This window comes from Mus musculus, chromosome 9 (genome assembly GCF_000001635.26).
Source record: "Mus musculus strain C57BL/6J chromosome 9, GRCm38.p6 C57BL/6J".
Lineage (NCBI taxonomy): Eukaryota > Metazoa > Chordata > Mammalia > Rodentia > Muridae > Mus > Mus musculus.
In genome coordinates this window covers 46,251,713-46,353,294 of record NC_000075.6, presented here as the reverse complement: position 1 = coordinate 46,353,294, position 101,582 = coordinate 46,251,713, and the positions used below count along the sequence as shown (strand labels likewise).

General features: G+C 48.0%; 4 protein-coding genes and 4 long non-coding RNA genes across 23 annotated transcripts; 2 read left to right on the top strand and 6 right to left on the bottom strand.

Moving 5' to 3' along the window:
- Positions 1–1,254: 1,254 nt before the first annotated feature.
- On the bottom strand, positions 1,255–3,607 carry Gm31374. Its single transcript, XR_379350.2, has 3 exons — positions 3,563–3,607; positions 2,716–2,815; positions 1,255–1,420 (listed from the first exon to the last, which is right to left on the bottom strand). It is a non-coding gene; the product is annotated as a predicted gene, 31374 (long non-coding RNA).
- Positions 3,608–21,659: 18,052 nt separating this feature from the next.
- Gm39329 lies at positions 21,660–24,330 on the bottom strand. The gene is made up of 2 exons (XR_870704.3): positions 23,536–24,330; positions 21,660–22,269 (listed from the first exon to the last, which is right to left on the bottom strand). It is a non-coding gene; the product is annotated as a predicted gene, 39329 (long non-coding RNA).
- On the top strand, positions 22,502–26,629 carry 4930448E22Rik. Of its 4 annotated transcripts, none has more exons than XR_379345.4 (4): positions 22,502–22,565; positions 23,764–24,552; positions 25,196–25,643; positions 25,993–26,629. It is a non-coding gene; the product is annotated as an RIKEN cDNA 4930448E22 gene (long non-coding RNA). The 4 variants fall into 4 exon arrangements; XR_001779156.2 differs by having other exon boundaries at positions 22,516–22,623; positions 23,764–24,704; XR_379346.4 differs by having other exon boundaries at positions 22,517–22,623; positions 25,196–25,469.
- Positions 26,630–33,308: 6,679 nt separating this feature from the next.
- Positions 33,309–52,382, top strand: 4931429L15Rik (RIKEN cDNA 4931429L15 gene). Of its 9 annotated transcripts, none has more exons than XR_003948040.1 (15): positions 33,401–33,426; positions 36,568–36,747; positions 37,239–37,461; positions 38,414–38,501; positions 41,662–41,739; positions 42,982–43,070; positions 43,850–43,968; positions 44,303–44,540; positions 46,335–46,473; positions 47,437–47,590; positions 48,097–48,270; positions 48,994–49,132; positions 49,219–49,398; positions 49,635–49,774; positions 52,132–52,382. XR_003948040.1 is itself a non-coding variant. In XM_011242616.1 (14 exons), the coding sequence occupies exons 5-13, from the start codon at positions 41,708–41,710 to the stop codon at positions 49,272–49,274; spliced, it is 1,143 nt and encodes a 380-aa protein (XP_011240918.1). In that variant the 5' UTR covers positions 33,401–33,426; positions 36,568–36,747; positions 37,239–37,461; positions 38,414–38,501; positions 41,662–41,707; the 3' UTR covers positions 49,275–49,304; positions 52,132–52,382. The 9 variants fall into 9 exon arrangements, 6 of the variants coding, with proteins under 6 accessions (NP_898927.2, XP_011240918.1, XP_030100544.1 ...); XR_001779048.1 differs by having other exon boundaries at positions 44,300–44,540; positions 49,219–49,304; XR_003948039.1 differs by having other exon boundaries at positions 44,300–44,540.
- LOC115487163 lies at positions 47,213–49,953 on the bottom strand. Its single transcript, XR_003948149.1, has 2 exons — positions 49,625–49,953; positions 47,213–48,286 (listed from the first exon to the last, which is right to left on the bottom strand). It is a non-coding gene; the product is annotated as an uncharacterized LOC115487163 (long non-coding RNA).
- A 2,129-nt stretch (positions 52,383–54,511) lies between the features above and the next one.
- On the bottom strand, positions 54,512–70,319 carry Bud13 (BUD13 homolog). Of its 2 annotated transcripts, none has more exons than NM_146000.2 (10): positions 70,122–70,283; positions 66,862–66,952; positions 66,194–66,278; positions 64,860–65,633; positions 62,952–63,169; positions 61,885–61,987; positions 61,462–61,600; positions 61,045–61,229; positions 60,766–60,847; positions 54,512–54,880 (listed from the first exon to the last, which is right to left on the bottom strand). In NM_146000.2, the coding sequence occupies exons 1-10, from the start codon at positions 70,262–70,264 to the stop codon at positions 54,787–54,789; spliced, it is 1,914 nt and encodes a 637-aa protein (NP_666112.1). In that variant the 5' UTR covers positions 70,265–70,283; the 3' UTR covers positions 54,512–54,786. The 2 variants fall into 2 exon arrangements, 1 of the variants encoding a protein (NP_666112.1); XR_001778845.2 differs by having other exon boundaries at positions 54,794–54,880; positions 61,462–61,595; positions 70,122–70,319.
- A 332-nt stretch (positions 70,320–70,651) lies between these two features.
- On the bottom strand, positions 70,652–80,231 carry Zpr1 (ZPR1 zinc finger). 3 transcript variants are annotated; one of them, NM_011752.2, is made up of 14 exons: positions 79,928–80,231; positions 79,656–79,817; positions 79,149–79,239; positions 78,568–78,638; positions 77,845–77,931; positions 77,442–77,564; positions 77,048–77,095; positions 76,817–76,883; positions 76,433–76,503; positions 75,560–75,649; positions 74,881–74,991; positions 73,540–73,626; positions 73,314–73,379; positions 70,652–72,257 (listed from the first exon to the last, which is right to left on the bottom strand). In NM_011752.2, exons 1-14 carry the CDS (start codon positions 80,096–80,098, stop codon positions 72,123–72,125), a joined length of 1,380 nt encoding a protein of 459 aa, NP_035882.1. In that variant the 5' UTR covers positions 80,099–80,231; the 3' UTR covers positions 70,652–72,122. The 3 variants fall into 3 exon arrangements, 1 of the variants encoding a protein (NP_035882.1); XR_003947859.1 differs by having other exon boundaries at positions 71,691–72,257; positions 76,709–76,883; positions 79,928–80,226; XR_003947860.1 differs by lacking the exon at positions 76,433–76,503 and having other exon boundaries at positions 71,691–72,257; positions 76,709–76,883; positions 79,928–80,226.
- Positions 80,232–81,373: 1,142 nt separating this feature from the next.
- Apoa5 (apolipoprotein A-V) lies at positions 81,374–84,687 on the bottom strand. 2 transcript variants are annotated; one of them, NM_080434.4, is made up of 4 exons: positions 84,676–84,687; positions 84,158–84,214; positions 83,970–84,069; positions 81,374–83,527 (listed from the first exon to the last, which is right to left on the bottom strand). In NM_080434.4, exons 2-4 carry the CDS (start codon positions 84,195–84,197, stop codon positions 82,561–82,563), a joined length of 1,107 nt encoding a protein of 368 aa, NP_536682.2. In that variant the 5' UTR covers positions 84,198–84,214; positions 84,676–84,687; the 3' UTR covers positions 81,374–82,560. The 2 variants fall into 2 exon arrangements, with proteins under 2 accessions (NP_536682.2, NP_001335024.1); NM_001348095.1 differs by lacking the exon at positions 84,676–84,687 and adding an exon at positions 84,457–84,662.
- Between the last annotated feature and the right edge of the window lie 16,895 nt (positions 84,688–101,582).

Genomic DNA, 101,582 nt, shown 5'->3' with positions numbered 1-101,582 from the left:
TTGGCTACCATGGGGCTAAGGGCTGGCCTCCAGGAGCCCCTTTTGGCTCTGAGAAACTCAGGCACTGGTGGTAGGTGGCAGGGTGACCTCTTCTGCCAGCAGGTCACTAAAAGGCCCATGCAAAAGACAACCAAAGTCCCAGCTCAGCCCCACAAAATAGACAAGAGTGAGTCCCAAACCAGACCTTATTCCTTGGGACACAACTCATGCCGCCCCCCACCCTGCACCCCCACCTCCGAATCTCAGATGAAAGAATTAAAGGTCGGAACACCTCCAGTTCATTTTGGCCACACCTAGCCTCCACATGGAAAGGATCTGCCAGTCATTGGACTATGACAGTGTCAAGAGACCCCACTCCCCTACCCACACCCCTAAGCTCACACACAACCACACAGCACAGCCTGCAGGCAGGGCAGGCCCTGGGCTGGGCTGCCTGGACAGTACTTCCTCGCGTGTCTAGAGCCTGGTCCCCAACAGAGCAAGTGTGCAGCTTGAGTAATGGCGGGCACAGATCCACCCGAATCCTGATAAGGGAGAATAATAACTTGTCAAAGATATATATGATATGTGTTTGCTTTCCCGACGGAATATCTATGGGGCTAATTCATCAAGCCGGCGGGCTGGCTGGAGACCCAGGGAGGAAAGCCGGGAGGGAGAAGCACGTGATCGCTAGTACCCCAGTGGAAAGCTGGGAACCCGGGCAGCCTGCGTGGGCCACTGGAAGCTCACCAGGGCCCTGGCAAGCCCTGAAACTGACTGTCCTGGGATTCACCTGACGGTGTCCGTGTGACGCTCCCGGTTTGGGGACCTGGAAGGTGAGCAGATAGAGTGACCCCTTTCCTGGAAGAGAATCAGCCAGACCTCTGTCTCCTCCCACTGCCTTGGGCCTTCCCCCTGTACTCTGAAAGACAGGGTGACAGGAGTACATTCCAAGAATGCTAGAGTGAAGGAAAAAAGAAACGTAAAAAGCGGAAAAAGCACTTGACTCACAGAAGATCCCACCTGCTGCCGACCCACGGCGGGCGGGGCTTTCTGTCTGTTCCTTAGTGATGCCTGATAGACAGCTCCCCCAACCCAGTCTCTGCCTTCCTCCTTTTTGTCACAGTAATAAAAATAACCGAACTGATACGTATCATTACAGCACCCCACACACTCATCTCCGAGGGATTTACCTGTCCTTGAGCACCCAGAGCCAGGGGCCCATCTGCGGGCAGGAACGCCAACACCCAGAACCTCAAAGGGAACTGCCCCTGGAGTTTTGGCCCTCAGCTTGCCCTGCCCAGCCCCCAGCCCCCACGCACCTGATCATCTGTCTAGTCTGTTTCTCCCCAGTTATTCCAGCGTTCCAGAGCGACAGTCGCCATTCCTTCAACACGGGGTGAAGCCCTGTCAGACACCAGGTCTTGGCACTGTGTGCATACTAGAAAGCAGAGACGAAAGGCCACCATTACTGGGCTCATGGAACGTGGAGAGACTTCCCCAGGTACCGTCAGCTCACCCCTGCCCTGCCTTCCTGAGGCCCAGCAATTGAAGGGTTAACGCCTGACACAGTTCAGAAGGTCTCTAGGACCCTGACCAGCTCATGCGGGGGGTTTCCATCCCATTAGTCAAAGCTGATACCATTCTGTTGTTAAATATTTTGACTCTCACCCCGGTAGCACATCTGTAAGCCCATCCTATGGGAATTCTGTGAGCATTACTCTGTAAGAAATTCTGTTGGCTCTCTCCCCCTCCCTTCTCCTTCCTCCCTCCTCTCTTTCTTGTTTTATTCTTTTCTTTCCTTCTTCCTTTTTTCTCTCCCTCCTGCCTCCCTCTTCCCTCTTCCCCCTCCCTCCTCCCTATCTTGCTTCATTCTTTTCTTTCCTTTTTTCTTCCTTCTTTCTCTCCCTCCTCCCTCTTCCCGCCTCCTCTTGTTTCATTCTTTTCTTTCCTTCTCTCCCTTCTCTCTTTTCCTCCTGCCTTCCTCCTTCCCTTCCCTTCTCTCTCTCTCCTTCCTTCTTTTCTTCCTCCCTCCATTTCTCTCTTCCATCTTTTCTCCCCCTCCTTCCTTTCTTTCTCTTTGAGGCCTCAGGTCTCCCTCATAACACGCATCCTCTCTCAGCCCTGGATCTAGCCATAGATCTGAGAGGGCATTGCCAAGTGGTCTCAGGGTGCAACTCATCATCCTGGCAGAAGCTGGTAACTCCTGTACCTCAAGGGCTGGGAAACATGGAGGTCTGTACCAAGGGTACCAGCCTGCCTCCCTGTACATGCCCCTCTTTCCTAGTGGTCACTGGAAGCCTATTCTAGCACACACAGATGCCAGGTCTGGGGCTGAAGGATGCTCGCCTGCCTCCCTTCTGGGTGTGAAGAAGGGAGAGGAAAGGAGGGCTGTGCCCCACTAGGGCAGCCTGGAGCTGGAAGCAATTAACTTGGCGTTTTCAAACAAGGGCAGAGGAAGCAGGAGGCATGGGACTGAGTCAGCACATTGGAGAGGCGGGCGCCAGGCGGCTGGCTCAGCTCGTTAGCAGGACAGGCTGAGCCAAGGAGATACAAGGTCAGGGAGAAGGGGATGAGAGCCCCCAGACACAGATGAGGTGGGGATTGAGTTGGGTAACTGACTTCAGTCCCCTCCCTATCTCCACCCTAGAGACTCCAGAAGGCCACTGTCTAAGACAAGGGCTCACCCAAACAGAGGCACCCACCCACCCACCAACCAACAGACATCAAACTCACTTCTCTGCCAAGTCCTAGCCTCTTAGGGAGCTGTGCCAAAGCCCTTTGACGAACACAGGGATGGGGAGGAGGTTAGAGGACGTGAGAGTGCTGAGCATCTCTGAAAAGAAAACAGTCTGTTAGTGCCGACATTTAAAATAATGTATGTAGAGTTGGGGATTGTAGCACAGTTGGCAGAGAGCTAACCCAGCATGCACAAAGCCCCACTTTCAACCCCAGCCCCCCATAAGCAGGTGGGAGGGCACACATAATCCCAGAACTTCCAAGGTTCATTAAGATGTTTAAGGTCATCCTCAGCTATGTAGTAAACTCAAGGTCGGCCTAGGCTACATGGAACCATGACCCCAAATAATAAAATAGTACATATACCCTGATGTTTACCAGGAAAAAAAAAAAGCAAGCAGCTGAATTTGGTGGAGTCCCTTGCCAGGTGCTACTAGTCACCTATGACCCTCACATCCGTGGAAGGAACTGAGGCTGGGTGCTTGATGTGCAAAGCAACTCATTCATACTCATCCACTGGAAAATACTGGGGCTGAGAGCTATAGTAATTAGAGCTGCCTGTCTCCATAGCCTGTTTTCCCCAACTCAGTGCTCCAGAGGAGGGCAGGACATGGGAGGAGATGGTGCTTAAAGGAGAGGAACCAGCAAAGGCCAAGTGTAAGAGAGAAGAGAGTGCGCACAACTCTACCACCTTCCCATTGGACATGAAGCCAGCATGCCCCAGAACTTCTACACAGGGTCCCTGCTATAGGTCACTGACCCCGCCTTGATGGGCATGCCACAGCTGGATTACCCGGACCACCCAGGACAGAAAGCGTTCTTGCAGAGAGGAACAAGAATTTACCAATACGCCATCCTGGCTGTTCGTCAACACTGACAGTTCTACTGGCTCTGAAGAAAAGGCTGTGTGGAGTTCCTTTTGGCCCTGAAGTTATTGTTCCTTTCCTGGCGTAGAAGGGAGGAGGCTTAGAACTAAAGTCACAGGCTGTCGAGAAGGTTAGTGGCAGTCAAGAACTGGGGTGGGGTGGGGGCTCATATTAGCCAACCACAGCCGCAGTGTCCATGAGACACACCGGCTCTCAGACAGCAGGAACTGCCAAGGAAAGACAGAGACCAACCTAGGGAGTACTGAATCCCAGGGCTGAGTTTCTACTTCTTTCCAGGATCTCCAGCCCAGTCATCATGGGGCACCCTGATGATGTCACTGCCTTGGTCCCATGACACCCATCAATCCCATGCTCCCCATCTTTTCCTAATGTCAGCATGGATGTATTTTTTCTCTTTTCTCATTAGCCTATCCAAGTGAGGTTAGAAAATCCTAAAAGTAGGTTTTTTGTTGTTGTTTGTTTGTTTTTTTAATTAAACAGCAAATAACTTACAAGATCGTGCAAGAGGCAAGTGTGCCAGACATGATTGTTTGAGGACATAATTAGCACACACAGATTCCCCTAGAGTGATGTCCTTGGGGACAGGGCTTTTGACTTCTTGTCCCCTGCTTTACCTTTGGTGGCTAGAATAGTGCCCAGCACACAGATCTTTGTGATGAAGGGATGGCCAAGTCAGGGGAATATCCTGTCTGGTGCAAGTCTATCACACCAAAGCTCTTCTCTCATACTTGCACACATCACAGACACCTCAGACCACACAAGACTTCCTGCTGCTCCCACTCAGCAAGCCTTACACGCAAGCTTCCCTGTGGATCCTCTTCTGACCCCAAACTCCTTCTACCCTCTCAGCTCTACACTTTGCCTTCCTGTCATCTGGCTTTACCACATCAGGACTTGCTACCATGGCAGACACCTGTCACCTGTCAGCCTAAACCACCTGGATGATATCATTCAATCTCCATGGTCCTGTATACAGGTATCTAGACCCTGTTTCCCAAAATCCACCTCCCTACCACTAAAAGTGACAGTGAGCTTTAATGCCCACAGGCGCTTCCTGGGGTCTTCACAAATTGCCTTATTCAAACCTATCAGTGCTGCCAGGCAGTGGTGGTGCACGCCTTTAATCCCAGAACTTGGGAGGCAGAGGCAGGCAGATTTCTGAGTTCAAGGCCAGTCTGGTCTACAGAGTGAGTTCCAGGACAGCCAGGACTACTCAGAGAAACCCTGTCTCGAAAAACCAGAAAAACAAACAAACAAAAAACTATCAGTGCCATTATTAATCTGTCCCAAAGGCAAATACGTATTATATGTTCACTGATGTATAGATGACAGGCATCAGATCTATCCCTAGGAGTCAACATCGCTTACTCTCCTGGGTCCAGGGTCCTGCCTGGGCCCTTCAATCTCTTCCTTGATTCTGAGCAATGGTGTTTGGTCTCCTTGGCCCATCTCAGGCAGCCTTCAGTTCTCAGCTTGCTAACAGAGTTGACCTGCCTATAGGTCCTGCACTCCCAGAATAACTAAATGCAGACTTCCTCCCTACGCAGGAGTCTCTCAGATGAGTAATGGCTCAGGAGTCTCCTAGAGAGAAGATTTTCGGGAACCTGAATGCTGCCCTCCTGTAAAATCAAAACCTCTTTATACACTTCAGCAGTGAGACACACCATCCCACCAAGCAGAGAAGAATAGTTTCCTAACAATAGTGCCCAGCAAGTGAGGGTCAGAGCTGAGCAAGTCGTTCCACATGGAAGGAGCAAGAGATCAACCTGGAGTTCCTGAGTGACTCCAGTACCACCCCACACACATACTTTACAGCAGTAGTTCTCAACCTCCCTAATACTGTGACCCTTTTATACAGTTCCTCATGTTGGGGTAACCCCCCAACCATAGAATTAGTCTCATTGCTATTTCATAACTGTAATTTTTCTACTGTGGTGAATCATAATGTAAATATCTGACATGCAGGATATCTGATATGTGACCCCTGTGAAAGGGTCGTGACTCCCCCTCCCCAAAGGGTCATGACCACAGGTTGGGAACTACTGCTTTAGAGAGAAAGCTCCCAGACCTTCCAGAGATCACTAGACACTTATCCCACCTCCTAAGGGATGGCTGTGTGCACAGCTTTTGGGTTCTGTTCTAGTTTGCTCTCTGTTGCTGAGACAAAACACTGACCCAAGGCAACTTGGGAGAGTAAAGGTTTTATTATAGCTTACAGCTTACAGTCCATCGTCAGGAGAAGCCAAGGCAGGAACATGGAGGCAGGAATTGAAGCAGAGCACATGGAGGAGCGCTGCTCACTGGCTTCTCTTTTCTAGCATGCTCATCCATTTTTCTTACACAACCCAGGCCTTGCTGCCTAGACTGGGCCTTCCTACATTGATTAGCAATTTTAAAAGCCCTTCCCCACATACCCACAGGCCATTCTAAATGAAATCAATTCCTTGACTGAGGTTCCCTCTTCCCAAGTGAATGTTGAGTTGACAAAAACTAACCAGCAAAGGTCCCAAGTTGAGAGCTCCTTTCTCTGTTATCATGAGAGATGAGATTGGTATGGGTACAGACTATGTTGAGGTCAGGCCTAATGACAAGTGACTTGTATCAGCATCCAGGGACCCCGGCCAGGGCTGTATTGGCACCAACCAAACTTCAATAGAATGTTTCTTCCAAATAGGCCCCAAGTTAGCTAATTCATGGCTCATGTGCTGGATCTGTGAGAACCACAGCTGAGGGTAATGTGTTGTCTTAGTTAGGATGTCATCGCTGTGAATAGACACCATGACCAAGGCAACTCTTATAAGAGACAACATTTAACTGAGGCTTGCTTACAGGTTCAGAGGTTCAGTCCATTATCACTATGGCAGAAAGCATGACAGCATCCAGGCAGAGGTGGGGATGGAGAAGGAACTGAGTGTTCTGCATCTTGATCCAAAGGCAGCCAGAGGGAGACTCTCTTTTCCACACTGAGAGGAGCTGGAGCCTAGGACCTCAAAGCCCACCCCCACAGTGACACACTTCCTCCAACAAGGACAAAACCACTCCAAAAAGGCCATACCTCCATCAGCCAAGCATATTCAAACCTCAGTATGTTCATTCTAAGGTGGGCTCCGTTCTCCATGGCCTCCCAGTTCAGAAGCTGAGCATCCTAGATGGTCAAAACTAAGGTCTTAAGCATCTAATCCCTGAAAGCCAAATTGTCACCTACTCCCAGGACTGGGAAATGGCAATGACACCCTGGAGCCTTCCTGCTCCCTCCTCCCATGCCATCCTGAGTCATATGTCTTCTTGGGGAGAGTCTCTTGTTTGGGCATTGGAAGGGAAGCCCCTGCTTAATTTTTTTTCCTACCAGGAAAGCAGGTTGGCTAACTGTAGATCTTCAACCCCCCACCTCCGCTCTTCTCCTCCATATCTGATCCTCCAGTGTCCCCCACCCCACCCCACCCCCGCTCTGTAGCAGACTACCTACTGCAGCTGCCTCTTGCCTCTTCACCCCCAGCTCCACTGAATCCCACAGATCCTCCCCTCCAAAGTTCCCCCTCCCACTCATCCCATTATCTCAGACCCCAACACCAGCAGCCATTCCTGGAAAGCCTCAGCCAAACCTGTCAGAGCAACAAACAGACCAGTAAAGCAAGTAGGTGAGGTTCAGATCTTCACTCTCCCTCCGCTCCTCCAAAGCCAAACCCCAGTCCATCCCCAGCTCAGTAGCAGACTAGCTACTGTGGTTTCTCCAAACCCTCTCCCCTAATCCCAGGGAGCTAAGCAGATCCCAGTAAAACACCCTGCTTTCCTCCCTCCTGTTGGCGCCCTCAGCACCCACCCCTAGCCTATCCTCATTCTAAGTGTCAGCTCTTATTACATACAACCCCCACCTAGCACAATCCCAGGTCAATTCCCTACCAAGCAACACACAGCCACTAAACCCTCCTAAGAATGAGAGAGGACAACCAAAGTCAAGGAACAAGACACTCACCCAGCGAAGACCAGATATCAGCACCTCGACATACAATCTTTATATTCCAGATACTTAGATTCCAGTGTAAAAACACAATCAATGATAGTTAGGTCACGTCTCCACTGGAACCCAGAAACCTTACCACAGCAGGCCCTGAGACTTGCAACACAGATGAAGCACAAGGCAAAGACCTTAAAATGGCCTTTATGAATATGATAGAAGTTCTTAAAAAGGAAATTAATAATTTTTTACAAAAAAAACCACAAACAGTACAAAGAAGTTAGCAAAACAGTTCAAGACCTGAAAGTGGAAATGCAATTAATAAGAAAACCAAACTGAGGGAAATCTGAAATTGAAAATTTAGAAACTTGAACAGGAGCCTCAGAGGTAAGCTTCACCAACCAAATAAAAGAGATGGAAGACAGAATCTCAGGCATTGAAGATACAATAGAAGAAATTAATACCCCAGTCAAAGAAACTTTTAAATCTTTAAAAAAAAAAAAAGCCTTGGCACAAAACATCCAGGAAATCTAGGACAGGATGAAAAGACCAAGTCTAAGAATGATAGGAATAGAAAAAAGGAGAAAGGAGAAAAAAAATCCAGGTCAAAGTCACAGAAAATATTTTCAACAAAATCATAGAAAAAATTCCCTAACTAAAGAAAGAAATGTCTAGTAAGACGCATACAAATAGACTGGACCAGAAAAGAAATTCCCCTCAGCACATAATAATCAAAACACTAAAGATACAGAACAAAGAAAGAATATTAAAGGCTGCACGAGGAAAAGACAAAGTAGCATATACAGGCAGACCTGTTAGAATAACACCTGACTTCTCAAGGGAGACTCTAGAAACCAGATATGTTAGAGACTCTAAAAGACCATAGATACCAGACCAGACTGCTATACCCAGCAAAACTTTCAATCACAATAGATGAAGAAAATAAGACATTACATGATAAAACCAAATTTAAGCAGTATCTATGTACAACTCCAACCTTACAGAGGGCACTAGAAGAAAACCTCTAACCTAAAGAGGTTAACTACATCCAAGAAAACGCAAGGAATAAATAATCCCAGACCAGCAAATCAAAAGAGGGGAAACATGCGCGCGCGCGCGCACACACACACACACACACACACACACACACACCACAACAGAATAACAAGAATCAACAAGCACCGCTCATTGATAACTCTCAACATCAATGGTCTCAACTTCCCAATAAAAAGACACAGATTAACAGAATGGGTGTGAAAAACAGGATCCATCCTTCTGCTGCATCCAAGAAACATGTCTTAAAATCAAGAATAGAAAAAGTAAAAGAATGGAAAAAGATATTCCAAACAAATGGACCTAAGAAGCAATCTAGTGCAGCCTTAAAACTAATACTAATCAGAAGAGATAGGGAAAGTCACTATAGTGCATCAAAAGAAAAATCCACCAAGAGGACATTATAATTCTTCACATCCATTCACCAAACACAAGAGCATCCAAGTTTATGAAAGAAATACTACTAAGCTTAATTCACATAGTGACCCTCACACCCTGATAGTGGGAGACTTCAATCTTCTGCTCTCACCAATAGATAGGTCATCCAGATAAAAACTAAATCGAGAAATACCAGATCAGACATTATAAACCAAATAAACTTAACAGATACTTACAGAATATTGAATTCAAACACACACACACACACACACAAACCCATACTTTCTGCTTAGCAACTCTTAGAACATTTGATCATATACTTGAACACAAAGCAAGTCTCAACAAATACAAGAAAATTGACATAGCCCCCCTGCATCCTATCAGACTATCACAGATTAAAACTGGGTATCAACAACAGAAAGCTTACAAAGCCCTGGAAACTGAACAACTCACTGCTAAATGAAAAATGCATCAAGTCAAAAAAAAATTAAGAAAGAAATTAAAGACTTTCTAGAATCAAATGAACATGAATACAGAGCCAACCCAAACGTATGGGACACAATGAAGACAGTTCTAAGAGGCAAGTTCATAGCACTAAGTGCCTTTCTTTAAAAAAAAAATAATAATAATAAATTCTAGAGTTTTTATACTAGAAATTTAATGGCACTCTTGAAAGCTCTAGAACAAAAAGAAGTCACATCCAAAAGGAGTAGACGCAGAAAATAATCAACTCAGGGATGAATTCAATAAAATAGAAACAAACAAACAAAAAAAGATCAATGAAACAAAGAGTTGGTTCTTTGCAAAAATCAATAAGATTGACAAACTGCTATTCAAATTAACTAAAAGGCAAATAGAGATGATCCAAATTAATAAAATTAGAATTGAAGATGGGGGACTGACAGCAGACCCAGGGAATCATAGGGACATACTTTTAAAACCTTTACCAAATTCGAAAATCTGAAAAAAATGGATCATTTTCTCAATGCATATCACTTGCCAAAGTTAAATCAAGATCAGATAAGCACTTTAAACAGACCTATAGCTCCCTAGTGAACTAGAAGCCGTAATTAAAAGTTTTTCAACCAAAAGAAAGGCGAGGGCCAGATGAATTTAGTGAAGAATTCTACCAGACTTTCTTCTTTGTCTTGGTTGGTTGGTTTGGTTGGTTTGTTTTGTTTTGTTGTTTTTCAAGACAGGATTTCTCCATTGTAGCCCAGGCTGGCCTTTAGCTCAGAGATCTCCCTGCCTCTGCCTTCTGAGTGCTCTACCACTTCTACCAGACTTTCAAAAAAGAGTTAATGCCAAATATTCCTCAAATTTTTCCACAAACTAGAAACAGAATAAATATTGCCCAATTCATTTTTAGACTACAGTTACACTGATATCCAAACCACATAAAGACCCAACAAAAAAAGAGAATTACAGTGATCTCCCTTATGAACATAGATGCAAATTTTCTCAATAATATACTTACAAACTGAATCCAAGGACACAGCAAAAACATCATCCACCATCATCAAGTAGTCTTCATCCCAAAGATTCAGGGATGGTTTGACATATGTAAATCGATAAATGTAATCCGCCATATAAACAGACTGAAAGAAAACACACACACACACACACAATGGTTATCTCATTAGACATAGAAAGGCCTTTTAAAAGAATCCAACACCCCTTCATGATAAAAGTCCTGGAAAAATTAGGGATACAAGGAGCATACATAAACACAATAAAGAAAGTTTACAGCAAACCTATAGCCAGCATCAACTTAAATGGAGAGGAAACACAAAGCAACTCCCCTAAAATCAGGTACAAGCCAAAGCTATCCACTCTCTTCATACCTACTCAATACATGACTTGAAGTCTTAGCTAGATCAATAAGACAACTGAAGGAGACCAAGGGGATACGAATTAGAAAGGAAGAAGTCAAACTACCTTTATTTGCAAATAGTATATTTAAGTGACCCTAAAATTTCCACCAGGAACCAACCTCCTACAGCTGATAAACACTTTCAGCAAAGTAGTGGATACAAAATTAACTCAAAAAAAAAAAAAAGAAAGACAGTAGGATGCTTCCTTTATCCTACTGCAGACATTCGCTCAACTGTGTTCATTGCTGCTCTGTTCCTAATAGTCAGAAACTGGGAACAGCCTAGACGTCCCTCAACAGATGAATGGAATATATATATATTTACACAATGGAATATTACTTAGCCATTAAATAATTAAATCATGAAAATCACAGGTAAATGGATGGAGCTAGAATAAAATCATCCTGAGTGAGACATCCCAGGTCCAGAAAGACAAATATGGTATGTATATTCTCACATATGGATATTAGCAGCACCCTACTACTTGGTTACAGTGATAACCAAGCTACAATCCATAAAACCACAAAGATTAGGCATAGAGTAAAAAACCTGAGAGACCAGACAGCCCTCCTTAGGAAGAGGAAACTGAATAGATAATTATGGATGGGTCCCAGTGGGTGACTGGAACAGGAGGATCAAGTTGTGGAGGAGACAAGGGGGGAATATGGGGAGAAACAACTCAAATTAAGAAACATTTGAAGGGATTTCTGGAAGCCTAATACAGTAGAAGCTTCCTAAGATAGATCCATATATGAAGGCAGTCCAAATGGAATCACCAAATATTGGAAGATACAAGGCCCTAACTAGACATCTCTGTCACCAAATGAAGCTTCTACATTTAATTGAGTTATTGTCCAAAGGAGTCCCTATGCGAACCTTTCAACAACCCAGGCTGTTGCTAAGACTACAGGTTGATCTCCACAAACTGACAGCGAGGCCCCATTGCTGAGGCTAATACCCACACAACTCGTAGAACATGAACAAGTCAAGCCGGTGCCTACACGGAGCCTTCACACCTACATTCCAGTCCTTCTTTGGTGCAGGAAGGTACGGTGCATGCTACCAAAGAGAAATATAAACACCAAGCCAGCCATAGCCTCACATGAGAGTCAGAGCCTCTCCTTTCTTCTTTTTAATCTCCTCTTATTTTTATTTTATTTTATTTTATTTTATTTACATCTTTCTCTCCTTCTCATGTACATTATGGCTTCCAGTCTAGTGTTTTTATGGGATTCATGAGTGTGCCACCAAAGGGTCTCTGTGTCTGTATCTATTTCTTGTGCCTTGGGTTCTTTTCTGTCTGCTTGTTTTGTCTTATTTTGATGTGTTAATTTTTGTTTTCTTATTTTATTTTATTTTATTTTATTTTATTTTATTTTATTTTATCTTATTAGTATCCCTTAGAAGATTGTTTACTAATGAGAGACAGAAAGGGGGTAGATCTGGATGGGAGGGGAGGTGGGAGGAGCAGAGAGAGGGGAAACAATAAGTAGACATACTTGTGAGGGGGGACCTATTTTCAATAAAGACAGAAAAGGGGAAACACCTTCCTTAACAATGAGTCACATCTGTCCTTTAACTCCATCTTCCTCTATGCTGGGATCTTGCTGGGAGGAGTGACATCTTCATCCTTGCCACACTGTATCTGTATTTCTGTCTGTCACTCATCCAATTGAAGTTTATCTCATTTTTTTTTTTTTTTGGGCGGGTGGCCTGAACTCATATGTAGACCAGGTTGTCCACAAATCACAGAGAAGTGACACCTCTCTGCCTCTGCCTCTGTCTCTGCCCCCTCTGCCCCTCTGCCCCTCTGCCCCTCTGCCCCTCTGCCTCTCCTCTGCCTCTCTGCCTCTCTCTCTGCCTCTCTGCCTCTCTCTCTGCCTCTCTGCCTCTCTCTCTGCCTCTCTGCCTCTCTCTCTGCCTCTCTGCCTCTCTCTCTGCCTCTCTGCTTCTCTCTCTGCCTCTCTGCCCCTCTGCCTCTCTCTCTCTGCCTCTCTGCCTCTCTCTCTCTGCCTCTCTGCCTCTCTCTCTCTGCCTCTCTGACTCTCTGCCTCTCTCTCTGCCTCTCTGCCTCTCTCTGCCTCTCTGCCTCTCTCTCTCTGCCTCTCTGCCTCTCTATCTGCCTCTCTCTCTGCCTCTCTGACTCTCTGCCTCTCTCTCTGCCTCTCTGCCTCTCTGCCTCTCTGCCTCTCTGCCCCTCTCTCTGCCTCTCTGCCTCTCTCTCTCTGCCTCTCTGCCTCTCTCTCTGCCTCTCTCTCTGCCTCTCTTCCTCTCTCTCTCTGCCTCTCTGCCTCTCTCTCTCTCTGCCTCTCTGCCTCTCTCTCTCTGCCTCTCTGACTCTCTGCCTCTCTCTCTGCCTCTCTGCCTCTCTCTGCCTCTCTGCCTCTCTCTCTCTGCCTCTCTGCCTCTCTATCTGCCTCTCTCTCTGCCTCTCTGACTCTCTCTGCCTCTCTGACTCTCTGCCTCTCTCTCTGCCTCTCTGCCTCTCTGCCTCTCTGCCCCTCTCTCTGCCTCTCTGCCTCTCTCTCTCTGCCTCTCTGCCTCTCTCTCTGCCTCTCTCTCTGCCTCTCTTCCTCTCTCTCTCTGCCTCTCTGCCTCTCTCTCTGCCTCTCTCTCTGCCTCTCTGACTCTCTCTGCCTCTCTGACTCTCTGCCTCTCTCTCTGCCTCTCTGCCTCTCTGCCCCTCTGCCTCTCTCTCTGCCTCTCTGCCTCTCTCTCTCTGCCTCTCTGCCTCTCTCTCTGCCTCTCTGCCTCTCTGCCCCTCTCTCTGCCTCTCTCTCTGCCTCTCTGCCTCTCTCTCTCTGCCTCTCTCTCTCTGCCTCTCTCTGCCTCTCTTGCCTCTCTTGCCTCTGCTCCTCTGCCCCTCTGCCCCTCTGCCTCTCTCTGCCTCTCTGCCTCTCTGCCTCTGCCTCTGCCTCCTCTGCCTCCTCTGCCTCCTCTGGCCTCTGCCTCTGCCTCTAAGTGCTAGGATTAAAGGAGTGGGCCACCATGTCAGACTATGAGCCAGCCTTCAAATCCCAGTCAAACCTGGCCCCCTCTCTGCTCACTGCTATAAACCTCTCTCCTCAGTCCTACCCAACCAGGGCCTCAGTCTTCCACAGGAGCGCTTATATTGTAATGTGCCCGACTCTTCCTGGCACAGTGCCTGGCACACAGAAAACTCAAAATTAACTTAGCATCAAGAGAAGAAATGAGATGTCCTGTCACGTTCTGGATGCAGAAACTGCAGTCGGACAAAGATGCTTGGTTTCCCCAAGGCCACTCCTGCCCAGTGCCAGAGGCAAGGCCAGAGAATGATCCAGTTGTGATCCCTGCTCTGGATTCTCTCACTGACCCCATAGCTACCTACCACCACTAAATCATAGTGCTCCATATTGGTAACTTTTGTTATTCTTGGTTAGTTCAGGCCAAGTCTAAACGCACTCTATAGCCCTTTAAACTGTCTTCCTGTCTCCACCTCTCAAGTACAGGGATTATAGGGTATAGCACCACACCCAACCCAGTACTTTTATTAATCACAGTATGTACCACACACCCCGAAGAATGTTGGAATATAGATGCAGGCTGAAAAGAACACCAGCCGATTACCTGCCTAAGCCCTGCCCCGAAGCCTACCCCCACCCCAAGTTAACCACCACCCCCTCTATGTTAAGCACTGCCTCCCTCTGTTTCCTGTGTGTATCATTTTTCTGAGTCTCCCTAACATTGTATTTCTTGTCCTCTGCTTGTTTGGCTAGCTGTGTGTTTGCTACTCTGTTTCCAGAACTGCACAGAATCCACCATCTCGCTTACCCTTCTTGCTCGCCTTCCCTGTGCTGTGAACCCAGAGCAGCTGCTTACTAGAAAAGCCAACCACAAAAGCAGGTGGAGCCCTCCCATCAGAGAGCACCAGCCCTCTCCTGAAAGCCACTTTATTTTAGGCACGGAGTTAATAGCGTACAAATGACATCCACAGTAATGTGGAATTAGCATATGTCTTTTTTTTTTTTTCCAGGAAAGAATTTTGTATGTGTTTGAAAAGTCAACTTGTTCAGGCCCTTTTCTGACAGGGCTGTTTTGATTCCAGTTGTCTGACAGCAGGTGATCTGACCTTGTGTTTGGAGGCAGAAAAGAGGCCCCAGGAGAGTTCAAGAGAAAACAGGCTCAGAGGACTCACAGGCCCCTCCCCCTCTTCCCCCCACCCCACCCCCCTCCGGCCAGCCCTTACTGAGGTGGCTTTGGCCCATAGCTGCCCTAGCCCAGGGACCCAGTGGCAGACAGAAGCAGACCTACTTTGGTTTCCATGACAACTGCAGGCATCAGGAGGCGGACCAAGTGAGCCGCAGCCAACAAGGCAGCTGGTTTGAAGGGTGTTGATCTCTCTGCAGACCAGCAAGGCAGAACCTCTAGGGACCAGCAGCAACAGAAGCCAAAAAGGAGCCTCTAAATCTGGACCTGCAAAATCCTTAGGGACCTGTCTACACAGCTCAGCCACTCACCTGCCACCATCCTTCACCTACCCACCTGGACAGGCACACCACTGTGGATATATGCTCATACCTAAAGCATAGCAGACTTGTACCCAGACCCACCTCCACCTACACAAATACAGCCTCCTACATCTATTCACACCCCGATGAAAAGAAGCACAGACCAAAAGATCCAGGCACACACTCAAGATGCGCACACCCATTTACACAGGTGACACGCCCAGGAAGTTCACCTTATCACGAGGACACTCTCAGATACATATACCCAGATTCAGAACACAACCTCTAGGTGCCGACACACATGAGGCACATGAACCCACGCTTTCTGAACCAACTCAGAAACAGCATTGCTGTTCCCGAGGTGCCTCAGCTGAATGACAGAGTCCAACAAATGACATGCGGGCACACATACCCTCCTTCTGCTTCAGGAGCCAAGTCCCCCATGGAGTCCGGCCCTTAATCCTCTTTGTTTATTAGTGTTTGTATGCACGCTTCCTCCAGAAATGCTTAAAGGACAAAACTCTCAGCATGCTCCTGTTGTTACAAATTAAAAATAAACAGTGTACTGAAGCAGGGTATGGTGGCACATGCCTTTGATCCTGGCACTGAGAAGGCAGGGGCAGGTGGATCGTCAGGAGTTCAAGGCCAGCCTGGTCTATCTAAAAAGAATACTACTAATAAACTCTTGCTAACTGTCTCACAGAGCCACATAGCTCTTTAAAGCACCCAGTGCACCCCACACTCCCATAGGCATGCTCTACAATGCAAGGTGGGGCCTGCTGCTTTGCACACCCAAATGGAGGGCAATGCCCAGAGCATGGAGTAGACTCCTAGGCCACAGGTCACCTCCTGAGCCAGTTATAACATCTGACAGACATAGCCTCTGTCCACAGAGGCCACTGAGAGCCTAGGGTCCCAGAAGCCTCCTGGAAGGACATTTTGTTCCTTTGAGTTCTCTGAAAATCCAAAGACGGCTGGCACCATCTCAGTCTTACCCCAACTGTAGCTTGTGAATCAACATCAAAATGAGAAAGACTGTCCTACACCCATGTGCCTGTCTGTCTGTCCTTACAGCACCGTTGGTTACAGTCATAATTGCCAGGCATGTTGGCTGTGTTGTGTACTCTCACACTGGTGATGAAGATAATCTAGAACTTAGAATTCTCAAGGACATCACAGAAAACCACAACCAATCAAAATGCAGAGTTGGGGAGCCCATTCAAAACAGAGACATCTCGCTGGGCGTGGTGGCACATGCCTTTAATCCCAGCACTCGGGAGGCAGAGGCAGGCGGATTTCTGAGTTCGAGGCCAGCCTGGTCTACAAAGTGAGCTCCAGGACAGCCAGGGCTATACAGAGAAACCCTGTCTCGGAAAAAAAAAAAAAAAAAAAAAAAAAAAAAACAGAGACATCTCTAAGACAACTCCTGCACCTTAGGCTCCGGGATCACTGCAGGAAAGGGGGCGGGAAAATTGCTAAGAGCCAGAGCAGCAGGGGGTTTGCTGTGAGACCGGGTCACCTAGAAACGTCAGAAGCTACACCCATAAAGACTCTCCAACACGCTGCCTAGACATGGGTTGAACAAGGATGATTGCTACCGCGGAGCGAGGAGAGGCCATGCAGCCTCAACCCCATGCAGCTAAGACCGGCCGCTAAGGAATGAATGCCAAGAACAGGAGAAAGGCTTCCTGGGGGAGAGCACACTGGTTATCCAGCACCAAACGGTCAGCCCTATAAACACCCATCCGAGTATCATTATACAGGCTGGATGGATTTCATTCATGTATTTTGGAATACACACATACAGTTACATAACAAAGATGAAAAAAGAGGTCATGAATTTGAAAGAGAGCGAGGAGAGGCATATGGGAGTGGGGTGGAGAGAAGAAAGGGAAGAGGGAAATAATATAATCTCAAAAAAAGAATGTGTGTGTGTGTGTGTGTGTGTGTGTGCTTTTTATTCTCAGAGTTGTTGAGATAGACAATCGATTCCACAGGTTATAATCTGATAGCTACTTTTTGGTTTTCTCAGTAATAGTGACTGTGGAGTGCCTGACAGCACAGTTTCATGTACACCTCATTTGTGTCCCTGAGTAGGATGCAGAAGGAGGAGACAGCGCAGAGCTTAGCAAGACCCGGGCCTGAGGGTTTGGAAAGTAGCTTTGGAACTTGGAAAGATGTCAGCCCAGGAAAGGGAGAGAGGAGGCTTCAGGGAGGAAGCCACTGATGACGTAGGCCTGAAAGCACAAGTCAGCATAGTCAAATACAGAGCTGGAAAGGGCCCTGATGCCCACGGAGCCAGAGCAGAGGGTGTGGGCCTGTGTAGCTAGGCTCCTGGAGAGAGCGAGCGGGCAGGTAAGAGCAACAGTAAACTGAGATCTCCCAGACTCGGGTCTCCAGCCTCAAGCAAAGGATTTTGTCGCTAGTGAATCACCAGCTGTGGGAATGGGTGATAGCTGTGCCATTGGGCTGGTAGTATAGCTCCGGAGGAAGAGTGCTTGACTAAGCCCTGGCTTCCATCCCCAGTCCCTCCAAAATTTGTCATGGAGGAGCAGGGCTATAACCCTCAGCTATCAGAGAGGTGGAGGCAGGAGGATCAGAAGTTCAAGGTCTTCTTTAGATACAAAGTGAGTTTAAAGCCAGCCTGGGCTACATTATACCCTATCTCAAAACCAAACAACCAATTAAGGAGAGAAAGGACAGAAGATAATGAAAATATCTCAAGTAGCCAGACAGTAGACATCGAAGCGGGGCCACCTAGGGACTTCATGTGTCCACGGGGGCAGTAGATTTTGCCCAGTCATGAACAGAGCCAGAGTACCGGTGACACCCCACATCTAGCTCAGAGCCTGACCCACCAAAGGCTTTACATAAATGTTTTCTGAACTGCGTGGCGCCACGGGGTCACGCGAGGAAAATGGAATTAAGAGTCGAGTGACCCGCAGGGCTAGTTCAGGCCTGGTATTGACTGGTTCCTGGACCTCGGCCGGAGATTTAACCTCTCCTGTTCTCGATTTCCACGCTGGTAAAGCGAATCCGATAATGCCCTGACCTACATGGCTTAGCTGCTGCGGGGCTGCAGCAGGATGCGGGACTCGGCCTGGCTGGAGCCATGCTGGCCGATCCCTCCAGCGCTTGGGACTCACCTCGCTCCGGGACCAGATGCAAGGAGAGCTGGCTCAGCCGTCAGCAATTACCTGCGCCCCCACCCAACACCTGCGCTCCACTTTGGAGAGGGCAGATGGTGCAACTAACTTCTCAGTACCGCCCCACTCCCGGCGCCAGCCTAGACCAAACGCAGAGCCAGCGCGGGCCAGCGTGTAGCCAGTTCAGGACTCCAGCACCAGAGCCCCTTCCGCTCAGCCTCAGCACAGTACCTCCAGCTTCAGCTCCTCACCAGCCCTCTAAACTGTGAACAGGGAAGAGAGCTGGGCCCCTGCTTTTCTTATAAACTGAGGATCCGAGAAATGAGGTGGTTTGCAGAAGGAGGCACCAGACAGAAGCCCAAGTCTCTCCAAGTCCGCTGCTACGTTATCTGGAGCTGCAATAATTCCAAGGACTACTCTGGCAAAGGGGCCTAAGTGTTCCTTGGGGACAGGGGCATGTTTGCTATATCTGTATATCTGTGTACGCGCGCATGTGCTCACATACACACACACACTCAACTTGTGCTCCAAGTAATTCAAGGTTAGTGGAGATCTAAGTCAAGCCTAAACCAGGATTCAATGATTATATTTTTAAAAACATTAAAAGAGGCCTGGCATGATGGCTCAGTGGGTGCTTCCTTAACCAGAAGATCTGAGTTGGATTCCCCAGAACTCACACAGTGGAAGAAGAGAACCAACTTTTGCAAATTGTCCTCTGGCAGACATGGTCTATAACCCCCACACTCAGACTGAGTCAGGAGGATTGCTGTGAGTTCAAGGTCAGCCTAGGGTACTTATTGAAACTTTGACAAAAGAGAGAGAGAGAGAGAGAGAGAGAGAGAGGAAGGAAGGAAAGAAAGAAAGAAAGAAAGAAAGAAAGAAAGAAAGAGAAGAAAGAAAAGGAAGGAAGGAAGGAAGGAAGGAAAGAAAGGAAAGAAAGAAAGAAAGAAAGAAAGAAAGAAAGAAAGAAAGGGAGAAAGAAAGAAGAAAGAAAAGGAAGGAAGGAAGGAAGGAAAGAAAAAGAAAGAAAGAAAGAAAGAAAGAAAGAAAGAAAGAAAAGAAAGGAAAGGAAGAAAAGGAAGAAAAGGAAGAAAGAAAGAAAGGAAGAAAGAAAGAAAGAAAGAAAGAAAGAAAGAAAGAAAGAAAGAAAGAGAAAATGAGTGAAATAAACCAGGGAGCTGTCCCACCATGGTGGTGCACTTAGAAGGCAGAAGCAGGCAGATCTTATGAGTTCCAGGCCAGCTTGGTCTACATAATTAGTCCCTGGACAGCCAGGGCTATGTACATAGACCCTGTCTCTAAAGAAACAAAGCTAGAGAGATACATAGTCAACAAAAGCCCTGCCTCGTGAGAAAGAGAACCTGAGTTTGACTCCCAGAAGTCACACAGGGCTTGGCACTTTTCTAATGCCAGCACTCAGAAGGACAGATTAAGGTGGATCCCTGAGGTCCACTCACTAGCCAGCCGCCATAGCCTAATTGGTGAGGTCCAAAAAGCAAGGTAGTGAGGCTGGAGAGGTAGCTAAGAGTACTTACAGCTCTTGTCGAGACTCAGAGTTCAGTTCAAGCACCCATACCAGGTGGCTAACCACACCTGTAACTCCAGTTCCCAGGGACCCTCCGCCCCTTGAGCACCTACAAACATGCAGGCACACACACATACAAATAAATAATAAGCGAATCAGAACATACACAAAATGACATCCAATGCTAATACCTGACTCCTCTTGTACACACACACACACACACACACACACACACACACACACACACACCACAGAGAGAATGGTGAGCCGACTCTACTACTCTTGGAACTGTTGGTTCTCCTGCTTAGAAGGGATCATGAAACAACTCTAAACCCGCTCCGGTGAGTTTACTGTGCCCTCTTTGGCTCTCATTACCTGAGACCTATCTGCCTCCTTAACGATCCAGTTGAAGCTAGAGAGGGTTCAGTGGCTAAAAGGACTTGTTGCACAAACACGAGGACCTGAGTTTAGATCTCATCACCCACCCATAACAAGCCAGGCTTGGTCTCCTGCCTGCATACCTGTCATCCCAAACTGTGAAGGTGGTAAGGCGGACACAGGAGAATCCCTGGGCATGATGTCAGCCAGACTGACTGAAAACTTTGAGCTCTGGGTTTGAGGAGAAACCCTGCCTCAAAGGAGCAAAGCAGAGTGCTAGAGGACAGTTGGCACCCACCTTTGACCTGTGTGTGTACCTGTGTATACGTGTGTGAGTATACCACAAACACAATACACACACTAATAAACATATCTATATATAAACAAGAAATGCAAAGATACAGTTGTCTCTATTGGAACTACCTAGAGCAAATCAAATGTCATCAGTTTCCAACTGGATCCTTTTCACCTCACAGAACCAACTACAAGACCAAGCATCGATAGAGGAGCTAGAGAAAATACCCAAGGAGCTAAAGGGAACTGCAACCCTATAGGTGGAACAACAATATGAACTAACCAGTACCCCGGAGCTCTTGTCTCTAGCTGCATATGTATCAAAAGATGGCCTAGTCGGCCATCACTGGAAAAAGAGGCCCATTGGTCATGCAAACTTTATATGCCCCAGTACAGGGGAACACCAGGGCCAAAAAGTGGGAGTGGGTGGGTAGGGGAGTGGGGGGAGGGGTATGGGGGACTTTTGGGATAGCATTGGAAATGTAAATGAGGAAAATACCTAATTAAAAAAATTATCATAAAAAAAAAAGACCAAGCATGAGACCAAAGGAGACTAACTCTTGGTCAAGAGCAGGAGAAGCAGGCAATATGCTCTAAAATCAACTGCTCTAGATGCTGGGGATCCAGAAGTTATAGCTCCAGGTAAGACAAAATGAGGGTGAGCAACAGGCTGGTAATGGAGGGAATTGTGTGTGTCTTCTGGGAGTGGATAGAGCTTTCCCAGGAATTCTGGGGCCACCTCCTTTGGCTCCTTGGATGGTTCTTTCTAGTTGTCATCACAGCAATTGTCAACTGTCAAGACACTGGAGTATGTCGTTTAGTGTGGGGATGACATTATAATTAAGTTCACAGTTATCTGGCAGCCATCTTAGATGGCATAGGGAGAGACACTTCTGCATGCAGGCATCTTGTCCTCAGAGACTGTGGTGGCTAATCTTGATTGTCTACTCGATGGGCTTTAGAATCACCATGGAAACAAATCTCTGGTCACATCAGTGAGGGATTATCTACATTAGGTTAAGGGAGTTGGAAGACCCAGCCTAAGTGTGGGCAACACCATTCCTTCCATGGGCTGGGGTCACTCCATGGCCTGAGGTCCTTCCATGGGCTGGGGTCATTCCATGGGCTGGGGTCATTCCATGGGCTGGGGTCCTTCCATTGGCTGGGGTCCTCCCATGGCTGGGGTCCTCCCATGGGCTGGAGTCATTCCATGGGCTGGGGTCCTTCCATGGGCTGGGGTCCTTCCATGGCTGGGGTCCTTCCATGGCTGGGGTCCTTCCATGGGCTGGGGTCCTTCCATGGGCTGGGGTCCTTCCATGGCTGGGGTCCTTCCATGGGCTGAGGTCATTCCATGGGCTGGGGTCATTCCATGGGCTGGGGTCCTTCCATGGGCTGGGGTCCTCCCATGGGCTGGGGTCCTCCCATGGACTGGAGTCATTCCATGGGCTGGGGTCCTTCCATGGCTGGGGTCCTTCCATGGCTGGGGTCCTTCCATGGCTGGGGTCCTTCCATGGCTGGGGTCCTTCCATGGGCTGGGGTCCTTCCATGGCTGGGGTCCTTCCATGGGCTGGGGCCATTCTGTGATATGCTTTCTGGGATTGAATAAAAAGGAGAACATGAGTGAGCACATGCTTTCATCTCTTTCTACTTCTTAACTAGAGACACAGCGTGAACGTTGGCTTCTTCTGTCCGTGCTGGTGTGACTTTCCCACTAGGGAAGGACTGTCTCCCCTAGCACCCTGAGCTAAAACACACCCTTCCTTTCCTAAGTTGCGTTTGTGCAGTATTTTTGTAGCCGTCACAATCAACTGATCCCATGACCGAGCAAGGAGAAAAGCAGCTAGGCTGTGTAGGTCAACTCTTCTCACAGCCCAGTCTGCTGAAGAGGGTAACTTACTCTCTGACGGAATGGTTAAGCTCCTCCCCCACCCGCCAGAAGTCCTGCTGTGAGCTCCTCTCCCTCCACCTTGAGTTTCAGAGTTCAGTGCAAATTTGAGTTCTTAGTTTGTGTCAAGGAGTGTGCTAAGACGCTCCCTCGACATCTCATCGCTCACCCCAGGAGGTGGCTCCTCAGTACCCCCCATTTGACAGATGAAGCTGGGGAGCAAAGGACCTGGGACAAAGAGACTTAGCTCCTCTCTGCTACCCTGCCTGGGCTCTCGAGGAGAGAGAAGGATTCGTGCGCTCTCTCCCAGCTGCTCCAGCAGAAGGGCTGGAACTAGTGCCGCTGTTCTTAGAGTCCAAACCGCTGGCTTTGCACCCACTCCCACATGTTACGTACGATGGCCTGGGCAAGCCACCTGTCTTGTCTCCTGACCGTAAAAGAGAGGGCAACGGTGTCGCCCAGCTTCTCTGTCATAACGGGGGTGAACTGAGATGCACTTGTCTAAGGACAGAAAGATTGCTTAGTAGTTGAGTGGTTGCTGCTCTTCCAGAGGACATGAGTTCAATTCCCTATAACCACATGCCCCTCCCCCACCCCCACCCCCACCCCCACCCCCGCATGAAAATGCCTGTAACTCCCGCCTCAAAGAATCGGATGCCCTCTTCTGGCCTCCGTTAGAAACTGCATGCATATTGTGAACCCACACCGATACGCAGTACACATTAATTAAAAGTAAATTAAGTCTTTTAAAAAGGAGAGATTTGTCAGGGTGACCCTGAGCCCGATGACCCCCACGTTAATCCACTGCAGCCGGAGCCCAGGAAAGTCGAGCAAACGAGGTGATTCCTGCCACAGCTGGGAGGGGGCTGAGTCTCTCCAGATTCATGAGCTAAGTTCAAGTCCTCAGATCTCCCATCAGGCCTGGAGTCACTCTGTAAAATGATTTGTGAAGTGACAAGCAAAAATATATTACCAATTTAAGAGTGTGATTTGCCTGCAACTTTTTAATCCTCCGGCTGTTGTTGAATAGATTAAAGTGTCTGCTTTGATCCATGCATTTAGATGGAGACATAAATATAGCCATCACTTATTTTCCCAGCCGCAGGGATGGGTGTCGTGCTGTGTCTCACAGGCTTCCGACCCCGCCAGGGTACGGCAAGAGAATGACCTTTTTGCCATTCAAATCTCTCTTGCATTTCAGCCCTGACTTTTCAGCTCCTGACCGGGCCTATCAGCAGCCTCCTAATTCGATCACTGCTCACTCCAGGAAACAGTCACCAGGAAGGAGGTCCGGCGCAGGCGGGAAGCAGCGGCCGCGCAGTGCCCTGGTGCTGTGAACTTCCCCTGGCTCGCCAGAGCCCTGCAAAAATAAATCTCCGGAGAAATAGATTTTGAAGAGGAATTCGGCACATAGATCTTCTGTCAGCGGAGCAGACTCTGCCTCAGCCGTTTTTCAGGCTCGCTGAGTATCCAGAAATACATCTATTTTTACATGGCTCTCTAGCGAGAGTTCCTCTTGCCTGGAGGGGTAAGAGGCCGTGGAAGGAGTCAGAGGATGGGAGAGGAGAGGGGTGCGGGCACTGACTGGAGAAGGACAGGGAGGTGACCGTGCAGTGCTGGTCTTCCCGGTTTTCCTGCATCCTGCAGGACCTTGGGTTTGCCAACCAAGTTTGGGTTTGCCTCGTCGCTATGAAGGCTCTGTGTGTCCCTTGGCCCACCGGACCCATCTTAGTAACAGGCCTGATGTCCCCGGAGAAGACAATACACTACGGCAGTTTGGCGCGCGCGCGCACAAAGAGCTGCAGCACCGCCCGGGGCTCACTGTTTTGTTCTCGGCCTAGCTGTCGCGGTGAACAGCAGGAGCCATGGACCAGATGGCTGGAGGGAGGTGCGAGCGGATCGCACTGGCAGGCAATTAGGCCTCAAACAATGGCCCGTGAAATGTCAGAAGTGGCAAGGAAGGGTCGTGGTGGAACAGCGGGATGACAACGTAAGGATGGCGCCAGGAACCCCGGAGACAGTTCCTGCTTGCTCCCACAGGCCCCTCTGGCAGAGGGAACACTCAATGACCCTTCTCCCCAATGCCCACGCAGACTCCTCTGAAGATAAAGAAAAGGCTGAGGGGAAGCTATAGTGCAGATGGTGAGCCCCAGGTGTAGATCGGGTCAGTAGATGCTGGCACCAAATAAAACCTGTCATGACGATACACACATGCGATCCCAGCACTTAAAGAGGCGGGAGGAGGATCAGGAGTTCAAGATCATCCATGGCCACATGTATAGTGAGTTCGAAGGCAGCCTTAGATATAGGTGACTTCAAAAGGGGGCGTGGGAGAGAGCGAAAGAACCGGGGGGGGGGGGGATTGAAAGAGAAACAGGAGAAGGAAACAGTGCTGGAGAAGGAGCAATGAGAGAAGACAGGGAAGGGAGGTGAGGAGAGAGAGTGTGGAGAGGAGAGGAGTAGGAACCGCCCCTCCCGGTGGCTGCCAGCAACCACGAGAACCCCACACCCACTAGATGCTGGGGTTAAAGTGAGGCTAAGAGATGGCGACACCCACCCCCTTGGCCACCACAACTAAGAATTATGTAGAGTAATTAATCAAGAGCTAATGAGAAATGTGTTTTCTCTCGCAGCCTAGCCCCACATCATATTCTTATTAGCGGAGGTTATTACAATAGTAATCAGCGTGCTCCAGGCGCAAATTGGGTTTTTTGCTCCACTGCCACCAATTTAGAAAACCATTAATGGCAAGATAAGGCCCCCGTGGCTCACACCGGGCCAAGCCTGGGAACCTGCAGCCAACTCTCTGCTCATGAACCTACACGCCCATGCTCCAGGGGGCGCTCGAGCAAGCATCCTGGCTCTTCTGGGACGACAGAGAAGAAAAAGCCAACCGCTTTCTAGGAGGTGCTGTACCTGCGGGACCATAGAACTTTCTCAAATGTGAATCCTATACAACAGTCACTTGGATGAGACAACCTCATGGAACAAAACATTAAAGCCAAGTTTGCCACTAGAGCCAGAGCGCCATATACTGTGCCCTTGAGTCCTGCTTCAAGCCAGTCTGCTAGAAACGCTTAGGTGAATCTATAGCTCTTAGGCAGGAGGTTGCGATCAGACACAAGCCCTGGAACAAGTTTCTATCAGTGAAAAGAGTGGAGAGTTAAGAGTTTGGGGTTTTTCTTATAATAATAATAATAATAATAATAATAATAATAATAGCCGGGCGTGGTAGTGCACACCTTTAATCCCAGCACTTGGGAGGCAGAGGCAGGCGAATTTCTGAGTTCGAGGCCAGCCTGGTCTACAGAGTGAGTTCCAGGACAGCCAGGACTATACAGAGAAACCCTGTCTCGAAAAACCAAAACCAAAACAAATAATAATAATAATAAAAAAACTTGTTATTTACTTATTTGTGTGTATACCACAGCACTCGCATGAAGATCAGAGGACTTCTCTCCTTCCACCATGAGGGGCCAAGAGATTGAACTCACGTTGTCAGGGTTTGGAGGCAAGAACCGTCATGTTTGGCAGCAAAGACCTCTACCTACTGAGCCGTCACCATAGCCCTGCTGAGATAGTTTCATAACGATAAATGCACTCTACTTTTTGATGATGTTCTCAGTTCCAAAATTGTCTCCCTGTGTGCGTGTGTGTGCGCATGTGTGTGCGCATGTGTGTGCGTATGTGTGTGTGTGTGTGTGTATGTGTACTTACTCATATGTCTTTTTATGTACAAAAGATAGGTTCCTTCATGTATAGTTGGAGAAGGGCTGGGTGATCTGACTGGGAGGAAAAGAAAGAAAACCAGGAGTCACGTCTCTTCTGCCCCCTTGTGGGATCCTGGATCAAACTCAGGTTGTCAGGACTGCATGGCAGGGTCTACTTGCTGAGCTGCCTCACCAGTCCCCTTTCCTTTTTCAACATGTAGAGGCCAAGTATGTCCCTGGTTCTACACAGCAGACAAAGAGTTAAGAAGCAACAGCTATACTGCAGTTAAGTCCTGCCTTTTGTTTGTTTGGTTGGTTGGTTTGGTTTTGGTTTGAGACAGCCTTTCTCTCTGTAGCCCTGGCTATCCTGAAACTCACTCTGTAGACCAGGCTGGCTTTGAACTCACAGAGATCCAGCTGCCACTGCCTCCTGAGTGCTGGGATTAAAGATGTGCACCATCATCACCCAGCTTAGTCATTTCTACCGGTCACTATTATTTAGTTAGTGTTACTTAGTTCCTTGAATATGTTGTCCACAAAAATTCTCTCAAATAATTAACTACTTCATCCTGTGGAATAAAAGATTTGAGTGAGGCAGACCTAAGTTTGAAGTCTGTCTACTTATCACTGGCTTTTGGTTTGGGATTTTATTTATATACGTGTGTGTGTGTGTGTGTGTGTGTGTGTGTGTGTGTGTGTGTGTGTGCATATGTGTATATGTGTATGCACACATGCATGCAGGTACCCACTGGAGCCAGAAGAGGGTGTCAGGGCCCCTGGAATTACAAGTAGTTGTGAGCCACACAATGTGGGTGCTAGATGTGGCTGCTAGACATGTAAGCTAGACATGGGATCTAGGAATAAAATTCGGAAATAACAAGCACTCAACCACTGAGCTATCCCTCCAACCTGTCTGTCTAGTTTTGAGAAAAGCATTAGCCTGCTAAAGCCTCCATTTCTTCATCTATAGAATGGGACTGTACCTCCATGTTCTTTGAAAGTTCCAAAGACATATCCCTGTGTGCTTTGGTAAATACAGAGCACCTGGAAGTCTCAGGCACTATTTGAGATGCAATATATGGAGAAAGGACTCATCTGGGGATCTCCCTAAGGATGCCCGAGAGACCAGCAGGTATGATACAAAAGAGAATTAGCCATTTGACATAAGAGAGACATGAAGATCATACAGGTGCATGCCAGGCAAGAGGGATCCTGAGCCTAGAGGTTGCCTGTCAGTGCTATGAGCATTTAGGAAGGGGGCTACCTCCAGACAAGCTTGGGCCAACTGGTGGAGGAGATGGCCCAAGTCTGAGAAGACATATGGGATGAAGGCGGGGGTTGGGGTGAGGGCGTCTCCTGCATGGAGTGGTCCAAACAGAATCCTGGAGATGTGAACAGTGAGGCTAGTGGCCTCTCTGGATCTAAGGAACACACAGCAGCCAGGCCTTCCCATCTGAGCCATCTGCCTTTTCCTCCTCCGCCATAGCTCCACCCCCTCTGTTCTGATATCATCCGGGCACAGCCAGAGGATGGCACAGCAGAGGGGACACCTTGGGCCTAAGACGTCCTTAGCAAGAGCACCTACATACCCACATAATGCCCCCTCCTCCATGCCTCCTTAACAGGACTAAGGTTCAATGCTGCTAATTAACAAACAGCAATCAACTCAGCTACCCCCCCCCACCCCTTCACCAGACCCCGACCCCCCCGCCCCCATGCTTCCTTTCCCTCCTGTGGAGAAGGCACAGCTGAGCTGCAGGCAGGGGCAGAGGGTGGGAGCAGGCTGAGGTAGACACTAGAGATCCGGCAGAGGGGTTACACTCAATATTGAGTTGTAAATTCAACAAACTGGAGATCTCTCTAACGCCCATCTAGATGAGCATCTGGGATAACAGACATTTCTAGCTAGACGGAGCTTTTGCCTGTCACATGGAGTGCCATTAGTTTAGTCCTCAGACAGTCCATCACAACCCTCATTTAACAATGATTTAACAGTGTCCTTGGCCCGCTCTAACACTAAGGAAGGCACTGTCATGTATGCTCAGGAGGTCACACAGGGCATAGAGGTGACATTCAACCAATAGACAGGGTGGGTGGAAATATAGATGCATATAGGTCAACAGGCAGGTGAAGGGACAAAGGTGGTGGTGGGTTAGCCCATTTTACAGAACAAGAAACTGACATAAGCCAGGAATGATGACTGACACCTGTACTCCCCACACTTGGGTGGCTGAGGCCAGAGGATTAATGTGGGTTTGAGGTCAACCTAGGCTCCAGAGAGGGTCTCAAGTAAAAAGTTAAAATGTAAAGGAAAAAAGAAAGGGAAGGAGGGAGGGAAGAAGGGAGGAAAAGAGAGGAAATAAAAAGAGAAAAGAAAGTCGGGCAGTGGTGATGATACACACTTTTTTAATGGTGCACTTGGGAAACAGAGGTGGGTGGGTCTCTGAGTTCAAGGTCAGCCTGGACTACAGACAGCTAGGGCTACACAGAGAACCCTGGAAAGGAGAAGAGAGGAGAGGGGAGGGGAGGGGAGGGAGAAAGAGAGAGAGAGAGAGAGAGAGAGAGAGAGAGAGAGAGAGAGAGAGAGAGAGAGAGAGAGAGAAGAAACTGAGACAAAGAGAAAACATGACTTACTCTAAACTAGACATCTAGAGGCAGGTCAGAAGCAGGTCTCACCATCCACCCTTCTGTTCTCTGCATTCCCAGAAGCCAGCCCCCACCTCTCCAATCTCAGGCTGGCTGCCATGACACCCGTCTCTCTGAAGGCTGAGATGATGAGGGGAACCCCAGACTCCCTGTGTTCCCCCTCCTCTGGAACCCAAGGCCTCACATAGGGGGCACAGTATGAAGGTCCTTGAGTTTACAGATCTCCAGAGAAGCCAGGAGTGTTAATCACACAGGACTGTCTTTCCAATTGGAAACCTGTTCGTTCTTCCATCTCCAAAGCTGAGACCTGGAAGTGATGAACAGTCTGGTGATCTGTGTTGTTATCTGTTGGACCAGGCCATACCAAGCTCCTACAACCAAAGCTAATCTAAATGACCCTCATAGCCAGAGGCTGCCCCAACCAGGACCAGAGGTAGCTAATAATCTAAATGACCTCTATGCTATCTGTGTGACCAAAACCAGACCAGACCCTTAGGCCCTTAAGCTAGCACTGGTAACTCATGTGACATCCCTGCCTTACCTCTCACCTGTCCCACTTCCTAAGGGCCCAGCATGCCTCCCGCACTCCTGCTCCTGTCCCTGAACCATGACAGCCTCACACCAAGTTGAGGTCCCTTTGCTTTCAGTTTGTGGCATCACCTCTTCTCGACTAAGATCTCATGGGTCTGGGCAAGCATTGGCTCCCCCTCTGCCCAGAATCCTTTCTTTCCCTCTGGTCTTTCTAAAGCTTCAGGTTTCTCGGCTCAGAATCCTTTTATCTCCAGTCTAAAAGTCCTAAGTGGGCCTTCCACACAGTTTGGGGGTTTCAGGGACTTGTGTGCATTTGATAAAAAAAAAAATAGCCCATGGCTAGAGGTATTCTTGCCCCCCCCCATAAAGCTTGGAGCCCCCATACCACTTTCCACCCAGGATCATGTGGCCTTTGCCACAGAAGTCTCCTCAGCACCACAGACTTTGAGTTCCCTTCCCCTGGGCTTGGCATGATACCAGAACCAGTCCTCTTTCCAGCCTGTCTCCTCTTAAACAAAGTCAGAGCCTGAGGCCATCAAGTCTTTGCAGGTATTCACAATGACCTCTGGACACTACACACAACAGATGTTATCAAGCTAAGGCTTTGGATTCAGCTGGCCAGTCAACCTAACCTCCTTTATACCTTCTGTGTACCCAACATGGGAGACAGAAAGGTAGACAAGGTAGAGTCCTCTGAAGTACTAGGGTTCTTCCCGTTACATAGGAGAGACCACTGAAATCTATGGTTAACTCCTGTCTGTAATTTAACAATTAATTGGTCAGTCAAGGAAAAGACAAAGATAAAACTCAAGGGCCTTAGCTTCTTGGGTTGGTTCAAGGGTTTGCAATGTGTGCTTCACCTTGTGATGTCATCAGCTCCCTTTCAGATCAGCCTCTTCCTGATGGGGCCAAATGGCAGAGAGAGAGCTGCCAACCGGCAGGCACATACCTATGGTACCAAGTATCTGCTTTTCTCAAGGTGCAAACAGGGCTCCTGGCAGAAGAAGGGGGAGGGAAGCCAGGAAGCTACAGCCTGTGCATGCAAATGAGACAGCTGCATAATTAATTAACACCCAACAGTTTCATTAGGAGACAGAGCTTTGCACTGACTGTCTTGGTTCAGAGAATAGGATCTAGCACTGTTCAAAGCCAAAGTCCGAAGCTAGAGATGCTGCCCACCACCGATGCTGGGGACAATACTTGTTGCTAGGAGAGGTTGCCTGGGGCAGCTTTGGTCCTATCTTAGACTTCGTACCAGGGAGGATGAGCCTATGATTGTCACATAAGTCCCCTCTGCTCAGGCCTCACCCACACTTAGGTGTGGGAAGGGAGGTGGGCACCTCAGAGAGCGGAAGGGGATGCCCCTGGAGCATCTGTCTGAGCTGTGGCTTCCCCCGAGGGTCAGTCTTTTCTACAGCTCTGAGAACAGCAGCCTTGTTTCCAGAATGGTCTCTAAGCGCTGTAGGATACTGTACGGAATCCAAAGCCAAACCAGGACAGCTAAATCTCCAGCTCCCTTGTCCCTCCCTCAACAACTAATGTTTCTCTATAAAACTGAGGGAGGAAGGTAGAGGAATAGGCAGCTCCTTGCTAAACCTTCTGGGAGCCTCTGTCCCCAGCCCTAATCCCATCCTAGCTTGCATTTCTGTTGCTGTGATAAACACTGACAAAAAACAATTTGGGGGAAAGGGGAGTTTGGGCTTAAACTTGTATTTCACAGTCTATCATTCAAGAACATGAGGGCATGAGTTCAAAGCAGGCACATAAAGGCAGGAGCTGAAAGAGAGGCCATGGAAGAACACTCTCAACAGCTAGCTCCCATGACCTGGTCTGTTTGCTTTCTTGTACACCCCAAGACCACCTGCCAAGGGGTGGCACTGCCCCTGTGGGCTGGACCCCCTCCCAGCAGTCACTAATCAAGAAAACATCCCCCTATCCCCCACAGCCTTGCATACAGGCATTCTGGTGGAGGCATTTTCTCCATCGAGGTTCCCTCTTCCCAGATGACCCTAGCTTGTGTCAAGTTGGGAAGAAACAGAACAAAAACTTAAGCAGCTAAGTTTCATGGACAAGAAACATCATCTCTCAGAAGGAATCCTAGCAAACCTCATGACCTGCCTCCGCTTTCCTTTCTGGAACCATCTCTGCTCGCCACATACACCCTGGGTTGTATCCACATCAGACTACCTCCATTTTCCACCCCCACCCCCATGAGTGGCCTCTCATGTCTCTGCTACTCCTTCAGTTATGAAGGCCCTCTTGCCCTTCTCACCTACCTGCAGACTCCTCTCCTCAGGAGAGCCTTCCTTGACGCACACCCTCCCTACTCCTCCACCCCCTACAAAGCTAGCTATTTTCTTCCCTCTTTTCTGCATAACATATGCAATAATTATTAATTTACTTGATTGACTCTGACCATAAGGGAGTCACCCCTTGAGGGTAGAGACTGTATCTTCCCTGTCTCTGCATCATTAAGTCCTGGGCTACACTTCAAAAGTTTGCCAGATGAGTAAGTGAATAAATCTGTTAAGTTGAAAACACCTGTTATAGATCCTTGACTCTTTATATTTCAACCATTCAGAAGTTTATTCCCTCGCTAAACCTATAGCCCTGCACTGGAGAAAGCGTAGGGATGGGAAAGGGACCCTCAAGGGGACTGAGGTCATCAGGAAGCAACAACAGTGGCTGGTCCCGGCAGGATAAGAGCCTAGGTTGGATAGCATAAAGCTCTCCATTGTTCCCCATAGCTAAAGCAGCTAAAAGAACCCCAGGGGCCTTCCAACCTCTTTGGCCATCAGTCTTCCGCATGTCCTCACATCCCAACTTCCAGCAATTTCTCCCTCCAGCCCGATCCAGGCACACAACAGACATAGCTCTGCCAGAATCACAGAGCCCTCCTCCAAAGCTCCTGGCCCTTGTTCTCCAGTTTTCCTGGGGTGGCCAGAGAAGACCCATCCTCAGTGCCATGGTTTGAATATGCTTGGCCCAGGAAGTGGCACTATTTGGAGGTGTGGCCTTGTTGGAATAGATGTATCACTGTGGGCATGGGCTTTAAGACCTTCATCCTAGCTGCCTGGAAGTCAGTATTCTGTGGGAGCTAAAAAAGGGGGCCCTGGGGATGAAGAGGGGGGAGATAGACCCATGCCCCACCAGAGTTTTACCTATTCTCTGGTTTGTCAGGTGTGGGAGGGCTGCTACCTTTCCACTCATCCCTGGATGGGCATCCAAGCCTCTGACCCTCTCTTCAGGGGACGGCCAGGGGCAGCCCTACCTGGGGACCCTGGAGCTACTTTGCTAAAGCCACCAGGGTTATAGGAGAGAGGGATGAGGGAAGATGTTCCCAATACCTACGAGAGTGCATGCAGCCTTGATGAGCAGAGACTCTCTATGGTTTAAGAGCTTTATTATAGAAATGCAGGGAGAAAGAGAGAAGAGAGAGAGAGAGACTAGAGAGAAAGAGAGTAAGAGGGAGAGAAGAGAGGAGAGGAGAAGAGAGGAGAAAACAAAGAGAGAGAAGAGAGGAGAGAAGACAAAGAGAGGGGAGAGAAGGTGAGAGTGAGGGGTAAGAGGGAGACAAGTAAGAGAGTAAGCAGTAAGAGAGCGAGGTGGGGCTGATCAGCCCTTTTTATGGTCTTTACTGTTGCTAGGTAACTGGGGAGGAGTTCAGCCTGAAGGTCAGAAGCTTGGACCATTGCCTACGTGACTACTGACCATGCTTCTCTTATGGGGGCATGTGGGGGGCTTACGCAGGGGCCAGAGTTCCAGGAGCATAAGGGAATGCCTACCGTGTCATGAAGGTGAATTATGACTTCGGGGTTCAGACCTCAGCTCGACTGGAGACAAGCCTGCAATTCCCCACAGTATTCTGCTAGCAGCCTTAAATTGTAGATGTTGAACTCTCAGCTCCTCCTGCACCATGCCTGCCTGGATGCTGTCATGTTCTCACCTTGATGATAATGGACTGAACCTCTGAACCTGTAAGCCAGCCCCACTTAAATGTTGTCCTTATAAGAGTTGTCTTGGTCATGGTATCTGTTCACAGCAGTAGAATCCTAAGACACTCAGTTAACAAGGATATTCGCAGTTGATTATCTGAGGTTTCTCTGTAATTGGAAAAGAAAGAGCAACAGGCAAATGTCAATTTTGGCTTCCCTGCCTCCCATCCCTGAGGGATGGAGGGAACAAGAGTCCTGTCTACTCTCAAGGCCTTGCTCCAACCAGGTCTTCTTGCTCAGCTTTTCTCCATAGGCTCATACTATACACACACACACACCCCCCTCAAGGGTGATATTTGGGACTTAGCCAGCCCCATGGAGCAAGCGGCCCACAAGTCCACAGACACTACAGAGAGGTTCAGGGACAGTGAGAGAGAAATGTATTTGGTGTTTGAATGTGTGCAAAGGGAGGGACAGCACCCAGACCCCACACCACCTCGTCTATGGAGTCTTATCTTCACTGTGGTGTTATTCCACAGCTAAGCACAGCCAACATGCATCAGCTTGTGAATTTCTAGTCCCAAGTTCACTGCCCCCAGAGAGACTTTGTGATCAGGGCCTACAACTCTTCTTCCCTTCACTTCCCTGGGCCCCTCCCTGAGGAGTTGAAGCAGAGACAGTGTGGAAAGCAAGACCCTACCTTTAGCCGCCATTCTAATCCAGTGTCTACCACTCCTTGGGGGAAAGATAGCAGGTGTCACAAGGTGGTCACCTCTCCTTTCCACCAGAATGCCACCTCCTGGGTGGAAGTCCAATGTTACCTTCCACCCTCACATACACATCACTGAGATCCTGCCTTCTTTCCTGCCACCTCTCCTTCGGTGGTCAGAGATCATGTCTTTCTTGCAGATGGCTATGACAGCCTCCAGATAGGAACCAGTGGGGACCCCACCCCCAACTTTGTCTTCACAATGAGGTTGATGTGAGCTTGGGGGGGGGGGTTCGAGACAGGGTTTCTCTGTGTAGTCCTGGCTGTCCTGGAACTCACTCTGTAGACCAGGCTGGCCTCAAACTCAGAAATCTGCTTGCCTCTGCTTCCCAAGTGCTGGGATTAAAGGCATGCACCACCACATCTGGCTTGATATGAGCTTTCTAAGCCAATTCCAATCATGCCTTCCCCCAACATTAAATTTTTTTTTCTACCCAGGTCCTCAATATAGGACTCAAATCTCCCAGAACAAATCATCAACCCCTCCACTCCCCGATGTGGCCTTCCCCCAGTCCCTTGACCATCTCTGAACTTCTTTTATTCTCTCACCCCAGGGCCTTAGCTCATGCCATTCCTTCATCTCTTTTCCTGTGTTCTCAAGGTCCTGGACACCATGTACCAACTGCACCTCTAGCACTCCATACAGAGAAACGAGGTCTCGCCTAGCAAATTGATGGCTGAAAATGAGGCAAAGGATGGGTGGGAAAGTCCCATGGAATTGTAGACGCTTCCCCATCTTATTCATTTACCTGTGGCACTTCCATTCAAACCCTTGCTGTACACAGGCTGGGCAAACCACTGGGCTATCCCCAGCCCAACTCTTGTAAAACCGAACAGATCCAGAGAGGTGAGGCAAACTCAGCCAAGGCCACACAAAGACTTGTACCACATCCCATCACCCTTGGTTGTCTCAGAAGAGCCCAGAAAGACCCTAGCCAGAAGCCGAGGTTGGACTGAGACCCTCAGGATGAGTTCAGCCAGCAGGGGGCAGGAGTAAGCCATGGCCAGTACTAGGCTCTCGAGAAGGAAAACTCTGGCTAGGAGGCAGAAGCAGGCAGATTTCTGAGTTTGAGGCCAGCTTACACCTCCCACTGCTCCAAGTCTAACCTTGGGCTTCATAACTTCCTGTGGCCTCTCTGGACACCAAGAGCCATTTCCCTAAGGCCCAGGATTTATAGAGGACAGCAAAGATAGCCAGCCACTCAACCAGCCCCAGCCCCATCTGCCAGAGACCAGGCATCCAGACCCTGGTAGGGGGAAGCTGTGGCTGGTAAATAAAAAAATTTATTAAGAATATGTTAGCTGAGCCGGGCAGTGGTGGTGCACGTCTTTAATCCCAGTACTTGGGAGGCAGAGGCAGGCGGATTTCTGAGTTCAAGGCCAGCCTGGTCTACAGAGTGAGTTCCAAGTCAGCCAGGGCTACACAGAGAAACCCTGTCTCGAAAAAAGAAAGAAAGAAAGAAAGAAAGAAAGAAAGAAAGAAAGAAAGAAAGAAAGAAAGAAAGGAAGGAAGGAAGGAAGGAAGGAAGGAAGGAAGGAAGGAAGGAAGGAAGGAGAGAGAGAGAGAGAGAGAGAGAGAGAGAGAGAGAGAGAGAAAGAAAGAAAGAAAGAAAGAAAGAAAGAGAAAGAAAGAAAAAGAAAGAAAAGAAAAGAAAAGAAAGAAAAGAGAATATGTCAGCTGGAGTGAAGCAATGGCTCGGTCTGTAAAGAATTTGCCTTATAAACACAAGGACCTGAGTTCAATTCCCAGAATCCAGTAAAAAACGCCCTGTTCCTAAGCCAGTGTAAGAGGCAAAGAAAGGAGGGCCCTTGGGCCTGGCTGGCCAGTCTGTCTAGTTTAATTGGTGGGTTCCAGGCCAATGAGAGATGCTGTCTCAAAGGAGGTGGACAAGTTCTCTGAGGTGACACCAAGACTGTCCTCCAGCCTGACACACAGGAAAGCAGCAGGCTTGCTTGCACAGCGCCTGCCTGCCCTTCATGGTGGCCAGCCTTCCTTCCTCTTCCTGCTCACTCTAGTGAAGACCCCAGGGTAGTGAGGAGAAGCTGGAGAGGAAACAAGGAACCAGCAGACAGCTGGGGGTGCTGGCCACACACTCCCCAACCCTGGCAGCACAAGCCCCATCATTGGGTGCTAATTAAATCCCCCTAATGAGGAAAACGGATGCAGGAGCTGGCTCCTCCGTGGCCTCCCCGGCCCACCGCCCTTGCCTCTCCATCGGACTTATCGCTCGTCACAGGATGTTTACAATAATTTTTAATTTGTGCAATTATTAATCACTTTTCTATCTCCCTCATTTGCATAATAATTAGTCATCTCACTGTTTGGCATGCCTGTGAATGACAGTGTTTTAAATTGAATTAAGATTTTAATATTCTATTTTCCTGCTTTCTTCCCCTCCACACGCTAATCAAAGTCAGATTTGGCAGCCAGAGGGAGGGTACGGAGGAGGTTGGCAGGCACTGGACTTGGCCCATTCTGTGCTCCTGAGAACCAACCGTGCTGAGAACAGGGCCTGTGGAGAAGGCAACAAGCAATCACCCTACTCCAAACGGAGGCTGAAGGGGTTAACCCAGCCATAGCTAATTGAGCAGAGGTAATGAGGAGTGGGGAGGGGCAGCCAGGGAGGAGGGGTGGGGAGGGAGGAGGGTCACAGGCTCAGCGGCACCAGAGAGCAAGAAAAGTGCTTTTCATTTATTTTCTTTTCCAAGTAGGCTGCTTTTGGTAAGGGAACACTAGAGGGGACATGATAGGCCAGCCATTGATCCCCAGTTAGACTAGGTTAACTGTGAAGGCTCTGAGTCCCGCAAGTGGAGGAAGCAGGCTGGAGCAGCCTAAAATCCCATTCATTGCGTCTCTCTCAACGTGCAAGACAATTTTCTGGGGTTGACTCCCTGTTCTTCTCCCCACTTCTCCACACACCAACAGGTCCTCTGCCCAAGTTGGGTGCCTCACGGGTGAGGAACAAGAAGTAAGGGATTTCCACCGACAAGGGACAGCAGACAGGCCACGTGTCCCCTAAGTTAGAGGCAGCTGTGGCTCTACAGATCATTTTCTAACCCTAAATCCTTCTTCTAATCACGCCAGGGATTCAGCCTCAGCCTGGAGGAGGGCCTGTTCTATTGCTGCCTCCCTTTGGATTGCCTTTCGTGTTGCCATGGTGATCCCTAGGCTACCCAGGATACCCATTGCTGCCCCAGAATTCTCTGCTTGAGCAGAGCGGCTCTCCCTTCAGCCTGTTTAGAACACCTTTCTTTTTACTATGATATGCTCAAGCTCTGCAAAAACCAACACCGCTTTGTCCATACAGGTGAGTCGGGATGGACATTGGCTCCCAGAGATGGGCTCTGTGCAAACAATATGAAGGCAGGTCAGCCATCACAGGCAAGGGGCTGGAAACCACACTCCAACACAGCCACCAAGCTCTTCCCCCACACCACACAAGGGCTTTCAACTCTGCACATGAGGACCAAAATCAGGAAAGTCCCCCATGAGGGAAAGAAGAAAAGGGGTCTTGTCAGGAGGAGAGCTAGGCTGGAAGGGTTTGAACCCCTACCTCCAGTGGGTCGCCTCCTTCTCTGGATCCCCTTTGGCTCAGGACATCCCAGAGCGTCCTTGCCCTCCTACTAATTCCTGCTGACACACATGGAGAGGCTCTGGCCTCAAGGCTGGTCCATCTAGGTGCCCACACAACCTAGTGTCTGCCCAAAGGAATAGCAACAGCAATAAGCCATCAGGATTTAGGAAAGGCACAGCCCAATCTAGGATGAACAGGAAAGCAATGAGAAGCCAGGCCGGGAGCTTTGAGCTGTGTCCCCAGGCCAAACCAGAGAAAGCACTCAGTCTCTCAGCCCCAGACAGGCTAAGAGAATCCAGAGTATCACCTGGGGACATCAGCACTAAGGAAAACCCAGACTTGTAGATAATCAACTCTAACCAGTACAGCCTTGTTTCTGGATCCTTATGGCCCTGGAATGAGAAGTGGTAAGGCCCATAGCTAGTGCTATAGCAGCCTCTACTGGCCACCTTTGCCTTCTATGCTGTGCCAGGAGCCCTGCATCCTAGTTGTTTGGGATGGTCCTGTGAACACCTGTTGTCATTAATGCTGAGGACTCACTCTCAGAAATACCCCAGTACACACATGACTTCAGTAGCCTTCAGTCACAGCCGAGTTCCATGTCCCAGAATGCCTTCAAGGGCATAGAGAAATAGGTGGTGCGTTAAGATCTCTGACCCCGGCAGCAAAGCATCTTTCTCATCAGACCACAGGAGTGAATAATTCAGAGTCCTCTGTCCTGGGCCAGGACTAAGGCTTCTTGACAGCGCCACCGTGAAGAAGATGGAAAGCAGGTGTGTGGTGAGCAGGAGGGAGGGGCCTTGGCCTAAAGAGGGTAGAAGGGATGAGATGGAAGTATCCAGAGGGCAGGAAGTGCCAAGGGTGTGACATGCTATTGCTGCATGTGTCCAGCAGATGGCAACATAGAGCAGTCTGCATCAGCTCTTGGAAGGGACCTGCCTGAGCCAGGACTGGCTTCTGATGTCCTGCAGTGCAGAGCGCGCTCTCTCTCTCTCTCTCTCTCTCTCTCCTGTTCTTGGTCCATTTCCCCCCAGATGAGTCCTTAGGTAGGCTAAACTACAAAATCGCTAAAGAATACATTTCATAAGCCCTATGCCTACCTTCCCAGGAGAGGAAAATTGGAAGAGAAGCCAGGCCTATTAGCTCCATGGATTCCTGGAGCCCTCTGTCTTTTCCCAGTGCCTGCGTGGTGCAAAGCTCCAAGGGAACCCTTTTTCCCTCACCCACTGGGTCAGGGATTCTGAGTCCAGAGATGAAGAGACCTGTGTGAGCTGAGGGAATGTCTCCACGGTCTGTCATTCAGAGATGTTCATGCCGATTAGCAGCATGGTGATGGGCAATGTCCACTTACCATCAGGATCTGCAGAATGTGAGGATCTAGGAACGGCAGCCATAGCTGCTATCTCATAGAGCTCTATCAGGCGGAGAGAACCTGAGCTGCTACTGACAGATCTCCAGCATCTCCTCCTTCTGAGTCCCCTCCAGGTAAAACAGAGGCCAGACTGGAAGTCTCAGAAGGCACACCCTGCCTACACAAGCATATTACTATCACAAGCTTGGGTTGCTGTCCTAGGGCCCCAGTCCCAGACCATTAACTTGCTCTATGGATCCAAGACTCTCTAGGCATGTGGATAGAGACAATTTGGAGTCTTAAGTTCCCTAGGCAGAAGGAGATTTTTCAGAAAAGGAATAATGAAGATCTTCAAATCCAGGAAGATTTGATGCCTTCAAAGGTGTTCAGCCCACACCTACACATCATTCACGAACTAGTCACTGAGTCTTCAAGTCCACACTTGGTTAGTTGGTTCATCTTGCTTTGTATTGAAGGTTGGCCTCAAGTTCACTATGTTAGCCCCAGCTGGCCCCAAACTCCCAATAATCCTCCTGACTCAGCCTCCCAAGTTGCAGAGATTACAAGCATAGGCCACCACACCCAGGTGCAAGCTCACTCTTGCTTGCCCAGTTCTTACCTACAGAGAAAGCTTATGCTGGCCTCCGGGTGAATTCAACAAATATTAAATGTCTTGTATGGGCCCGACTTTGGGCTGGTTGCTGGAGATTGTGGCCTCTATCTTTAATAAACTCTAAGTCCACAGGCGAAGGAAAACATGAAGTTCGCTGTACTACAGAGACCTCTAGTAGAGTTGGGAATATAACGCATCATGGAGTGAGCCCCTGATGCCACTGTGTCAGCAGCAAGGGACAGGGAGAATGTCCAGGAAGGAAATGACATTTGAGCAGGGTGCTGAAGGCTAAGAGCCGGAGGATTGGAAGTAAAGACCATGCTCACTCAGGGTGTGTGTAGTCCAGGGAGGGGCAGGTAAAGAAGTCCCACAGGCTGTGAAGGCTCTCAAGCAAAGGCTGAGGATGCTGGACCTTACATAAGGGCTTCTCCCAGAATCTGCTTCCAGCAGGTCATTCCTGACCTCGGCCTTCTCTCTGGTGTCTGCACTCCTGCCTCTCCCCTCCCCGTTCTCACAAAAGCCACAGACTCCCTGCCTCTGGGCCTGGCAAAGCTACTCCATAAATATCTGATTGGACAGTTCCCTGTGCTAATGTGGCAGTTATGTGACCCAGCACACACAGGACCATCAGTTAGCCTAGCTAATGAGATCTCTTCTAAGGAGCTGGAGAGCAAAGATCTGTATGCACCCTGGTCACCTCCCACCTGCAGTTCCCACCCAGCTGGTTATGAACCCAAGGACCCCACAATCCCCAAACAGGATAAACGTCGTCTTCGGAGTCCCGTGAAGCTCAGGAAAGACTCAACCAGGAAGCAGATTCTGTGCAGGGAACACTGCAAACGTCTAAAGTAGAACTGGGTGACAGGGCCACTCTCTAGCTGTGACAAGCTGGGCATTCACCTAGTAACCCAGGTGGCTGCTTGAGTGGTGACTTTGCCACACTTTCACAAGGAGGCTTTAAACTGGGACTCAGAAGCTAAGTTCTGGTTAGGCATGGCGGCTGCTGCCTGTAATCTTAGCACACTGGTGGTGGAGGCGAGAGGGTCAGGGGTTCAAGACCGTTCTTGGCTACATAGCAAGTTCAGAGCCACATAAAGAAAGGCACCTGTGGCCAAGCTTGACAATCCGAGTTCCATGCCTGGGACCCACGTGGCAGAAGGATAGAGGTGACTCCCACAAGTTGTCCTCTGACCACACACACACACACACACACACACACACACACACACCATAAAAGTTTGTTTTAAAAGCACTGATTCACTTAGGGGCAGCAATTATACCCCAGCAGATAAAGCACATTCCTTAAAGGGCTGACTATCAGAGTTCGATCCCTGGAGTCCACATAATGGTAGAAGGAGAAAACCAACTCAACAGAGCTGTCCCCTGGCCTCCACACATAGGCTGTGGCATGCACGTTCCACATCATACACACATGCACAAGAATGGTAAAATTTACATTTTAAAACTACTGACTAACCTCTGAGCCTGTGGGAGGTTACCCAGACCATGCTCCGATGGAGGCTCCCTGAGCTTGCTGACATCCTTCCTGGCTCACAAAAGTGTTAGCTCAGCTGGAAATTTCTACTTGAAAACGAGTTAGTCTGTTTTTATAAGCCCTGGGATGGGTAATTCAAACAAATGGTGAAGCCACAGGGAGAGACAATTGAAAATGGCTAGTGTTGCTCCAGAATGGAATATACATTTGTCCCAAGAGGGGTGACAGAGTGGGGAGTGTTCAACTGTGGGGGAGTAGCATTTAACAGATACAGCTCTGGGATCGGTGCGGGGACTCATGGCTGCAGTCCCTCTCCTACTCCATATCTAGGATTAGTGAATCAACACTGTCATTCCATGCACCAGGGTGGGACACTTTGATCAAATAAAGAACAACAGACTGGGAAGGAAGGCCGAATGAAGTGCAACCCAGTGAGTCATTTTCCAGACTCAAGGCCCTATTTTGTGATTGCAGGTTCTGAAAAGGAGTCAGGTACCGGCAAACCAACATCACTGGCAGAATGCAGCTCAACCCTCTGTCTCAGGAAACTTGGTGGGTGTGCAGGGCTGGGCGGACTGGAAGTAAGGACAGGAAAGACATATGAGGGGTCAGAGCTTGGATATGCTGTACACCCTCACAGACAGACAGACAGACAGACAGACAGGATAAACAGACACATACACACAGGACAGTCACACACACACACACACACACACACACCTATGGTTCTGTGCATAAATGTATAGTGAACTATGACTCACTGTATAGTCAGTCACACGCGCACAAAGTGGAAACTCACAGTTAGACCTGAGACAAGTAACAGAGATAAGGCTCAGCAATCTCAAGGCCTGATTATTTCCACAGTCACCCATTCCCCTAGATGCTGGTCATAACAGGCTGTTGCTGGGGACAGAGCTGCCTCCTGTTCCTCTCCTGAAGCCAGTATAACATATAGAAAAGTTCCATGGCAGCCTAAGACAATAACCTCAGAGCTAATTTCTGTATCACTCAGGAGCTGGGGAACAGAGGACAAAGTGAGCAGGCACAGTGGGTCACAGCCCTCCCCTCAGCTATCTCTGTATGCTCTGTGACTGTGGGTGGCTGTCCTCTGGCCATCTCCCAACCTGATATCCCACCTCGTCAAACCTTCTTTAACCCCAAAATTCCTCCCTGCCTCTAATGCTGGTAGAGGACACCGGCTTTTGTTCTGTCCCCACAGACCTCAACTTACTAGGTCCCTGCTACAGTTGCAGTTGCCCACATACTAGCAGCTAACAGCCTAAGACATCTGTTTCTGTCTGAGGATTCACTCACTCTCATCCTGTCTGCCCACTCTACTTGACACATACCAATCAAAAATGCCCCTTTTTGGGCTGGAGAGATGGTTCAGTGGTTAAGAGCACTGACTGCTCTTCCAGAGCTCCTGAGTTCAATTCCCAGCAACCACATGGTAGCTCACAACCATCTGTAATGGGACCTGATGCCCTCTTCTGGTGTGTCTCTGAAGATGCTACAGTGTATTCATATAAATAAAAATAAATATTTTTTTAATGCCCATTTCTTTAACAGCTAAAGGCTATCTTTCCTTTCTTTACTGGTCTCTCTTGAGCCTCAAACACCTAGCCTTCCACTTGGGTCTGATATCTGACCACAAAAAATCAGCTCACAGACCCATCCTTCCTTCCTGTCACTATGGAACCAGAGTGGCCTCTTCAAGGTTCTGGGATGTATACTTGTAACTTTGATGAAAGCAAGGAACAAAAGCCCCAATGTTCTCCTTTCTCTCCCCCTTAGGAGACATGGACAACACCGTGCCTACTCCAATGTCACTGAAAGGTTGTCTTGCTTGACTCTCCAGGAGCCCAGTGTCAGCCATCTCTACCGTAAGCTACCCATTCGCCACAGCCACAACATTCAAGGCCAAAAGAAAGAACCAAACCAATCCTGGAATGTCTAACTGTTTTTGCAGCTTGGGATGTAGCTCAGTTTTTAGAGCAAGTTCCTAGCATGCAGGACGTGCTGGGTTACATTTGCTGAAGAAACCAGGCCTGTACTGTAATCCCATCACTTGGGAGGTAGAGGCAGGAGGATCAGAAACTCAAGGCTGCCTTTGGCTATGTACAGAGTTCTTGGCTAACCTTAGCTACATAATAAGGCTCTCTCAAAAGAAAAGGAAAAAAAGGAGGGAGGGAGGGAGGGAGGAAGGGAGGGAAGGAAGGAAGGAAGGAAGGAAGGAAGGAAGGAAGGAAGGAAGGAAAGGAGAGGTAGAGAGAAGGGAAAAGGAAGGAGGGAGGAAGAGAGGGAGGGAGGGGGGGAGGGAGGGAGGGAGGGAGGGAGGGAGGGAGGAGGAAGAGTAGAAGACAGATGGGGATGGAGGGAGGAAGGAAGGATGGAGGAAAGAGGGAAGGAAGGAAAGAAGGAAGGGAGGAAGGAAGGAAGGTTGCCTTTGCCATGTGCCCCTAAATGCAGAGAGCCAGCCCCATTCCACTCTAACCCTTCCACTCCAGGTCTCAGACTAATCTAATCTCAAATAAATTAAAACTGGACCCATCTGGACATTGCCCCTCCCTTCCTTGCTTTCCCCTGGGAGGGTGATGGAGAGCTAAAAGCGGCCCACAGGCAGGAGGGCTGAGATGGTCCTCAGTTCTTTTCCCTACTCTAGAGATTCTCTCTCCTGGACCCAGAAGATCCTTCTTGCTTGATGACTCTTTATCCAATTCCATCCAGCGAGAGTCCCTGGCTGTTCCCACTGGACTTGAGGACAGCGCCTCCAGTGGTCAGGTAAAGCTAAGGGCTCCAACCAAGTCTCCCCGTGTGCCACCAACGCAGCACTGTCTGGCAGGATCATAAATATTTTAAGAGAAAGAGACGATTAGCCACTTACTCAGGCCAAGCATAATGCTAAGCCCTTAGCTCTGCTCTCCTAGGGAACCCAGAAAGCGGGCATATTTTATTGACTTTGCAAGTAAGGACATTGTAGCTCAGACAAGTAACTTTCTAGGGGACACTGGCAAGTGTTTAGGAGACTTCTCTCCCCATCACACACACACATCCACACTCACTTCCCCTACTTAACCCAGTAATGGCCCCTCTGACCGAGTGAACCTCCCAGCAGCAGCAGGAGCAGCAGCAGCAGCACAGAGCTGTCCCTGAGGATCTGGAAGAGGAGGAAATCTCCCCAACAGACGTGAAATACCGCCTGCAGCTGCTCGAGGAGGCTCCATTAGGGAGCATGAGTTCCAGTGTACACAGCCAGTGCCACAAGCCTGGGGGGATGCCATTCAGCAAAAACCAGAGAGAGTGGTTCAAGCCCTGGACCGTGACAAACCCTGAGGCTGAGCTTTCCCATTCAGGTAGGACTTATGGGTGGGGGTGGGGTGGAAGATGGCATTGAACATAAAGGGAAGTCTGAGCCCCTTGTCCCCAGAGCCCTTGTTGAGTCCCATGCAGGAGCATCTCTGTCCCAGTCAGATCCCAGTGGTGGGGCCACCAACCCAGTAGAATACAACACAGAGCGCACGCTTGGTTCCTCCCCTTCAGCACACTCCTTCAGGCATTGCCAGGCTCCAAGGGGCTAGCCAGGATCACTCTGCAGGGTGCCAAACTGCCTACCGTCCCTCCTCTGCCTTCCCTCCTTCTTGTTTTGACCCTGCGGTCCAGGCTTTTAAAATGAAGGGAGGGGCTGGGCTGGAGAGATGGCTCAGCGGTTAAGAGCTCTAACTGCTCTTCCAGAAGTCTTGAGTTCAAATCCCAGCACCCACACACACCATTACAGATGGCTCACAACCATCTGTAATGGAATCCAATGCCCTCTTCTGGTGTGTCTGAAGACAGCTAGCTACAGTATACTCATATACATAAAATAAATAAGTAAATCTAAAATGAAGGGGCTGACTGAGGCTCGGATGTAGCTTAGTGGACAGATTGATTGTCTAGCATTCGTGAAGTCCATTATTGCCTTGCCAAGGACCAGCCTTGGCTTGGAGGGGGTCCTGAGAGAAGGGGTGTCTGGGAGTGGTGAAAGTGACTCAAGAAGTCAGATTGTAGGAAGAAGCTAGCAGATATGTTCTGCTCAAGACAGCTCTCCAGCCTGCTTTCTCTCTAGTCCGCTTCCTCTCTCTCTGATCTGCTTTCTCTGGAGATCTCCAGACAGGTTTCTCTCTCTCTCTCTCTCTCTCTCTCTCTCTCTCTCTCTCTGCTGCTGCTGCTGCTGCTACCTCTCTTTGTTGCTGCAGACAGTTCTTTCTCTTGCTATTCTAAAACATTCTCCAGATAGCTCCTCTCTTGCAGATCCTAAGCCCAGTCTTTTATTTTACATATCAACCCAGTTATTTACCCAGGTTCCATTTGATTATCCTATGAACCAGTATCCCATAACCCCGGCCCCTAAGTTCTTAGGAGATGGCAAGCACACATTTTCTTTTAACATTTCGAAAGAATTCAGAGACCTGCCCGCCTCTGCTAATCACAGACCAGCATAAACTAGTTGGGTGGGAACCCATCCTGAAATTACCTTTTCTACTACACTTGGGTCTAAATTAGCTCTGTCCCAGGCTGAGCTTGAACTCAGGAATCTGTCTGCCCTTGTAAGCACAAACCAAAAAATGTACTGGGTGGAACCTCCTGTGCTCACCACTCCCTAATCTCTCTTTCTCCATCTTAGGATCTCTTTTTCTGACAAGCCAGCTCACAGCACACCCGCTTTTGGTTCTTTAGATTCATGAAGCCCCTCATATATATTGCATCCTTATTTTTTGAGAAGTTATATGTTTTTGAACCCAGCCTTAAGGGCTGTCTTGAAGGTCCCAGTGTTTACCATTTTGCTGACACTAGCCACACCTTTGCCTCGCAGACACATGCTGTCTCTGATTGTCCTGGCTGGAGGAAGGTAAAATATGTACATTATTCATACAAATAAGCCTTATGCCCATAGCAGCTATCAACAATCATGGAGGCCCATGCCTGCTGGCCCTGTCCCAGGGGCAGGAGCCATGTCATTCTGTCCCCACCAGGGCCATGACAGACCGGGCATTGCATAAAGCAGGCATGGTGATTGATGCAACACCTGTAATCCCAACGCTTGAGAGGTAGACGAAGGAAGAGCAGAAGTTCAAGTCCGCCCTCAGCTACATACACAATACTTCCAGGTCACACCCAGGGCAGAAGAGCAACACCAAGAGGACAGCTGAGACATGTGGAGTATGACAGCCAGGACCAGGACACCCAAGTCCTAGTGTGGAGTCATGCCCTCTTCCCTGGTCTAGACAAGAGCAGTCAGGGAGTCATGTGAGTAGGCAGAGCTGAGACCGAACTCATGCCCAGGAGGCAGGGCTGTGTGGGTGGGAGTAGGGAAAGGAGGGGCCTATTTCCCAGGCGCAGGTACTATATGAAGTCCCCCATCTGTCATCTCAGAGAAACAGCTCTTTAGTAGAGCAAAGGGCGTGTTCTTCAGGAATTTTAGACTTCCCTCTAGTTCAACTTTAACCTGACCTTTGATGTCACCTGAGATTTGAGAAAGGACAAACTGGTAGGGGAGTGAGGATCCTAAATTCAAGGTCAGCCCTGTCCCCTGTGCATTCCTGGAAGACATAGTGTCCCCCACCCCCACCCCCATGCAAGCTAGGAAGACCCAGGCTTACTGGTCTCACGGGAGTACAGACTATCTTAGACCTGCTATGGCCCTCTATGGCCCCTGACAGTCCTTTACCTCATCCCTACCCAATTAGGAAGCCCACCTTGAACCCAGGGGCACTACCATGTGCCTTGCAAGTGTCCCACAGCTGTAGATTGAAGAGGTGATGTCCATCTCAAAGTGACCCGATCACGAGTCTAGTGACAAAAGAAGCCACAAACTTCCAAACAAACTTCCAAACTCCCTTTCCCCCAGACCCCCTATCTCAACCTGCGGCCCCTAGGTGCTGGGGGTCAGGGGAGACAGTGTGTTCCCTGTGCTCCTAACCTGTGGCAGCAGGTGACTCGCTCTCCCTGCTAAATCACAGCATGAGAACTGAGAGATACGAAAAAGTAACATAAAATAAATTTAATTTTTTTTTCTTTCTAGAGAAGCAATAAAGAAATTCTCACTTGAAAGTACCCGAAAATATATTGTTTCATTTAGGCAGACCCACAAACAGAGGGCAAGGAGGCAAGCCCACGTCACGTCACGTCACGGGGCCCTTCCGTTCAGGTCACCTGGGTTGGCTCGGGGAGGGAGAGCACCCCCAGTAGAATCTTCTGTTCCCTGTGCAGCCAATCCGCACAGCACGTGTCGAGGCAGAAGGGAACAGAATCCGGTTGGTGGTCTATGACCCATGCACATCATGAGAAGAGCCAGACAAAGCATGGGACAGCCTTTGTGGGGACAAAGAGAACTGCCAAGTTTAATGATGCTACAACAGCCAGGGTAAAGTGCGCAAGCTTTCCCGTCAAGAGGTAACCAGGGCTGGGGCTCAAATGGCAGTGTTTACTTAATAAGCGTGAAGCCCTAGGTTCCATTTCCAGTACTATAAAAACCGGGTATAGTGGTGAGTGTCTGTGGACTCAGCACGTGGAAGGTGGAAGCAGGAGGGTCAGAAGTTCAAAGTCATCCTTCCTTGGCTACAAATTGGCTTAAGCTACAAGATGCTGTTAAAAAAAAAAAAAAAGCCAGAATTTGGCAGGCAGATCTCCGTGAGTTTGACACCAGCCTGGTCTACAGAGTGAGTACCAGGACAGTCAGGCTACACAGAGATATCCTGTCTGGGAAGGGTAGGGTCCTAACTCCTCCGTCAGGGGAAAGAGAACAATGGGGCCTGCCACCCCTTTGATTCTCTTGGGAAATGCAGAAACGCATTTCTGGCTTTCTCTAGTCCATAGCCACTCCGTGCTGCCCAGCTGACAAGTGCTGTTAAAGCTGTCACTCTTTCCCAGATGCCCTCTCTGCCACCTCTCAAGCTCCTGGAGAAAAAAGGGAAGAATAGGTGTCCCCCCAACACAGCTGGGGTCTTCCAAGGCAGGTTACAATCTGAAGTGACCAGCAAGCAGATCTTCCAAGACTGGAGAACTCAGTCCCAAGGGCGCTTTGGAAGTAACGAAAAGCTCCCGGTAGGAACTGCATAATCTTAAAAACAAATACATATTTTCTGTATTATTTTATTTTATATGCATGGGTGTTTTGCCTGCATGTATTATGTCTGTGCAATGTGTGCCTGGTGCCTGTGGAGGCCAGAAGAGGCATCAGATCCCCTGGAACTGGAGTAACAGACATTTGTGAGCTGGCAGCCTGTGCTCTTAACCACTAATCATCTCTCTACACCCATCACCAGGTAGTAGGTGGCCTTACCAACTAAGCTAATATCTCACTTGCCATCAGAGCAATTTTGAACAAGACTATTTCCTAACCTTGCTTACTAAGCACTAGAGATCCCATTTTTATATCTATTATTATTAATTATTATTATTATTACTACATATGTATGTATGTGTATTTATGTGTGTGTCCATGTGCGTGTGTGTCTGTATCTGTGTGGGAATATGTACATTTGAATGCAGGTGATCTCAGAGGTCAGAGACGCCTGATTCTCAGGAGCCGGAGTTGGATGGTTTGTAAGCTGTTCAATGTGGGTGCTGGGACCCAAGCTCATGTGTCCTCTGCAAAAGACACACCCACTCTTAGCCACTGATCATCTATGGAGCCCTAGAGAGCCCATTTTTACCTGGGGCAGAATAAAGTCCTGTGATTTCTTAACTAAGAAATGGGCTCAGACTGTGATGCAGAGGAGGGGGGGGTTTGTCTTTTATCAGCTGACTCTGTCCCTGGGTTCACAGGAGCCATTTGAGGATCAAGTCAACACGAAGGTAGCATACATGCCCTTGTTTTCTGAAAGAGTGAAGTTTGTAAGCCCCAGAACAGTTGCATCAAACCTGAGACAAATACATTCTCAACTGAGTAAGAAAAGCCAAGCAGGTAAGACGGTGAGCCCCAGTCACCCCCAGGCATGGCAGCAACTCAGCTCCATCTTGGACCCATAATCTCTCTGCCTGCTTTCCCAGGTCAGCTCCAGAATTTGGCCTCACAAAAGGAACACCTGGAGAAAAGGACTGCCTGAATAAATTCTGGGAAATCACACCAGAAGCCTGTAAGCCCAGCACTCCACTGAGGCAGGACTGCTGTAAATCCTAGGCCAGCATGGGCTGTAGTATGAGACGCTGTCACACAGACAGAAATTCCAGGCATGATGGGACACAACTGTAATTACAGCACTTGGGAGGCAGAGGCAGGAGGATTCCTGTACTATTTAGGGAGTTTGAAGAAAGCCTGGGCTACGTGAAACCCTGAGGGGGTGGGGGAGAAAGATAGAGACAGAGGCAGAGAGAGACAGAGAAGAGGGGGGGGGGGGGCAGGAGGGCGGGAGGGAGGAAGGCAAGTTAACAAACACAGGGTCTTTAAAATAACTACCTCATCCTAGACTCAGCTTTCAGCCCAGTTGCTGCCGCTTGTCAAATGTCTTGGGATGCTAGCAGAACAACGATGAATTGTTTCTTGGGGAAGGAAGGCGGCTCCATGTCCCAGAAGGGCGATTGTGTTCCAGAAGACCTGAGAAGAAAGGTCAGGAATCATCAGTGAGGCAGGAGCAAAGCACCCAGGCTCGCGAGTCAGCCCTACCCATGGATTAGCCTCTGCTCAAGCCACTGGAGTGGCTGCTCCTGCTCGGTTTCTCTTTGTAAACCGAGATTTAAAAATCCACACACCGTAACCCTTTTAGCACATACAGCTCTGAGGTTCATTGCTTAAGTCAATGTGGTAGTGGTACCCACTTATAATTCCAGTGTTTGGGAGGCTGAGGCAGGAGGACTACTGTGATTCCAAGGCCAGCCTGGGCTACACAGCGAAACTGTCTCAAACAAAACAAAATTAAATTAAAAAAAAAAAATAAGCCTAAACCTGAGCATAGAGAAGAAGGCACAAGATGAAGTAGAGGACAAAGGGGTCTTAATTTCTTAAAAGAAAAAAATGGGGAGTGGGAGGCGGTCCTGGGGGGAGGGCATTTTGCTGCACAAGCTTGGTGATTTGAGTTTAAGTCCTGCAACCATGGTGGGAGGAGAGAGACCTGACTTTCCCAAAGTTGTCCTCTGATCTCCACATATATGCATGACATGTCCATACCTGCATACACACACACACACACACACACACACACACACACACACACATACACACATACTACACACACACACACTACACACACACATACACACACACACTACACACACACACACACATACACACACATACACACACACACATACACACATACATACACGCACACACACACATACACACACATACACACACACATACACACACACACACACATACACACTACACACACACACACAAACACACACTACCACAGGATAACAATAAAAACAATTTAAATGTCTTCTAGGTACAGAAAAGTCCCCCAAACCCAAGAAAAATATTCTGATCAAAATCTAACTACTAGGTGATTATTTTGAAAATATGATCTTAGGTGTGGTTGTGAAGTCAAGGTACAGGAAGTGAATTTAGCCTCCTTACCCTTGGAACTGTGCAACCCCCCCCCACCCACCCACCCCCTTTTATTTTCATTAAGACAGTGTCTCTATATATAGCCCTAGCTTTTCTGAAACTCACCGTGTCGACTAGACAGGCCTCAAAGTCACAGAGATCCACCTGCTTCTGCCTTGCAAGTACTGGGATTAAAGGTGTGCACCACTACACCCAAAATTTTGAAGTTTATGCAGCCTATGGCACTGCTAGCCTCAATTGAGAAAAGGCATGCCATACTGCCCTCTAGTGACCAGCCTAGGAAATGACAGCCAGCTGCAAACAAGGCAGACAGTGGTCTCTGGCATTCTAAGGCAGAGAAACAGTATACATCTTAATCAAGGTCAACAGGCACCCAGAATAGAATCTTTATTCTCTTGCTACACTTCAATCTCTGCTTGAAAACATAGCAATCCCCTTAGAAATTGTGAGACCTTAAAACTGCAGTGAGGACGTAAACCTGCCTGTGGAGAAGACCCTGTACAGAAGAGCTATGACGACAGGCTAGGAGTAGAATGTGCTCACCTCTGCAGGTATCCAAGGGGATGGCCTGACGGCCTGAAGATTCCTCCTGGAGTCCCTTGGAGGTGTTTTAACACCTTTTAAAACAATTTTTAAAATTATACCTCTATTTCCTTGTTGTGTGTGGGCAGGTAGGGTGCACGCCATGTGGCCTATATGGAGGTCCGAAGACAACTTGCAGGAGTCAGCTCCTTCCCTCCACCATGTGGAACTGGGGGATCGAACTCTGGTCATTTGACTTGGCAGCAAGCGCCTTTTTCACTGAACCATCTTCCTGGTCTTAGAAGTCTTGTCTTTTTTAGGGGCAGAGGGTAATTCTACGCTTAAAGATATTTGTAGAGTCAGCACAATGTGTTCTTTCCTCTAAGCTTAACATCCTAGGTAACGAAAGGACATCAGAAAATTTAGACAGAGCACTGGGAATTTGTATAAACTAAAAACTAGATTTACCATTAGGTTTTCCATTAATAATTTGTTTTGGCCGATTTTCGGGTTTTTTTTTTTTTTAAAGACAGGGTTTCGTGTAGCCCTAGGCTGACCGCCAAGTCCAAGAAAACCTTGAACTCCTGAACCTCCTGCCTATACCTCCCAGGTGATGAGCGTATAGCCTCATCTGGTTTCTATGGTGCTGGAGATTGAACATAGGGTACTCTAGCAACTGAGCTACATCCCTAGCCCCTTGGCTTCTCAGAGGACAAGATGAGCAAGAGTGGTTTAGAGAACAAACCAGCAGCTCTGGCCCCAGTTCACAATCTAACTTGTAGAATTTTTTCATTTCATAAATACTGATCATATACATAATCATGTTCTTTCTCTCTCCTCCCCCTCGACCCTCCTAAATAACACGGTACCAGGCTTGCTGGCTGTGGGATTTACAGGTATAATCTTCTTACAGAAGTAACAGAAGCCCAAGGACAACACAGCTGCTGTGAGAAGCCTGTGCTAACTTCCCATGGGGGCCAGGGTGGGGAGGGGCCCTCATTTATTCCCTAAGGGATAGAGCACTGACTGACTTGGATTTTGAGATGGTAGCCTAAATGAGCCTTGGAACCCCCATCTTCCTGCCTGTCTCCCAAATTCTGGAATTACAAATATGTCACCATGGTCTGGCTTCTGTCTTCACTGTTCTTTTTTAAATTACCTTTAATTTTGTGTTTGTGAGCATGTACACGTGTGAGTGTGTGAAGGCTCCTTCCACCATGTGAATCCCAGGAAACAAACTCAGGTTGTCAGGCCATTTCACTGCCCCTGACTTAAAAAAAAAATTCCACCCTAGGAATTCATATCTTTAACAACTTCCTTAGCAATAAATAGTACCTGCGGGCTGGAGAGATGGCTCAGCAGCTAAGAGCACTGACTGCTCTTCCAGAGGTGCTGAACTCTTCTTGAGTTCAAATCCCAGCAACCACACGGTGGCTCACAACCATCTGTAATGGGATCTGATGCCCTCTTCTGGTGTGTCTGAAAGATGCTATAGTGTACTCATATGCATAAAATAAATAGGTAAATCCTTAAAAAAAATAGTACCTGTATTACTTTCTTGATTCCTGCTGTCCAAACTACATAGAGATATTCATCATGTAACTAATTCATACAGGTTCCTCTGAAGGGCATAGCCAGGAAACTACTCTTTTTGTTTTTTTTTTTGTTTTTTTTTTTTTTTTATTTGAGACAAGGTCTCTCTCGGTCCAGGCTGGCCCATGATCCTGGTCTTTCTCCATCTACCTCACAAATACTAGGATTAGAGTCATGGATCTTTGTAACAAGTTAATGCCTCTTCCATGAAAATTACCTACCTCAGAGGTTGTTAGCAGCTAGTAACAATAACTCACAGGAAGATATCTGCAAATCATGCAATCTGGCTAAGGGACCAGTTACCAAAATACAAAATCTACTTTGTTTCTTTAGTTTGGGGTAATGAAACTGAGACTTGCACATGGCAGAAGCCTAGGCAAACACTCTACCACTGAGCCATACTCCCAACCATTCCAGAAACAATTCTTTACATGAAAGTGTGTACAAGCCGAGTATGGTGGCACACACCTTTAATCCCAGCACTCAGTAGGCAGACACAGGTGTACTTCTGTTAGCTTGAGGCCAGTTTTCTACATAGTAAGTTTCTGAACAACCAGAGCTATACAGTGAGACCCTATCTACAAAAATAAGAAAAAAATGTGCATATACATATATTTATACACATATGATGTACATGTGTGTATACATATGCTGGGTCCTTATAGATACATGAAAAATGGGCGAAGTCCCTTAATAGACATGAAGATCTATAAAGATGCTCAACATCACCATCCATTATGGAAACCAGCATTGCAGACTTACCACCTCCTATCCACCAGGATAGCTGTAGTAAGAACAGAAGTACAGACAAGATTGCAGGGAAGCCAAAACTCTCATAAACTCTTGGGAAGAGACCTGGCGCTTACTCAACAAGTCAGAGCATAGATTTCCATAGGACTCAATGGCCCCACTCCCGAGTCCGTGTATGGATACACACTGATAGCTGCAGAGTAGAAAATGTTTCTCTTTGCATTTAGCTAACCGGGAGTGAGGCAATGGGCTCACTGGCTGTCTAGGTTTGATTGTCTCCATTTTTCTACTTTCACACTTGTCTTTTCCTTCCTGCTTTGTAGAGTTCTGTCAGGTAGTCAATCCTTCGTGTCTGCAATCCCTCGCTGTTACACATTGCCGGTGTCTTCTCGATGTCTGTAGTCATCCTTAACTCCGACATGACCTGCTCTGCTGCACAGAGCGCCTGGCTTATGCAGCAGCCCGAGCAATGAGGGTGAGGTTTGCCGTGAGCTGTCCTCACACTGTACAGCCGTCATTGCTCCCACCGGGCTTTACTACCTGTTTGAGCTCAGAAGCCCAGAGCCCATCTGAGCCACACTCTAGCTTCGCTGTACAGTTCACCTGGGTCCTTAATTGCTTCAGGACTGCTGATGTGGTATGAGACAGGGGCCTTCTTCATTTTTGTCCATATAACCTAATTTTCTGAGCCTCAGCGGCCACCTTTCCCACTAACATGTAACACTACCTTATCACACATACAGTCCAATATTCCTGAACTTGGTTTAACACCAAATTCTGATTTTCACAGAACACTTTTACCCACACAGGTAAATTAATGAAAACTGCAATCACTCAATACTCCCGAGACACCCAGAAATTTCATACAGCTGGAATTCTTCCCAAGCAGAATACCCAGTTAGGAAATGATTATAAAAAAATAAATATGTGTTTATTTTTAAGAAAAAGGAAAACACTGGCCAAGAACAAACCCTGGGATAAAGAAGTCACCGTGTCCTGCCCAAGCCAGCCACAGACAGTGAGGGCACAGCCAGGTTAGGTGCCTGTCCAAAGGTCAGGCTGACAGCAACTTGCTGGTCTGCGTCTCTTAGCAGGACTCCTTTAGAGCTGGATGTGAGCTGGTGCTAACAGCACCACAGCATCACATGGCCTCAGGGGTCACATGGCCTGGGGGGGGGGTGGTGTCACATATCCTCCACACTCCACTTGTAGGCAAGCTCCTCCACAGCCTTCTTGCTGGCGAGCCTGGCAAAGCGCTTCTGTTCAAAGCCATTGGATCTGCAATCAAAAGAGAAATTCTAGTCAGCCAAAACTCTCAACGTTTACTTTAAAAGGAAGGAAGCCAGGTGGTGGTGGCACATATCTTTGACTCCAGCAATCAAGAGGCAGAGGCAGGCAGAGGCCAGTCTGGACTATAGAGAGTTCCAGAACTGCCAGAGCTACACAGAGAAACCCTGTCTCAAACAAACAAACAAAAAGGAAAGCTATTTATAGGAAAATATTTAAACCATATGCTAAAAAGTCAAAGCAACAAAACACACAAATTAACCCTCTTCTCAGTCCCGGTTCAGACTTACGGACAACTATCAGACGCTTAGACAACTATTTCAAACCTTTATTATTCTCTACAAAGATTCAACACAGCTCGGCCTGGCCTGCATGGGCTGCGGAGTTAAGTTCATGGTTAAGCTGGACAACTTCACGAAGTTTTGCCTCAAAATAAGTAGTAAACTGAAGGGACCTAACTCAGTGGCAATGGCAGAGCCCCTACCAGGCTATGAGCTCAACACACGGTGCAAAACCAAAGCACAACTCACTTGTGGCCGATACCCACAGGCTCAATTTAACCGTTGGTTACATAAGTACTGAGTTCTCACTGGACATCCGGGTGCTACGGAAGAATCAGGGCAGGAAAATGAACTGCACAATACCTGTGCTGATGAACTCAGACAAGCGACACAGACATTTAACTAAAAAGCAAAAGCCAGGGCTGAAAACGTGGCTCGGGTGTTAAAAGCATTTGTTGCTCTTGCAAACCCAAAATGTGAACCCCTGGTACCATTGGATAGGCTCACAATCACCTTTAACTCTAGCGCCAGGGGACCCAAGACCCTCTTCTGGATTATAGACACTACTGACACACAGACACACAACTGCGACTGAAGAGATGGCTCAGCAGTTAAGAACACTGGGGTTCCTCTGGAAAGCCCGTATGTCAGCTCACTACCATCTGTAACTCTAGTCCCAGGGAATCCAAAGCTACTGCTGCCCTGAGGGTGGTGCACAGACACAAAGCTAAAACACCCATAAAAACAAACAAAATGGAAGAGTTAAATTAAAAAAAAAAAAAAAAAAACCAAATAAAAGGAAAAACTGTTAGAAACATGTGTGGGATATCAAAGAAACAGAAGTGGGGGTGGGGAAATATCAGATGAAGGACTAAGCAAGCTAAAACACCCATAAAGACAAACAAAATGGAAGAATTAAATTAAAAAAATAAATAAATAAATAAAAGGAAAAACTGTTAGAAACATGTGTGGGATATCAAAGAAACAGAAGTGGGGGTGGGGAAATATCAGATGAAGGACTAAGCAAGGGCCTTTGTGGGAGTAGCCCCAAGCTATGCCTGAAAGCAGCAGCAAACCCGCAGGCACAGAAAAAAGAGCCCTGGTCTTCGAAAGGGGTGACGGGTGTGTGTGTGGGGTCGGGGGGTCACTGGCATGGGCAGAGCCTAGAGTGTGACAAATGGTGTAGCCACAAGTCAACACTGGAAAGACAGGTAGAGGCCAAATCCCTGTGAGCTTAGACAAACTGTAAAAACAAACAAATACAAATTTCATCCCAGAAAGATGGACTTAAAACTGCATTTCAGACATCTCTAGAGATGTGCAGTAAGAAAGCTAGCACAGCGGCCTGACAACAGATGAAGGCAGTGATGCCAGGTAGGGATGGCAACAGGGGCCGTCGAGAGGAAAGAGCAGTAGGACTGGGTGACTGACTAGTCACAGCCTGGGTCAGTAACCTGAGAGAGCAGATGAGTGAAGATGCCACCTGCAGGCGGGTATGCTTTGCATGTGTGACTGCGCCTGAGGCACCTCAAGTGCACAAGGGCAGAGGATCGGACTATGACATATCTGGACCCACACACAGACAGTGGCTGAAGGCCTGGCTCAGAAAAGAGGCAACCGGAAGGAGCAGGAGTGAGAGCAGGGAGGGGTTCCAGAAGGAGAACTGAAGACCACTGAAGGTTAACAGAGAAAGGACACTCACAGGGGCCAAGACAGGACCGAGAACAGGAACAGGTCATTATGGAAGCCAATTCTGGATGAGGTTCAAGTACATGGTGAGTGGACCACAAACTTCAAATTCCTTCCCCTTACCCCAACCCTTTTCTCTCTCCAAAAAGCCACCCCTTCCTTTTTTACTATTTATTATTTTATATTTATTTTCCTTTGAGACAAAACACTGCGCGCGCGCGCGCATGTGTGTGTGTGTGTGTGTGTGTGTGTGTGTGCGCGTATTTAGGGCTCCAAAGACAGCCAAAGAAATGAAGAGCGCAGCAGGCACAGTGCAACAGGCACGGTGCAGCAGGCACGGCTATGACAAGATCCACCTGCGGCTATGGAGCAAGTGCGAGTTCAGGGAAATTCTCCTGCCAAAGATTCTGCAGGGTGACCAGCAAGCACAGCAGCCAGCCAGCCTGCAACTGCAGTCCCTCCTTGACCTCAGGAAGAACTAGAGTCAGATTCCAGAAGCAGCCTGAAGGACAGAAGACAACGCCTTAGGCTGGCGCAAGTGCAAAGTGGATTCTGACACTCAAATAGCAATTATAAAACCTGAGCAAAATAAGTAGTGGTTTAAGGCATGTGTGAGCGCTAAAGCAGAAAGAAACATCCCAATAGGAGGGGGTTAGCCAGAGGGTACGTTCTCGGTCCACACAGCTCAAGTAGGCCACAGGCAGAACCACAGGCTGACTGGCTTGAGGTATTAGTGGCAGTGGGAAGAGTGGCTACAAAATTAAGGAGAAGTCCTGGGAGAGAGACACTGGTTATGTACAGCAAAGGTCACACCAAGCTTTGGTGACTCACTATGTATATGCAGAGGACCTGTAGCAGCCCTGTCAGAGTGCAGCAGCCAGAGGCAAGACCTGAGCCGAGATGTTAGCTGCTGCCCACTGCAAGGGAGACGGGTTCAGTGTAGAGTAAAACTCCAGACAAAAATCAGCAGAGAAACGCAGCAGGAGCCAAAGCTCCACTATGTATTCCTCATAAATAAAAGACCTAACAAATAAGCCAACTGGAAACGGAAAATAACATGTACTCAAAAAAAGTTAGCCAGTTACAGTGTCAGTCACACATAATCTCAACAGTCAGGAAGCTATGGTAGGAAGGTCTGAGTTTGAGATCAGTTTGGGCTACATAGCCAGCTCTAAATCAGACTGGCCTACAGAGTGAGACCCTGTCCGTCCCCCAAAGAGAGGGGAGGCAGGGGACAGGTTATTAACAAAAAGCAAGTCTGTGGTGAGCAGAATGTTGTAATCAGCAGACAAAACTTCAAAACACCATTTATAAATATTTTCCAAAATGAGAAAACAGTCTCTAAATGGGTGAGCAGATGGGAAATCTCAGTGCAGACATGCAAGCCATCAGATGGGAATTCTGGACCCAACGCAGCTGAGACATAACAGCAACTGAGAGAAAACAACTAAGGTATCAGGACAGTTCTGTAAACTCTCAAGCCACCTTAGCCTAACAGAGTTTTATAAAGCACCATCATCCCAAGTAATTGCTGAATGTATATTAAGGGCATCAGTCACTAGGGAGAATCAAAAGAATGGGAAAATATTCTACATGTATTTAGAGAACTTTCTCAATCTACCACTCAAGTAATTTTCTGATGGTGTATAATAAAAACGTCAGCATTTGGAAGGTGTGTAAAACTCAGCCAACCTGTAAGTTACAAATGACCAACATATGATTCAAGTGTGCACTGGTAAAAGATGTAAAGAATAATAAAGACCATGACTGGAAAGATGGCTCAGGAGCTGCTCTTCCAGAGGACCTGGGTTCAATTCCTAGCACCTATCTGTAATTCCCGTCTTGAGGAATCTGACAACCCCTTCTGGCTGCCAAGATTACTTCCTGAACAGACTTCCATGTAGGCAAAACACCCAGACATAAAAAATAAAGAGGAAGAAAATGATCATGAATTGTGCAGGCATGGCGGCACATGTCTTTAATCCCAGAACTTGGTAGGTAGATCTGAGTCCAAGGCCAGCCTGTCTATATAGGGAGTTCCAGGTGAGCCAGGACTACTAGAGAGACCTGTCTCAAAGGAAAAAAACCCACAAAGATTATAAATTGTAATGCAAAAGGATCAATAGTTCTCTCCATGGCTACAGACCACACAACAGCCTTGAAGGAGACAGCTCTTCTGTGTGCCACACCTTCCTCTTCTGCTGGTGACATGGCAGGCTGGGTTCTCCTCCTGCATTTCAGCTCAACACTTCACAATAGACAAATTCAGAACCCAGCTGTCTACTATTAGTCTAGTCATTAATGTTATTTGCAATTAAAATTATTTTTGTTTTTTTAATAATTAGTTTTCGTTAAAAATAGTGGTAATTATATTAGTATATAATGGTTTATTCTATATAGTGAATAAATGCTCTTTTAATTTTTAATATAGTAACTATAAATGTATAATAAACATAAACAAAAGCTTCTTGGGGTCTCCAAAAGCTTCTTTAAAAATTCTATTTGTTTACAGAGGCACACACACACACGCACACGCACACGCACACGCACACGCACGCACGCACACACGCACGCACACACACGCACGCACACACACGCACACACACACGCACGCACGCACGCACGCACACACGCACACACACACACACACACGCACACACACGCACACACACACACACACACACACACACGCACGCACGCACACATTCAAATGAGTGTGTGGAGGTCAGAGAACAATTTGCAAGAGGCAGTTCTCTCCTGCTATATGGGTATCAAGACTTGAACTCACATCATTAGTCTTAGCAGCAAGCGCCTTTGCCCACAGAGCAATCTCAGTAACACAGAGTATCAAGGGGTCTTGAGATTGAAAACTCGGAGAACCCTCACACTACACGCTCATGTTCCATGTGGACAAAGGGAGATGGGATCTGCGACAACTGGCAGAAGCCATCCCATCAGTCAGGAAGCCCGAGTACACTCTGAGACGCTGGCCAGTAACCAGATGAGGGGGCAAGACTGGAACATTACCCGGGGCTCCCTCCCAGAATTACAGAGAATTAAATGTTCAAACACAACATGTTAAAGACATAACACAGAGATGGCTCAGCAGGTAAGAGCACTGACTGCTCTACCAAAAGTCCTGAGTTCAAATCCCAGAAACCACATGGTGGCTCACAACCACCCTTAATGAGATCTGATGCCCTCTTCTGGCGCTTACTTATTTATAATAATAAATACATCTTTTTTAAAAAAAACCACAAAATCGGGGCAGTTGTGGCGCATGCCTTTAATCCCAAGTACTGGCAGAGGCAGAGGCAGGCAGATTTCTGAGTTTGAGGCCAGCCTGGTCTACAGAATGAGTTCCAGGACAGCCAGGGCTATACAGAGAAACCCTGTCTCAAAAAAACAAACAAACAACCCCCCTCCCCCAAAACATACAAAAACACCTACAACACAGAAAAGGCTCAAGACCACAGCCCTTGTCCACCCTCTAACCCTTAGAATACTGAGCATGAGCAATGTGGCAAACAAAGTGGGGCTTGTCCGTCACTCATCCTGAGCTTTTCCAAGTTTATGGGAAGGAGTTGGGAGAAACCCAAGCCTTGAAATACCGAGCTCAGGAGCTGAAGCACGAGTTGCTTGCTACTCCCTGTGACTGCAGAGTGAGAGCAAGGGTGGAGGGACCTTAGACTCTGGACAAAGCCTACTGTGGCCCCCAGGCTCTATCCCCATGACCTAGGAGGTAGTGCACGAGTTGGAGTCAGCCTAGCTAGGAAGTGAGACTCTGTCTCAAAAAGTAGGAAAAAATAAATATAAAAAAGAAAAAGAAAAAAAAAAAGGAAACGAAAACCAGAAAGGGTCAAGGTCAGGCAGAAGAGAAAACAAAAATATAGGAAATAGACTCACCTGTCCACTCCATCCCAGCGATACCCAGGCCAAATGTTGAATCTATTGGGAGGAGGAGCAGGACCACTGTAGCGGGGCTTCACTAAAGACAGGAATGAGAAAAAAGAAATTAGCTACTGACACAATTTAATTCAGAGCTAGATGGCTATGGGAGAAAATTCTTCATGGAAGTTCCTATTATTTTGATTCAAACTTCCAAACACAAGGGCATTACAGTAGTGTGGGGCAGCCCTCTGACAACTCTCAGTCACCTCCAGCTCCAGCAACCCCAAGTCTCACCTTTCTTATTCTTGTTCTCCTTAGCTTTATTCTTCTTAATAAAGTTGGCCATCGGGTCCCCTTCTCTTTCTTGTTCTCTCAGCATCCGATCCAGATCTTCATCATCTATGTAGCGGGCCAGAGGCTTCTGCATCTCCTTCATTGCATCTTCTACATTCTGTTGCTGCTGCCGGCTCTGGGCAAGCCTGGGCAAAAAAGAAGCATCCTGCTTGAGAATTCTCTCCTATACTGAGAGCCCACAGCGCTGCCCTGGAGGACTCCCTCTTTGTAGCAGCCCCAGAATCCGGACGGGTAGCTTGAACCAACCATCTCAGGAGACTGTGCACCTGAGGCTCGCCCCGTATCAGCTCCCAGAAATGCAAGGCAGAGGCTGGCTCAGGTCTTGCAGTCTAGCTTTGTGCTCAGGGGCGCCCTTACCCTTTCCCCCACTGGGCATATAGCTCATCTCGCTCTGAGTCTTTCTCTGCTTTTCTCCTCTGTTCCAAGCGCTCTAGCTTCAAATTCCTCTTCCGACCAGACTTGTCTCGAAATACAGTTTCAGTGAATTCAAACTGTGCTATGAAGGAAAAAACACATTTTAAAGATACACACCAGGCATCACAGTCAGAAATCACATTCTAGCACTAGAAACCAACTGCTTGGGATCTTTTGCTGAAAGAACTCTGCAGACAGACCATCCTACCAGCACTCTTTCACATACTGGGAAGGAAAGGAGTGCTTGTACTACTGAGGTAAGGTACATAAAAGCAAGGAAGTTTCCGATAGCAAATACAAGCCACATTAACAACAGAAAAGAGAGCTATAGGACCTTCAGTGGCCCCTGCAAGCTCACAATTGTACCTCCGAGGTCTGTGGTGTCCTGGTCTTGTTTCTTGAGTTCCTGGTGCTCCCGCTGAACATCAGTGACCAACCCAGTTTTTGCTCCGGAATACATGTGTGCAGTCTGTGCAAGAGAAAAGGAATACATGTGTACAGCCTATGCAAGGGGAATACACGTGTGCAGTCTGTGCAAGAGAAGAGGCAACAGCAACACCATTTTTCCAGGAGGCAGATAGCTGCTCCAGTGCCTGACTGTTAGCTATAACCAAACCAAAACCTCTAGTTTTATATTCTCAGTATTGACCACAAACAGGGCTCACAACATAGAATGGGAAATATCTAATCTCATAGAACACTTTATGGTATCAAATTTTAAAGTAAACAGAAACACAAACATGGGGCACATAGAAGGGAGTAAGAATTTGCATGACTTCTCTTTTTTTTTTTTTTTTTTAAAAAAAAAAGATAGAGTCCCCTACAGCACAGGCTGGCTTTGAACTCACTTATGCACATTTTAAAAAGCAAAAAGCTGACATTTAGAGGAATATAATTTCTCGTCCAATCCCACAGATACTAAGTAGCAGAAGTAGAATTTACAGCTATTATTGGTTTCACAGGGTTCTGCACTTCTAACTGCACTTTATAATCTGTAAGCCTCAATTTACTGTTAGGAAAACAGGTGGTGCCAGCCTGTATATCTATCAACAGGTGGGAAGAGGCAGATGGGTCAGAAGTTCAAGGCCAGCCTTGGAGTACACTCAAAACAACAAAGACAAGACACTGAGATGAGACTGGTGGCATTACAAGGCTCTGAGAGGCAGCTGGGCACTCCTGATCCAAAACCAGAAATGCACAATAGTCCAAAATCTACAACATTCTGAGCACCATTTGGGTGCAGAAGCACAGCCTTCAAACTCCAACACTCTGGTTCCCAAGCTTCACTGAGGCCCAGCTAAGACGAGTTCCACCCATGTCACCGTCAGAGAAAGTTCCAGAAATGCTTCTAACTCCAACTTCCTGTACCACTTTCTCATTCTCTGCTGGAGGAGTCACCCTGATAAAGAAAGACACAACTCCTGGAAACCTACCTTCTTGCCAGGACGGGGACTCCTTCGAGGTGGAGAGAGGTCAGAATCAGAGGATTTGGTCCTCTGTCTTCTCCGGGGTGGAGAGAGGTCGGAGTCAGAGCTCTGCCGCCTTGGTCTGTTCCGTGGTGGTGACAGATCTGAATCAGAATCCTGGTGCCCCGAATTTTTTTTTTTCCGTGGAGGAGAAAGATCTGAATCAGAGGCTTTTTGGTAGACACCTAAGTAGAAAAGAACAAAAGCGTCTATGAAATCTCCTGTGTCTAAGAGAATCTAGGGATTAAAGAATGAATTAAGGATGGGGATGGTTCAGCAGTAAAATGCCTGCCTAGTACGTCAGACCTGGGTTTGGTCCTCAGCACAGGAGAGAAGGGGAGGACCATTAATCTCCTTAGGAGATTGCTTAAAAGAACTTACCATGCTGGGCACGGTGTCTTTTTAGCCATCCTATGAAATAACATGACTAACCAAAACACAGGCACAAGTGACACAGAGAAGAACAAAGGCGGGGGCTTGGTTTCCTGGCTACCAGTGTCTGGTGACTTTGAAAAGCGTATGAGATCTCAGACACAGTCTCTCACTGCCACCCTCTTCAGAACTGGCATCAGAAATGAGTTGGCCCGTGCGGTGTGGCAGAGTCAGGAAGACCTGGACTATATGCTGATCTCCCCAGACTCAAGAAAACAAAGTAATTTCATTTTAAGATTAAAACTATAGCTAAAACAAATGATGAAGTAAAACAAAACCCTTTCTGCAGGGGCCTGTTCTAGATGACAGTGTCACCAGTCACCTCCTGAAAAGCCACTATATAGCAGGTACTAGGTAGTAGCAACAGCCACACATTCTGACCTAGTAAATAACTCCATAGTTTTCTAGGAACCTATCAGTTAAATCCCCAGGAGATCTAAGATAAGAAATAATACAGGGGGCTGGTGAGATGGCTCAGTGGGTAAGAGCACCCGACTGCTCTTCCGAAGGTCCGGAGTTCAAATCCCAGCAACCACATGGTGGCTCACAACCATCTGTAACAAGTGACTCCCTCTTCTGGAATGTCTGAAGACAGCTACAGTGTACTTACATATAATAAATAAATCTTTTAAAAAAAAAAAAAAAGAAATAATACAGGGCTAGAGAGACAGCTCAGCAGTTAAGAGCACTGACTGCTCTTCCAGAGCTCCTGAGTTCAATTCCCAGCAACCACATGGTGGCTCACAATCATCTGTAATGGGATCTGATGCCCTCTTCTGGTGTGTCTGAAGAGGGCAATAGTGCACTAATATATTTAAATAAATAAATAACTCTTAAAAAAAAAAGAAAAAGAAAAAAGCAGCAATCCCAGTTGTGCTATCAGTGTATGTACATGATGATTGTCAAATATCCTCAGGGCAAACTCAGGGAAGACTGGTAAGTGGAGCGAGCAGGCAAGAATCCACAGGCAACAAGTATGCTCTGTACACTCAGGCCCAACTACGCCCAACATGCGTGCCCAAACCACCTAAGGACACCGGCTACAACACTAGCAATGACGTTGTCTAAATGATACAATTTTGTGACACTGCTGTGTCTATACATTCCTGTACGTCAGTGTATTTATTATTACTGTATGTGTGCATGTGTGTACATGATCGCAGACATACACATGCGGAGGTCAGAGGACAACTTTCAGGGGTCGGTTTTCTCCTTTTACTGCAGTGGTGAAGACAATGCTTTACCCTCTGAGCCTCTGAGCCCACCCCATCTTTGCCTTTTTATGGGGAGGGTGAGTGAGCAAAAGGACATGAAACTTTCCCCCCACCCTTTTATTTTTCAACTCCCCTAAGTCTAGTCTCTCTTTTTTCAAAACTTTCCAAAAGAAACTCATTCTTACACTCCCCAGGAGGAAGGTCCTCTTATGCATAGCCTTATGCTCACCTTTAGAATCAAGCTGTTTCTTAGCTTCAAAATGAGCCTTTGCTTGCCGTTTCCGTGGAGGAGAGAGGTCAGAGTCGTGCTCGTACTTGCTGTTGGTGGAGAGTGATGGGTGAGAGGGTCCTAGCCCACTCTGGGATGCAGCCTTGCTAGGGGCTCTTTCTGCAGCTTTACTACTTTTGGCTTTGTGCAGTTCCAAATCAGGGGACTCATGATGGGCCCTCCTGAGATGCTGTGTACCTGAAGAGTCAAGAGTCCTTCTATGCTGGGCTGCAGTAGGGGAGTGGTTATGGGTCTGTCTCGGAGAAGAGGTACCTAAGGAACCATGATGGCCTCTCCTAGGAGATACGGCTGAAGAATTACGATGAGACTTCCTGGGGGGAGAAGCATCTAAGTCATGGCGGACTCTCCTGGGAGGAGATGGATCCGGGGTGTCATGGCGGACTCTCCTGGGAGGAGATAGATCCGGGGTGTCATGACGAACTCTCCTTGGGGGAGATAGATCCGGGGTGTCATGACGAACTCTCCTGGGAGGAGATGGGTCTGGGGTGTCATGACGGGCCTTCCTGGGAGGAGATGGGTCTGGGGTGTCATGACGGGCCTTTCTGGGAGGAGATGTGTCTGGGGTGTCATGACGGGCCTTCCTGGGAGGAGATGGGTCTGGGGTGTCATGACGGGCCTTTCTGGGAGGAGATGTGTCTGGGGTGTCATGACGGACCCTCCTAGGAGGAGATGAATCTTGGTCATCGTGATGAAAATGTCCATCTTCACCGTGGCCTAAACACAAGAGCAAACAGTAAGAGTCCCACAATGTGCTCTGGCCTAATGGCACAGAGGGTAACAAACCCCACTTAGGAGACAATTCTTTTGTCACCTATGTATAAGAAAAGAGCAAGCACCAGGAATATTCTATAGTTAAATAGATCTCAAGAAGTAAGATTGAATCACAGTGACCTAGACTATAGACTGAGACCGTCTCAAAGGTTTAAAAAAAAGAAAGGAAGGAAAGGAAGACACAGGGGATGGAGGAGAAGATGGGAGAGCCTTGTTTATGGAAAGTCAGGAGAACAGAGAAATAGTCACAAAGTGAAAGACAAAACTCTGGCTCTGACCACAGGAGCTGTTTCATTCTAGAACCGTGGAAAGGCTGGTCTCCAGGCTCTGACAAGTCAGCCTCTAATGTTCCATGCCCTTCTTCTAAAGTCCTGACATCTTTGTCCCATCATGTTTTTCATCATCACTGACATAAAACAAACCAGGCATTCCCCTAAGGCAGGGAAGCAGAAGGAACCCATCCTGGAAATGAGATGTGCAGTTGTGTTGCTGCTGACACTCACCTCCCAGAAGCTTCCACTTGGCACTGGAGCGGAAGGCCTCCATCTGCTTTACCTCTTCTGGACGCTCATCCACAAACTCAGCCACCTGCAGGAGTAGGGGCACTACAGTGAGGAAACCCACAGGACCCAGCCAAGGATCACTTGTCTCAAGAACCCAGAGCCATAGCTTACAGGCAGAGAACTGCCTGCTTCTCCTTGTGATCGCATGACTGACTTCTACTGCCCATCATGAGACTATCATACCAAACAGTGCTAGCCGAAGATCAAAAATTCAAAACCATTTTCTGCTGAAAATGTATCATGTCCACACCACTGCACAGTCAAAACATTAAGTTGGAGCAGGGTGTGGTGGCGCACGCCTTTAATCCCAGCACTTGGGAGGCAGAGGCAGGTGGATTTCTGAATTCAAGGCCAGCCTGGTCTACAGAGTGAGTTTCAGGATAGCCAGGGCTACACAGAGAAACCCTATCTCGAAAAACCAAACCAAACCAAACCAAACCAAAAAAAAAAAAAAAACATTAAGTTGGGACTGTCTGTCTGTATAAGCACCATGAAGGAAACAGTGCCACACAGCTCTCTTGAGGGTCACCTCTCCCCTTGCTCAGTGTCAAGTCTGAGAAGCCTGGATCATTTCAAAGTCCTGACAAAAGTCTCCACGAGATACATACCACAGGCAAATCTCCATCCTCTTCCTCCTCCTTTTCCGGCTTAGCAGTAGAGATAGCCGCCCAGCCCACATCATCATCAACAATCCGCATTCTAGATGAGAACAATAAAAACTCAAAACGGAAGTCATGCTGTAACACGGGCCTACCTACCTGTTGTTCTTTACAGATGGTTGTGAGCCACCATGTAGTTGCTGGGGATTGAACTCAGGACCTCTGGAAGAGTAGTCTATACTCTGAGCCATCTCTCCAGCCCCTTACCTGTTGTTCTTTGACATTTAGAGTGTGTGTGTGTGTGTGTGACAGTGATGGTGTATATATGTGATATGGCATGCATATGGAGGCCAGAGGACAACCTGCAGGAGTCAGTTCTCTCCCTCCGCTATGTGGGTTCAGGGGATGGAATTCAGGTTGTCAGGCTTGTCAAGTGCAGAGCCATGTCACTGCCCCCTACTGGCTTTTAAACTTAAAGGTATGGCTCAATGTTTGTGTGCTGTCAATTCACTCCATCACTGTCCACCTTTGGTAATATCAGTTTTTACAAAGGCACCCCCTTCCTTCTGCCAGACCTACTCTTCTCACTGTTAATCACGAATCTTATTTTCTTTGGGCCCTGTGTATTAGTCAGGGTTCTCTAGAGTCACAGAACTTATGGATAGTCTCTAGATAGTAAAGGAATTTATTGATGATTTACAGTCGGCAGCCCAATTCCCAACAATGGTTCAGTCGCAGCTATGAATGGAAGTCCAAGGATCTAGCAGCTACTCAGTCTCACGCAGCAAGCAGGCGAAGGAGCAAGAGCTAGAGCTAGACTCCCTTCTTCCAATGTCCTTATATTGTCTCCAGCAGAAGGTGTAGCCCAGATTAAAGGTGTGTTCCACCACACCTTTAATCCCAGATGAAAGGTGTAGCCCAGATTAAAGGTGTTTTCCTTAAACTGGGAGATTCAATCTTCTGGAATCCATAGCCACTATGGCTCAAGATCTCCAAACCAAGATCCAGATAAGGATCTCCAAGCCTCAAGATAAGGGTCACTGGTGAGCCTTCCAATTCCGGATTGTAGTTCATTCCAAATATTGTCAAGTTGACAACCAGGAATAGCCACTACACCCTGGTTTTTAATAACTTCCTTGGACCTATCTTTCTTGCTCACTGTCTCCTACTCCCAGAGTAGAAATACCTCTACACACTCTTAGAATGCTTTCATTTGTATTTATCAGCCCATATTCTCATTAAATTCTAAGTTCCAACAGCCAAGGGCTAAGGCATTCTCTTATTTATTCCCTTCTTCTTGTTGTTGTTCCCTATAGCTAGCTTCCAGCTCTCTATCCTCCAGCCCAGCCTCCCCTGTGCTGGGATTATAGACTTTTACCACCATATCCTGCTGACTAATACATTTTTTGTTCATCAAGGCTTCTTCAACACAACTGTCACAGGAGGTATTCAGCCCTCCACACCCATGGACTTCACAACTGCAAACTCAACCAGGGGAAAAGGAATGGCCAATGTATTAAACAGATAGACTTTCTTTAGTTACAATGGCCTATATAACGTAACTACTGGCATACTACCTAAGCTGTAGTGGGCTTTTAAGTAATTAATCTAAGGATGATTTAAAGAGGATGTGAATAGTTGACATGAAAATAGTGTATCATTTTGAGCTTCAGGAACCAGTGCCCCAATTACTGTAAGGTGGTGGCAAGCCAATAAATAAATGTGTGCCACACAGATGAACTGTGCTGCAAGGAGGAGGTTATTTGAAATGCCAGGAACACATGACACAGCTTTAATCACAACAACCATTTCAGACAAGTAGTAAGGGGCTGGGACTTCAGGCTCAGAGAGATGAACATCTCTCTCTTTTTTTTTTTTTTTTTTTTGGTTTTTTGAGACAGGGTTTCTCTGTGTAGCCCTGGCTGTCCTGGAACTCACTTTGTAGACCAGGCTGGCCTCAAACTCAGAAATCCGCCTGCCTCTGCCTCCCGAGTGCTGGGATTAAAGGCGTGTGCCACCACGCCCGGCTGAGATGAACATCTCTTGCCCTGGACCACTCAGGCTATAAGTAGCACAGCTAGGATTCTAATTCTAATCAGTATTGCTCCAAAGCTTAAACTTTCCCCCTGCATGCCATTGCCCCTTCTTCCAGGGACATCAGCCACACTGAATTCAACACCACCTTAACTGAATATAGGCTCATCTTAACTGGTAACACCACAAAGATTCCATCTATAAATGAGGTCATGCTCAAGCTCTAATGAAGAGAAGTGTGGAAATGAGGGACTAATTCGACCCAGTTCAATGGACCATACGGTAATAATACTGTTAGACCATGATACTGCCCCACAGAGAGGGTGAGCCACACTTTGTATCCTATCTAGTACTCTCTTTAAGCTGATAAGCATTTAGTAGACCTGGGGGTGGAGTGTGAGAATGGAATTAGCCCCCAGAGTTTCAACTTTCTATCCAAAATAGCACCTTCAGTAAGCTGCTAAACTTAGGGCTGCTGCTCTAAAGCCTACAAATACAGACATTTCCTTTTGTTCTGTAGGTTGATGTTGGATATCCTAACCCAACCTTTCCAGATTCCAGTGGCCAAGTTACTAATGGACATTTCATCTGAACTCTGTCTCAGCACATCTCTTTGCAATCTGGAAGTATAGTGTTTAATATAAATGTCTGCTCCATTACAATGTTCTGAAAGCTATATGGTCAACTATTTTAGAAAGAGGCCAGGCACAGGATGTGAACTGTTCCCATTTTAGTTGTTACTGTTAGTAGTAGATGTGAGTAATAGGATATGGGTCTTTGATTCCAGATCAGTTCCTGGCACTTTGGAACCCTCAGAAAGAGATTTTTGGATCTAGAAAGAAAGAAAGAAAGAAAGAAAGAAAGAAAGAAGAGGGAAGAGAAAAAGAAGAAGGAAAGAAAGAGAAGGGAAGGGAGAAAGAGAGAAATAAAGTGAGAAAGAAAAAGGTTTGAATCAGCTTTGCTATTCTTGGACACGACTTTCAATCTGTACATGGAACGACGTAAGCTACAAACGCGGGGAGAAAGTGAGTTAAGTTCTAGCTGCCTTTAACACAAGGAAGGCGCTGCTCAGAGGATGAGGTCTGAGCTGCCAGTGGCAGCTACAATCCCGCCCCGGGGCAGTGGAGCGGGGCCTGAGCTCGGGCCGGGGTCGGCAGCACCGCGCGGGCCAGGACGAGGAAGAGCTGCGGCCGAGGGCGCCACCGGGCAGCGCGACACCTCACCAGTCCACTCACCCCTTGCCGCCAGCGCCTCCAGGCTTCGGCCGTTTTTTGCGCCGCTTGCGACCGGCCTCGGGACCTCCTTCCAAGCCAGCATCTGTCCCAGACAAGTAACGCTTCAGATACTCAGCTTTGGTGAGTGGCGGAGCTGCCGCCATGGCAGCGGCGAGGGCGGGGCAACAGCTCGGCGTGGGGGACAAAATTCTTCAACGCGAAACGGTAGGGGTGGAGCCAGAAGCGGAAGCTTTAGGACGGGGACTTTTTGAACTGCTGGACTTAAAGACTTGAGCCTTAAGAGGCTCCAGGGGAGAGTGCGTGCATCTCGGGCTGGCTGTGCTTTTCCTGAGACGACGAATCGGTGCAACAGCCTGCAGCCCACGCTGTCTCAGCTGAGAAGCCACAGGCCGATGTAACATGATCCTACCCTGGCAGCATCAGCGCCAGAGTAAGGAAGAACACCTGTATGAATGGTGGGACTTACCATAGCTGTACCACTAGGGGCACATTCTTGAGCAGCGTTTTAATAATGGACGCTGTACCAAACGTTTCAATTTCAATCACTTTTATTGCTATAAATACCTTTTGGTGGGAAGTCTGCTGGAAGAGGCTTCCGGGTACCATTTAGGGGAAGTCAAACTTGTGACTATAAAAGTTTGATAGGTTTTTATCAAACCTGTACTGACCTTCTCACCTTTGATATGTCTTTCTAAAAAATGATATAAACTCTTCCCAGTGAAATGGATTCGTGGTCAGTGTGGCAAAGAAACCAGGAAGATTCTGGAGTTTCTTCTATAAAGGGTTAAGTGTTTTATGACTTCTCACTTAACCCTCACAATTTTTTTTTCTTTCATCCAGCACCGAGGATTAAACCCAAGGCCTTTTGCACATGGTATGCAGGAGTTCTATAGAACTACATCCCCACTCTTTTGAATGTTGAAGATCTAAATTGCCTAAGCTGCCCCTGAATTTGTTAGCCTTCCTCCTCAGCCTCTCAAGTGGCTGGACACCATGACCTACCCTTCAGTTTTATTAGCCTCCTTTATAGATAATAAGAACTTTCGGGTAAGTACAGGAACCCACACATCTTCATACTGCCTGGCTCTAATTTTTGCTAGCAGAGGCCAAACAAGGATGGTGCTGGTTATCCAGTTTGAATTCGTTTTGTCTTGAATCAGGGTTTTTCTGTGTAGCCCAGGCTGTCCTGGAACTTCCTCTGTAGACCAAATCGGCTTCAAACTCATAGAACCACCTGCCTCTGCTGGGATTAAAGGTGTGTGCCACCCTGCTTTTCCAGACTGCTTTAAGCTGCATGAGAACAGCTAGACTCCACACAGGTGTACCTGGCTCAGAGCAGACAGGATGGCCTATTGGAGTGAATCAAATGCTGCCTCTACAGCAGCCACCTCAAGAAAGATTTGCTTAGGAAACTAAACTGGTTTTTCCTTCCTCATTTCTTTTCATGAAGACGGACTCTCACTGCATGGCCCAAGCTGTCCTCAGTCTCCTCGGAGCTGAGTGTGACTCAGTGTGACCCAGCTTAGTCTAGCACATGGTAATCAGTAAGGACATGAACGCAGAGGCGGGTGTCGTTTAAAGGCCATCACTTTAATGTGGCGTCTTCACCTGTGCCTGCTCGGCCCCTCCGACATCCTTCCCTGCTGAGTCAGTACTTCACATGCCCAGAGCCAGCAGAAACTTGTATTTCACTTCCCCAGACTTCAAAGGTCCAGCACTGGAGGTCAGAGAGCTGACAGGCAAACGGTGATGGCAGACCGCCTGGTGTTTCTGGGATTCTTCTCACGCCGACTTTAAAACCTCCAAAAGAAGGTCAAGGAGCACAGTAGGGCTGCAGCTGCCTCGTCCGTCAGCTGCTAATCTTGGGTGCTTACATTTCTAACTCAAGTGGTAACCTCTTCACCATGGACGAGGGCTTGAGCACTCCTCGTCAGTTCCCCACAGTAACAGATAACCCTGCAGTGTGAGTGGCACTGTAGCTGGCCAGTGAGCTGGCCACTGCTACCGCTGTGGGGCCAGGCCCGCCTCATAGCCCTCTGTCTTCATGTCATTGAGCCCGAGCTCCTCATTTTGGTCAAAGGTGCGTTTGTACCGCTCGACCTTCATCTCTGGATCGTCTTCAGGTGCATACACATTCTGCAGGGCCAAGAGCAGACAGACGACGGTCAGCGCCTGTGCAGCCCGCCATCCCCTCCCACGGCTGACTCTCAACCTCCGAAGAAATGCACAGGATTTGCAGGGTCTCTAGAGCCCACGGCTACATTCTGCAAAAGTGTGTGTGTGTGTGTGTGTGTGTGTGTGTGTATGCTAGTATCAAACCCAAGCCCCTGTACATGCATACAAGTGTTTAACCCCCAGTTCTAAGTACTTTTATATATGGGCCTTCCTATAAAAAATGTAGCCAAAGTTGGTGATTGCTTATAATCTCAGCACTCTGGAGACTGAGGCAGAAAGATTACAAATTTAAAGCCAGCCAGGCTACATAACAAAGACTTGTCTCAAAAAAAAAAAAAAAGGTTTTGAGGGAGGGGGACCACAATGATCTTAATTATGTGAAAAACTAGGCCAGTTTTGCCAGGCCCATCAGTGCTCATTAATACTAAAGTAAGGAGGAGGCCCCAGGTTCAACACAATTTTGCTGCAGTTTGATATGGATCAATTGCCAGATGTTTGCTTGCCCGTTCAGCCAACACCTCTCGGCTTTCCTGTCCTGACCTCTGGCCAGGTTCCTATTGCTCCTTACTTCACAGTCAGATGCAGAATGGAAGCTCCAATGCTGAGGGTGAGAATAAGAACAAGACAAGCAGACCCAGGAAGAGGAGGTCCTACTTTCTTATATATTCACTCTGTACCTAGGGCCCTGAGCACGCTAGCCAGGTAAACAGTTACTCTTGGCTTTTTCTTCACATTATTGTATCTTAAGACAGTCTTGAAAATCGCACAGGCTGGTCTTAAACTTTCCATTTTCATGGCCTTCTGAGGACCTAAGATTGCAGCCCTGCACTAGGTCTTTGTTACACACACTTGGGAGTCCCACTATCACCACCTTCCCCTTTCTTCCTTACCTTCCAAGTCCTGCCCAAGGCCCCAATTGAAGACTTAACAAGGCTTTCCTTGTTAAGGGCTATCATGCAAATTCTATAAAGTTCCGAAAATATGTCTCCATAGAACCACCAGGAAGGCCTAACTTACCTGCAGATAACTGTTTCCTGCTGGATCATTCATGATAAAGTGGGCCTTCATCTTGCCCTCGATGATCTACAGGAGAGAGGAGGACTTAGCAGGTAACTCTTACAAAGATCCTGGAAGGAAGAGGCTATGGCTGCGAGACAAGAGCCAATCCAGTTTACAAAGTGCAGTTCCCAAAAGTTTAAAGAAAGGGAAATTAGGATTGCAGAAATGGCCTGGGTCCTCTTACCTGGCCCAACTTCTGGCTAAACTCCTGCAGTTTCTCTGACTGGTCAGGATTAGAGCTGTCGCCCAGTGTGAATGGGTTCTTGGTTACCTGTAGCACAACAGCTGGATTACTACAACACAGACTGTATGGGTCATTACGCTGAACCACAAACCAGGGGTGGGGAGCAGTGGACTCCCAGTGGGAGAAGCCTGCTCTCCATATCCCACAACGCCTTGCTCACTTAGGGGAGGGGAGGAAGGTGGCCCGAGAACAGGACAGGAGAAGATGTCTATGAGACTGCTTTGCCAAGAAGGAAACTGGCAGTAGGGACTGGAATCCAGTAGCGTTCTTACAGTATCTAATCCCAATATGGAAAAGAAATGCAATGTACAATTCACAAAGAAAAGCCAGGCAGTTACTTGGCCTGCAGTGCCAGCACATGGAAGGCTGAGGCCGAGAGGTGGCAGGTGTGTGTGTGTGTGTGTGTGTGTGTGTGTGTGTGGAGTGACCTCAAGGCTAGCCTCAATTATATCGCAAAGCCATCTCTCAAATAAATAAAATAAACACATTTATAAGATCTAATATAATTTTGCACTACTGTTTAGGAAATACCGACAAGAAAAGTCTCCACATATTCACTACAGATGTCAAAAAGACCCCCTTCTATTTTGTAATGAGGTAAATGACTTAAGATCACAAAATAACTACACTGGCCCACTGCTAGCCTTGAGAATTTCCATTAAAAATTCCTATAACTGCTGGACAGTGGTGGCGCACACCTTTAATCTCAGCACTTGGGAGGCAGAGGCAGGTGGATTTCTGAGTTCAAGGCCAGCTTGGTCTACAGAGTGAGTTCCAGGACAGTCAGGGCTACACAGAGAAACCCTGTCTCGAAAAACCAAACCAAACCAAACAAACAAACAAAATCCTATAACTAATTTCTCTTCCTTCTCTTCATAATTAATACTCAAATCTCTTGAATGAGCTTTTTTTTTTTTTTTTTTTTTTGTTTTTCAAGACAGGGTTTCTCTGTGTAGCCCTGGCTGTCCTGGAACTTACTTTGTAGACCAGGCTGGCCTTGAACTCAGAAATCCACCTGCCTCTGCCTCCCTAGTGCTGGGATTATACTCGTGCGCCACCACGCCCGGCTTAAACCAGCTTTAAGGCAAAGAAATCCCCAGTTATAAGTGACAAAACAGAATTTGGTTTTGGTAGGAGGCATTTGGGATAGGGTCTCAGGCTGTCCTCAAATCCTGTCTTCTTGCCCCAGCTTCTCAAGTGCCATCATACCCGGACAAACAATGTTACCCCTTCCCACTGCCAAACTGCTAACAGAAGCGATGCAGCACACTCTGCACTCACCAGTTCTCGGATGTCTTTCAGCAGTCCTTCTAGAGTGGTGAACTTGCCCCCAAGTACAGCCATTCCCAGTTCAAACTCAAGCTCTGGGATTTCCACACTACAGGTCTCAGACTATAAGACAACAGGTCAAATTTACAATTAAATCACAGGATGGCAGCATAGCTTCATCCAAGAGCCCTTGTCTAGTATTAACAGAGGTCCCAGGTTCAATCCATAGCACTAGACAGATGGACAGACATACAGAGAGACAAACTGATTTAAAACTAGGAACAAAGAAAGCCAACCAAATTAATAAACCAGTGACAGTTTGAAGACAAAGTTAGAATGTTAGTTTACTCTTAATACCTGGCTAAAAGCCAGGGCCTCACTCCCCCATCTGAACCAACACGAAGTTAACATAACAACCTGAAACTGAGTCACACCTACAAGCTATTGTACCTTGTCATTAGGGTCAGAGAAGAGCCCATATAGCCAATAGAAACTAAAAAGCAGCCACGTCATTGCTCAGGAAGACTGGGGCCACCTTCTGAGTCTGTAGTCCCAGTCATGGAAAAAGCTTCCTCAGGGTCACTCAAGCCCAGGGGAGTTACAGGGTTCCTTGTGTTCTTAAGCACTAAGATGATCACTTCCTCTAGACTGAAGCGGCTATACGACAACAGCTATTTTCCAAGTAGGCTACCTTGAGGAGGTCTCTGGTCATGTCTGAGGGATCTGTGATGTGGAGGGTGATCCTGGTACCCAAAGGTTCTACAGCTCCTCCGGACTTCACCTGTGGAAACAACGGTCAGGAGCAGGTCCAGAGAAGAGCCCAGGCCTCACCTGCTGCCACAAAGACTTGGGCTTTATGTAGGCTCCCATCACCAGCTTCCCATGACGGAAGCTCCTAATCCAGCAAGGGCATCAGTGACAGAAATAGAAACCATCAAGAGTCCACAGAACACTGCTCCGCCCTGGTGGCATGCCAACTTTAGGCAACTGCCAAGAAACCCTGAATATACCTTAAAAAGAAAAAAAGAAAAGAAAAGAAAAAACCCTGAGACTGTCAGAGGATGAAAGAGGCTTGTAAGCATTTCAGTCCATCCCTGCATTTGCTGTCATAATCTAGGAATTTAGTCAGGGCTGGGACATGGCTCACTAACAGCGCTCTTGCCTTGTCTGCATGAGGCCCCAGGTTTGCTGTTCACTGTGTCCCCATAACTTAAGTTTAATCAGCTTATGCTCGATACACTTAGGAATGAAGGCTTACAACCTCCACAGCAGCCACCAAATCCATTCCCGACAGCTCCCCTGAGTTCTTCACTGAGTCACACTCTGTCCAACCTCCAGCCTTCTGAGAACCACAACCCCTTCCACAAGGTCAGTTTTCCGTCCATCTTGCAATCTTGTATTTCCAACTTCTCTCTAGGCTAATTCTCAGCTCCTTCAGTGGCTCCTCCCCAGCACTAAGCCCCCAAAAGACCCAAATACAGCTGATGCCCATCCTCAAGTAGATTCAGGAAGCTGGCAGACTGCTACAAAGGCGTTGCCCCTACGCCAATCTTCTCCCACCCACCTCATTAGTCCGATGCCCACAATTCTCACAGTTGGTGGCCATGATGATAACCTCTTTAAAGTGGGGGATTTCTGGAAGATGGAGTTAAAGAAGTCTATCTGCTTCAAGGAAAACACCCCCACCCCCACCCCCAAGGAAAAGCAAAGCCAAGTCCCACACAAACAGATGCAGGACCCAAGAGTACAATAAACGGGCCTGTGCTCACAAACACGGAGACCTGGCCACACTCAGAAGCCAGGTATGCAGTATGTAGCTTCATTAAAGGTTCATCCTCACCACTGAGGATAAAGCACTGGCTTTCCCTGAAGGGAAGGCTCCCGTCTGTAATATAACGTTCATGCCCGAGTCAGCTGAAGAGCAACCCAATTGCCTGCTGAAAGATACGGACAAGCTTCATGTTGGTCTGAGCCGGAGCGTTGCACTCTGGGCAGTTAGTGTTGAACTGGAGCACCTAGGACATAATATAGGGGCACAGACTGAGCATCCCCACCCCTTCGAGCTGAAGACATCCCGCAGGTGGTCACCCATGTGAGCTGTGATGGTGACACACTGGACATTCGTCAGTCTCTACCCACAACTCCACTATGGTCTTCAAAGGGAGCCAGCACCACTCACTTCGTTTCTAAGGTCTTCCTCTTCCGCCTTCTCCTCTGGTGCTTCTGCCTGAAAGAACAGAGGCCCAAACCACAAGTTGGCAGATAGACCTCAGCCTACAGTAGAGCCCTGCCCTACTTAAAGAGGGAGAGAATGCCTTTGTTCCCTGTAAGGTACCAAAGGACACCTCAAAGGACAGATGGATAGAGAAGCCAAAGCAAATCCCCAGACAAGAGAAAGACGGGGCTCAAGGCTGGGTTCCTGTGACTGACACCTGCTTTGTGAGCGTGATAAAAGGCCGAGACAGGATGCATTGGATGATGGTGGCAGCAATAGCAAAGTGACTTCAGTGACTTCAGGACCCAGAACACAGGGCAGCCCCAGAGCATCCCTCTGACTTAATCAGTCCACTTACTTGGAGCCCCAGCATCTCAGCTTGCTGTGGGGTTCGGTCATAGTATGTGATCACCAAGGCATTATCTTTCTGGGGAGCATGTGGGTTTTCTACAAAGCTGTTTCCCGAGGGATCATCAATGACCTGACAAATAAGAGAGGAGAGAGTAAGATAAACCATATATAACTTCCATCCAGCGCCAGAACACACTAGAAAAATCCTGCTCCACTTTTTTATCTTTAGGTTGGGCTTCAGCATAGCCTAGCCTGGCCTATACCGTGCTATGAAGTCAAGGATGAGTCCAAACTCTTGATCTTCTTACCTCTTCCACTTGCCAAGCTCCATGGTTACCAGCATCAGTCAGTGCCAAGGGATGCTCGCCTCCTCCTTACACTGAAAGTGGCTGCAGTAGCCCAGTACTTACCAGTGTGAAAGGGGAAGCCATTTGCTTTAGGTCCTTCAGTTTGCCAATGAACTCATCAATTCTCTCTGCGATGGCACCTTCCACTGCCTGTCAGGAACAGGATGAAAACTGCAGACTTGGCAGTACACCCCACACCCCAACCCTCCAACAGCCATATCCCTCCAGTCAGATCCTTAACATCCACTTAGACTGGGAGCACAGGGACCTGAATTTTATAGTGAGACACAAGAAGCTCATCTGAAGTTTATAAACGATGCTGGGGGTTAGGAGGCGGGCTTATTTTCTTATTTATTATTCCACTGCACTGTAACTTCGTCTCAGTGGGGAACTGTTGTAACAGTGGGGAACTGTTGCTTCTGGCTCACAAAGGTATCTGCCATCACATTTACATCTTACATCACACGGGCACATAACACATAATTAAAAAGAAATTCCTTTAAAAATCCAAAATTCTGTTATGCCTCTCTAGCCAGTTAGAGACAGACAGCAGCAATGTGCAATGACATTATTTCTATAATAACAAGTACAGATATAAAAGAATCCTCAGGAAGCTGTAGAGAAGCCGAAGACTCTTCAAGATAATGTGACATTATCTGAAGTGCAGGAGGGCACACCGAGACGTGGGCTGGGGACAGCACAACATGGAGAACTAGCTCCTTTATGTGCTCAATCAAAAAGTTCCCCAACATTTGGTCTGATACAGTTTGACTCATCCCTACTCACCCGTCGTGTGGGCTGATCCTGTTCCAGGCCAGAGATCGCACGGCTGATGAGTCCTTCAACAGTGGTCAGAGCTTGTGGTAAATGAAACATGAGACAAGTGAGTGCTGACGTGCTATCACTTGTCTGTGTGACCCTCAACACTTTCCCTGAACTCTGCAGGCCTCCTTCTCCTCATCTATAAAGCTCTAAACTAAGCACACCGTGGTCTGTCTCACTACTGGACTCTTAAGAGATTTAATTAGACGGGCAGTGGTGGTGCAGGCCTTTGATCCCAGCACTTGGGAGGCAGAGGCAGGCAGATTTCCGAGTTTGAGGCCAGCCTAGTCTACAGAGTGAGTTCCAGGACAGCCAGGGCTACATAGGGAAACCCTAAAAACCAACAAAACAAAACAAAACAAAACAAAAGAGAGAGAGAGATTAACTATAACTTTTTACTCACATTAAAACATGAAAATCCACTATAATTAAATGACCAAACACAAGCCACTAGGCGTGACCTGGACCAGGCTTTGAAAGAAAATAGGAAACATCTCAGCTTGTGAACAGCTCACACACCTCACACACCTGATCTTAAAACTCACCTCCCTTCTGGCTGAAGGCTGGAATCTCAAAATCCAGCTCGGGGATCCTTGTGGTGGCAGAGTCTGTCTTTACCACTTCTCTGTTCATGTCCTGGACAGAAAGCAAACCGTTCTAGCTAAAGAGGTCAGCAATAAAGCTTGGGAAATAACCAGACCATCTCTCCATCAGATGCCAACCCAGATCTTTCTTCTTCCCGCCTTCCATTCAGAAGAGTCCAAACTACTTCAGGATAGTACACATGGTGTCAGCCTGACTACCCAGAAGGTAAGAACACCACCCACAAAGCCCAGCTCTTCCACATAAATCCCATCACTCCCACAAAATTCGCAAAGCACGTTCACCACTCAAAGCAGCAGAACCGAGGCCAGCACCACCGACACCACTGTCAAAGGACGACACTAAGGGCTTGGGACAGGTCTGGTGAAGGGCTGATGGTCCGATTGGGGGCTCTGACCCCCAGTGCGCTCTCTGAAACCGTGGGGGTACCTTCTCTGGTCTGCGCTCACCTCTTGGCTTCTCACGGTCAAGGTGTAGCGCACTCCCTGGTCCTGGATCCTGCCTGCAGACTGGATCTCCGTGTTGTTCCAGCCACAGTGTTCGCAGGAAAAGGAGCTCACGATGATTTCTCTAAAGAAGGGGATCTTGGTGAGCAGAAGTCGCGTCGTGCCCTAGGGAAGCAGAAGCGGCGTTGGGGAGAATGACTTCAGCTTGTTTACACCCTGTACGCCAGAGCTGCCTCTGGGTGCACGGCTGGGTGGTTCCCCGGGCTCAGACTCACGTTCCGGTAACAGTTCATGCACAGTGACTCGATCTCGGTGGGCTGTTGCTCCTCATCCTCGGCGCTGAGGGGCCGGAACAAAGGCCCGGTGGCTGGTGACGCAGCCGCAGCGGGCGAGGGCCCGACGGCGGCCCCCGGGTGTCCCGGCTGCACAGCCCCGCTGGCAGACATCTCCCCACGCGTTGCTCCCGCGGCGGCTTCCGGCTTCCGCGGCCCCTGCGACCTCACTTCCTCCAGCCCCTGTTCCCGCCCCTTCTTAAAGAGGCCGCAGACCCTGCGTTTCCTAGGTCAGTCTCTGACAAAGACTTCCGGTTCCTAGACTGCACTTCCGTAACTAGAGAAGACCCACACTGGGCTGGAGAGATGGCTCATCGGGTAAGAGCACTGACTGCTCTTCCAAAGATCCTGAGTTCAAATCCCAACAATCACATGTTGGCTCACAACCATTCATAATGGGGTCTGACGCCCTCTTCTGGTGTGTCTGAAGACAGCTACTCGTGAGTAGCTCGCTAGTTGTGGCTTCTCTATACGGGTAGCCTGTTTGTCCCCAGGACTCCAGGTCTATGTAAAATGCCCCGGTTGCTTTGGAATCGCCTAGGCTGTGCCCCCACGGGCTGGTGAGATGGCTCAGTGGGTAAGAGCACCCGACTGGTCTTCCAAAGGTCCAAAGTTCCGAGTTCAAATCCCAACAACCACATGGTGGCTCACAACCATCGGTAAGGAGATCTGACTCCCTCTTCTGGAGTGTCTGAAGACAGCTACAGTATAGTTACATATAATAAATAAAATAAATAATTAAAAAAAAAAAACTGTGGCCAGACCTTGCCTGGGTCCCCTCTCCTGTTATCTAGCTTCTCCCCTCCCTGACTCTCTTTCCCCCAGCTCCTCACTTCTGTCCTTTTAAACACCGCCCCTAACTCTAAATACACTGCTCTTCTTTTTACTCATTTTTCTCATTCCCCCCACCGCATTCGCTGTCTTAATCTCTCCTTGTTTCCTAACAAAACACCCTACTTTATCGGGTTTTTTCAAATTTCCTTTCTAGCGCTTCCTCTCTAAGTCTTGGACCACAACCCAGTCACATGGCTGACACTGACTCTATCTACAGGATTGAGGGTAACAAGGGTGTGGTTGCGTGGAGTGCAGCTTCACAGAGGATCTGTAGTGGGGAGGTATCGAGCATCCTGTGCAGAGAAGGCTGAGCTGGGAAGAAAGGGTGCTGAGCTGGGCTTTCCTTCCCCGCCCCTGTCTTGTTTCACTGGTCCCTGGCGATCTTTGATATCTGAGTGAGTGTGTATACGAAAGAGAGTTAAGAGTTCTTAGGTCTCCGAGCATGTTGTTAACCCTAGTACTTAGGAGACAGAGGCAAGTTGATCTCTATTAATGTGAGGCTAACCTGATCTACATAATGTATTCCAGGCCAGCAAATACTCTGTAGTGAGATCTGTCTCAAAGAGAGAGTTTTTATCAATCCCAAGAAGAGAGTCAAGCAGGCATGAGGAATCTGGAACATGGGACCAAGGGTAAGGGGATCCTTCAGGGATTTCAGGGAGAGCATGTTTCCCCATTACACACTCCATCACATGTTCTCTGCATCATGCTCTCCTCCTGCTCCCTTCCAACAAAAGCTCTCATGACAGCCCTGGGGAGACAGGAGTTCCTCTCCGTGGACCAACTGTAACAGCCAGCACCAGGCTGCGAGAATTAATCCACGCTGTCCTGTGATCCGTAGACTGTGGAACAAGACAGCCTCCTCCCCACCCAACCCCATCAAATGTGACAGCCATTGTCTAGCCAGGAGTCCTACGGCAGAACTCGCCCAGAGTGGACCAAGAATGGAAAAGAGACAGAAAGAGCAAGTGAGGGGTACAAGTGGATGGTGGGTGTGTTCTGAGACAGAGGGGAAACAATTGCTCTCAGACATGGTCCAATGAGAGTCACGCCAGACCAACAACGTTCCATCACGAGCATCTATTTCATTCCAACCAAAAGTCAGTTCCACCCTGAGAGTCAGGAGGTAGGGACTGTATGATGAGGAAGGCACACAGTTTGTTCTGTACAGGATTTTTTTAGAAGCCCTCCTTCATCGTGTGGATGGCTCAGTTCCTTATCTGGATTCAGAGTTCTCTAAGGAAATAGGGGCTCTGCCCGGTCCCATCACTGGACCCACCAGCAGGACCACTGGCAGGGACGTACACACTCCATCACATGTTCTCTGCATCATGCTCTCCTCCTGCTCCCTTCCAACAAAAGCTCTCATGACAACCCTGGGGAGACAGGAGTTCCTCTCCATGGACCAACTGTAACAGCCAGCACCAGGCTGCGAGAATTAACAGGAGCCCAACTCCAGGTTGTAGTGGCATGGGTTTCCAGCACGGTCAAGCACTGGCTTGCGGTCAGTCACCCCACACACCATCTCCCACTCCTGTCACCTCACTCTTGCTACTTAGGATTGCCAAATGAGTACCAGAAGCTGGGTTTGCAAAGCCTACTGAGTGTAATGCCCCTGAGTAGGGGAGTTGAGGAGGCTGGGTAGGTTGGGACAGCAGCACCTTTGGTGGTGTGCAGGACCCTCCACCCTCTGCCTAATAGACCATGCTAGCGGCTCAGGGTCCAGACAATGAGCTGGAGGGTTAACCGGAGTGACCCTCAGGGTCACTCAAATGACTATGACCCTGGTCTTGAAGGCCATAGGCAATATCTTCCCACAGGTCGTCCAGTCGGCTCTGCAGTCTGCTCAGGGCCTTATTACTGTCTGAGTGTCCCAGCTCAGGAGCGAAGGCGCTGTGGCTAGGCGGGGGTGGGGCTAGCTGGTGCTGAATTTCCTCTGTCTCCTGGTCAATGGCCTGAGTAAATGCAGCAATCTGCAGGTAGGTGTCATGCCGAAAAGCCTGCAGTCTCTGGCGGACCTCCTCGGAGAGAGCCTGAGGGTCCAGGGAATCTCCATCTTCCGCCCCATCTGTGCTGACGCGGATGAAGGCACTGAGCTCATCGCGCAGCTGGTCCAGGTTGCGTTGGATGCTGGTGTGCAGGTCCTTCGCCTTACGTGTGAGTTTGTGGGACAGAGTCTGCACGCAGCGACTGAGTCGCGCGGGGCTGGCAGCTGCGTGAGGAGCGACACTGCGGTGCAGCTCCTGCACGTGGTGCCCAATTCCAGTCACCAAGCGTTCTGCGTAAGGGTGGAAGAGCTCTTTGACTCGGTCGGTATGGTGCAGCACTCGACTCTGCATGTCCTGCAGCAGGTTCAGCGCCTCGTCCACGCCCCCCAGGAGCTGAGCCTTGGTGTCTTCTCCCACCACGCGCAGCTGCTCCTGCAGCTCCTGCACACTCAGGCCCACCTGCTCCATCAGCTCCGCCGTGTAGGGTTTCAACTGCTGCCTCAGGCCCTCCAAGTTCCAGCCTACCTGCTGGTGCTTCGCAGCCATGTAGGGCTCCAGGCGCGAGCTCACTTCCCCCAGCTCCTGCTGCAGCTGTTTCCGAATGCCTTCTGGGTCCTGGGCCAGCAGAGGAGGCTCCTTCCCAGGCCCTCTCAAGGGTCCCAGCTTTTCTAGGTAATTGTTCATATTGTAGAGGTCTTGCTCGAAGCTGCCTTTCAGGTTCCTGGAGAAGGAGAAAGACAGAGAATCAGGCCATTAGACTGCTAGCATTGAAATCTCCCTTTCCCCAAAGCTGTGGGACACTAATATTTTGCAGAAGCCAGGACAGGAGGAGTGGCCCCAGAGCCTGGTCTTTAGTCCTGACCCCAGCCAACTTCATTGTTACATTCAGAACACAAAATGGCATTCGGTCTTACAATACCATCCAAGAAGGTGTCACACACACACGCCAAGATTCACACCATCTTGTCATTCTGTGGCATGCTAATCTCAGGTGCCATGGGCAGGAGAAACTTGGACAAGAGGGTGCCCAAGATGACTGAGGTGTGTTTGGTTCTATAGGCAGGGCTGGTTCCTTCAGCTTCCATGTTAACCACAGAGCCAAGGGATCATCCCACAGTAGGGCTGTCTCGTGCCCTCAGCACAGCCTTGCCCAGGCTACTTACTCCTGTGCCAGCTTCTGTGGCTGGCCCATCACGCCTTTGCTCCAACTGTTTTGGCTGAAGTAGTCCCAGAGGCTCTTCCGTGCCTGAGTGCTTGCGAACACTGCAGAGGAAGATGAGACAGTTAAGGGCCAGGCCCCTCAGCCCATCCTCCATCCCAAACCCACACTGCAGTGGGCCAGAAGACCCACCTGCGAGGAGGGCGAGGGCCCAAGTGATGACTGCAGCCATGCTTTCCACGATGGCCCCTGAGAAGGAAGGTAGATGAAGGCTTGATCAGGAGGAGAGGCAAAGCCAGGGACTAGATCTAGGAAGCCTGGTCTAGGGGGTGCCTGCCCCAAATCCCGATAACCCTTCCCCAGTGTGTAGGTAACATCATGTCAAAAGCTCCAGAGAACTGAACTAGGCACTTGCGGGGACTGGGGGTGGGGGAGTGAGGCAGGAGGGAAGAGATGACTTCCTCAGACAACAGGGTTGGATTGCTCCTTACCTCGGTCACAAAGTAGGGAACCTGGAACTCAGGCTGCCCTAGAGAGATGACCCACCCACCTCAATGCAATCTAGCTCCCTCGTTTGCCTGTCTTCCTGCCTCCGAGCCCCTTTTAGGGATGAGGACTGGTACACACAATTTCTGCTAGCCTGTATCTGCAGCTCTCTCCTACCTTTGCTGCCACCCCACCCCCACCATCCCTGTGCCATGTAAGCTCACCTGCTCGGTTCTGGGCACAGAGAGCAGACACTCTTACTTTATACTCTAGGCGCCAGGGAGTCTGACAACAATTCCTCTGAGCAAACACCACGTGGAGGGTCAAAGAAGGATGACCCCAGCTGGTTACTAGCACACTCACCTTTTCCCCTTCTCCTGGCACTGTTGGGGTTAGTAAGCTCCCCAGCCTCAGGGGGGCTGCCCCAGTAGACAAGTGGCTCCCTCGAGCCTTTACTAAGTGTGGGCAGAACCCACCCCCCAAATCCTGTGACCAGCAACCGCCCCACTTACTGAATGACTGGCCAGCCAATGAACACTGCTTGTCTGTCCACTGCGGGCCCTGCCTTTACTTAACTCCCCAGCGCCTTCTGCACTAGCCAGCTGGCCAGAGGGACAGTGTCCAGGACTGGCTAGAGCCTGGGCTGGCCTTACTTGTCCCACCATGGCCACTGTGACAGCCTGAGAAGAGCCAGTACTTACAGGGTTACAGACCTATGGCGCCTAGAGTATAAGTGTCTCCAGGATTGAGCTGGAGAAGTCAGGTCCTGTTGAAGATGGATGGGGCAAGCTGCATCTGGGTCAGAGACTTTGGGTATCAGAAGTTAGTCCCCTCAAGAGTCTTCCCTCACAGGGAAGGCTGGGCTCCACCCCCTTGAGCTTCCGAGGAGGGAAGCCGGGAAGCCCAGATGTTTCTCTTATGACAAGCTTCTTCCATAGGCTTGCATGGACATACCTGAGTGCTTCATCCTTTCTCTTCAACCTCCAGTCGGTCCCCCTGCCTCCACCCACACGCTGTTCCCGTCACTTTCCTCAGAACTTCCCTCTGCCCTTCACCGTGACCAGTTCAGCCTCCTCCCTTGTCTCCACACAAAACTTCTGCCATCCTCGATCCACTTACCTCTCAGGCACAGGGGGATGTCTGCCTATAATCACGGCACTGGGGAGGCTGAGGCAGGAGAATTGTAAGTTTGAGGCCAGTCTGGGCTGCTGTGGGAGGTCCTATCTCAAACAACAAAACTAAGAAGAGAAAAAGAAGCTGCCAAGCTTCCCACTCTGTCCCAGCACATGGGTCGTTAAAGAAGGGTTGTAAGCTGTACTTACCTAAAATATACATAGTCCAGAGATTGATCTCAAACACGGCATAAAACAGGATTACAGGCGTGTGCTTGGAATCCTGAGACAGGGAAACTGCAGGGACCTGAAGGGGACAGGAACTCTAGAATCAGAATGGAGCCTCTCACCTAGGCAAGAATACCTACACCATTACCATGTGCTATACATTAGGTTTCAAAACTGGGGCAGAAGGCTGAGGTGCCTATTTAACATATCAAAGTGGGTCTGGCCCCCACATTCGCCCTGTTACAGGACCCTCCTGGCTGGCATACTCCACCCCTACCCTAGGCTTCTCCAACCCAGGGAGCTGTTCTACCCTATATAATCCAACCATTTTGGTTACCCACTTTTTTTGTGTCTTTGTGCCTCCTGGCTGCACCCCTCTCTCCCCCCCCCCCTTATCCCTCCCCCTTTCCTCTCTTCCCATGTGGCCCAGCTCAGTCTGGCCTGTCTAGTCTCTTCCAGATGTCCCCACCTCTGGCTCTGCTCTCCCATATATCTACTATAAACTGTCTCCTCCACCACAGAGCTAGGATCAGTCATGTTCCTTTCCTTTCGCCTTTTTTATTTTTATTTTTTCATTCACTATAAAGGCTGCTGACATAGCTACGATTTCTTTCTTTATAGATGCTTTATGTTAAAATAGAGACGGAGATAGAATCTCAAGCAGGGACTCCTTGCTTTTACCCAGACACTGCTTGAAAATCTCAAACACTGTTTACAACAAAGGTACCCTCCTTTCCTATATCCCCATGGACTAGACTTTTGAATCAATTATTATACTGATAAGATAGTAACGTCAAACCTCATCCAAGTCCTATGTATGACTGCTGTAAAAACAGTGAGCCACGCCTCTCTTGAGGAGCCCACACCTGAACACATCTTACATTTTTCTGAATATTTATTTCTCCTAATATTCATGTGTTAACCTATATTATAATGTTTTAGTAAACTTCTGGTCCAGTTCTAACTTACTGTATCAGCTAGTCTTATTTTTATTTTCTTTTTAGAAGATTGTTCTTAAATATCTGTATATATGTGTCTGTGGGTTGGGGGGTGCCTCAGGAGGCCAGAAGAGGGTTTCAGATCCCCTGGAACTGGAGTTGCAGGCAGTTATGAGCCAACCACTATGAGAGCTGAGACCCGAACCCAGATCCTCTGCAAAAGCAGCCCGGGCTCTATCCTGCTGAGCCATCTCTCTGGCCAGCCCCCGACTGTTACAACACTTCATCCCTGCACAGAAGACTTGGTGCTTGAAGCATGTGGAATGGCTTCTCTTTTTTCTGGCTGAACCTAGACACCTGGTGAATGTAAGGCATAGGCATGCTTTCTTGTTTGCCAGCACCGTGGGGCTTCAGTGTCGATGTGTTCAGGGTGGTTGGAAATATGTGTGTATTTGTTTTATGATCTGTGAAAATAAAATCAGTTTTGATAGCTTAAAAATAAATGATCAAGGGCTAGTGAGATGGCTCAGCAGTTAAGAGCACTGACCAAAGCCAGGTGTGGTGGCGCATGCCTTTAATCCCAGCACGTGGGAGGCAGAGGCAGGCGAATTTCTGAGTTCAAGGCCAGCCTGGTGTACAGAGTGAGTTCCAGGACAGCCAGGGCTACACAGAGAGAGTTCCAGGACAGCCAGGGCTACACAGAGAAACCATGTCTCAAAAAAACAACAACAACAAAAAAACAAAAACAAAAACAAAAACAAAACAAAAAAAGAGCACTGGCTTCTCTTCCGAAGGTCCTGAGTTCAAATCCCACCAACCACACGGTGGCTCACAACCACTCATAATAAGATCTGACGCCATCTCGCCATCTCCTGGTGTGTCTGAAGACAGCTACAGTGTACTTACATATAACAATAAGTAATCTTTGGACCGGAGCGAGCGGGGCCAGAGCGAGCAAAGGTCCTGAGTTCAATTTCCCAGCAACCACATGATGGCTCACAACCATCTATATAGCTACAGTGTACTAATATACATAAAACAAATAAATCTTTTTTTTAAATCAAATGTTGGCAATTTCATGTCTAACAAGATCTATTTATATGTAATTTAGTATATCTAATGCATACAGCGTTCTTAGCACATGGACCTGAACATACCACAAAGGCAGGGTTGCTAAGAATGCACCATATTGATGATGGGACTCCTTTGAACAGTGGGGAACTAAAATATTAAACCAAAGTAATGTAGAAAAAGGGAAGGAGACATCAAAGTGAAAGTGTTCTCCAGTCTTGCTTTATCCATGGAGAAGATAGGAATATTGATCGTCTCTTGCTTTTTACATCAGGCACCACCATTAAAGTTTTAAAGAGAATCCATTAAATGAGTAGAAAGAAAGGGTAACTTGCAAACTGGTAAATGGGGAAAAGAGACTAAAGAGCGTCGGGTTGGCCGCTAGTGAAAGGTGCTGATTGATCGCACATGCTCACTTCAAGCTGTTTCCTGAAAGCCCAATAAAATGTCATTCAAATGCTCCCCTTAGAGAAGCACGAATCCACGAGGACAGAAAAGGAGACAAAGACAGCCACATTCTGGAAACGGTAAAACTTCTCGGCAGTCAAACAGTAGTTACTGAAAACACATGAAATGATGGCTTTTTGAAATGGCAATCCAGAACGTTAAGAACTTGCTGGGTTTAGCTGTTCAGAGACAGCAGCACTAGATTCTTCTGGACATATGGGGAGGGGGAGGCAGTGGCACCAAAAGAGCAGCAACTGGGTCAAAAGACATGGGAGAAACATGTCTCCTTTAGCTCTACTTAGTAAAGTCAGACACTTGTTTTCTAGATGTCTCACCTCGTGCCTGGGGTGGTGGTGCATGCCTTTAATCCTAGCACTTGGGAGGCAGAGGCAGGCAGATCTCTGACTTTGAGGCCAGCCTGGTCTACAGAGTGAGTTCCAGGACAGCCAGGGCTACACAGAGAAACCCTGGCTCAAAAAAAGGGGGGGGGGGGAATTCTAGACTACAGTCAAATGCTAGTCCTAACCTTTTCCTACTTGTCTCTGTCTGGTTGTTTTTGAGACAAGGTCTCAATGTGTAGCCCCAACTAGCCTGAAACTCATACCCCTCTAGCCTCAGGCTCCACATATCAAGTTCTGTTTTAAGTGTTTCAGGTAAGAATATTATCAGGGAGAGGTGGGGCCTTCCCAACACACCACACTGGGGGAAGCATATCATGGTGGGTCCTTCCAATTGCCTAGTTCTGGGGGAGCAGAGAAAAAGAACTGAGACTGCAAACACCCGGAGGCTTCTGCGCAAACCTTTGTTTAAAACTTTTTTTATTGAGATGGAAAGGTAGGGAGGAAGACAGGGAGGGAAGGAGGGAGTGTGTGTATGTTAGAGTTTCTGTGTGTGTGCACGCTATCATGCACATAGTGAAAACGTACAGAAGTCTCTCCTTCCATCATGAGGGATCCAAGTCAAGTCCGCAGGCTGGACAACAAATGCCTCTACCTGCTGAGCCACCTCACCAGCTTGCAAATATCACTTCATATCCCAAATTCATCAGTTACCAAGAATCTGAGGATGCTAAAGGTGGTGACTCTGTCACCTACTAAAGACAGAAAATGGAGCTAGAGAGATGACTAAGCAGCTAAGAGTACTGTCTACTCCTCCAGAGGACTCAGGTGCAATTCTCAGCACCCACATGGCAGCTCACACCTGTCTGTGACTCCATTCCCTGGTCATCTGCGGGCACCAGACACATGAGGTGTACATACATGTGTGCAGGAAATACACTCATAGGCATAGAAAAAAAATGTAATCTTTTTTTAAATGGCTGAGGGGAGAGTTGAGACAGGGTCTCTCTACATAGCCCTGACTGTCTTGGAGCTCACTAAGCAGGCCAGGCTGGCCTTGAACTCACAAAGATCCAACTGTTTCTGCCTTCAGAGTGCTGGGATTAAAGGCATGTGCCACCACACCTGGTTTATAATTGAAAAAAAAATAAAGACAAAATAAAATATCTTTTGAACCAAAACAATTTACTTATGATCACCTTACCCCATGGTAAAATCTCCACTTGTTCATAGTGGGAGAAGCAAAGTCTGAGCTGGGACCAAGCCATGAACACATGGGCTTCTGCGGAGCATAGGTCATTCAGGCCCACGTTATAGCCACATAATATATTATGCCACGGTGAGGGATTTTCTGTGTCTGTTGTTTCATTCATGTTTCGAGATGTTAGTTTTAGGTAGATGCTTAGATGTGGGATTGGTGGATTAAGCATGAGTGTTGGGTTTGTTTGATATTTCTCACTAAAGGAATTGTTCTCTTTTGTGAGTCTATAAAGCCTGAATAAAAGTGTCTTTAGTTTGTTTGTTTGTTTGTTTGTTTGGCTTGGTTTGGTTTTGCTTTACCTGCCTGGAGTGGTAGCCCGTGCCTGCAATCTCAGCACTAGAGAGACACACACCACATTTATACACATAACACACACACACACACACACACACATACACATATCACACACACACACACACACACACACACACACACACACCACTAAATGAATATAATAACAAAAGCATACCTGACAATCTGACACATGAGAAAGTACATGAAAATTCACGTACTTCCTGACAATCTGACACATGAGAAAATCTATTTTCATGTACTTCTGCTGTTCCCGTTCCTCCCACTATTAGTAAAGCGGGCATATATTCTAGTCTGAATGGTTATTTGACCTTTCTGTGACTGTTTTGCTCATCTCTTTCCCTTCATTTTCTACTGAAAATCTTATCTTTTATATTCACAGCATATATATATATGATGATCTGTTTCTTATTAGTGATTGTATCAGTCAGGGTTTTCTAGAGGACCGAAACTGATACAATGAAATATATATATGCACATATGCACCATATATGATATATATGGTTTACTACAGGCTATCATTCAGCTGGTCTGACAATGGCTGTCTACCAATTGAAAGGCCAAGAATCCGGTAGTTGTTCAGTCCACAAGGCTGCATGTCTCAGCTGGTCTTCAGTATATGCTGGAATCACAAAGAAACAAGCTCTAATGCCAGTGAAGGAATGGATTTGCCAGCAAGGGCAAGCAGGCAAAGGGCAAAAACTTCCTTCTTCCATGTCCTTAATATATGTTGTCACCAGAAGATGTGGCTCAGGTTAAAGATGGGTCTTCCCATTTCAAATGATTTAATTAAGAAATGTCTTTCACAAATGTACCCAGTTGGGTTGACGAGATGGCTCAGCGGGTAAGAGCACTGACTGCTCTTCCGAAGGTCCTGAGTTCAAATCCCAGCAACCGCATGGTGGCTCACAACCACCTGTAATGAGATCTGACGCCCTCTTCTGGTATGTCTGAAGACAGCTACAGTGTATTTATGTATAATAATAAGTAACTCTTTGGGCCAACCAGAGCAAGCAGGGTTGACCTACAGGACTACAGGATTGAACAGAGGTCCTAAAAATTCAATTCCCAACAACCACATGAAGGCTCACAACCATCTGTACAGCGATAGTGTAGTCATATACATAACATAAAAATAAATAAATCTTTTTTAAAAATATACCCAGCTGCTTCAGTTTTAGTTAATTCCAGATGTAGTCAAGTTGACAACCCAAAACAACCACCACAGTGATATAAGTTTATTGGAGCTTGCCAGCAAGTGCTTCCCCGACCGAGACAACTCGCCAGTCAGGTTTTCTCTTACTTTGCTTACTATGTTTTATTTGTTTGTTTGTTATGTAGAGCATTGCTTAGTATTTATGCCATTAAATTTACCTTGCATCATTTTGAACTTGGGAGTCAGAATTATAACAAGACTCACTGCTTCCTGGCATTAAAGGAAACTGCCTGCTTTTTTCTTCATGTCCCAGTGTGAAAGGTTTCTTTAATGGGTCAATCAATAGTCCAGATGCTTGGCATAGCCAGGTGTGGTGAGACATGCCTTTAATCCCAGAACGCAGGAGGCCGAGGCATGTAAATGTCTGTGAGTTTGAGGCCAGCCTGGTCTCTATGTAGTGAGATTCCCATCTCAAAAAAAAAAAAAAAGCAAACTTGAGCAAGAATGTTGACATATACTTTAATCCCAGCACATGGGAGGCAGAAGTAGGTGGACCTCTGATCAGATAGAGCTGCCAAGGGACTTCTCCCGCAGCCATCCAGGCACCTGGAGTCCGTCGCAGTGTGGTCCAAGTAGACCTGGCTCTGGCTCCTGCTAGGTCTACTTCTGGCCGACCTTGGAGTCAGCCACGTGACAAGAGTTGTGCAATACACAGGATGGGAGAGTTGTGGGCTCACCCAGGGTTCCACACAGATTTCAAGATCTGGGGGTGAAGGTGGGAGAAAGCATATGGCAGAATCTGAATCTCGTAGCCCCCTGGGAGGGCAATGGCGGAAACAGTGACAGTGGAAGCCATACTGCTGTGACCCCAGGAAGTCAGAGATGCCAGCAGTGGAATGTCTGCCAAGGAAAGCCACATCCTGGGCCACAGTGGTGGGGCTGCCCAAACCCTACATCATAGCATCACATGCCCACAGGGTACAGGATCTGCCATTTCCCTTGCTGGGGTTGGATCTGGCCCCAATTTCCATTTTTATGTCTCTATTCCATTTGGATCAGGGATATTTATCTCACATCATATGGAAGTCTGTAACTTGTGGGGTTTTTTTGTTTGTTTGTTTGTTTGTTTTTTGTTTTTTGAGACAGGGTTTCTCTGCATAGCCCTGGCTGTCCTGAAACTCACTTTGTAGACCAGGCTTGGCCTCGAACTCAGAAATCTGCCTGCCTCTGCCTCCTGAGTGCTGGGATAAAAGGTGTGTGCTACCACGCCCAGCTTATTTTTATTTCTATTCTTATAGATGCTTGTTACTAGGTGTTTGCTGAGAGTGATGGGGAACACTCTGGACTTGGACTTTTGTATAATGATAGAACTGGTGAGAATTTGAGGACTATAGGAAACATCCTATATTGGGCAGTGGTGGTACACACCTTTAATTCCAGCACTCAGGAGGCAGGGACAAGTGAATCTCTGAGTTTGAGGCCAGCCTGGTCTACAGAGCGAGTTCCAGGACAGCAAAGGCTACACAGAGAAACCATGTCTTCAACAAACAAACAAACAACAACAATAACAACAACAAAAGAGAGAGAAGAAGAAAGAGAGGGAGGGAAGAAGAAAAGGAGAGAGAAAGAGGGAGGGGTTCTAAATGCATTTTGTGTGATGAGATGGATGTGGGCCTTTGAGGGAGGTCAGGGGTAGGATATGAAATGCTTTTCCCCAAATTATGCTTTGTCTCCAGTCAATGTACAGAGGTTTCGGAGGTGGAGCTTCTGGGAAGTGACCATGTCCCAGGGTTCTAACTGAATCAATGGATCAATTCTTAGCTGGTTGTAATTTTTGGGATGTGGGACTTAGTTGTGTGTTGTGCCTGTGAAGTGTCCACCTTGTCTCTAATTCCTCTTTCTGTCTTTCTACTTCTTGGCTCCTCTGAGGTGAACCGTTTTGTTCTTCTTTCCATATTGGTCCACTTACCCACAATCCCAGAGACACAGAGCCCGTTGACCAGGCACTGAAATCCTGGAAACAGGAACCCAAATCAATCCTCCCTCCTCTAGACCATTTCTTGGACATTTCGTCAAAGCGATGAAAAATCAAATTGGGTTGGGGAGATGACTCAGCTGGGTAAACATGAAGCTTCCCAAAACTCATGTAAACCTGAACCCATGTCTGTAGTCCCAGGATGGGAGACAGAGACTGGAGAATGCCTGCAAGTTAGTTCATGGGCCAGCTAGTCCTCAAGAGACAGCTAGAGACCCTATCTCAAACAAGATGTAAGGCAAGGACCAACAGTTGAGACTGCTCTGTCCCTTCTGCCTGTTTGTGTCACCTGAGCATCCTTACTCACAAACTAGAGCATGCACATATGTGCACACATGCACATGAGAATTAAACAACAAGAAAAGAAACGTTCATTCATGGGCTGGAGGTGTAGCTCAGGTGTAGAGAGCTTGACTAGCAGACACAAGCTCTGGCATTTCATCCTGGCACCATGGAAACTGGAGATGCTGGTGTACATCTGAAGTCCTCAAATTTGGGAGGTGGAAACAGGCGGATCAGGAGTTTAAGGTCTTCCTCAGCTATGCAGTGAGTTCCAGTCCAGCCTGGGCTCTATGGCCCTATTGATTAACATGGGAACGCAAATATGGTCCATGGACAGCATGCTGGTGGATAGCAAAGGAACGCCATAATCAATAGAAAATTCAGAGTGATTTGGCAAAAGTCGGGCGTGAATCACAGCCAGATCACATAGTTTGAGGCCACAGAGCTGCACTGAAAAGTTAGAATGTTGCAACTCCTCAGGTCTTTGCCCTCATTTGTAAAATGAAGGTGATACCAGTACCCAACTCTAGGGCTACACACTGAAATAACGCTTTTTAAACATGATTTATTTAAAGTCATGTGGTGATGAACCACATCTTTAGTCCCAGCACTCGGGAGACAGAGGCAGGTGGATTTCTGTACATTTAAGGCCAACCTGCCCTACAGAGCTACTTCCAGGACAGCCAAGTGTGGGAACAGGGACCGGGAAATAGGGTGGGGGAGTGGAAGCGGAGCCCACAAAGATTCCCTGGGATTTGGACTCTGGAGACCAGCATCGAGGTCCAGCTCTAACTTTACTGTTTAGTACATATGCTGATATGCAGTTTTTCAGCCAATTAGGGTACGTTTATGTATCCAGGGACAAATCTGGGTGCAACATGTGTTGTTTAGCTGAATCTGTCCCATCTGATCATGAGCCTGTAGGGCAGGTGCCTGTCATCCAGGAAGATTTCTGTGAAGGCCAGGGGAAGGAGCCACCACTCTGCCCTCTGGTCCTGTGAGTTGTCTCATGGTGTGCCAGGATGAAGCCTATGTCTCTTCACTCTCCTTCCCACTTGTTCCTCCACCAGGTTTATTTCCACTTTCCCCACAGCCAAGGCTGCAAGCCCGTCACAAAAATAAGTAAGTAAGTAAGTAAATAAATAAATAAATAAATAAATAAATAAATAAATTTTATTTATTTTTAATTAATTTATTATTTTGGTTTTTTTTGAGACAGAATTTCATGTATCCCTGGCTGACCAGGAACTCACTTGTAGACCAGGCAGGCCTCAAGCTCTAGAGATCCACTTGCGTCTGCCTCCCGAGTGCAGGATTAAAGATGTGTATCCCTAAGCCGGGCAAGATGTGTTTACTTTTATTTCCCACGTCTGGGTGTTTCTCCAATATGTATGTAAGTGTGCTGTGTGTGTATCTGGAACTAGAAGAGAATATTGGACCCCTGGAACTGGAGTTGGTTGTAAACCATCTAGGTGCAAGACACAGTGGTCACATGAAAATACACAAGAGAATAAAACCTGGGTGGAAAAGAGGCTCTGCCCCCTGCAGGTCAGTAAGAGAGAAAAGCAGGGATAAATAGGGAGTTCGGGAAGGAATAGAATCAGTTTAAGTGGGACTAAAAGGTCACTGAAGGAGTGGTAAGGCCCAGGAAGAAGAGCCTGAGGAACAGGGTGTGGAGTTCCCAGTAGACATGAAAGTCCCAGTGGGACAGCATGGGCAGAAGGAACTGGAACTAAGACACATGGTGGGGACAGAGGGCTCGCCTCTCTGGGATATGAAGAAGCAGCAGGAGCAGAGGCCCTGGCAGAAGTCAGGAAGGGAAGACAGAGTCCCATTGAGGCCCAGCCCACAAAGGAATGTGTTGTCAGGGTCAGTGGAAACAGGAAGGGGAGGCCTTAGGAAATGGGAGGGGCCCCTTGCTCCCAGGAGTGAGGTAATATCCTGTGGATTTGGGTGAGAAGTGTCAGACATGCCCAAAGTCTATGAAAGCAACATGGTCACAGAAGCCCACATGGCTGGAAATGGAGGGACGCATGCTACCGTGTCTTGGAGAGTCATAAGATACAACCCCCAGGTAGTGTACCAGAAAAGAAGTTTAACAAGAAGCTCAGGGGAAGGTGGCCCAGGTCTTCCAGGTTTCCTGAGTCTGGCCCAGGAGGACTGGAGAAAACTGATGGATAGTCTCCTTTTACATTGCACCCTCTGTGTATCTCTTAGTACTCAAGTCAACACTCCAAAGCAGAGGTTTCTCTCTACAGAGAAACCAGGATTCAAAGAGATGTCAGCTCTTGTTCAAGGTCTTATCCTGGGTCAATTTCAGGCCTATGGCCTCTGATGTCCAGTTCAGTTCACTGCCTTGTACTCAGAGGCTACTCAAGAGCTCATCTCCTACCCAAAGCAGCAGCTGAAACATCTGCTCTTCTCAGCGGGAGAAGCCAGTGCTCAGGCACGAAGCCAGTTACTTTCCCGTTGTCCCACGATGTTGATGATTCAGGGACAAGGCTGTTAGAGACACATGTTGACTAATGTGAATACAGGAAAAGAAACCCAGGGCCAGGCAGAGGCTAGCCAGTCTCAAGTCAAGGTGCAGCTACCAAGTCACCCTGAGACTGGGACTGCCCTCTTGTCCCCTCCTCAGTCTCCCTCTTCCCTCAAACTCCTCACAGTCAGAAGTAAATCTAGCTACAGCTAGGACACCAAGTTCCCAGACCTCCAACATGCCTCTATGACCTGTCTGCCCTCTGAGACCATGGTCCACAGAGACTGTGAAGTTACCTCAGCCTGGTGTTTATGCCACTGACGCCCGTTGATGGAGCAATGCTAGGTGGGGCCAGTGACGTCGACTGATACCACAAGATGTACCCAGCATGATGAATAAACACCGTGCTGGTGTGCCAGACAAGATAAATGTTATTATTTGTGCCACTTGTCTTGAGAGAGACCCCTGTGCACCATCACAGGAAATGAATACTGAGAGAGATGTCGGTGGAGACCAGGGCAAGAGGCAGAGAGAGGAGAACCTTAGGGCCAGAGATGATGACAAGACAACAGAAGATCATGCGCTGGTAAAAAAAAAAAAAAAAAAAAAACCAATCACAGAGTGAGTAAGAGGTGGCAAAGGTGTAGAACCCGACCTTCACCCTGGCCCCGGGTTTCTCAGAATCCTGGGAAGGGGATGGTTCATCCAGTTACATAACTAGCATAGCCAGAAAGGAGCCATGCCAGATTCGCAGAAGAGGGTTTCACCACATCGCATGAAAGAAATGGCCCAGAGGGTGTTTGTTTGTTTTTTATTTATTTGGATGAGATGTCGCCATGTAGCCCTGGCTGACCTGGGACTCGCTGTGTTGACCAGGCTGGCTTCAAACTCACAGGGATCTCCTTGCCTCTGCTTCCTGGGTGCGGGGAATAAAGCCAGGAGCCACCACTATGCATGGCCCATTACTATTTGTAAGACAAGGTTTCACAATGTTGCCCAAGTTGGCCTCAAACTCTTGGATTGAAGAGATCCCCACTCCCACCCCTGTATAGAGGGAGGGTCTTGAGTCATGCAGCTGGGGATGGAGCTCAGTGGATAGTGTTTGCCTGCCACGCAGGCCGTCCTGGCTTCAATACAATGCACTGCCATGAATGGCCACTGGCTCGGGGCATAGAGCCAGTCCAGGATGTTCAAGCTTGGGTTCAGTCCTCAAGATACCGAGCAGCAGAAACAAACCACGAACCCAAACAAACAATAAGAACAAACTGAAGCAGCCTCATGGTGGCCTGACTGATCCATAGGTAGAAATAAACAGGCCTTTTGAGTATAAGATCTTTTTTTTAAAAGATTTATTTATTTATTATATGTAAGTACACTGTAGCTATCTTCAGACACTCCAGAAGAGGCATCAGATTTCGTTACAGATGGTTGTGAGCCACCATGTGGTTGCTGGGATTTGAACTCGGGACCTTCAGAAGAGCAGTCAGCGCTCTTAACCACTGAGCTATCTCGCCAGCCCTGAGTATAAGATCTTATGTGTTAAAATATTAAAAATGCATAAATTAACCAAAAGCTTTATATTTGGGTGCCTCTGTGTCTGTCTGTCTGACTGGCTCTCTCTCTCTCTCTCTCGTCTCCCTCTCTCTCTTTCTTTGAGACAGGGTTTCTGTGTAGCTCTCATAAGCTATGTAGAACTCCACTCCTAGTGATTCCTCTGCCTCTGCCCCTTTCCGAGTTCATCTTATAAAAGAACACAATACAGAAAATGTGAAGATACACATAAGCAAATAGAAGACCGTCACTCATAATTATACTATCAGCAATTATATATTCTTCTATATTATTTATCTAGGAATATGTTCACATAAACATTTTTATCATAGTGTGTGTGTGTGTGTGTGTGTGTGTGTGTGTGTGAAGAGACAGAGAGAGAGAGAGAGAGAGAGAGAGAGAGAGAGAGAATGTGTGTGTAGATGCAGGTAGAGGCTGACATCAGGACAGATGTGTCTTAACTAGCCTCCACCTTATTTTTTGAAGTAGTAGCTCTCACTGAACCTGCTTGATTCAACTTGGCTTCCAGACAACGAGCCTCAGAACCCAGAGCTGGGGTTCCAGTGTGTGGCTACTCCTGGCTTTTCCATGACTTCTGGGACTCCAGGTTCAGGTATTTGTGCTTGTGAGGCCGACACTTTTCCTACTAAGCCATCTCCCCATCCCGGTATAACTACTTTTTATTTTAGTGTACACACACGTACACACACGTACACACACACACACACACTAGAGGACAACTTGTGTGAATCATCTCTCTCCTTCCATCATTTCCATCTTGTGGGTTCTGTGGATCCAACTCAGATCAGCAGGCTTGGCAGCAAGAGCCTTTATCTGCAGAGCCACTTGCTGGTCCGCATTGTGGCTCTTGATGGATGAGAATGTGGGCATACTGTGATTTATCCGGCATGCTCCTCTTACTGCATTGTTTCTAAGTTTTAGCGTTACTAATAGGGTTAGAGAGAGAACAATTGTAACAAGGGATTCTGAGCCCTCTTTTGGCTTCTGTTGGGTCCTTGCAGTCATGGGGTACACTCACAACACAGTCACATACATACTTATAAAAACTTTAAAAATAATAAAATTAACGTATAAATAAGATTATAATGAACATTCTTAGTGAGATATATGTGCTTCATGATTATTTTCCTCAGATTGAAAGGGGAAGTGGAAGAACACTGTGCTGGACAAGCTAGATCCTCTCCATGAATCCTTTGCCGCAAGTACCCCAGCCCTCCCAGGCGCCTGGCACCAGCGGCCTCCATACTAAAGGAGAGATGCAGAGCAGAGCCTCTGGCAGTCTGTCTAGGCCACTTCTGTAGACAAGTGTGCAGAAATGGCTAACTGAGGACAATACCTGCTCTCACTTGGGGCTGAGCTCTCCTAAAAACAGAGGAGAAGCCAGGCGATGGTGCACACATCTTTAATCCCAGCACTCGGGAGGCAGAGGCAGGTGGATTTCTGAGTTTGAGGCCAGCCTGGTCTACAGAGTGAGTTCCAGGACAGCCAGGGCTACACAGAGAAACCCTGTCTTGGAAAACCAAAACAAACAAACAAACAAACAAAAAAAAGACTCAGCCATATCAAACTCACCAGCCTTCCTGGTAAGCGCTTTGCCAGCCGTCTCCTCAGCCTGATCTTGCCAATTCTGTAGATCTGTCAGGAGGCTGCAAGCAGAAGCGCTCGTCATGTAAAGGTTGGGCTGAGCCTGGGGATATGGTGACATGGTCTGCTTCTAAGGCAGCTCATGCATGTGGCTGGCAAGTTTGGGGCAGAGTTTCCATTCATCTCTTTAGGGAACTCTCCATAGGACTGCTGGAATATCCTCAGACATCATGGCTATCTTCCTGACTGCAGTGGTTCCAGAGAAAGAGTCAGGGAGCCGCAATGCCCTCTACACCCCTCCTTTGGGCACATACAGTCTGTCTTCCACAACAGCTCCTTGATTACACAGACCACCCAAACTGTGAATACCGGTATGGAGGAGTGCAGGGACCATCAGTGAATGAAGGTGATTAAGCAGTGTAACCCCACCCACCCCCACACACACCAAGAAATGACTAACTCCTTACTACTTCATCCAAATGAACATGCACATAAGACTTGACGAGAAAAGATGTGCTAATTCCAGTCATTATTGCTTGAACAAATGTTTATTGAGCACCTACTAGTGGAGGCTCCAATTAAGGGACCAGTCTACAGTTAAGATCAGGGACACAAGGCAGTACCCTCCAGCCCTACATGGGTGTGACAGTTCTAAGTCCCAGATCTTTAATCCCTAGAGCACTAGCCCACCATATCAGAACCTCCTTCCCATGCTCGGAAATTCCAGACTCTCTAATGTGCTTCTCTGCTCTCAGCTGCTCGCCATCCTTGCCAAGACCACCAGGACCCCACTCTATTTGTTCTCAGACATAGACATCCCCAGAGAACCTCAGGCTAGTTTCTTTCTCTGAAGAGCAGGCTTGGACTTCCAGTGCCAACAGCAGAAGGCCAGGATGCCCCCAGGCAGGAGCTGCTTTTGACCCTGCCAGGGAAATCTCTCAAAAGCCCACTGACCTGAAGAGAAGGTGGGCGACATGCTAGTCCATCAGTCCTACCTTGGCTAGGGCAGCCCTGTGGGGAAGCACCAGGATACTGCTTCTTTCAGATTCTAGAAGTCACAGGCCTGTGAGGAGGGGAAGGACAACCAGGGACTCAAGGTCGTCCTTAGCTACACGGTGAGTGTGAAGCCATCCTAGATCCTGTGAGACTGTAGAGAGCCCGGGGACACTGCTGGGAAGAAGGCGAGTTGAAGTGGCTACTGTGAAACCTATGGTTCTTCCTTCCTTAAAACTAAGCAGAGAGGGAGGAGAGACAGCCCAGTGGGTAAGAGCACTGGTTACTCTTTTAGAGGACCCACGTTCGATTCCCAGCACCTACGGGATAGGTCACAATGGTCTGGAACTCTGTTTCATGCATGTGGTGCACAGACATACATGCAGACAAATGTTTATACATTTAAAATAATTATAATTAATTAATTAATTAATTAATTAAAAACCAGCCACGGAGAGCCTGGAGATGTGGTCAGTGGTTACGAATGCTGGCTGCACAGTCATGAGGTCTGCAGTTCGGTTTTTACTTGGGAGCCAGAGACAGGCGGATTTCTGAGTTTGAGGCTAGCCTGGTCTACAAAGTGAGTTTCAGAACAGCCAGAGCTATACAAAGAAACACTGTCTCGAAACAAACAATACACACACACACACACACACACACACACACACACACACACACACACACACACACACACACATACTGTAGCTGTCTTCAGACATACCAGAAGAGGTCATCGGATCCCATTACAGATGGTTGTGAGCCACCATGTGGTTCCTGGGAATTGAACTCAGGACCTCTGGAAGAACAGTCAGTGCTCTTAACCACTGAGCCATCTCTCCAGCCCAGAGTTCAAATCTTAGCACTCAAGTAACAATCTGGGTGTCCACCTAGGCTAATGTCTCCAGCTCCAGTGGGGTGAAGACAGGAGGATCCCTGGGGCTTGCTGTCTTTCAGAACAGTTGAGAAAATGGGAGGCCAGCTTCAGGAAGTAACCCTCCCTCAACAGAAAAGGTGGCCAGTAACAGAGGAGGAACAACAGGCCCTCTTCTGGTCTCCATGAAGGCACACAGGTGACATAGCTGCACCCTATGTGCGTGCACACACAGAGAGAAGTTGACGAATAGACCTTTTTAAAAAGTTAAGCATAGAATTACCACATGACCCACCAGTGTCTCCTCCAAGATACACAGTCGGAAGCACAAGGAGCAGGGACTGGGATGGCTCTGAGTGCAGCTGAGTTCATCACAGTATTCACAATGGCTGAATGAGGATGTGTTTTCTGTCTGGGGTGTGTTGCTACAATTCCTTCCTTGGGAAAAACAT

Bases quoted from the DNA above. Each gene is read 5' to 3' on its own strand.
- Bud13 (NM_146000.2), bottom strand. From the start codon at position 70,264: ATGGCGGCAGCTCCGCCACTCACCAAAGCTGAGTATCTGAAGCGTTAC. The intron at 66,953-70,121 runs GTGAGTGGACTG...GTTCTCATCTAG, and splicing joins GGAGGCGCTGGCGGCAAGGG to AATGCGGATTGTTGATGATG. The intron at 61,601-61,884 runs GTACAATTGTGA...TTTCCTTCATAG, and splicing joins GGACACCACAGACCTCGGAG to CACAGTTTGAATTCACTGAA.
- Apoa5 (NM_080434.4), bottom strand. From the start codon at position 84,197: ATGGCTGCAGTCATCACTTGGGCCCTCGCCCTCCTCGCAG. The intron at 84,070-84,157 runs GTGGGTCTTCTG...CTTCCTCTGCAG, and splicing joins GGCCCTCGCCCTCCTCGCAG to TGTTCGCAAGCACTCAGGCA. The intron at 83,528-83,969 runs GTAAGTAGCCTG...CTCCTTCTCCAG, and splicing joins CCACAGAAGCTGGCACAGGA to GAACCTGAAAGGCAGCTTCG.
- 4931429L15Rik (XM_030244684.1), top strand. From the start codon at position 41,708: ATGCAGCTCAACCCTCTGTCTCAGGAAACTTG. The intron at 41,740-42,981 runs GTGGGTGTGCAG...TCTCCCCCTTAG, and splicing joins CCTCTGTCTCAGGAAACTTG to GAGACATGGACAACACCGTG. The intron at 44,541-46,334 runs GTAGGACTTATG...CAATACTTCCAG, and splicing joins GGCTGAGCTTTCCCATTCAG to GTCACACCCAGGGCAGAAGA.
- Zpr1 (NM_011752.2), bottom strand. From the start codon at position 80,098: ATGTCTGCCAGCGGGGCTGTGCAGCCGGGACACCCGGGGGCCGCCGTC. The intron at 77,565-77,844 runs GTAAGTACTGGG...CTTATTTGTCAG, and splicing joins TGGCTTCCCCTTTCACACTG to GTCATTGATGATCCCTCGGG. The intron at 74,992-75,559 runs GTAGCCTACTTG...GTTGTCTTATAG, and splicing joins TGACCAGAGACCTCCTCAAG to TCTGAGACCTGTAGTGTGGA.